The 108,216-nt window shown below is 36.8% G+C and overlaps 4 protein-coding genes across 4 annotated transcripts; all 4 read right to left on the minus strand.

Moving 5' to 3' along the window:
* Positions 1 to 14,997: 14,997 nt before the first annotated feature.
* On the minus strand, positions 14,998 to 28,040 carry LOC140163137 (uncharacterized). The gene is made up of 8 exons (XM_072186513.1): positions 27,706 to 28,040; positions 22,610 to 22,706; positions 21,747 to 21,799; positions 20,669 to 20,797; positions 20,004 to 20,203; positions 19,458 to 19,535; positions 17,818 to 18,028; positions 14,998 to 16,779 (listed from the first exon to the last, which is right to left on the minus strand). The coding sequence occupies exons 1-8, from the start codon at positions 27,890 to 27,892 to the stop codon at positions 16,733 to 16,735; spliced, it is 1,002 nt and encodes a 333-aa protein (XP_072042614.1). The 5' UTR covers positions 27,893 to 28,040; the 3' UTR covers positions 14,998 to 16,732.
* A 12,176-nt stretch (positions 28,041 to 40,216) lies between these two features.
* LOC140163138 (uncharacterized) lies at positions 40,217 to 69,960 on the minus strand. Its single transcript, XM_072186514.1, has 7 exons — positions 69,365 to 69,960; positions 59,874 to 60,099; positions 45,232 to 45,306; positions 44,435 to 44,605; positions 42,669 to 42,800; positions 41,869 to 42,004; positions 40,217 to 40,601 (listed from the first exon to the last, which is right to left on the minus strand). The coding sequence occupies exons 2-7, from the start codon at positions 60,087 to 60,089 to the stop codon at positions 40,567 to 40,569; spliced, it is 765 nt and encodes a 254-aa protein (XP_072042615.1). The 5' UTR covers positions 60,090 to 60,099; positions 69,365 to 69,960; the 3' UTR covers positions 40,217 to 40,566.
* Positions 69,961 to 71,302: 1,342 nt separating this feature from the next.
* Positions 71,303 to 76,203, minus strand: LOC140163139 (very low-density lipoprotein receptor-like). The gene is made up of 3 exons (XM_072186516.1): positions 75,947 to 76,203; positions 75,088 to 75,488; positions 71,303 to 72,711 (listed from the first exon to the last, which is right to left on the minus strand). Exons 1-3 carry the CDS (start codon positions 76,048 to 76,050, stop codon positions 72,491 to 72,493), a joined length of 726 nt encoding a protein of 241 aa, XP_072042617.1. The 5' UTR covers positions 76,051 to 76,203; the 3' UTR covers positions 71,303 to 72,490.
* A 9,170-nt stretch (positions 76,204 to 85,373) lies between these two features.
* Positions 85,374 to 91,105, minus strand: LOC140163140 (uncharacterized). The gene is made up of 5 exons (XM_072186517.1): positions 90,793 to 91,105; positions 88,945 to 90,240; positions 87,595 to 87,777; positions 87,261 to 87,360; positions 85,374 to 87,017 (listed from the first exon to the last, which is right to left on the minus strand). The coding sequence occupies exons 1-5, from the start codon at positions 90,896 to 90,898 to the stop codon at positions 86,813 to 86,815; spliced, it is 1,890 nt and encodes a 629-aa protein (XP_072042618.1). The 5' UTR covers positions 90,899 to 91,105; the 3' UTR covers positions 85,374 to 86,812.
* Positions 91,106 to 108,216: the final 17,111 nt, after the last annotated feature.

Genomic DNA, 108,216 nt, shown 5'->3' on the forward strand with positions numbered 1-108,216 from the left:
TTGAGACCCCCGAGTTACCCAAGGAACTTACCGTGCTTAATTTTGACATCCCGGCATATCTCTTGATACTCCTTACTAGCGAGTAGCTTGGCCTGAGCTGGATTCCACCAATCGTTCAATTTCCCGTCAAAGCGAGTCATCATACCAAAGCCTCCTACATCGCAGAAATACAATTCGTCTGATACGATCTCTACATCGGGGTTGTCTCTGTACAGGACGACACTCGCAAACATTGCATCAATCTGTAAGGAAGGAAAATTACAATTGTTTTTTTTTCTATGCATATTGGTATCGTTGTTTTTATATCTCAAATCCAGTAGGGCCTATAACTACAATCTTACCCCGCATTACATTTTTGTCTGTTTATAAATGCAGCGGTATTGTCATCAGGGGTCATTTCTCAGTTTAATTCTATCAAATTGATTTTTGGCTAAAAATTCTACGAACGTGAAATTTTCATCGGATTTTGTCCTTAATATAAAAGGAAATGACTATTTTAACCTAACTGCCGAGTAAAAAGTTAATAATATAATATTAGTGTCACAAGAGCAAAATTAATTTCATAAGTGCTGGAGGTAAAAACTTTGAATTTGCGTTACCCACGAATTCAATAAAGCACCGTATGTCATTGAATGTTCTTCAATCAAAATGAAATCACTGCTGTTCAAAAGATGTTTGCCTGATCTTTCTTCATGTGGGCGATTGAATTACATGGAAGTTTGTGAGCTCTAGAGGCTACTAAGTCATTTTCGCTAACAATTTTGTTACCCACGTATCCACCCACGTATCGAAAACTTAAATGATCGTTCTGGAAAATGTTAAGTGAATATGTTATAAATGAGTATCATGAAACAAAGTCTGGTACCATGATTCTCATATCCAAGTGATTTAGCCATAACATTCCACAAAATCAAATTTGATGTTACCCACAAATACAAATATTATCAAGAAGTCCAGCAAATATTATTTTGATTGCCATAACTTATTAACATTACAACGACGAGACACCAAATCTTACTTTGCTTTTCCATAAAGCATTTATTTCTAATCTTTGGAACTAATGCAGTAATATAACAGCCACTTTCTGAATTTTGACTCAATCTAAATACCTATAAACATGATAGTCCTTGGTCTTACTTTTCATTCGTGATAACCAAAAATATGTTCTGTAGAGTATATAAAATGATATTCTACGTTGCGTCTTCATCCATGTCTAGTCTATTATGGGTTACACGTTTAATATTGAAAGATATTAATGAAAATGAACATTAATATTTTACGGCGTAGGCCTACAACATGTGGAATTCGTGGAAAACATGTATATACACATGTAATACTTTATTCGGTCTAGATAGAACAGTTATTTTTCAATCCGATGACATTTCCACCTGATGAATACTATGTAGGCCTATATGATCTTCTCATTTGAAAAAGTTGAAAAGGAAATTAAACACTAACATGGACCCTTTTGTCGCGTTTTCGCTGGAATCGACCAATCAATATACGCGCGCTTTTTTATGCGGGATGAAAAACTTTCGGGTGGTACGCCGACCCGACCCCCGTTACTACTGGGATTAAGCATGCTAATTGAGGTAAACGAGCCATCACCCATCATTCTAGATTCCCTTCCCACAATGCATTTATCTTCCCTGATGATACCGTCATCAATTTGCAACCAATTACCTGAGGCGAAAGACGTCACTTTATGGAAAGCCGAATAATTAAGACTAGTTTGTGTCTGACGTCAGGACAAAGGCATGACGTGATTGGTTGCTGACCTGCGCAGTACAGCTTTTTTGGTCTGGTTGACAAGACGTCATACGCAAACTAGTCTTTTTTATTTTGATCTTAAATTATAGACTGATTCATCTGATGAAACTGAATAATGGGCCTACTCAAGTGTTCCCTTCATCCAATCATAATTTTTTTATATCGAACGAAAGCTAACACATCCCCCTAAAAACACGTTTTGTCATTAGGTCAACGGATTACGCAATTGAAAAAGACCTGTTCAAGCACATTTTTTGACCAAAATATAGGTTTTAAAAGTCAAAACCTCAAGTGTTCCTGACAATATTTTTCAAATGTTATGTCATTAAACGAAAGAGCACACTTATATTAAAACTTCATTTTAATGAGCAATGGCCAATTCTCTTTTAATTGCAAATCTTGTGCAAAGAGTTACTATTGTCGCCTGTTTTGTCATACGGTTGTAAATTCAATGAACTATGACTTTGCTACAGAGCGCTTATAAATTAATATGATGCTATTAAAAAAATGAATACAACTTACCGTTTCTGCTGCCAGCAAACTATAACATTCCTCTACATCAACACAATGTACAATGTTTTCTTGTGGAAGTACAGCTCCCTAATAAGAATGATAAATTATTGTGTTTTCCAAAGAAAAGTAATGGTAAAAATAATAAACGCAAACACAATAGACAGTGGCGGCGCTAGGGGGTGGGCATCAAGGGGCCACAACTGACAATAGACCCTTTGCAATAAACCAACCGGAACGGTATAACAATTGAAATGGCAGCCATGTTGGAGGACAGTTCTAAGAAGACTAAAGTTCCTAAAATGACAGAGGGACAGGTCTCTAGATCGATTCCACAACCATTCATACCGATCACCTGTTTTATTCATTAGAGAATGAATTTGGAGAAAACCTGATAATTACAAACACTCGCTGAGCAGCAATACCTTCCCTCTAAGCTTTTAATCCGATAAGCTGATTATCTATTTGTTTTATAAATAAATTTAAATAAATTTTGGATTTATAAAGCGCCTTTCTCCAGATCTTAGAGGACGCAAAGCGCTGTAATTTCACTGCAAACGGTGAATCATCACAATCAGATCGCATCAACTAGGTTGCTGCCGAACGGCGCACACCTATCCGCATTTAGATTGTAACATCCACCAATTATCTGTGCAGCTCCCCAAATTCCATTGGGTGAAGGAAGTTTTTGATAACCAAACAACTAATCTACTTTGAAAATCTCCTTACAACAACCAAGTCCGACTTTGCCAGGCAATGTTCATCTGTTGAGAATCCGTCTATGAAGCCAATTGTCTTCCCAGTAATATCTTTCCAATTGAAGCCCTTGGGATTATCGTTTAACGTGGCGAATGCTTGATAAGCGGAGTGCGAGAAGACGTCACTGAAAGCAAAGGTACGTTGTCGTGCAGGGCTAACTCTCCATGCTGAAAAATACATATTAGTTGTTCTACTAGTATTAGACTTTACATGTATGCCTACAGTATTTCTAAACAAAACTAAAAAAAAAAAAAAAAAAAAAAAAAAAAAAAACCCGATATCAGCATAAATTCACACCGGATCCAAATGATGCTACGGGAACCTATTTATTATCGAAGTAACCGATTAAATAAAAATGATATTTATCAAATTTCATGTATTTGTGTTGTCAATTATTTTGTTCATATTTCTATTTCTCCGGCCTGGATCCACCTCTGTAGTCTGACTAATCAATCAATACATCCACACGCTTAAAACAAGCCATCAACTATAGGGCTGTTGTCGACAAGATCCATAAAATCCTGATTGTCGACAAGCATACAGACCAATTGTCGACAAAAAAATTAGTCATTTAAAAGTATTAAAGATATCATTGTCATTAATTACCGTAAAATAACCCGGTAAAATAACTGCATCAGTCTTGCAGATAGATTATCCTTCAATTACGATCCGAATAAGATTATTCTGATACTGGGTAGGCTCTCATTTTCTTCGGAAGCGAGGGGGGGTCCCAAATATACGGGGAGGGGTATGATTTTTAGACCCCAAATAGGGGGGTATCGAATTATTAAGGACCGGTGACTCAAAATTTTCTTTAACTTAACAATTAAAATGTGAGCACAATCTTTCGTTAAATAATGCAAAAAAATTTGCGCGGTCCGCGCGCCTTCTTTGTACTTATGAATCCTCTTCTAGCCCTTTCCCCAGTCTTATTATCACAGCAATTGGTATATACATCTTACCTCCACACGCATCATACCATCCAGCCATCATACCAACCCCTCCTCTAGCCGTCTCTCCAGCCTTGCTATCCCAGCAATTGGTATACACATCGAAAACAAGCGCACAGTTCTTGTTTGCTATTCTGCAAACTGTAGTAAAAAAAGGAAGAAATATGCTTGGTACTTGCATAAAGTGTTGTTTTTTTAATTAGGGGGGGTCTATTACGTTGGGAAACATGTAAACATACCATGAACACGAGAAGCGTTTTCTTCATTAAAGGATGTCTTCGGCAATCACAACATTATGCCTTATTGTTAGAAAATTAATTATCAATCACCATGATCACGTTTCACTTGGTTTTATTTGAAACAAATATACAAACTCATAATAACGATTTCCGTCAAATTTTGATTTTAATGTTGAAATAAGAAGGTAAAGTGAAAGAAACCCCACTGGTTATTTTGGACATTTAACACACAGTTCTATAATTTTTAAACTATGATAATAATATGTCGAACTGTGCTCTGTTGACCTACAAAGACAACTAATTCGGCCGATTCCATTTAGGTGCAAATTGGGACATTTGTAAACATTACAAATATGCAAAAAAAAATCAGGTTTGAAAAAAATTTACCAATTTCATATTATAAGATCGTACATTATGGCTTTAACGGGCCCCGTATTTAGAAATTTCCCGTAATTTTATGGGAAACAGCCGTAAGCAAAACAGTTTTTTGTGATTAGAACCACCTATCTACCTCCACACCCACCCACACATCTACATGTAATACTACAAACCTATGTGTATCACTATATATAACTCCCACTTAATCCTGCTTAAACACACTGAAAGTAAAACTTAATTCCGTAATTTTGCCGGTCCCCGTAAAAGTACGGGGAACCCGCTGCCAGTGGTTTCCCCGTACTCTTACGTAACGGAGACCAGTGGAATTACGAATTACGAAATTCAAATTTTACTCAGTGTGTTTAAGCAGGATTAAGTGGGAGTTAGTGATATAGGTTTGTAGTATTACTTGTAGATGTGGGGGTGGGTGTGGAGGTAGATAGGTGGTTCTTATCACAAAAGCTGTTTTTCTTACAGCTGGTTAACGTAAAATTACGGGAAATTTCGAAATATGGGCGTCCGTTAATTTACGATCATTTTTTACAGTGTAACTGGGAGGAAAAGCCGACGATCATTTGAAAATTTTGACTTCTCGTATAAGCATTTCGGAATACCTGTACTAAATTCAATTTCCCTACCTGCGTTCATAATATCCGGGTGGAAACCTTCCACTCTTCCAGTGTCTTCGTTTCTGCAAATCAAAAGCGAACAAGAGCATGAATCTATGTGGGTGTGTGTGTGGGGGAGTGTCGGACACATTGCGCAAGCACTTGGCAGATATCAGAACTTTGCTGTTGTTGATGCAGATAATTATTTTTCGTACCGTACGCAGAAACAAACTCGTTAAGTCCGATTCAGACTCAACATCACGATGCGATGCTGTGATGCTTTTAAAACTGAAATCTGAGCGTGGTTATTACGAGCACGGCGGTGAAAGTTTTCATCGGGCGATGGAAAACTCGTCGGCGAGGAGAATTGAACTTTGTTAATTTTTCTTCGCATCGCGCTGCGAAATCGCGGCCGTGTACGCTGTGATTGACTGCTGGTCGACAGAATGACCAAAAAAGGAGCCGGAGATGCAGACCCCTGCCATACACACGATGCTGAGTTTTAGCTGGATGAAAGGTCAGTTTAGTTTTTTTTTAAATTATAGGAATTGAAATTTTCGGTAAATCCCATAAGCCTAAGTGGCGGGTACACCTGAGATGTCGTCATTTGACGTCATGCCGATGCATGTTCACATCGTTACTGCAGGTTACTGCGCATTTCAAAACCGTGAAGTGAGCAGTAACAATATGTGCGCATCGACGTGACAATATCACATGTGTACCCGCAAAGGAAAGGCTTATGGGATTTACCGAAAATTGCTATAATTTGACCCTCTTTACCCATATTTTTAAAACTAGACTTTGTGTGGCTACCTATACTATAATATTTTAAACCCCGTGACAGGAGTGACAATTTAAAACCATTTTCGTTGAAATCGGATCATGTTGAAAATGACATATAATCAACGTTATGCCTATAATAACCCAGAACTGTACATCGGAGAAAGTCAAACAATCCTTTTTTTGAATCCTAATATTGAGAGGGATACAATTAGATAGCTGTATCAAAATTCAATCAATGATGAAATTTGAGCCCTGCATTAGCGGCCATTTTGGATATATGCAAATTACCATTTTCCCTTTGTGTCACCTTTCGTCTTTTTGGATATTGTTTAGGAGGCGAGATCATATCAGTAGCAAGCAAAAACATTCGTGTTCAAATTTTGTCTAGGTTCACCCATTATTTTACTTAAATTGACTTCGTCTATAATGATTAATGAGCGTCAGGGTAATAATGTCACGGTTCATTTCGTGTTATTGTTCTTAAAACTAGTGGCCGTGAAAGAAGCTAGGACAATACCGCGATGTGAAAATGAAGAACTCTGGTTTAGGGGCGCGTGCACTAGGGCCAGTGAGCCAAAGGTGCATAATTTCCAAATTGTCCCGGTAACCCGCTGCAAAAATCATCTCTTTAACGTAACGGGACAAATGCGCGGGAAACGCACAAAAATGGCAGAATAAGGACAATTGTGTGTCCTACCGGGGAAAAGAAAGTTGCGCATTAAACCTATAGTTTGGTAAACTGGTAATATCCAGCAATTGTTTGTTTTATGAATCGTTTTTATGGTTGTCAGATTGATTATATCCATACGTTTCATATTTATATGGTAATATATTGATAATTATCTCAGTGTAAATACCAGGCCATGCAGGGAGAGGTTCACTTTTATCGCCGCCAAAGCAAAATATTTATATTATTAATTTGAAATACAGACTTGACATTTAATGTGGAATATATTTTCGCAAAAATTCCACGACTGATGGTCAGGAGGGAGTCTGCGTAAACCGCACGGGCTAAATATTAATTGGGTTGTTTCGGGAGATGGTATAAAATAATTGTTTAATAGAAAATGTGATTGCAGTAGTTTATATTATGGTGCTCATACGTAATGTAGCGAATTTGCCTAAAATGGCGGATTTGGGAAGGCTGAATTCGAGTTTTGTGGGGACACAATTTCGGACTTTGTTCTGTTTTAATCAGATAGGGGTTTCAGGTGATATTTCCTAAACTTCGTCAGCAATTGGCATTCATCACAGCTGAAATACACTTGCAATGTTCCAATTGTTTTAACATGAGAGGAAAATATGGCTCTTAGAAGTGGTACGGACTCATAAAGTTTGAATGGTCCCTTGGGCCAAATGTTATTCACGGACGGTACAAAAACAACTGCGCGGATTTCTGGTTGTCCAATGAACTCACGCTGTATGCCCCAGGGGGCCATTGAAACTTTCTGCGTGCGTACCACTTTTAAAAGCCATATTTTTTAAAGTTCCTCCCACTTTCAAAACTGGTAGATTGCGGCATTTCGGTTCTGACGAACACTATTGGTATTTAGGTTAAGTAAATATCACCTCAAACCTCAATAAATTTAATAATATTAGAATAATGTTGCTCAAATTCAGAAATTTTACACCCTACAAAAATCTAATTCAGTCTCCTTAAATCCGCCAATTCACTGCATTATGAACGCCATAATGTAAACTAATGGAAAGTACATTTTCTGTCAAACACCTATTTTACACCATCTCCCGACACACCTCAATTAATATTTAGCCCGTGCGGTTTATGCTGAGCCCTTCCAGACCAGTCTTCGAATTTGTGAAAAAAATATTCCATATTAAATTAAATGTCAAGTCTGTACATCATTATACAGAGTTGGGTGAGGATTTGTTTTGTAATCATCATTGAGACGAACAATAATAAATTTAAGCTCACTAGCATGACTAGTGGGCAAAGTTTTTTTTAAACTCCAATGCCCAATCCTTAATTAATTGCAAATACCGTAAAACCTCGTCTACAATCATATAGAGTGCTTCTGAGAAAAGCTAAATTAATCCAGGTGCCATTATGGAATTTGAGGAAATAAATTACAGATCCAAGCATATACAAACAAGAATTATTGTAAGACCAATCTATTGTATTGTCAAATTTACGCATGTATCGTATTAATTTAGCTTTCATCAAAAACACTCTAGGCCTATATGCTTGTAGACGAGGTTTTACGGTATATTTATTGGTGGAAATGTTCAGTTATGCCAATTTGTTTTTTATTATTAAAAACGATATTTTAAGGAGGAAATGCTTATAAATATAATTATAATGAAACATTCATCAGATCGATGTTCTTGCGATCAATTTCCGTGATCAAGATGGCATACCCTGATATCGAAATAGGTAAGAAACATTAATTTAAAACTTTGGATTCGTCAAAATTAAATAAAACACTTTTTAAACTCACATATATTCTAAATTTGTCCCCGAGTGTCCAGTATGAATCAACCACACCTTATCATCGTCATAAGCCGCGGAAGATGTTAAACCAGCAGCGATGCCACCTACAAAATAATATTAAACTACATAAACTACATTGAACAAATTTAATCTTTCCCCAAAGCAGCCAGCGCACATAAAGGTTCAAAACTATAGATTTAATCCCGCTCTTTTCCAGCCTGCCTGTGACTCAATTGGTTAGAGCGTTGTGCTAGTATTACAAAGGTCGATTACAGGAGATATAACTGCAGCGAGCACCCTCACCAACAAGGTGAACATCTTCACCTTCACCAAAAAGATGAACGCCTTCCTTTACTTGTTGCCACTAAGCGTCAAGAAGCTCTAAAGCCTTTTTTTTCAGATGTGTAACAAGTTCAACCATGAAAAAAATAAGAAGTAATAAGTAAAAAATATGAAAAGAAAGATGTTCTTGTCTTCAACGTTCGTTATACAATATTTTGATGGTTAATCACTCTACACACCGCTCATAAGATAGGAATGCATAAATAATGTCTGAAAATGTTACAGCGTTTTCCTGTACCATTGCATTGCGGCTCATTTTCTACCTGCAACCATTTAATGGGAGACCTTGTACTTATTTATATTTTGGCATCGTTTTGTATCGTTTGTATTGTTTGCCATTGTTATAGCAACTTCTGTAACGCTCTTTATATACTGCGCCAATAAAGTATCCTTACACTTGGAAAAATAATCACAATTTCCAAACTGAACAATATTGGGGTAAATTTGTTTTTTTACTAAATGCACTATCTAATCCTACACATTTTGACACCACATTGAATCCAATGTGACTTCAAGAAGCAAAGCTACAAGCATTTGATTAGACGAAGGTCCAGTTTTAAAAGTGACAAACTGGCCTTTTCAAAACTCCATAGACTAGCCATCTGGTTTGAGAGTGGTGAATGGCTAATTTATGCGTGCCTTCAATTAAAAACAAAAGGAACATATGAAAACTGTAACAAAAGAACTGACAAATAAAATGAAAGTTATGAAAAGTACAGAGAAGTAACAACTGAAAAACTGCTTTAAATAACGCTTCTTTGAAGAAACTGTTGTCTCTTTATTTCGCTTGTTGGAATCTTTTTGCACCTTGTATAGGCCAGTTTGTCACTTTTAAAACGGGACCTTCGTCTATTCAATTGCTTGTTACTTTACTTCTTGAGGTCACATTGGATTCAATGTGGTGTCATAATGTGCAGGATTAGATAGTGCATCTATATATTAAAAAAACAAATTTACCTCAATATTGTTCAGTTCTGAAATTGTGATTATTTTTCCAAGTGTAAGGATACTTTATTGGCGCAGTATATAAATCATGCATTTATAACTCGAATCGAATCAAAAATAAATTAAATCAAATAAAATAAAATTTTCTGACAAACTTACCTACATTAACCACGCTAGGTGATGACGTCACATTTGGTTTGGTCAAACTCACGATAGCAATGATAAAGGCTGCAAATGCAAAACACACAGCAGCAACTAACAACACCAAATAAAGTTTGCTATGTCCTTCACTTCTCGATGAGCTTCTCTGATACAAGTTCTTTTCTGAGCTTGACGATTCCATATTAAACCAGCCTCTTTGACGCAGTTTTAGTACATAACAGCAGGAATTATCTACCATCGATTTTCCTCAGTTTGTTTTGAAGTTTAGTTTTAATTTTGACAGTTTGTAATCACTAAAATGTTGACATCTGCCAAAAAATAGGAGAGATTTTAAAAATCCAGTTCTTCTAACACATTGTGAAGACAGTTAGAGTTATTCTATAGATTCATTTCAAAGCGCGATGGTAACCTTCAATATGTCAATAGCTTCATTTCATTGAGTAACCTTAACCTTCTACGTGTATTGTCTTTCCAATTATGGGTACTCTATTCAATCAAGGACACTATTTCAATCTGTGGAATTACTGGCCTGGAACATTTTATATCAAATTGACCAAAATGCATGGACATGCATACTCAAAATGGGAAAAGCTCACGTTGCGAACTTATGATTTAGCTGTTAAAAATCATATTTTAGCGAAAGATGGAACATGGCTTTAAACAGGGTTATAAAAATAACTGATGATTCCGGTCGTAGACTGAACCAGAACCACCCCATATAATAAAAATAACCTACACGTTTACCCTAATTACGTGAACTTTGTGAGCAATTCACCCCTGAGGTTTTCATGGGTCTCATTGTTTACCGTTTCATTTCAGGACCCGAACTTCAGCAGTAGTTCCATATTATATCCGCGTACAGCTGTATTATCTATAACATTAGTCTGAGGTGTCCGATTTAGCGTTAGCTTTTGATATTTTATTTTATTTTCCACGCGACTTACTAGGGTGAAAATCAATAAAATAATTAAATGTTCGAAGCTAACGTTAAGGGTATACGATGTATTGTTGGTCGAAGCAGCCAAAACAAAAAGTAGTTCGCAGCATCTTGTGAATGGTAAGTGAGCTTTTGCAAAAATTATATTGCTCAATTCGTAGCGAGCGTGTAGAAGAATTCAAATATCACAGATATACTTTGGTAGGTCCTGCGGTTCTTGAGTTATGTTGTAAAGAGGGCTGAAACAACAACACTTTTGTAAAACGTACGTAACTCATTAAGAACAATAAATTAAGCAGGTTTTCAAAGTATATGATTTGTAGAATGAATTTTTGCAAAACACTAAAGTGTTATTTTTTAATAATATATTGATTCAGATAATGAAAATCTATTTTTTGGCTGCTTCGACCAACAATACCTCGTATACCCTTAAATAGGTCGCCTTCGTGTAATTGATTTCTCCACTACTGTACGGAGCGGAACTTCAGTACTGTACTCGCTATTGACTCGTGAAGTGGGTGGAGTCTTAATCAGTGGCAGCACCAGGATTTTTTTTTCGGATGAGCAGGGGGGGGGGTGAATTTCAAGGGGCGAATCAAAACATTTTGCTCAAAATTGCTGCAAAAAGGGAAACTTTCGTAATTGTGGTTAAAAGTGAGGGGCAAACTGGGGGAGCAAGAAACATATTGGGGCGTTAATGCCTAGTGCCCCCCATGTAGTGCCGCCACTGGTCTTTATATATTGGTTGTAATGACCAAACCGATCTTTGAGGTATTAGATAATTGACATCTGATTTTTCATGGTGAAATTGTGCAACTAAGGGTGAAATTATAATCCTTGTAGAACTTTTCATGAGTGGAGGTAGAGAATTTTCAGGGGTATTCACATTAGAGAATGAATTTGGAGAAAACCTTCTGATAATTACAAACACTCGCTGAGCAGCAAGACCTCCCCTCTAAGCTTTTAATCCGATAAGCTGATTATCTATTTGTTTTCATGAATTGAAAGACATTCTTTGATGTATTACTGAGCTCAATCATCTGAAATTACTGGAGCGTGAGCCACCCTGGCTGGAGGTTCAGCATAGTATTTTATTAACAGAAGGTTTTCTCCAAATTCGTTTCCTAATGAATACGTTTAACGATGCATATGTTATTCGTTTCAAGAGTCCACGCCTAAAATATCATGAGCGCCGAGCACACCACTGAAAAATACAATACATTCTAATGAAACCGAATAAATCCTGAAATGAGTCCTGAAAATACAGAGTTTCACTACCAGTTTCCTTAGCAACAGTTTTTATGAGATATCAACAAAACTTAAATGCCCATTCAGTGATTTGCTCATCCGGACGATCAAAAAATCATCAAAATTCAGATTTTGCTACCTTTGTCATTGACATGCCATAGATGTGCTAACATAGCTTGCTAGTGGTTTAGCCGAAAGCCGTGTATTTAAGACAACATAAGGCATTTACCAGAACCTGTAATTTATACACTGATAGTACGTCGTATATTAGCTACATGTATTGATTGGGACTTTAACTTTGTCAATTCGCTACTTGCACGGTTCCGCCATTATGCACTATGTGCGGGAGAGCCTCGAACTGGCAGCATACATGAAAGGAAGAATTATGTAACCTTACACAGAACGTTATGACTAGTTCAATTCCCATTCATGTATGCTGCCAGTTCGAGGCTCTCCCGCACATAGTGCATAATGGCGGAACCGTGCAAGTAGCGAATACTGCTGTTTTCTTTCGAGTTTTTGTTCTTCATATTTTTCATTTCAAATATACCAAATGACAATTTGAATGACTTATCATTCACTTTTAAGCAATTAATAAAGAATTCTATTTTTTACACTTGAGCTGAGATCACTGAATGGGAATTTAATGATGGGGTCATGGTCCTCCTCAAACTGGACAGACAATAGTTTTCCTAATTAATCTGTCCTTTTGTTGGGTATATGCGAAAGAGATCATTATATCGTTGGGTTTCAAAAAGCCTATTGTTACAAATCAGTGGAGTATATTTTTGTATGCAAGTTGACCTTAGATGACACGTACAGCAATATGTGTAATTACCTTAGGCTTCACAGGGTGCCTTAAACTGATTAGTCCCGGTCAATTCACATAAACTACTAAATATTAACTCATTTCACTTACTTGTTTGCCATCCGGGTTATTCCCTCATGTAATTTTACACGTAATTAGGGTTAGGGTTAAGGTTAGTTTAGGGTTAGGATTAGGGTTAGGGTTAGGATTAGAATTAGGGTTAGGATTAGAGTTATAATTAGAATTAGAGTTATGATTAGTAATTACCTTAGGCTTCACAGGGTGCCTTAAACTGATAAGTCCCGGTCAATTCCCATAAACTACTAAATATTATCTCATTTCACTTACTTGTTTGCCATCCGGGTTATTCCCTCATGTAATTTTACACGTAATTAGGGTTAGGGTTAAGGTTAGGGTTAGTTTAGGGTTAGGATTAGGGTTAAGGTTAGGATTAGGGTTATGATTATGATTAGGCTTAGGGTTAGGATTAGGGTGAGGGTTAGGATTAGCTTACACGAGATAATTACATCGATCGTCATCCGATATCCGACCGGCTTCTGTATACTGTGGATTGGATTCCCATTGCGCTGTATGATTTGAGGTTCTATGCACTTTTTTGGTCCAAATAATAAAATCAAGGATTTCTGAAGTTTTAACACTCTGATGGGGAATACTTTTAGAAAAAGGTGAAACCTTAGGTATTTTAACTATCCAATAAAGAATATTTCAATCGAACTGTATTCCATTTCAATAGGTGGTCTAGTACAAAATTATGATTCGTCCAACCAAGATGTTAAAGGTCGACCACAGGAGATTTAGTCTAGTACCCAGATAGGTTCCCATGCACCCAGATTAGGTTTTTATTTTTCTAACCTATTTCTTCGTAATACTTAAAGTCCCTAGTACACAAATTTTGTTGTTCCCAAAACAAGATATTTTCCCGTGGGTTGGGAAGGTCATTAAACTTTACATGGGGTCAAATTTCAAACTTCATCAACTTGTGTCGAAAACATTACTAATGTATTCCTCTGGTCATAAGAATGCAGAAAATGTATAATTTTACCTATATAGGATGCACCGTGCTTGAGTTGTTTCCAAAAAGGTCAAAGGTCAAGCGTTGACCTCTATAAAGGGTCAAAAGTTTATACTTGATCCGATTTTGATGAAAACGGTGTCAAAATCTTCGTTTTGATGGTCTTAAACAATGCTAGTTAGCAATATGTAGGATTTTTCATAACCTAAATTTCGCATCAAAATAGGTCAATGACCATTGAAACCCATTGAACTTGTTGTGATGTGTACCTTAGGTAATAAACATCCGATATATTGCTGACCAGCTTTATTATATGTTATTATTATATATTATTATTAATTCAAACAATCAGGAATATATCTGAAAAAGACTGCTTTAGTAAGGCATGTGCTTGTAGATAGAATTCTACGGTAATGTAAAGTTTCACTTGGGCCCCATATTAGTTATGATATTAAAACTGTACCAATGTTCATGCTTTCTTCAAAAAGTGCACGATTTGTTCACTATATTGCATGATATGACTTAGGCTTCTTCGTAGTCCACTTGCCAGACGTGTACACTCTACCTATTACCTAGTCTCAGCTATTACATTTATACATAAAACACTCATTTGTTTTAATTTGTGCACAATTGATACTTTTCCCCATCTGGTCTTTTCAGTGACCATACTCCCTTTGTTTGCTAGCTCCCCAAGTGATGTTTTACTCTGGGTTTCACTATCAATAAACAGGTAGATCCCAAGATCAGAACATTGTTCGAGCCCTATATAATTATATCTTTTGGAAAATAGATAAATCATTACAAAAAATTGGATTTATTTTGGTTCGCCGTATAATATGTATAATAAACAATTCAAAACAGATCATTACCAGAAATAATCGGTGTCTTATGGTTGAGGTATTGAAGGATCGACTCATTCGCTGTTTCGCGGCATTACCACCCGAGCGACTAACATGCGAAGCATACCTCAACAAGACACCGTTTGTTTTTAGTAATGGCATGTTTTTCACCCTTTATCTACTACTTAATTTCTTTAAAACAATAAATGACAAATACAGAAGCCAACATTTATATTAAATCAATTTATTTATAATACCTTATTTTGCTAAAAGGATTGACCGAAGTCAATACACATTGAACAAGAGTAAAATATATACACACACTTTGCAAGGAGCATCGCAACCAGGCCCGTAAACACATGAAGTTGAAAAATCCCATGTTGAATACTTGCTTCCTTAAATTTGTAAACAGAAAGTATAAGCCCGTTCATACTACCACCGCATTTGCGATGCGTTGCTTTGCGATGCCGATATATCGATTACTTTTTACCGCAACTCAACTCGTCGCATTTCCAAGTTAAAATGTATTTAACTTTATTGCGATATCGCAATGCAGTAGTTTGCAGTCCGATGCAGTGCGGCAACGCACCGCATCGCAAAGCAAAGCATCACAAATGCGGCGGTAGTATGAACGGACCTTATAGGACAATCTCTGAAAAAACATAACAAAAGGAAGCAATGACCAAATAATTCCTTATTGTTTTGACAGTTTCAGGCAAATTGGCCATCATCTTTAAAGAAAGTTGTTTGTATTTGATAAATTACAACTAATAAACTTACTTAAATCGTCAAGTAATCTTAATATTTTCTTCTACAAATTTATGTTTCTGGCATATATCTCGATAGTATAAAATTGGCCATTACTTCCTTTTGTCAATGGAGTGGGGATTTTAAATAGAATAGCCCATAGTAACGGAAATGTAAAACAAACAAAACAACAACAACGAAAGAAAGAAAATAAAAACACTGAACATGAACATGATTTCAATCCTGCGTAAATATACTTGTCATAATTTACAGTTATTTTATTGTTGTGACGATAATTCATTTGCATAATTGAATATTGACCATTGTGCCTTAAGCCATGATATTGATACACGTTCATCAAGGGAACGGCGTATTATGATTATCCGTGCATCAATTGTACGCCGGGGGCGAGTCCGTGCTTTGATGAATACTTCACTCCTTTTTGCCTCTCCAAATGATGCACGGTTGTTTAATTGCATTTTAAAGAAAAGTTGAACAATGATGGCGCTATTTATCTAAAATCTTGTTTGCATCTTTACAAGGGGTAGACACTTGTAAAATGATATTAGAATATCAGCAAACAGACTAACAAACTTTTTATCATGAAATGTAAGGTAGAACTCATATTATTTGGATAATTTAAATTTAAAATATATGTAAATAGCGCCCTCAATTTGCACAGAAATGCACAGTTTATAGAATTAAAATTACCAGAAAAAGGCAGAAAAAGATGAATAATTTGATATAGAAACGAAAATCGATGTCGATTGCTACAAAATATATGTGTATAAATACAGTTTATTAGTGTGATAGTTGTTAGTATTATTCAGGTCTAGAATTGAACATTATAATAATGTTTTGTTAGAAATATTAATAAATGATCACATATAAAACAACCGTGGGTACAGACGCTACTAGGCTCGTCTCCTGATGTTTAGTTTAGACCGGTGAATATATTGTTATCATGTCTTGCATGTGAATTATTTTCAATTATACTTATTATGCTGCAATGTGACTCTGTTAAGACTATTAAGATTAGTTTGATCCGTTTGTCTGATGAAAAAATTCACAATGAATTTCTTAAACTTAATTTTATTTCATCTTGTTCATTTCGTGTTAGTCATTCCCTTTCCCGTTCATTATCCCTCATCTCTTGGGACTCCAAATCCGGTACCTTGCTCTACTTTTTCCCTTTGGCTAATTCCCCAATTTAGCGTCATAATTATTATAAACCCAAGCAGAAATCTTCAGGTGCATAACCGGGCATGTGTCCTACAGATTGACAAAAGAAAACAGAAAAGAAAAATTAATCATCACATCAAAGTATTTCATGACATAGTAAACATCTACCAAAAAGTAATTAACCCCTTGAAATAATGGCCGTTATTCCTAAACAGTTAATCGTATGGCACATTTGAAATATCCAGACGAAGAAGAATTTATTTCTGCATATTATGGCACCTCATTTGTTTCAATAGTCTCAATATTGATGCCTCCATTGAAATACAGATCATACATTTTGAAGGCTAGTGCTCTGTGGATACTTTCCGCGATCCGGGGATTTTTACTCTGTGCATAAATGGTTTTCCATTAATTTGTCAGGTGATACGAAAATAGGTATCAACATTTTCATACATTCTGTATATGAATGTGAAAGTGGAGAATCTGAGAAACACGATATGCCAAAATGTAGTTTGTAAAATATGTACAAATATGTTATTTTAATCGTGTGTGAAACATGTGAAGAGAAAATGAGTCTTGTGATCTATTTGTATAGAGACACCTCTATTTATTATACAGTGCGTGCTATTACAAAAACTCTTACAAACACTATACGGGAGTGGACCTTTAAAGTGAAGCCTTTAAAGTTAACCTTATTTTGTTCTCGTAGAACATGAGCTTACCTATTTTCTATAGTGTTGACGTACATTTTTCATGGCCAAAAAGGGGCCCTGAAATTTTCTTTTGGGGGGGGGGGTGTGTTGAACTTGCTGGGTTAAACCTATGCTCATTGTGGGGTAGGGTTTTGCGATTATGCTATACAGGGGGAATGAACACAAATGATCTTACTCTCCCGGAAAAATCCCTGTTTTTGGATAGCGCAGCTCCCAAAGGCCCTCTGAGTTTTACCCAAACAGAGCGTTGAAAAACCTTTGACCCCTAAATTGCTCATTCATCACACCTGTTAAAGAGCTGGAAAATATGTACATAATTATTTATTGTCATAGTTGTTGGTCTCGAATTGAACATTATATGTTGTGTAAGGAAATTAAATAAATGATCACATCAAACGTGAGCAAAGAAACCTACCATGCGTAATCTTAACATCCTGACAAATTTCGTGATATTCCTTACTCGCCAATAGTTTGGCCTGAGCTGGGTTCCACCAATCGATCAATTTGCCGTCGAAGCGAGTCATCATACCAAAGCCCCCTACACCGCAGAAATTGAGTTCGTCTGATACAAGCTCTACTTCGGTCCTGCCTCGGAACTTACTGGCAGAGAAAAACATAGCATCAATCTACGGATTGACAAATTTTAATAAAGAGCGCTGGTGGTTACAACAATGATTCCTACATGTCTTGTATTCTTTATTCTACTGGTCAAGCACAATTTTCAGGAAGGGGCTATTCCTGTTGATATCCATACACCCCTATTGAAGACGTTACCTAATTTTCAATTATAAAACCTCATTTACCATTATTATTTGGTTACTTGGTACTAATATGTAGCTAAGGCTTTCCTCTATCCAGTGATACCAAACCAAGTACAAACATTTTCCCATACAATGTCGCTATGGCGCACCCTTGCTTGAATTAGAACATTCTGGCTATGTACAATCATGACAATAAGCACGCTTGATCTTTGGCTATAAATTCTACGAACGTGCGAGTCTCCTTTTCCTTAGATATAAAAGGAAATAACTATTTCAAAACGTCAATATCTCTTGGAATAAAATTGGCAAAACCTATGGTGGCCCCCCCCCCACACACACACACACCTAAGGTCATTTTTGATGCTCGGTCCTACCCCAGGGTAAGGTGCTGGGGTGACAATTTTATCCCTAATTTGAACGCAAAAGACGGTTAGCTTAAGTCATTTGAGCGTTAAGACGCGGATTTTTTATGACAATCTCCCAGGTAGATTTAGGGTTAAGATAGCAAAATAATAATGCTGAAATCAGACCACCCTCCTTAAAAATGAAGCAAAAGCAGTCTCTCTATACAAGCAGCTGTGTAAAAACATACTTAACATAGTGGATTTGATAATAATGTGAGTACCCAGCAAACACAAAACGTTTTCGACATCATTCGCAAAAGGTTATAAAAAGTTGTCAGAAAACGTTTAAATGTCGGGTTATATTAAGGGTATGAAACGTTTTCATAACATTAAAAATCATTTTTTAATAATCTACTGCTGATCAAACAAAAATGTTTTAGAGAAAACGTTTAAATGTCGGGTTATATTAAGGGCATAAAACGTTTTAATAGCATTACAAAAACATTTTAGAAAACTTGATACAAAACATTTTAAACAGAATGTTATTTTGCCCGAAATATTTGCAATAACGTTTTAAAAACGTTTTCATGACCTTCATATAACCAGACATTTAAATGTTATTAAAGCATTTTGAAAAAAAAAAACATTTGAAGAACATTTCTGTGTTTGCTGAGTGCAAATATTTTAACATAATGTTATTTAAGTGTTGACAAAATATTTGGCAAAAAATGTTTGCAAAAATAGTTTACAATAACATTTTTGAAAACATTTTAAAAATATTGTTGTAGTGTGTTTTCATACAAAACGTTTTAAAACGTTTTCATGACCTTTATATAACCCGACATTTTAATGTTATTAAAACGTTTTTATGTAAACCAAAAGCCAAAATATAACTTATTAAAAACGTTTTTAAAACGTGTTTGTGTTTGCTGGGTACATGTAAAACTTACCGTTTCAGCTACCAGCAAATCATAGCATTCATCAAAATCAATGCAGTGTTTAATGTTTTCCTCCTGTAGAACAGCACCCTAAAAGAACAGAATAATGATAAATATGTCTGATAGTCCTATAGATCGATAGTCCTATACTGAAAGTTTGAACTTTTTTAAGACTGACGGTCAGTGTGTGCGCCAAGAGATTAAAAAAGTACGGAACGAAAATGTTACACTCATCTGACCAAAAATGCCATTGACCCTTTCGAAAAATTCGGAAAGCATTTTGCGATTGGACCCTAATGACATATCGCCGATGTGCATATCTTCACCAACATGCTATAAAATGAAACATAGCATCTGTAATACGTCAATAAATAACGTCATCAGAAATGTCCAACCTCAAAATCGGGATTTTGAGAAGTATTGTTTAGTGGGTTCGTAAAAAGCAGGGTTTTTTTTATTTGTTAGATTGCTCGTTTGCTTTGTTTTTGTAATGTTTTGTTTTCCTGTGTTCGTTATTAGTGCGTTTTTGTTTGGGGGGGGTCTACTACCGGAACTTACAACAATGGTGCCTTCGGTCTTTGCCAGGCAATGTTCATCAGCAGAGAACCCGTCTAGGAAGCCAATGGTCTTTCCTGTAATGTCCTTCCAGTTAAAATCCTTAGGATTACCTGGTAACGTAACAAATCCCTGATAAGGGCCACGGGAGAACTCGTCACTGAAAGCAAAGGTCCGTTGTCGCTCAGGCTTTACTCTCCATGCTGAAAGGGAGGTACAATTTGATAAAGATTTTAAAAAGATGATGACGGATGATGATGATGATGATGATGATGATGATGATGATGATGATGATGATGATGATGATGATGATGATGATGACGATGATGATGATGATAATGATGATGATGGCAGTGGTGGTGGTGGTGGTGGTGTTGTTGTTGGTGGTGGTGGTGGTGATGCTGCTGCTGCTGATGCTGATGATAATTATGTGACGTTTCTCCAGCCTTATTATCCCAGCAATTAGTATACAAGCTCCAGACGCATGCATCAAACATCCAGCCATCATACCAAACTCTCCTCTAGCCGTTTACCCGGCCTTAATTATTATCCCCGCAATTGGTATACATCTTACCTCCACACGCATCAATCATCCCGCCATCAAACCAAACCCTCCTCTAGCCGTCTCTCCAGCCTTGCTATCCCAGCAATTGGTATATACAACTTACCTCCACACGCATCAAACCATCCAGCCATCATACCAACCCCTCCTCGAGCCGTCTCTCCAGCATTATTATCCCAGCAATTGGTATAGACATCGAAAACGAGTGCGCAGTTCTTGTTGGCTATTCGGCAGACTGGAGAAAAAACATGACAACAGTAAGAAATGTTATTTATTATGTTATTTATTCCAGATACACTGCTGGTGTTTCTAGTACCCCAGATGGATCAGAGGGGACACAGTTATGAACAATGAAAGGGCGCCGCATTCAACCAAAGTCACGCCGATGACCACATTATCCAGAGGACTTCTAGAAACACTCCACCATCTAGAAACACCAGCAAGGTCTCGAAACATCGTAGCTCCATAAATTGTGAGTACTGGATATGTTTCAAGAAATTTACTTTGATAATATATATGAACTATCCTGATGAATCTTTTCAAGAAAGTAAGAAATGTGTTTGGAGTTTGCTAAACGATGCGGTCCTTGGTCCTACCATGGGCTATTCAAATGTGGCTTCCTGAATGGATGGCTCCATTCGAAATATACAACCTGTGAATTAGGTCTAAATGATGTATTGATCACGTGGTTCCAGATGCACTGCTAGCGTTACTAGATGATAGAGTGAATACAACTGAGCGATTTTCCAAAATAAAGTAGTCTAGTAAAATCGACATAGTTAACCAAAGTAAATATCCCAGCAAACACACACTCGCACCCCAACCCCCGTAACGCTATAACCAAAGTAAATATCCCAGCAAACACACACTCGCACCCCAACCCCCGTAACGCTATAACCAAAGTAAATATCCCAGCAAAACACACTCGCACCCCAACCCCGTAACGCTATAACCAAAGTAAATATCCCAGCAAACACACATTCGCACCCCAACCCCCGTAACGCTATAACGCATATCGTGACTGTTTTTAAAGAAATAATTATGACATGTCTTGGTATGCGCGTTGACTAGCATCACTGGACAAGGACCTATAAACAAGATTTTGCAATCAGTCACGCATGTTCTGTGCTTCTGTTGCGAAGCATTTTGGAATGACGCGTCACATTGATAGTCAATTACCCTACCTGCATTCATAATATCCGGGTTGAAACCTTCCACCCTTCCAGTCTCTTCGCTTCTGCAAATTGTAAAATGCGAAAATACATGAATCTATTGTGAGTCTTGTACCACAAAACATGGTCTTGTTGATGCCGATATATTGATAATGACCGTTGGTGTACCGACCAATTGGCCAAATTTCAAATATTGCCAAATTGGGCCTGTTCCTGCCCCAAATCATCGTTCTTTTGGTCAATTTTGCAATAAACGGTCAGCAAGTTCCCCACACTGCCTCGAGTACAACATTTGAAAATATTGTCAAATGTTTTTCTTCAATTGGACTTGTTTCAGCCCAAATCAGCGCAAATTTGGCAAATTTTGATTAAGCAAACTTTTTTCCCAGTAAAGACTATAGTCATTTTGGGAATTTCAATGGTAAGAATATTTCAATGAGGTGAACTATGGACTGTTCCATTCAACTAGGCTGCTTTGCCGAGTTGAATGGAACAGTTTATATTCCACCGAATAGAATTATTCTTTCCATTGAACAAATATTCTTCCACTTTATTTTATAAATCACAAGGAAAACAAAATAAATTTAAAAATATCTAAAGTACATTTATTTTAGAAGCAACACCCGTACCTACAATTGGCGAGTCGAGATGGAAACCTCGCGCCATTCGCTCGCGCGTCTGTCAGCGTTGCTATGGTAGCTCCGCGTCAGTGCAATGGAAAAATGACTATTGCACGGGAGCAGAATGCAATAGTCCTTTTCTAGCTGGCCGCTAAAAATAGCAGAAATAATAAATAGTAATTGGCCAATCAAATGACAAGAAACTTTGTATGAGTTATGCAATACCTAATATAATTTGATTGCTGATATACTCACATATATTCAGAATTAGTCCCACCGTGTCCAGTGTGAATCAGCCACACCTTGTCATCGTCATAATCTGCTGACGATGTTAAACCACCACCACTGCCACCTAAATAATATTAAACAAATGATATATTTGTGTATATTCTCAGTCATCCAGGTATATAAAATATGGAGCAATATACAGGGTTGAACATACGAGTAGCTGGTACCTTAATTCTTTTCTTGTACATAAACATGAAAAAATCGCAAACGCAAAATCAGAATATCTACTGAAACATAGCCATTAAATAGAGGATGCTAGAATTTAAAAAATCTCCTTTGTATAATATCAAGTTGATTTAATTAAAATCTAGTCAACTGGACTTGCTATTTTTGACTTGATATTAAACAAAGGAGATTTTTTTTATTCTAGCATCCTCTATTTAATGGTTATGTTTCAGTGGATATTCTGATTTTGCGTTTGCGATTTTTGCATGATTATGTACAAGAAAAGAATCTACAAATAGCTTAAAATGAAAGTACTATAATATACCCATAATATAAATGAAGTTCCCACTTTCTAAGCACTTTTCAGCCTAATATTGGAAAAATTGACAAAATCATGCATATTTAGTCTACCTGTGATCATTAACAGGCCCATAGATCAAAAACTGAAGCGCACAGACATTCATTTTTACTAGGCGGTTACCCGTATTTGGCGGTTCTCGGCTGTCGCGATTACCTGGCTGATGGTGACTGTACCCATCACGTGTTATGCCCATAGGACAGTTCTTACTAATTTGACCTCAGATAACCCCTTGTGACCTCGAAATGACCTTCCAAAATTTGGCTCTGAATGTTGACTGTACCCACCACGTTTCATGCCCATACGACAGTTTTTAGTAATTTGAACCTCGGGGACCCCAAGAATGACCTCAAAAAGTTGACTGTACCCACCAAGTTTCATGCCCATACGACATTTTTTACTATTTTGACCCCTGGATGACCCCAAAATGACCGTCCAAAATTTTGACTCTAAAAGTTGACTGTACCCACCAAGTTTTATGCCCATACGACAGTTTTTACTCATTTGACCTCAGATGACCCCTGGATGACCTCGGGTGATCTTGGCCCACTTACCGAAACAAACTTGTTCTGTCTGAGGTCCAGATGCACCCACCCACCAAGTTTGAGGAACGTGCGACCCCTAGTCTCCGAGAAATAAGCGGAAAACAGTTTTTACTAATTTGACCTCAGATGACCCCTGGGTGACCTTGACCCACTAACCAATACAAATTTGTTCCGTCTTAGGTCAAGATGCACCTACCCACCAAGTTGCATGCCCATATGACAGTTTTTACTAATTTGACCCCTAGATGACCCCTGGGTGACCTTGACCCACTAACTGATACAAACTTGTTCTGTCCCAGGTCAAGACGCACCCACCCGTCAAGTTTGAGGAACGTGCGACCCCCAGTCTCTGAGAAAAACAGTTTTTACTAATTTGACCCCTGGATGACCTCAGGTGACCTTGACCCACTAACCAATACAAACTTGATCTGTATGGGGTCAAGATGCACCCACCCACCAAGTTTGAGGAACGTGCGACCCCAAGTCTCCGAGAAAATAGGCGGACAGACACACAGACAGACAGATAGATAGACAGATAGACAGATAGACAGACGATGCGTATTATTATATAGATTAACTTTTTTGTTCCAAATAACTAGATTGAGATAATGACATACTTTTTAAGTCAATAGAATATGTAATTAAGTTTTTCAAAAAATGGTCAAAATAGCATAAAAATATGATTTTTGCCATTTTTTTAAATATTTTAGTTGTACTGTGACATTTTTATTCACCAGTGTTGGAAACCCACGTGACATGTAACATCTACAATAGAAATGAAATTTCTACTCAATTTGTTTTTAAAGTTACAGCTACTTTAATGTTTGACATTTTTGTGCAAAAATGGAAAAACATCACAAAAAACACATTTTAACCCTAAATAACTTCCAAATGGGCAAAGTAAAACGTGGAAACTTTTTAGATATTAATTCTTTTAACCTTTGGTTGCATTTTCAAAAGCTGGGTGTAGTTTGTTCAATTGTTAATTTGAAACGCATGGATGAATGATGAGAATGAAGCTTTAGCATATCGAAAGAAAAACTGCTATTATATAGAAAACAACTTATTATGACCTCGGTGAAAAACCAGGTAAGGTCAAAATAAAGTTATATCCAGCTTTAAATTAAAAAACAACCTTACCCATACCAAGTTAAAAACTATAATACCCTAATGCTCTACAACTGTTTCAAAAACAGATTCCCGATTACATACATACATACATACAATAGGCTTTTATATAGGCTCAAAACAACAAAGCATGAAAAAATAGCAAAAACATGACAGAATATAAGAAAATGCAATAAAAAGCAATTAAAATATTTCTGAAAACAGAAATGTTTTCAGCCCTTTTTTGAACACTGGCAAAGAGTTGGAGGAACGGACTGAAACAGGTAGCTGGGTGACCTTGACCCACTAACTGATACAAACTTGTTCTGTCCCAGGTCAAGACGCACCCACCCGTCAAGTTTGAGGAACGTGCGACCCCAGTCTCTGAGAAAAACAGTTTTTACTAATTTGACCCCTGGATGACCTCGGGTGACCTTGACCCACTAACCAATACAAACTTGATCTGTATGGGATCAAGATGCACCCACCCACCAAGTTTGAGGAACGTGCGACCCCAAGTCTCCGAGAAAATAGGCGGACAGACACACAGACAGACAGATAGATAGACAGATAGACAGATAGACAGACGATGCGTATTATTATATAGATTAACTTTTTTGTTCCAAATAACTAGATTGAGATAATGACATACTTTTTAAGTCAATAGAATATGTAATTAAGTTTTTCAAAAAATGGTCAAAATAGCATAAAAATATGATTTTTGCCATTTTTTTAAATATTTTAGTTGTACTGTGACATTTTTATTCACCAGTGTTGGAAACCCACGTGACATGTAACATCTACAATAGAAATGAAATTTCTACTCAATTTGTTTTTAAAGTTACAGCTACTTTAATGTTTGACATTTTTGTGCAAAAATGGAAAAACATCACAAAAAACACATTTTAACCCTAAATAACTTCCAAATGGGCAAAGTAAAACGTGGAAACTTTTTAGATATTAATTCTTTTAACCTTTGGTTGCATTTTCAAAAGCTGGGTGTAGTTTGTTCAATTGTTAATTTGAAACGCATGGATGAATGATGAGAATGAAGCTTTAGCATATCGAAAGAAAAACTGCTATTATATAGAAAACAACTTATTATGACCTCGGTGAAAAACCAGGTAAGGTCAAAATAAAGTTAGGCTCAAAACAACAAAGCATGAAAAAATAGCAAAAACATGACAGAATATAAGAAAATGAAATAAAAAGCAATTAAAATATTTCTGAAAACAGAAATGTTTTCAGCCCTTTTTTGAACACTGGCAAAGAGTTGGAGGAACGGACTGAAACAGGTAGCTGGTTCCACAACTTAAAGCAAAAGCCTTATCAGCGGCTGACTTAAAAGAGCGGTAGTGGAGTTCGGGCACATATGTGTTTTAAAATATTTTATAAAACAGTTAAAACATAATAATGATTTTTTTAAAAAGATTTAGAAACATTCATTCTCATCTATCTCACATCCATGCATTCTTCGGGCACTTGGGATAGTCGGCATTGCGGGAAGCAATGTATACTTTGGGGCAAGCAAGCTTGACCACGCTTAGAAAATTTGCGTGCATCGTTTTGAATTGCAACAGTTACTTTGAAATGCACCAATTGTCCGGGCAATCGTCATATGTGACCCGGCAGCACAAACGAGCCGTAAATTCCCTAAATTGTATTCTGAGTTATGGTGTAAAATGTGTACGAAGGTCGTATTCATCGGTCACTTAAGCTGGCGCGACATCTGTCTTATTTTGATAGTCACAACACCAATCAATAATCCTATTATTGAAGTGGATAATAAGCTTCTACCTTAGATGGCTATAGAGCTTTTAATAGGTCTGGTCTTTGTTTGCTTTTGCTAAATCCTTTTCAAGTGGTGGGTTATCTGGCATTGTATTTTGTATAGGTATGCATAACCAACAATTAACAATGAGAGGACCTTCTTAAACCTCGTTGACTTGGGGATGATTTGAAATGACCGCCAATTATGACTGTTTGATATTTATTGCCAGCAATGTGGAAAAAGAGACACACGTAGAAATTAAAAAACTATGATTTTTTTGAAGGAGCAAAGTTTAACTAACCATAACCCCGCTTCTGGATATCGTTTGAAGTCAAATGATATACCATTTTTAAGTTTATGATGTTTATTTTTAAACACGAAATAAAACAAAATTGACCGGGGAGGAATTTACGGCTCATTCGCCGTGGACGGTCACATATACTGGTATCAATCTTTGTCAATTTAGAGTGTTTGGTAGCAAGTAAGTGCGGACCGTTTTTTTGTGTTGGGTTTACATATAACCAACATGGTCTGTAAAAATAACATCAGACTTTATAAAATAATAGTTATCTAGCAAGATGTCCTGGATTTAAATATAATCACCTAATCCCATTGATTGCCCTTTCAAATTGTTTCGACTGACACAGACCTATTAAATGTTGGCATCGTTTGGTGTCGTTGAGTCATGGCAACTGTATCGTCTGTATATGATCATGCAGGGGCGTAGCCAGCTTTTTTGGTCGGGGGGCAAAATAATTTTTTGGGGCACAGACGAAAAAATTACAGTTGCATCATATAATACATAGAGACAAAAGGCTTTATTGGGACGATGTGCGTGTGTAGCGCGCAAAAAAATTGGTATTTTACACTATTTTCGCCCATTATCATGATGGAAAGGGCTTAATTCTTTGCAATATGCACGCGTAGCGCCGAAAAATTGTCTATTATCGGGCTGAATTTCGATTGAAAAAGGCTCTTTGCCCCTTTTCTGTTCCTTTGCCCTCCTTATTTTTTTTTGTCAGATGGGCACTTTTTTCTTCCCCGCTGGCTACGCTACTGTGATCATGTATTCAAGAATCGAATCGAATCAAATTAACCAAATTACCAACAAACTTACCTACATTAACCACGCTAGGTGATGACGTCACATTTTGTTTGGTCAAACTCACGATAGCAATGATAAAAGCTGCAAACGCAAAACACACAGCAGCAACTAACAACACCAAATACAGTGTGCTGTGTCCATTGCTTTCCGATGAGGAATCCTTCCTATACAGGTTCTTTTCAGAGCTAGAAGGCTCCATATCTTATCAGCCTTTATCCGGTTCAACTGAGTCCAAATATGGGAATTAGTTCGAATTCAGAGTGTAAATTCTGAAATGTTGACCCCGAAATAAAAAACGAAGAACGTCTGATATCTTAAAGGTAACTGCAACCTTCAGTTTGATGTGTACATGTTAGCTTTTTGCTAATTCGTCCTGCAATTCTGTATCTAAAGGTTATTGTTACAAATCAGTGGAGCATTATTTTGTATTAGATCGTAATTTGGGTGACCTTATGGACAGTATAATTGTAAAATCATACAGGTCTCACAACAAATAAGGTAACAGTTCCTAAACAAGACTCTCTTGACAAAATTCAACCACACTAAAAGCAGACAATGCGCGTTGTTTTCCTATAATATATCATTTTGCACTCGGGGAATCGTATTTCTTTCTACACAATTGGTGGGCTAAATAGTCCTTGTCATGTGGGGCAGGATTGCAAAAAGGCATCCATTGGTTGAATTCGTAGCACGTGATATTTTTACCTCACATTGAGAACCATTATCTAAATTTTTTAAGTTTTGAGTTACCTGAACGAAATATGACGTCCAGGGTGAACTACCATTTCATACCGCCAAAATAAACCATTTCAGGTCTAAAATTAGGGACAATATTATTGGAAAGTCAATACTAAGAGAACAATGAAAATATAAAGTCGTTTGAAGTTAATATTCAGCATAAACAAACCGTAAACGAGTGATTTTTATTCTTGAACAAATTTTATTTTCTGAAACATTTCTCATACATATCCCCGAAATTGCATAATCAATTTTATTTGAATGTCTAAAAAAAGTGCGTAATACAAATTTCGTGTAAATAAGTAGAATTTAACGTAGTCTTGTGAACGAACTTGAACCGTACTTATTTTGAGCGCTGTATATGACTTCACACATACGTCTTGTGAACTCTAAAATTATTAGTACACGTCGAATACACGTCAATGCACACGACTACATAATAAACATAAATGTGATAGAAGTAGTTGTGCAATGAATCGGAAAAATGAAAACTACAAGGCTGCCTTGCGTTAATAAACATCTACTAAAAAGTAATTACCCCCTTTAATTAATGTCCATCATTCCAAAACGGTTAATCGTATGGCAAATGTGGGATATGCATTCGAAGTAGAATCTATTTCTGCACATTATGACACCTCATTTGTGGCAATAGTCCTCATATTGGTGTCGTGGCGTACGTTTAAATGAAAGTAACCCAACATCTGTAAGTTGCAACAAAATCATATTGCCTTGTATTCAGTGTCCTTGGAAGAAAATGTTGTCAGCTCTGATGTCTTGTTTCGTGATTTTGGAGGTGATAACATGTGATAGTCAATAAAAAAATCACAATTCTTCACATCAGTGGCCATTGTTTACTTAATCCCATATTAAGACATGACAAGTTCAATGTTTTGGGGGACCATCTGTTGGTAACACCTCCCAATCAGGAAATTGTAGGCCATTTAGGACGTGGTTGGTCAGAAAATATTGATATCTTCATGTTGCAATTCTACATTACGTGAATAATGATCACTGATGTGAATAATGACAATTGCTATTGATTATCACACGTTTTGAAATTGATCCCTCCAAGAGGATGAAACAAAAAGGATCAGAGCTGTACAGGATTTTACTGCAACTTTCAAATCTTGGGTTACGTTCACTTAAGTATGTTGTGATATTGGGACCATTGCAACAAATGAAGTGTCATAGTGCGCAAAAATAAATTCTGCTTCGAATGCATATCTCGCATTTGGCATACGATCAACCATCTTGGAATAATGGACATTAATTAGGGGGGTAATTACTTTTTGGTACATTTTTATCATTTATGTGCAGGTCTCAAGTCTCTGGTACGTGTAAAGTACAACAAAAATGCTTCACTAAATCAAACATTGGCACCCAGAACCTTCCTATACTTTGATTTAAAGGGTAATCATTGTTCAGAACCTCAACAGAATTAGTCATAGTCTGGATCATCTCGAAAAATTACAGATTATTATGTTATAATTGAAGACATATTATTAAAATGACTACTTTGCACCTGACGTCATCTGTCAATCAAACTTGGGCACAGTTTGTTTACAAGTGTCGTGATGATGAGTTGCTGAACACGGTGGTAAAACAGGATGCCTTATGGGTAATTTTGCATCTTCTAATATATATACGAACCGTCTCAAAAGTCTGCATAGTTGGAAACTTTCTTTCCTGGTCAACAATGCCTAGAAAAGTTTCTTTTGCGTTGTATTCATGCAAATTCCAGCTCATGTACAGTTCCTGTTTGTTTTTGAGAAAAAATTAAGCTTGAAATTCCCCTGGAATAGGAATGGGGAATTTATGCCTACGAAAGCGCACTGTATCTCATAATTCTTATAACATGTGCAAATAAAAATAAAGATTAATATACAGATGGGTTTAAGTGGCATATTTTCTAATTTCCTGCAGACGTGAAAGATGAAGGTCGGCCGCCATCAATAATATTTTGGGACATTGATAGGTTTTGATAACACTTTTCAATCACGACACTAAAAAATTCTCTGGAGCCCCCGTTAAAAAAATATGACCACCCCTAAAAATCGCTCCAAAATCACCTAAAATATGTTTTAAAAGCAGTTTTCATCGCATTTCAAGGAAATATTGTAAGAAACTCCATAATTCAACAGGTCCCTAACAAATTGGCATTGAAAATACATATATTGGTGAATCTCCTCACAAATTTGCAGAAGCCAGCAACTTCATTAAGGTGGATTTTTCATAAACTCAATATAGCCATATTTTCAAAATGTCGAAAATGAGAAAAAATGCAAATTTTACCTAATTTCTAACTTAATTATTGCCTTTATTCAGGCTGAGTTTCATATGACCTTTTTAGATAAACATTTCCCATCCTTTGACTATAGAAAAATGCTTTTTCTATTGTGGGATCTTTTTCCAATTTATTATGAGGGGTCTTTAAAATATTGCATTTTGCATTAGTTCGTAAATCAACAAAATCAAAATGAGCATATTAATATTGTCTAAGACTATGTACAATCTGTATTAATCAGAAAGAAAATATTATATAACATCAGTATGTAGATTATTAATAACAACTGAGTGCAAGTTTTTACCTAGAAGTGACTTTTTAATGTCCAAATATCCCATTTTTGGCTGTATTTGGTCAATAATTTACATTCATATATGCCTACATACATGGCGCTACCTAACGGCGCGCTTGATTGTTTGAGACTATACAACGGCGATATATGGCCCAGCGTTTAGGACCGGCTGATCTGCCGTGCGTAGGGATTTCAGTTGGAGAAATAATGGTATATGATGAAGAAATAGTATATAAGTATCACAAAATGTTCTGGTATAAGCGTGGTTTTCATGAATGAATCCCTAAATTAAATTTGATGATGCGTGAGAATTTGTTAGATTTTACTACATCCACTTGGTCCCATTACCATTTGGTACAATAACCATTTGGTACCATTTAGACCAAAACCCAATAGTCTAGGGACCGTTCACAAACACTTGTGGGGGGGGGGGGCTGATGCAAATCGCGAAAAATTTTCGGGGCCACCCCTTTACAGACCTGAAAGGCCCCTCCCCTTTTTTACATGAAAATTATGGGTCAACCCCATAGAAACCTATTTCGTTTTAAAAGTTTGGAGTGACAGATAACTCATACTGGCCCATGTCCCATGCCTGTGGCACCCCCGGTGATGCATGATGAGCCTATACCGGTTATATTATTTATATACCAGAAAACTATACAGCACATCAAGCTACCAAGACCGGAAAAGAAGAACAAATAGCCCGGCAAAATGTCACTTTCAATACATGCAGGCCGCATATGTCTTCTTCTTAATTTTTTGGGTACACTATATTTGATGAATGTAGTATGTTTATACACGTGCCCGTCTCATTTACATATATTTACAGCCCGTAACCAGTTGTAGACGATTTTTTTTGATGAATTGGCAAATTATTAGACCATACGGTTAATAGACCAAACGGTTATTAAATCAAAGGTAATTACGCCAGATTGTTAATAATACTAGAATTTACGCGGTACATAATTAAGGTGGCCCCCACCCAAAGGTGTGTAAACAACAAATAATATGCAATTATGTTAATAAGCTCATTAATATCAATAAAATATATGCAAATAACATGACACAAAACTATCCAGCACATCAGGCCACCATATACTACATGTATCACAAGACCAAGTTAGAAGATGATCGGTTGTTGCGTTTAAGCTGTAGAGTGGATTGATGAAAATGTAAGCAAAATATGCAAATTAGCTCATCAATATTCATAAATATCACAAAACTATACAGCTTATCATTCCACCATATCCAATCACCAAACCAAGTTTGATATAATATTGATGGTTGAGCATGATACCATAACATATTGGATGAGTCATAAAAATATCGGACGAGCCAACGGCGAGTTCGATATTTGTATGACGAATCCGATATGTTACGGTATCATGCGAAATAAGCCATCCAATATTATCATTATTAGGTTTTCTTAACTCCTAATAACCCTGAAAACATAACCCAAGAGTCAGCTGCATTTGTGTAACCTGTTCCTTTCTGTCCTTTTGCTTGTTTTGTCCTCCGTACGTCCCAGGCACCGTCTTGTCTTTATGTTGGACCCCATTGGAAATAAGTTTACACATTTGCAGCTAGACTTTATATGGGTTATCCTGGCATTTCGGCTTTTTGGTGTCTTTGCTTGTATCCATGTATTTCATATATGCTAAATTTGTGATAATTTGTGATTGATTATATTTATTGTTCTTGTCGATTTTGCCGAATGAATGAATGAACATAATAATGAAATTTATCGGTTATTGCGTTTAAGCTGCAGAGTGGATGAATGAAAATATAGGCAAAATAAGCAAATAAGCTAATTAATATTCATTGATATACAAATAACATGACACAAACTATACAGCACACCAGGCCACCATATCCAATCACCAAATCAAGTTTGAAGTTGATAGGTTATTGCGTTTAAGCTGCAGAGTGAATTAATGAAAATGCAGCTGCAAAATGTAGGCAAAATATGCAAATAAGCTCATTAATATTCATAAATATGCCAATAACATGACAGAAAACTATACAGCACATCAAGCTACCATGACCAATCACCAAACCAAGTTTGAAGTTGATAGGTTATTACGTTTAAGCTGCAAAGTGGATTAATGAATTTGCTTCCGCCCGGACAGCCAAACAAAGAAACAAAGAAACAAACAACCAGTCAACCATTTGGATGATAACATAAGCCCCACATATATGTGGGGGGCAAAAATATTAGATCAAATGGTTATTAGTCTATATGGTCAATAGACATACTGGTTAATGGACCAAACAATATTATACTAAATGGACATTAGACTATAATTATGATTATTAGACGTGGTAATTAGCCTTTCTGGTACCAGACCTTTTGTATATATACAGACTTGATATTTAGTATGGAATATTTTTTTGCAAAATCCCAAGACTGGTCTGGAAGGGGTCTGCATAAACCGCACGGGCTAAATATTAATCGGGGTGTGTCGGGAGATGGTGTAACATAATTTTTGACAGAAAATGTGCTTTCCAAATTCCATTAGTTTACATTATGGCGCTCATAATGTAGTGAATTATCCTAAAATTGCGGTTTTAAGGAGACTGAATTGGATTTTTGTGGGGTAAAATTTCTGAATTTGAGCAACATCATTCTGTTATTATCAAATTTATTGAGGTTTAAGGTGATGTTTACTGAACCTTAATACCAATAAGTGTTCATCAGAACTGAAATGCACTTGTAATTTACCAGTTTTGAAAGTGGGAGGAGCTTTAAAATATGGCTCTTAAAAGTGGTACCCACTCAGAAAGTTTGAATGGCCCCTTACAATCTTACTGTACACAAAGAAGCAGCGTGAGTTCATTGGACAACCAGACATCCGCGCAGTTGTTTTTGTACCATAAGTTTATAACATTTGACCCCCGGGGGTCATTTAAACTTTCTGAGTACGTACCACTTTTAAGAGCCATATTTTAATCTCCTCCCATGTTCAAAAATTTGTACATTGCAAGTGTTTTTCAAATGTGATAAATGCCAATTGCTGACAAAGTTTAGGAAGTATCACCTCAAACCCCTATACATTTGATTTTGATAATAACAGAACAATTTTGCATAAAGTCCGAAATTCCAGCCCAGTCCTCGAATTTTGCGAGAAAATATTCCATACTAAATGTCAAGTCTGTAGATAAAATGGGTATTAGACCAAATGGTATTAGACCAAATGGCAATAGATCTGACACCTGATAAAGTCCCCGAATGCGTGAGTCTCACGCTCAATGAGATATTGTAAACGTACATCATTACATGTACATATTCACATTCAATTTTAGACAATGCTTGAAGTACCTGTACATGTTATTTGATAGATAACTCATATTATCAAATTCGCCTTTGAAAAGAAATGAAAATTCCATTGCATTGGTAGTAGATATTATATGAAGTATGGCGTGGTGTTTGTTTTGTTTTGTTATAAATGTGTTGTCGTTTTTTGCCTGATCTAACAGTTAACTAATAAATGTTCAACAATTTGTACATTGCAAGTGTATTTCAAATGTGATAAATGCCAATTGCATTGGTAGTAGATATTATATGAAGTATGGCGTGGTGTTTGTTTTGTTTTGTTATAAATGTGTTGTTGTTTTTTGCCTGATCTAACAGTTAACTAAATATTAGTCAATTTTATTTTAAATATGATTTATTACCTAAACAGTGTACATGTAATGTTGGTTGCAAATTCCACTTTCGAAAATATGCTCAAATTCCTTGGAAAAACAAATTCCATTAAAAAAACACATTCTGTTATTAGAAACATATTTCTAAAATCAGCAATCAAAATAAATATCATATCAATCTAGGAAACCTGAGTTTCATATCATTAGTTAGCAGGGAGATTCATATGCAAATTCCATGAAAATTAACAAATTCCACTATAATAAAAGAGCAAAATCCACATGAAAATAGTTATCAAACTTAAATCAATAATAACCTTGGTTGAGAATTGAAGCCGTATTGTGAATGTAAAATAATTAGTATGTTTATACATTGGAAAACGTTAATTGAGTCTACAAAAAAAGAAAAAAACGGAAAATCCGCCAAAATCAACAAACTCCCCTGCAGTATAGGAAAAAGGTCCCACGCTAATTTAAACATATTTCAGAAGTACAACATGTTGGTTATATTATCCAAAAGGTTTGATCCAATGTTAGCCTGAATATAGCAGAAAATGTGATTTGAAAATGCTCTTTTTCGCTACTTTCAAAATTATGAAAAATCCTGTTTTTGCCCAAATTCCACGATGATATTACGTAATTATATCAAAAGAAATAAATTTTTCTGAATAGGTCATCTTATAAAGCATAGTTCAATTCCAATATGTTCAACTTTCTGTCAGACCCAGGTTAATTCAAAGGACATTTTCATGATGTCAAATGTTGTTCATTTTTTATCTGTATCAATTCTGAGGCAGGTCAAAAGAGGGCCAATTTTAGGGGGTCATGGAATTTCCCCAGGGGGTCACCTGATTTTTTACTATCATAGTTGTGAACCATCTGACCTAGCTAGACTACATACCAAATATCATTGGATTTGGCTGACCTTCATCTTTCAGCTTTGTGTACAGGCCGCATGGTGCTTAGAAAATATTCCACTTAAAACCTGGAAAATCCTGCACCATTGTCAATGCACTTGACCACTGTGACACGTTGCTCGTTCCACACACACCCACACGCCCATACTATTTTATATGCCGCGAGTGCTCATGGTGCATGTGCAGATGGATGGGATGTTTATAATATGGGTGCTATTCAAACAAAGGTAGAATGACTTCTATACTGTACAATATCACAATATTGTGGATTCAATGTTACTTTATTATTATGCATATCTCGCATTTGGCATACGATCAACCATCTTGGAATAATGGACATTAATTAGGGGGGGGGTGTAATTACTTTTTGGTACATTTTTATCATTTATGTGCAGGTCTCAAGTCTCTGGTACGTGTAAAGTACAACAAAAATGCTTCACTAAATCAAACATTGGCACCCAGAACCTTCCTATACTTTGATTTAAAGGGTAATCATTGTTCAGAACCTCAACAGAATTAGTCATAGTCTGGATCAAAAAAAAAATTACAGATTATTATGTTATAATTGAAGACATATTATTAAAATGACTACTTTGCACCTGACGTCATCTGTCAATCAAACTTGGGCACAGTTTGTTTACAAGTGTCGTGATGATGAGTTGCTGAACACGGTGGTAAAACAGGATGCCTTATGGGTAATTTTGCATCTTCTAATATATATACGAACCGTCTCAAAAGTCTGCATAGTTGGAAACTTTCTTTCCTGGTCAACAATGCCTAGAAAAGTTTCTTTTGCGTTGTATTCATGCAAATTCCAGCTCATGTACAGTTCCTGTTTGTTTTTGAGAAAAATTAAGCTTGAAATTCCCCTGGAATAGGAATGGGGAATTTATGCCTACGAAAGCGCACTGTATCTCATAATTCTTATAACATGTGCAAATAAAAATAAAGATTAATATACAGATGGGTTTAAAACCTGGAAAATCCTGCACCATTGTCAATGCACTTGACCACTGTGACACGTTGCTCGTTCCACACACACCCACACGCCCATACTATTTTATATGCCGCGAGTGCTCATGGTGCATGTGCAGATGGATGGGATGTTTATAATATGGGTGCTATTCAAACAAAGGTAGAATGACTTCTATACTGTACAATATCACAATATTGTGGATTCAATGTTACTTTATTATTATAAGAGAACTATGACAAATTTAAGGAGTATGAAAATATATTTAAACGTAAATTATATTAAGCGTCCTGAAAATCCAAACGCCGTGCTGTCCACTATATATCAAGGTCTATTTGTCATGATTTATGCATAATACCAAATTACTATAAATCATCCATATATCCTGAGCGATTCGCCGAGCGCGGGCACCGACAATAACAAGAACGTCGCCTTCCATAGTCATATTTTAATACAAAAGACTGATTTATATTTATCCGGGATTCGGCAGTGTGCAGTGAGTACAACGACTAAACAGTAGGCATTTAGAAAGAAGTGTAAAATAATTACACTACATTGACCCGTAAAGCACAATGACCTTAGGCACAACATCTCTTTGGTCCTTTAGCGCTATCGGTGCCCGAAGAGATACCGATGGCACTTTTTATCGTATCCTGAACATTTGTAAAGTGCATTTGTTTTTTATTTGAATGAAAAACAATAACACTATGCAACTGTTAATTATTATGTTTGATACCATTTTCTCCAGGGAGTGATGTTAAGAGACATCGGTACCTAACCGGTCACCGATAGTTCTATAGGACCAAATTGGATGTGATGCCTTACAATACATTCTATTTTATTCCGCATAAGAAAGGAAGAAAATATATGTGCATTTAAAGTGTATACTTTCCTTGATATGGGCCCAAATGCACACCTGTGTACTCTGTAGTATAGATGAGTTGACCTATGATGTCACATGTTTACATTCAGACCGCCCTCTGTTGTTTCAACCCAGGCAAAATAACACAGGAGTGTCTATGACAGACCACATAAATCTCTTTAAAACTCAACTTTTAAAAACCTTTGAAGTTTTGTGTGATATTATGTATATAGTTTGATGCATTTATAAACAAGATTGATAAAATTTTTAGTATTATTTGCTTTGAAACCAAAGTTAATAAATAAAAATCAACTTCTTCCATGTAAACTATAGTGTGTTTTGCCTGACAGTTTTGATCACAAACCAACAGAGGGCGTATCAAATGTAAACACATGTCACCTCATCTATATTTGTAACCCTGTTCGGATTTTTTGACGGGACTTACTGTACATACTTGTATCTATTATACGACATAATTATAGTACATTTATACACAACTGTAATCTGATAGGTGTTTACCTCAATAATAGCCGCAAGTTTTAAAAGTATGATTTATAGAGTGATTTTTTGTTTGTTTGGTTGCTTCGACCAACAATACCTTGTTTACCCTTAACTAATTCACTTTTCTGCAAAGCTACCATGTGTAAATCCAGCTTCAATCGAGCTTGAAAATCGAAATACAATATCATTAAACATAAAGATAATCACGGGGAACATCAATATATGTATGAGATTTGAATATGAAAAAAATCAAACCAAATCCATTGTAAAATTAGTTTTTATAATTGTTTCAATTTGCAAAAATATAATGCACAAAGTTTATATCACATGTATGCAATGTAAAACTTTAGTTACTTTATAAGATTATAAACATTCCAACTAAAACCATGATACAAAATACAAATAAAATAAATATATTCTAGAAAACTTGCTACAAACTTTAACAAAACCATTTTTGGTTTATGAAACAGTATGAAAAATTGATAAAGTTTGTTGTGCAGAAAGAAAGTAATATTTATAAATTAATAAAATAAAATAAAATACGAAACTGTCCTGCTTTCAATTAACAAAATCGCAATATGGTAATTTTACATTATTCTGATAAACAGTACCGTAAAAATTCGTTGATAAGCATATGTGTCTATTATCAAATTGCTCAAGAACGAGTATTTAGGGTAATTTATTAATCTTTTTAATTTTTTTTAATTTTACAAATATAGATAATTGTAAATTAAAATATAAGAAACGATCGTAAAAATTAGTTCTTGTCAGAGCAACTCGTTAATAAGCACATATGCTTATTAACGATTTTTTACGTTATGTCACGAGTTTATTATAAACTTAACGGATTGAAATACTTGGTACTATACTCATACTCTAGGACTTTCACTTTACACGAGATGTCCAAATACAATGTTGCTTTTGTTGTTGCTGTTGTTGAGTTATTTATATTGATACCCTAAAATTACAAAACATTCTGCATGTACTTCTTCATTCGGTATGTTATTGGTGTGTTTTTTTTTTATTTCTATATGGGGCTACAATTAAACATTCTAGGGTTTCAGGCAAGAATATCCCATCTGCATATCTGTCAGGTGTTGTATTTTTAGGTTTGGTAAGCTGAGCACTGGGTAAAAACTTAAATAACAAAGGGTATCTCGAACTGCTCTTCACATTTGTTTAAAAAAACTGTCGTGGAATCCCATATTACATAACAGAGATAATTGTAATGACTATAGAACCTCTTTGTAATACATCTTACCGGATCCGATTTTCTTTTTGTACGTTCTTTTTTATTGCGGAAATAAAACATATTTTTGAATGTAAATTTTGTTTTGTTCCGCACTAAATTATGTAAAAACGGAATAAACCAAATGATGACAAATGAAACAAAAATGATGTACGAAAACAAAATATCGTGTACCGGATCCCTTAAAAGGGCATTTCGTGATCCACAGCTTCATCCCCTACTTTTTTTTCAAAAAAAGTTGAGATTTTTATACCACTGGAAACCTCTAGCTACATAATGTTTATGTACCAAAAATTTCTTGCAGATTAATTCGGTTAGCAAAAATATCGTCAACTTTTAATTTCGTTCTGGTATACCAGACGAAATTACAACAGTTGCCTACAGGGTGTATCAAAATGATTGGTACCGGCGACTTTTCATTTTTGCAGATTTTTTTTACTATGTTTTGTACCAGTTTGGGGTTAATTGTTTGCATATTTGAAATGATAATAGTTTTATCTTCTCTAAGAATTTTAGATCTTAAAGATAGCACATTCGGTTCAGAAGTTACGTAATTCTAAAGGAAAGTAGGTGTTTTACACTTTTCATCGTAACGCTGGATCAGTAGCCCACCATTTCCAAGCTGTTGCGCTCTATTTTATAACAAATACCTGTCAAGAATGATATTTATGTTGAAGATCTTGGAAATGTTTTATTTTTTCCTTGCCTATTTCTTCATTCACGATGTGTTCTAATCAATATTTATTGGTTGAGAGTAATGTCAAAGCCGTAATACCTTATTGACTTGAATTAAGAGCACGTATGCAATAAACATTTCAAGCAGTGAACATATTCACCTTCTTGTTGTGTATAAGTAAAACCATGATTACGCCGATCTTCGTTTAATTGACAATAGCTCCCAGATGCATCAACCTTTCATCGTCAGATTATTAGATCAATAAGTTAACATATGCCCTTTCTATTTATAGTACAAAAACAATATTAATTAGCAATCTTATATTTTTGATATATTTTTGAAAATGTCACATGTCTCGGTACCAATCATTTTGATACACCCTGTATGGAGCATGTGTAATCAACATAATCATGCATAACTCGCAAACGCAAAATCGGAATCAACTCAAATTTTGAGAATAAGCTTTTTTCGTAGATATCTACTGGAAAAATGTCATAAAAAACGGATGCTAGGATCACGAAATTTAATTCAAGACGTTACTGTAAAGCTGTAATTATGTCAGCTGTACAAACAAAATAATATTAATCTTCTCGGGTGATTCAACACTTCGTGCATCATTTTACATGGAACTCTGTCAGAAATTAGCATGAATTATTCAAACAAACAAAAATTGAAAAATAAATATACCCGTCTAAAATATTGTATTTGCAACAGAATCATCCCTTAAGAAAGCAAGTTACTATCGGTACATATAGCCGCCAGGTTGAAAGGTAGCTGTTGAAAGAGAACAGACAAAGAAAATAATGTTATTTATTCATTAATGTATAATAACCCTTGTGGTGTAGAGTTGGTGCAGAATGGAGGGGGTCATGAATATACTGGGAGTCATAGAATGTTCATACCAGCAATTATAGGGGGTCATATGTTTGGCACCAAAATAGGGGGTTATAAAATTATAAAGGGCTCAACATCTGTTTGCGCTACGCGCGCATTCTTTAAGCTTACAATCAAGTTTTGTCCTCAATCTTTACACATACAATACAAATGTTTGTGCGGTACGTGCACTTTCTTTACACTTACAATCAACATTGTGTGAGCTCCGCGCCTTCGTTCAAATAATTTGTCTTGAGTCTGTGTGGACGGAAGGGGTACACAAATTTTTATAAGCCGGGATGGGGGTCGTATTTTTAGCTAGTGATGGAGGGGGGTCAAAATTGGCTATAGTCACCGACATATTTATAACCAACCCCTTCCGAAGAAAATTAAATCCCCCTAGGCTAAAACGCTCGTATGCACACCCAAATGACATGGCGTAATCGTAGAAACACCCTTTGCGCTTATTTAATGGATATTTTTAAAGCCCAGCTTACCTAGAACAACGCGTGCCATCAAAGGTTATGAAGGGTGAAGCCCGGCATTGATTTTTAAGATAATATCCAGGACAAAAGCCGACTGCAAGACCCATGTATCCCATGTGATCGATTGCGCTGTTATCCCAAAAAACAACTTTTCTCTTCATATCTTTTCTTCCCTCCTTCTTTCCTTCCACTTACACAAACAATGAGGGAGTTAGGGTTAATTAAACGAGCTCACGGTATCAAGAATGTCAGAATTTGACTCGGTTCTTACTTCCATTTAGCGAATAGATGACCCATCATATACCTAAGCCTTCTAATAGTTTCAATAATTGAATAAACAATAGAGTTTAAAACTTCGCCTTTGAAGATCCGACCAAAGTCCAGGGGCTATTTGAACGTGTCTCACTGTCACGTTCGTGCAATGAGATAAAAGTGTTGATGAAGTAGAGTGCGTTTCAAAAATTAAAAAAATTGACATTTTTACCTGAATGTGACCGTAAGAAAAGCTCTACCATTGTCTACTATTAAAGCATATCTACACGGATTGTTAATTGTCACTGCACGAATATTTTATCTCGGCACGAACGTGACAGTGAGACACGTTAAAATAGCCCCTGCTGGAGACAACTAATGAACAATGAAACAGACAAACACACAAGCATGCAATCAATCAATAAACCAACCTCTTTGTCCACTGTAATAGACGCTTGAATTCTGTCCATATCCATACGACGATGGGGCCTGGGTCTGTGGATAACTGTATGCGGTTGGACTCTGTGAGTATGGCGGTGGATTCTGGGAGTATGGGTCGGCACCGTACTGTACAAAGAAAGTGCAACATTAAAAAAACCTGATACTTGATTTACTGAAAAATTGGTAAATTGAACACATCCTGATATGAGCCTAAAAATAATGTTATATCTCAAAACCCAAGTTTCTAACACAAATGTGAAATGCGGTGGGGGGTGTGTGGGGGGGGGGGGTTGTTTTGGGGTTTTTTTGGGTGGGGGTACAATTTGTTTTTACCTAATTTTGATTTCAAAATGTCATTTGCTAGTGTTCAAAAGTACACAGAATCAAATTGTAGTTCATTTACACAATTGATGTACAAATATCAATTGTTTTATACCTTAACAATGAAAGTATCGAACCAAGTAAGGCAAAAAAGGGGTATAAAAACGAATTTGTCGTTGCAGCTGGACGGCTAAGAAAAACGAGCTTTGAGACATGACATGTTTTTTGAAATATTTTCTGTACAAACTATTTGATCTAAATGCACTACCATCAGATCAACAATTATTTGTTGCGAAAATGACAGAATACCGAATAACAGTTTGCAATAAACCATCCCTATATACACATCAAGCGATTTAGACGAGTGCAAGTATAATAGATCGAACTTTAATTAGCCATTTTTGTATGAATTTTGATGTTGTTCAGCAACTCGGTGAATTAGGTCTGTAAATAAGATGACTTGACGTACCACGATACGATCTGCTTGAGTGTCTCCATTATTACAGAAGCGCATACATCCCATGACTCCTCCAATTATGGCGGCTATTAACGCGATTCCTCCAATAATGGCTGCACTGGTACGCAAATAGTACACAAGTTCCTGTATACAAATATAAATTATAAACAAATAAGTTAATAATAAATCAATCTATTTACAAGGAGTGAAGTATATATTTGTTTACGATCAATTGCAGATGAATTTAGAAGATTTCATAATTAATAATTTTTTTCTGTTTGGTTTATGTTGTTGCTTGACCCATATAAACTGATTTGTCAAATCTAAGGCACAGTCAATATGTGACCTGCTACCACGAAATGAGTGTAAAGTCTCAAGTTGTTAGTTTGAGACGCCCTGTCCACTGTGATGATGTTCTTTGCTTAACACAATTCTTTTGTGAATGGGGGCACAAAAGGCTGTTCACGAAGGACATACTATTGGCTTTACAGGGTGTCCCAAAAAAGAGGCCCCTCGTTGCGCCCTCTTTTTCTCCTATTTCAGAAAAGTTAATCAAGTATATGTTGGTATGTAAAGCCTTTACATGTTAGCTTTCATAAACCGAAACAATTATTTCAATCGGCTCATAACTTTTGAAGATATGCCCTTTTAAAGAAACGTATCCGTTTTTCACTCTGTCCACAGAGGAGGTTTGGCTGCTTCAAAGATTGAAAAGTACATATACCATGCATGAATATAAAACATTCCTCTATGATAACTTTATAAAATAACAACTTTATTTCAGGGAATGGGCTTTACCGGTGGGCTTATGGGTTATGGATTTTGTTAAGTGTCATTAATTTGGGCGAAATTGACGTGGGATGGGACTTCTTTTGCTATACTTGCAATTACTTATGGGTTTTTTTCGGTTATTTTATGCCTTTTTGTTTTATTATGTTTCTTACTTTCTTACTTTATTGTTTCTTGCTTTCTTTTCATTGTCATTTCTCTTTTTGGAATAAAAGGTAGCCCTGAAAAGGGCTGTTTAGTTTGTTTTTTGTTCTTTTGAAGAGAGTTTACTGTGCTGCTCTGCCCTCTACCTGGTTGCCTCCTTGACGAATACAGGTTTCAGCCCTAGTCCTCATTGCATCATTTGCGTAGCGTACCAACCGTGTGCGCCGGATACTTGAGAATATAGCAGTAATACGTTTGCAAAGATCTTGGATTTTGCCACAAATGAAGAAATCAAGTGATGTGAGGTCTGGTGATCTTACAGGCCACTCCACAGCATGACCCATCCCAAACACTCTGTTTGCTATCCGTGGACAGAGTGAAAAACGGGTACTTGTCTTTAAAAGGGCATATCTTCAAAAGTTGTGATCCGATTGAAATAATTCTTTTGGTATATTTATGCAAACAATTAAAGGTTTCTTTACATACCAAAATATATTTGATCAACTTTTAAGAAATAGGTGAAAAAGAAGGGGCCTCTTTTTTGGGACACCCTGTACAGGTGCGCGGCAAGCAAAAAACATTATCTCAGTCAGCCAGGATGTCTTGAAACCACCAACTGGCATGGCGACTAATTTACGGTCATTTTGTGGTAGCAGGTCACATATTACAGAATTTGGCTGGTGGCAATCAATATTCCAGGATTGTGACATTTTGACATGTAATGAGAATTTGAACTATGGCAACAAGAAACTTATCTATATTTTGACAATCGAAAAATTCCTAGTTTCTTTTGTTTGTTTTTGTTTTTGTTTTTGTTTTGTTTTTAACAACGCAGTATAACTCACATAGTCGGCGCACCCAACGCCGAAGGTGCCCGCAAATCCGCCTGTGACTGATGTAATCAGGCAATAGTAATCATTGTATTTTCCAAACTCACTGGCAACCCAACCTTCCCAGCCTAGTAATCCTAAAGCTGCCAAGGCTCCGATGATACAAAAAGCAACGAATATGCCAGACTGAAATTAACAACAAAAATTAATTGTTATTGAACGAGGATGACCCATAAATATTTTTGAACGAGGATGACCCATAAATATTTTGTTCTATTATGGCACTTTTGAAATTAAAATGCGCGAAGTCTTTGTTGCTGCGCGGATAGTATTTCCCCAACGTACTCGAAAGCTTAATTGCAAACATTCTCTGAGTAAGCGGCAGTCACGCATTATCATGATTATGCAAAGTATAATAGCGTAGGTACTACTTTTCAGTGATTTGCACATAGTAAATAGGATAGTAAAAATCATCAAAATTAAAGTAAAGATTCAGATTTTGGAACCTTTGTTTAGTGTCATAGATAATTTGTAAGGGGCTTCAACTATTTGAATACTGCTGTTTTCGTCGTTTTTGCCAACATTTTCAATTCAAAAATAACTAATGGCAATTTTAATGACTTATCCTAGACTTTTAGGAAATGTTTACACAATTTTTTATACTTGTCATATATGTTTCAATTTAAAGCCATGATTTTACTTGGGAAAGTAGACATGTACAACAATGTGTGAGACAATTGTTTTACTTAAAAAATGTGCCATTGAATATTGGCACATTTTTAGATTATTGTGTTTTAGTTAAAATTACTTACCATGCAATTGTTCCAAAACCGATCGTTAGAATTACAGCATAATATGGATATCCCTATCACTCCGGCTACAAAGAACTAAGCAAGGAAAGACCATAAACCGATCGTTAGAATTAATGCATAATATGGGTACTAGGCCTATCCCTATTACTCAGCTACGTAGAACTAAACAAGGATAGAACAGATTATAATTATCTTTAGAATCAAAACTGTGCAGCACTCATGCTTGATGGTAAACTCATGGTTTATCTACCGGTTGTGCATTCGATTTTTGGGACTGGCCTTCAATTCCTTCAATTATGTTTCTTTCCTTTTCTTCTAAATTAAGGCCATTATTATGGTTGTTATAGCCCGGCTTGTCTGAGTCTGGTCCCATCAGGACCCAAATGTGGCCCCGGAAGGAGCAACTGTTTAAACAAGCATAAATGCTAACAAATAAACAATAATTATCATTATTATTAGGCATCAAGCGCTTTTATTTCTAACTTTGATAAATGAAGAGTATCTTGAGATGAGCAGGGTAAATCTGCATAATCATTTGCTAAGGAGCACGCCCTCAATATTTTTCAAAATTCTGGGTTTTTTTACACGATTATAATGTGCGTTATTAAACAAACATACCCAGCAAAAATCAAGACACTAGGTACTAGGTGCTGTAGTTTAGTCAAAATCCGAGATTTTGAATAAAACACAGGAACCGTCGTTTAATTATAACGATGGAAATATTAGTCAAACACTTACTCCATGTTCATAACATAGTATGTACATGGCGTGCGGGCAGTTGTGACATATCAAAAGATCCGACACGACTCACGTTCGAATGACCGACTTGCATTGGCGACATATGCGCTGGTATTAAATAGCGATTTTCTTTGTATTGCCTCGTCTGTTGGGCCCAAGTTAAAAGAGGACATATCAGACAGTGAAAACTGACATTTTATACCAAAAAATAGTAAACACAATTCTATTTCTTATGGAAATGATATCATATGCCTTTAAAGCATATCATGATTGACATAATTTCCAGTGTGAACATAAAGGAGCGAGTTGGTGTATGAGGGATCCGGTGTGAGCATTCTCTCGCACGTCTGCTTTTTTACTATAAAATACCAGAGTGATCAATAGCCCATGAGGAGTGACACAAGTCAAGAACTTATATAGGCACCTAGACACTATAAAAGACAACCACATGGGCCAATTAATGGTTCACAGCAACTTAATGGTCATATATATTGCTCGGACAACATCATATATGAGGACAATGAAAATGACTCTTTTTTTGAGAAAATAAGACGTTTAAAATTGATATTCCGCAAAAACAAACTTAAGCGATGAGTTCCTTCGAACGAGACAGATTTGATCTAGAAAAAAGTTCACATCATGAAATGACTGTGCCTGCTTTGCGAGAAGGAACTATAAACGTTATGTAGAATAACATGCTGTACATCTTCAGTGTTAAAATCGATTCTGTCACAAGCTACGAGCAGTTAAACAAAATTTTACCACGTTTTAAAAGCTGCAGTAAATCATCTTTTAAGGTTAAATACAATCGATTTTCAAGGCTTGATTCCAGAGGGGCGTAAGTTAATAATGGAAACAGCCATGCAGAAAAGAATAAACTCACGCGTACAATAGTGTATCAATCTGAACTAGGGCCACGGACAAACCGCGGCTCGTGAGTCATCCTATATGTTGCAGGGATAGGGAGGGGGCGACCATGATAGGACCATATGGGCTGATGGGGGGTTGATTGTGGGCAGCCGTTTTCGGCAATTTTCCTTTGGATTTTCTAAATGTTCAATTTTTAAAATTATCCTGGATGATATTTGTCGTGAAATAAATCAATGCTTCTATAGGCTATAATAGGCCTAGTAGGCCTATTTATACCCTGATTATGCAATATATAGGCCTACAACAATAACTACAACAACAATAACAAAACCAACAACCAATATTTTGTTAATCTAATTTGTAAAAATATATTCATAGGCCGCGCCTATTAGACTAGTAGGCTAACACTGAATTATATAATGAAAAAAAACGGGCAAAAACAATCAATCGCTGCCGTCAGAAAGAAAGAAACGAACAAGAAAAAAGAAAAAAAAAGTGAGAGAAAAATAAAATAAAATAAATGGAATAGACCACAGAGGGACTCGAACACGTACCAAAGTTTTCCAGCTCAAAACTATTATAGTCAAACGTGAGTCCGGCGCGCTAACCGATTGAGCCACTGAGCGACATATGAAATTGATTGATCTCAAACTGACAATTATGGAATAGTGCTTAACAGGCTCTTATGATAAACAAGCTCATTACCGCTGTAAATGTCGGAGGTATTGATGGCGAAAAACCTCGTTTTTTGCAAAAGTAGCTTAAATTTGGAGTGAAATTCAAATGGTAAAGTAATCGACAGACATTTGAGAAATAATGTAGGCAGTTAGAAATCAAAATTAACGTTCCACAATCCAGATATCGATAATGTAACTTAACAGTGTTTTGTGGTACAAGATTCTCGAAAATTGTTCCCAAAAACGGGCTAATAAAATTTAATCGGTACTGTATTTGGTTCTTCCCCATGGCAACATTATTTCTTTGGTCGATTTGTAGTACAATACAAAAAAGGAGAAAACAATCACTCGGCGTGGTTTTATACGGAGCGAACATTTGAAAAAAAACTGCATGGAACGCGTTTTTGATCTTGTGAACATGGTGCGTAAAAATGATTTAAACGAAGGATTTTCAAACGGATTCTAAAAATTTGTATAAACACACAAAAAATAATGTAAAGATACATCCATGCACCAACATTTGACTCACTGCGATATTTGATTGCTGAGAAAACGCGGTTTTAGAGAACAACTTTATACGTCTTTCATACGTTTTTTATACGTTTCTTCGTATAACCTTAAAGCCAGAAAGTCATTCTTCTGTGGTTCAACTCCTTCAATAACTTTCCGAATAAATCAATAACTGTGGATTTTACAAATTCAAAGCTCTAATTGTAACATGACCTGATGTGTATGTGCAGTGTTACAATCATACAAATCTATTGATGCTATCACATGTTATGAGCATTTGAACACAATACCATGTTTCAAAAGTTGCACAGTTGTAACAGTGCATGTAAAAGACATTTTCAGTCAAGATATTGATCTGAAATCTGAAAAGAAAAATGTGTTCATACAAACAATAGCACTTTGTCACACGCTTTTTAGTCACACCTTTCATATCAAACAAAAATAGATCAGGCAACTAGTTGGGCTGATAACCCCATTTCTCTCTGATTTTCAAAAATGTTCAATTTGCCCAGCAATCTGAAATGTTACAAAATAGGCACATCATTCAAATAAGATCAATTTTGGTATTTATTTATAATAATAATAATTAAAAGGGTTGTTCCGTTGCGTCCCAAACACTTACTACCTGTCTTTCTACATTGAGCAAGCAAATAATAAAGTACCGTCCAACCTTTGTTGTGCATGGGTATTTTGCAGTTTCATGCTTGTGTGTCCAAAATATTGCTACTAGATTGTGTTTATGATTTAAAATGAATCATATTTTTTGTGTCAGTTCCTGCAGAACTGACACCTTTAGTACAGGTTTGACGATCACGTGACAATTCGAATCATCATATCGAAATATCACGTGGGTAAAAATATCAATATCGATATCAATACTATTCGTCAATTCAGCCCCAAACCAATTCGCCCACATGCTAATTCGAACCCTGTATATTGATGTACAAAAAAAGTTGGCCAAATTTAACTATTTCGTGATTTTCTCCATAACCGTTGTTTTTACACCAAATCTGTATATTTAGATGCCTTGATGTCTTGCATTCGGTCACAAACCAATTCGTTGTACTTTGTGCACTTAACCCTCTATCTTTTAAACCAAATATCCTAAAGAGTCGCGTGATATGTCGAACTTTTCCTCAGGTCATAATTTAAGAACAAAAAAGTCGGCGTTCGCGTATCTGTACGTAGCGGGGTACGTAACCGCAGTTATTGTGGCCCTCACAACACGGGCTTCCAGTGAGCTGCCGGTCCTAGGAAATGGAATATTACTGATAAATATATAAAGATGGCAAAATCAGTAAACCAGCTTAAGTTACAAATAAAGAAAAGTCTAATAAAAATTACATCTAATATTTAGGCATTATTTAATGACCTCACCCATCCCCACCCATATCCACCCCAACTATCAATTTCTTCTGTGAACTGTGGAATGTCTATATCCCGGGGTCTATATATGCAATGTTATAAATATTTATATTGCTTCTTTCTTTGGATGTTCTTCTCCTCTTTCTTTTATTTGTTAGCTTTGTGTAATTGTATGTTGTAACTTAAGGCAGTGTAAGGGAGTGCTCGCTTCAGGCCTTTTGAGCATCTCCTCATTCAAATGTTGTGTCTTTTATATATATATTGTATGTCGATTTGTATGAAAATAAAATGATGATGTATGATGATGATGATGTACATCATTTCCTACAGAGTCGTGAGATATGTCAAACTTTTCACTTAGTCATAAGGAACAAAAAAAAAGTCAGTGGTCGCATATCTGTAGGATCATTGGTCAATAAGATATAGTCACTTTTTTAAATTTTTAACCAAATATCTTAGAGAGTCGTGCCATATGTCAAAAAGGAACAGAAAAGTCAGTGGTCGCATATCTGTAGGATCATCGGTTATAAATGAGATATAGTCACTTTTTTGTACGTTGTGCACTTTTAAGTTGTGCACTTTCAAGGGGGTTAAAACCCCCTTGTTTTTTACTTCTGGATATCGTTTGGAGTCAAATGATTTTTCATTTTAAAGCTTATGATATATTTTCTAAACACGAAATAAAACAAAATTGACCACCAGCCGACTTTACAGCTGTTTCGTGATGGACGGTCACATATATTCATTAACATATTAAATCATTTATCCCTTTTGGTCAATATCGAATTGGTTTGTGTCTGACTTAGCTTGGGGCCAATGCATGAATTGGCATATGGCCAAGTCAACTGTGGACTTGGTTTGGGCCGAATCGACCTGATACCAGGAAATGCCGAAAATTACGTACTTTTACAAGGCAAAAGCAACTTTTCTAGGCATTGTTGACATGGTGCCCCGCTAAAGAAAGTTTCCTACTATAAAGACCTAACTTTTGAAATGGTTTGTACGGTTTTACGGTGCAAAATTAACAATAAGCTTAAATTAGGCGCCGTTACCGCCGGGTCATCATCAACGACTTTGACAGATGACGTCATCAGACGCAATCTCTGTCTTGATAATATCGACATGGACTAATTAAAGAGCACGTACTAGTGTGATGGACTGGAAACTTCACGCATCGATCTGAGGACAGCTTTCAAACATAAGTCTTGATAGTAATACGCTGTTTTAATTAGCCTATATCTGGTGGCAGCAGCATTTTTCTACAGTCACGTGATAATGGCACCGGCGGATAATACACGGGGGAAGCCGACGGTGTCCACATCTTTTTTTTTTTTTTTTTTTTTTCCTTTTTCAGCTTTTTGTATTTTATCTGTACTTGGAGCTGGTGGGGGAGAGAAAGCATAAAATACATTCAGGAAAAATACAACTCGAACCAAAGATCAAGGCTCCATTTCAAATTTAACCCTAAAAAATCACTCATTTTTGAAACCGGACGTTGTTCAAATTTGCGCCAAAACTTCACCTCAAAAATAAAATATTGGGATTTTTTCTCAGATTCCTTCATGTAGACACTTGCCAGAAGCAAATGAGCTGAAAACGGGCGAATTTTGACAATTATCTTAGAAAATAAAGCCGCAACAGGCTCAAATAAGCGGTGGACTATTTTAACCGAATTTCACTGGTACATAAATCGTGGATTGATTTGGTGGTGCGCCCTCTGAAAAGATTTGAAGAATAGAAGGCTGACGTTGCGCCAAAACATGTGGGCCTATTTAATGATATATGAACTACCACTCATGTTCTTGTCAGCGCTACAGTGCAAAACTTCTCTTTAACATTACATTCAAATAATAATTACATTGTAAATTGGAACTGACACCAATTTTTTTCAGGAATACTTGTTACATTAATTATCAATCAATAGACAGTTTCCACATTAAGGGCTGGGGTATGAGCGACCTTGAAGTTCCGGTATCTGGAGAGGGGAAGCAATGAGTTACCCCAAATCACAGCGGCAGGTAGTGACTGGGCCGCCGAGTGCTAATATATATTTATTTTGGAAGGTTCGTGTTTGTTTTAAATTTAGGGCGTTTTTCCAAAATTTGATATTTTGGTCATATTTCAAAAAAAGCGACATGCCAAAGACAACTCTTTGGGCACATAGTTTGTTATTGTTATTGCAGTTCTTTTCCACATACCTACGTTAACATTCGATTGGGTGATTTACTAATATTATATATTTTATGACTGCAATTTGGCGTTTTCAATGCGTTTTACACGTATCATGAAATTAACGCAAATATCTAGTCACGCTGCTTTTAGAATTTTTACCTGATCGTCGGCTTTTGCAGGCAACAGAATGCAGATTGGCTCACGATAGATGTCGTATTCCTCTATGTGGTTCACTCATTGATAAAATGAGTTTGCATTCCTTGTAACAACACACACATTGCCGTCTGGAAACCGGGTCTGGTACTGATTTTGGGACAGCCAATAGACTTCAGCGCCGTATCAAATCTCATAAAAACCACACGACTGACGACTATGTGTTTATGTTTCCCGCACGAAAGCTTGTGTCTACATCTATTACTATACTTCTTTGGAAACGTTGACCTTTGACCATTCTTTGTATAACGCCCTGATATGACCTTGATATGTTCGCTTGATTGGGTACGTTATAGCATCCATTTCATTGAGGTGTTAGGACTTGGTCAGTACATAATACTTGCAGGGATACAATAGTTTAACATGGTGTGTGAGCATGGTGAAAGACTCATTATTGATTAGGCGCGGACATATTAAAGGCACAGGTCCTTTGCGTGCATAGCAGAAAATTATAATAGAATGTGTGAATAGAATGTTTGGAATTTTGCAACTAAAATACTAACTGCATTCTGCATTATGTATTTATTTATTTATTTATTTAGGCCTATGCCTATTTATTTATTTACTGACTTATTTATTTATTTTATTTATTTGGTATATTAGTTAGTAGGCCTAGTTAGTAATATTCCATGATAGGCCTACGTCGGTTTATTATTGATTGTTGATAACTTGACAACTTGATTGATTGATCGATTGATAGTCATTTCACATTATATTCCTAGTTTATAGGCCAATTTGAATAACATCGTACATTAGATAAATAGACCTATCAGTATTGATTTATTCTATTCAGCAATATCAAGGATTACTATCAAACTTCTCATAGCTGATTGTCAGTTGGCTCAGTGGTAACGCAGTAGGTTTTACAACACCGAGGTCCCGGGTTCGATTCCCACTTCTGCCTATTTTTTGCAAGGCTGAGTAAAAAATGAAATTTCTGGACTGCAAACTTATTTGGCGCGCGATCTGAGCTGGTCCTTTTCTGGTGGCTGTGTCTGTTACAGGCACACTCCCTCTGCATCCAAACCAGGTTCACGCTCATTACACCTCCCTTAAGGCACAGAAAAAGGGACAGTTCAAATTAAAAGTACCGCAGGGTAATCAATTCTTTATGATGAATACTGAAATTAAGCGTATATGAATGGCATTTTTTGTTTGTGTAAAATGGTTAAATGTTGTTCAACTGGTCGTAACATCTGATAGCATCAATGTATTTGCACAACTTTAACAAGAACGATGCACAATATGTTATGTTACAAATAGATTTTTAAATTTTGGAAATCCAAAGCAATTATTGATTTATTGCAGCATGTGTACAACAGATAATAAGTTCCGTTTTTGGGGTTTACTGCAACCATTAAAACATGTTAAAATTTTGTGTAACTTCTCATAACTTGTGACAGCATTAATGGATTTGCACGAATTCAGCACTGAAGATGAACAACCTGTCATTCTACATAATGTTATTCAATTTTTTTTAAATGGTTGAAAAAATATTGATTTATTTGAACATTCGTCAGGGGGAACTTAGAAGTTGTGTTACCTGTATGCTTACAAGAGAATATAGTGTCAGTTATATTCACAACTTGTTTCTTCATCGATCCAGAACAAAAGGTATGGGAATCATTGACAATAGAGCACAATGTTGCCAACACAGCGGTTAAAGCGCCAAACTGTGCTAGTTCAGTTTAGGGACGCACCATTAGACTTCAAGGGGGGCGGAGGAAGTTGGGGTCGGGGCAAGATTTTTTTTTCGCCGCCAAAGGCGATAAGTTGTTGTTTTTTTCGCCGCCAAAGGCGATAAGTTTGGTTTTTTTTAATTTTCATGCATTTATACAGTTTGGTGAGGAAAGTATTTTTTTTTTAGTGTTGGTAGGGAAAGTTGTTTTTTTGCTCATGTAGTGGGGGAAGTTTTTTTTTTCTTTAAAAACTTCCTCCCCACCCCCTTGAAGTCTAATGGTGCGTCCCTTATAACATAAGATCGTTTACTACGGCTTCATAGACCATTGTAGACTCTTCACATGAATTTAACTTTAGATCCCGGTTTTGGCTTTTGTTTGAAAGTATATTTTCTTTACGAGTTGATGGGGTAACATAAGTATTGGATGGGTTATCAATGAAGTGTCTCTCCTTTGGCTAAACGTAGCTGACGTAGGTCATTTGGCTCGGACTAGGATGTCAATGTTGATTCGCCACAGCTTTGTGCTTCTTTCACTACTTGTAAGGTATCGGCAACACTGACTGGTCCAGTCAACACAAAAACGTTTTAAATAAGTTATATTTTGGCTTTTGGTTTAGGTAAAAATAACATTAAAATGTCGGGTTATATAAAGGTCATGAAAACGTTTAAAACCGTTTTGTATGAAAACACACTACAACAATATTTTTAAAACGTTCTCAAAATGTTATTGTAAACTATTTTTGCAAACATTTTTCCAAAATATTTTGTCAAATATTTGTACCAAGCAAACACAGAAATGTTCTTAAAATAACATTTAAATGGCGGGTTAAATAAAGGTCATAAAACGTTTTAAAACGTTTTGTATGAAAACACACTACAACAATATTTTTAAAATGTGTTCAAAATGTTATTAAAAACTATTTTTGCAAACATTTTTTGCCAAATATTTTGTCAACACTTAAATAACATTATGTTAAAATAGTTGTACCCAGCAAGGTCATGAAAACGTTTTGAAACGTTATTGCAAATATTTTTGCAAAAATCTTTTGCGAAATATTTTTTCAACCCCAAAATAACATTCTGTATAGAATGTTTTGTATCAAGTTTTCGATGTTTTTGGAATGTTATTAAAACGTTTTTATACCCTTTATATAAGCCGATATTTAAACGTTTTCTGTAAAACATTTTGTGTGTGCTGGGCAGTAGATTATCAGAAAATGTTTTTTAAGGTTATGAAAACGTTTTATACACTTAATATACCCTTTATATAACCCGACATTTAAACATTTTCTGACAAACTTTTTTATAACCCTTTGCGGATGATGTCGAAAACGTTTTGTGTTTGCTGGGGAGCGAGATGGTTCAAATTGTGTAATTTGCAGCAATAACTTCTCATCCGAACAAGACAAATGGCAAATAGGACCCTGTGATCAGTGCCTGAAACGCGCTTAAAATGCTATACAGCCTGTCTCAAAAAAATGTGCAAGTGAAAAGCGCCCTCTATGGCAGTTAGAAAATACCGATGTGACATAATGCTTACATCACCGTCAAGGGCGTAGTCTTAGCTCTCAAATGCCGTTGGTCCTGTTCAATTTGCTTGTTTTAATCTCGAGATATGTTTAGTTAAAGACGAAAGGGTAAAATCACAATTGTGCCACTTTTACTAGGGAAGAGGGCTTATACATGTAACAGTGATACATGTAGCATCAACTTTATCAGGAGTTCCTTCGTGAAATCAAAAGAATGCATCAATTACACAATACAAACTGTTTTGACTGTTTTGACTGTTTTATCATGATGCAGGAATGATGATATTCTTTTCCACTTAAAAGAGATTTAAGCTTCGGCCGAATGTTATAAATAAATAAATAAAATAAATAAATAAAAAGATAAATAAATATTTCACATTCTGCTTTAAAAATTAAATACATGTGCATGTCAATGATTTTATCATGGTAAATACTGTTCTCTTAGTCACTTAAGACATATTAAAAGACCAACAAAATTGCGCACTTATACATAACATGTTATAGGTTAATGAACGCGTATTACTTGTTGGGAGAGATATTAGACAAAATAATGCATGCGTGCTGATGTTGATGTTGATGCGTCTAATGCATGCGCCCCGAAAGGGGGAGTGGATTACACGCATCAACATCATCTATCATTGATTTACATGTACAGCTCTCTTCCCTAGTAAAAGTGGCACAATTATGATTGTACCCTTTCGTTGTTAAATAAACATATCTCGAAATTGGAACAAGCAAATTGAACAGAATCAACGGCATTTGAGGGCTAAGACTGCGTCCGTGACGTTGATGTAAGCATTATGTCACAACAGTATTTTCTAATTGCCAAAGAGAAGTAGGGGGGCTATGGGGATGAGACATCCTCCAATTGTTGATTTTTGAAACAAAGAAGTTCAAACAGGGGATTGTCATGAGTTTATTAGTATGTTTTAATTGTTCACGGAGCGGTACGCGTACTGGTTGTTATGCTTATTTACTTTCACACACAGCTAGCAGCGTTTGTGCGTACTCACGACTGACTGGTATTTGTTTGGGAGCGGTCATATTGCAGTGAATCAAGCATGCAATTATTGACACTTTTTCATTGATTATTTGTTCAAAATGTCTGCATAAAATTAATTTTCGTGTGGTCGTTTTTAAAATTTACACTAAATTTACATTATATTTTCATTCAAAAGTATATTGATCATTAATTATATAATTACCCATAGCTAATCTTTATGGTATATATAGATCTGTCACGTAAATCGGGTTTTTAATAACTTTTGACTGATTGCTTAAAAATCGAAATTGACGACAGAATATAATTTAGCGAGCCGAATTCACTGAACCACATCAAACGAGCAAACAAGTTTTCTTCAGGTCAGGCTTCGGCAAGTTGAATAGTTTAGCCGTTCATATTCAAATTCGGTGTTAAAGTTTTGTACATGGTCAACAATATTAAAGTGATGGAATAGTCTCCCTGATAAAATATTATGCAGTTCTAAAAATTGCTACTTCGCATTCTTGTTATAATGAAATTAATTGATGAATTACGGGTTACATTTTAGTCCTATTATAGTTACACACTTTCTAAACGCTGGTCATTTGTTGTTTACAAATACCCAACAGGGGTAATTGTAACGTATTCTCTAAATTCACTTAACTTTTCAGATTTTAAACATTATTGCTGTACATTTATTAAGCCAACAGCTGGTTAACATTTAACTAACAGTTAGTTAACACTTAGCCAACAGTTGGATAACATTTAACCAACAGTTGGTTCACATTTAACCAACATTTGGGTAACATTTAACCAACAGTTGGTTAACATTTAACCAACATTTGTAACATTTAACCAACAGTTTGTTAACATTCAACTAACAGTTGGTTAACATTTAACCAACTGTTGGTTAACATTTAACCAATTGCTGGTTAACATTTAACCAACTGTTGGTTGCATGAAAACCAATCCAAACCATGCATTGATTGTGTATAGACCTTTTTCTCAGACGTCACCAATCAATCGATATTGGGTCCAGCATTTTATTTATTTTATTTTATTTTATTAGATCTTATTTTGCCTGGGGAACAAACTCAGTGGTCCACACTGATTTCCAGTCTGGCCCAGAGGTCAAACAAAATACATCAAAATACAAATTAAATACATACAAAGAATAACATACCATGGATTTAACAAATAACATTATATATGAACACACCAAGGAAGCACACCTGTGTTGGCCGGCTGCAGTGCGGCCATGTCAGCAGGCTTCTAAGACAGCCCGCTGACAAAGTCCGCACTGCAGCCGACCATCACTGATGCAACAACCTGAATATTTAAATAATTAAATTGCACATCGCTTTGAAATGGCCTGGTGTAGGAGGTAATGGAACTTTAACCTGGGTTGGCAATGAATTAAAAGAGACCACACCTCTGGATGTGAATTTCCGCTTAGCCGACTCGCTCTTACAAGGTGGGATGACCAGGTTACCTTGTGACCCTGCTCTAGTCAGATGTTTGTGACTAGAGGCAACGGTGTGGAATATATTGCACAGGGGTGATGGGAGAAGGTTACAAAGGCTTTTGTACACCATTAAATTTAGGTGGAAATTGCGGCGGCAATCCAGTTTATCCCATTTCAGGTCGTTGAGAAGTACTTCGGTGGGATATCTGCGTGGGAGCCCCAGAATGATTTTACAAGCTGCATTTTGAAGTTTATCAAGTCTACTGAGGGATGTCTTAGCAGCGTTGCCCCACACAGTATCGCAATAATCAAGTTGCGGGATGATAAGAGTTTTGTACAAAAGAATGGGGATTTTCTTGGGCAAGATGTTTCTCAGCCTTCTTAGCAAACCATTACGTTTGGAAACAGAGCTTGAGATCTTCTCAATGTGAGAAGACCAAGTGAGGGACGGATCAAGCCAAACACCTAAGTATTTAAACTTTTCAACATTTTCGATGACAGACTCATTGATGTAGACCTCAAGCTCCATGTCTTTACGAGCAAGTTTTTGGGCAGTACCTAAAATCATCCCTTTGGTTTTTTTAACATTGAGCGTAAGGAAGTTGTTGTTTAACCACTCAGAAACATGGGTGAGTTCATAGTTCAGAATGTCATTAATGGCCTTGATATTTTAGCTCTGACAAAAATAGCAGTGTCATCAGCATATAATGCTACCTTGGAGTCAGGATGGGTAATAACACTTGATAAGTTGTTGATGTACAAGGTAAAGAGGAGGGGCCCCAGTATTGATCCCTGTGGGACTCCAAAGTTTACTGGAGCAGGACTAGAAACCATGTCACCAATTTTAGTGACTTGTTGGCGATCTCTAAGGTAGGATCCAAACCAGTCAAGTTCAGTGCCATGCACACCTATGCTATGAAGTTTGTTTATCAGGACGTTGTGGTGCACCGTGTCAAACGCCTTCTTTAGGTCTAAAAAGCGTCATCAGCATTCAAACGCAAATACTGCGCCGTCGCGCGAGATCAGCTTTGCACGACGCTAGGCTTCCTGCGCGAGATTGCCAGCTTTTAGTTCGTCACGGTATAAAAATTAAACAAAATTGTGAAACAAAACAAATTGATTTTCAAATAGCATCGCGGATTTTCCGTACTTTTTGTATTTTGTAGCATCAAAACAAGCTGAAACAAAGATAACCAGTATACAGTTCCTGTTTAAATAATTATTTTATGGAAGCTGAAATGACAGATGACAAAACATTCACTGGGTCGGACATCCGGGAACATTGTCCCCTTCGTCCCCTTTGCACAAGCGCGCGCATAGCAACCAGCTTGAGAAAGGGGAACTGCACATGCGCACACTGGTTTTACAAGGCTATTTCCCCTTTGTGACGTCAGCCCGACCAAGAGAATAGGAGAAAATACGCACGTGTTGTTTGTTTACATCTGAGACCCCCATTATCGATTAAGTGACGTCATCAGAAAAATGTCTATAATGTGCACTCCGCGTACTACGCACAGTGCTTTCGCACGCGTTAGCGTCGCGCAAGCTTGAATCATTTTTCTCGCGCGTTGATGCATTTATATTTGGTTCAATTTTCAAATATTTGTAGATATAATTTTGTTATAAAAACAGCAAATACCACGTGTGTTATCTGCTCGTGTATTAATTAGCTTAATGAACGCGTCTATGAACGCGTCTATTGCACTCCCCCTTCGGGGCTCGTGCATTAGACGCATCAATATAAGCGCGGGTGCATTATTTTGTCTAATTTATCTCCCAACCAGTAATACGCGTTCATTAACCTAATTCATATACACTCCTATATCAAAGGAGCCAATCAGAAAAGCGGTTAGAAAAGGACCAGGAGTGGAATGATTGTGTATAATATGCTTAGGCGTAGATCCCGGGGGATGGGGGATAAACTTATTCTGTCACCAAAAGCTGCTGGATTCACTATTCTTCAAGAATTTTGTTCCGGCCCCATCCCCACAATGTCATAAAGAAATCTACGCCACTGACATGCGCGTATTTTTTTTTTTTTTTTGGGGGGGGCTTTGGGGGCGCCAGCCCCCCGGGGTCAAAGTAGGGGGCGGCCAAAACGAAGGGGCGGCGGAAGAAGAAGGGGCGGCAAAAACAGGGGCGGCAAAAACAAAGGGGGCGGCAAAACGAATTAGCAAAGAAAAAAGGGCGCAAAAAATTGAAAAAGCATAAAAAATTTTGAAAAAAGGTTGCTTTTGGGTCGCTAGCACCTAAAATTTTTTTTTTGCTCTTCACTTTTTCAAACGACCGTGAAAAAAATTGGGGCAACCTTTTCGGGCTGTTAAGGAAGGGGCGGCAAAATTGTTTCTTCTTTAGCCCCCCGGGGTTGGGGCGGCCACGGTACGCCACTGACTGATAATGTGCGCTCCGCGCACATACTAGGTTGGTTATAAATACATACTATGCATCCAGCCCATATCGGTATATATATCTGTTCCACAAGACCCAGGGGTCCTGACTCGACAACCACAGCTCCTATGATAATTGCAGCGAGCCCAAGAAGTACTTGTGCTGCTCCATTGATTATTAAGCACAAACCTGAGCCTCCACAAAGTCCACCTGGGCAAAGGTTTGCGGTTTGGGGTTGCTGATAGTTGTTGTTGTTGTAATACGCCATGTTCGTAGTTCTGTAAAATGATAAAATTAAAATGATTGCAAAGGCAATGGCTTAGGCCTTTTGGCGTATTAAAATGCGTTGGAAGCAGAATTTACTTCTGCCCATTTTGACACCTCATTTGATACGATAGCCTAGAAAACAATAAATTCAATTTAATGTAGTGAAGTCCAAATTTGAACTTACAACAATACAAAAATCATTACACAGATTTCCTTCATTTGTACTAATACAAATCAATAGAATTTACTGCAACTTTCAAATTTTGGGTTACATTGATTTAAATATACGCTGTGACGTCAATATTTAGACAATTGCTATAAATGAGGTGTCGAAATGTGCAGAAATAAATTCAGCTTCCAACGCATTTTACAGATTTGTAATTCTTTTTTTAGATGTCCCCGGGGGTTCCCCACACGTTAATTGTTTCTTAAGGGAAAGGGTATGAACGTTCGGACAGTATTTATTGTGGGACATTAGAGCACATCAGACATATCGAATTGCATTCTGAATACGAAGAATGGCCTTCTGATATCAAATAATTTTGATTTTTTGAAATTCGCAATGTAATACGGCCATGTGTCCTGAACTCGCCACCCTTAGCGTTACATCATACATGACAAATATTATGAATTTTTACACCAACCGGGTTTCTAATTAGATTATCTCGACGATCATCAACCCTAAACTAGCAAAAGTATACATTTTTGGAAAGCTGAAGGCATCAGCAATTCCAATATATACATTTCAACTCATTATACCGGGTGACCTGCAAGGCAAGTTATACAGGGTGGAATAAAAAAGATTTTTATAAAAAATGGGTCACTCAATGCATTGCTTATTACCAACTTACAGTAATAAACTGGAAGTAAACAACATTCATTTGGTTAGAGGAAATGGAGAGCCAACTGACTTCGAAAAAACCAAAATCACAGCTGTTTGGTAATCTGGGAATATAGGGTGTCCCAACGTATGTTATATTTTTTTACAATTCAACATATTTTGACCCTAAACATTTTCCCCTAACCCATACAGAAAAAATATGTCCATATTTAGATTCCTCGTCATATTTCCCTTCAGAAAATCTATACTTTGACTATGATAGGATAAGTAATTAAAATTTTACAGTAACTTTCAGATTTTGAAGACATCTGCATTACTTACTACAGTGTTTATTACACTGTTTAATATGACAACGGGTAGTTTTGTATGGAAAAGTTTGTATTTTCTACACTAAACCAATCATAAATGATTAAAAACAATTAGTAGAATTGTTTAGCTGTACGGCCGTGAGTCGTTTAGGCTGAGTTCACATAGAAGTATACGGTATACGGTATTCGCTATACGAAATACGCTCATTCGATCAGACTGAGTTCATATAGGAGTATACTATGTGAACTCAGCCTGATCGAATGAGCGTATTTCGTATAGCGATTAGCGAGTCTAGGCATGATAGGTCAGTTTACCAATTTTCTTCGTCTAATCAAATGCTTGTAAGTTTACTTCTTGAGGTCACATTGCATTCAATGAGGTGTCATATGTGCAGAATTAGATAGTGCATCTATTTTTTAAAAAAATGAATTTACCCACATATGGTTTAGTTTTAAAATTAGGACGGTATACGCTGCACTAAAATCGAACACGCACGATTCCCACTTATTCCCACTATACTACTATACGCAGGTATACGGCCTTTCGAATAGTGCCCTCTTATGTGACCCGGTACTATGAAATTACCTTGCTCGATTTAAGCTATACGCGTACACCTGCAAAACGTGCACCGTATACCCGAATAGTATACTTCTATGTGATCGTAGCCTTATGTGACCCGGTACTATGAAATTGAATACATGAATACAAAAGCCACCTAAGTCCATGCGAAGTTATTTTGAGAGAAAAACCCGTGTATCATTTTAATTCCTTCAGTTAGATTTACCTGGTCAATATGGTAAGTTTTACGTGCAAATGAGTGGATTAACCTGTATTAGGTATGACGATTAGCATTTCAGGGACTTCGTGGGGTTCATTTTAAATTTTGGACTTAGGTGGTTTTTTGAATCATATACAAAGACAACAATGTTAGAATGAGATTACCACTAGTAAGATAATACAAAATAAAGCACACAGGTATGTATAATGTTGATAAGCATTCTGCCATGTAATATAAACCACACACTTTCCTTTATTAAACCCATTTTTGTTCAAAAGTCATTCTCTAGCAATGAATGTGTTACAAGTGGACTTTTATACATACTGGATTTCAATCAATGTGTTACAAGACTCAAATCATGGAATTGGGTGATTCTTTCATACATGCTATTTTTCACATGCCCAATAGACACAGAGAATGAATTTGAGTTGTTCTTTCATGCATATGACAGGCCTATGTATAGCAACAATTTCCCATGCTTAACTCAATTTGGCCAAAGTATGGACTTAGGTGGCTTTTGTATTCATATATTCAATTGTCTTGCTCGATTTAAGCTATACGCATGCACCTGCAAAACGTGCACCGTATACCCGAATAGTATACTTCTATGTGAACGCAGCCTTAGATGCTAAATAGAGTCCAAATCCAATTTACAGCCTTTACAGAAGCAGATTACGCACTAAAAATACCAATCCCATAGAGTTTGTGTGTACCACATCCCCCACCACCACATCCCCCACCACCGCCACCCTGCCCATTCTGAATTCTATGAAGCACAGTAGTAGTTAATGATGGCTTTTTCGGAGGTTGAGGTCAAAGGTCACAATGACGTCACTTCCGGGTCAAAGGTCAACCGAGGTCAAAGGTCATGTGTCAAAGGTCACGATGACGTCACTTCCAGGTCAAAGGTCACGATGACGTCACCTCCGTGTCAAAAGGTCATCAGGGGTCAAAGGTCGATTTGCATATTCATGAGATGGGCGTGGCTAATTAGCATATATGAATATTCACGTAGTGGGCGTGGCTAATTTGCATAAATGAATATTCACAAAATGGGCGTGGCTAATTAAGACATATTTGAATAAAATTTTGAAGAAAAGAAAGAAAAAATGAAAACAATTTCAAAATAAAATTTCAAAAAAAAAAAAATTCCCAAAAAATTTCAAAAAAAAATTTCAAAAAAAAAAAATTTCAAAAAAAAAAATTTCAAAAAAATTTCAAAAAAAAAAATTTCAAAAAAAAAAATTTCAAAAAAAATATTGCAACAAAAAAATTTCAAAAAAAAAATTCAAAACAAAATTTCAAATTTTTTTTTAAATTAAAAAGAAAGAAAATAAAGCACAATTTTTTCAGAGTGACCCTTGACCCGGAAGTGACCTTTGACCTGGTTTTCTAGAAACACGGAAATTTTAAAATAAGGGAAAAAATTGTCTAAAATAACGCGTCTTATCGGCCGTACTACGGAAGGTAAGGGCGTCAAATTCGGTATATACGGTAAGGGTCGAATTACGAGCTATCCGCGGTGATCTAGGGGTCGAAAGGTCAATGCGCTTAAAAAATTAATTTTGTCTAGGGAAATATCGTATTTTTCGTTCTATAGCACGTATCGAGGTAAAACTCCCTCATCATGCAACACGGAAGCGACCCTCGACCCGGAAGTGATGCTTGACCCGGAGCGACCCTTACACGAACGAATGACTTAACTAGGTTATGATCGGTGTGACAAAGAACTGGATGAAACCAGTTAGAACCGTATTTAGAACCGGATAAAACCAGTTCTCCTATCACCTCCCACCACCACCCCACATACATCAAAATACGACAAATGCGTTGATCGCGTACTGAAATGCGTCAAAGCGTAACGAAATGCGTCAATTGCGTAATGAAATGCGTCAAAGCGTAACAGAATGCGTTAAAGCGTAACAAATTGCGTCTAAAATGCGTCATTGCGTCCTAAAATGCGTGAAAGCGTAACAAATTGTTTTAAAATGCATCATTGCGGCATGAAATGCGTCGAGGCGTAACGAATTATTTCAAAATGTGTCAAAAATAACGTGATGCTTTACGCAATTTAACTATGACATCATTTCCGGTACAAAATTGCGCACTTCCGATACAAAATGGCAGAACTTCAATTTCAAAATGGCGGCCCTTAACTTTCGACCTCGTGAATCATAGTCTTTTTATTTTGAAATGCATCAAAACCGTAACAAATTGCGTAACGAAATATATCAAAACGTAACATATTGCGTCAAGTTGTATCGATCGCGCGATGAAATGCGTAACGCGAAAGGAGGTTTACAAATTGGGTTAATAACGAGTAAAAGAGTCGATTTTTTTTTGTTTCTCTACTTTATTATCTTTAATTCGCTGGTTAATCTTCATCGTCCCCTCCCATGGCGGATTCCTCGTCATTCTCCTCGTCATCATACTGGAACAGCCCGTCAAATTTAGAGCGATGTCTGGCCATCGTTCTTTTCACGGCTTTGTCCACCTCGATGCCTTTCTCCATTTTCTCCTCAAGATCATCCGCAATCTCCGTGTAAACGGCTTCGTTTTTTAGCAGCGCGTGGCTTCGCAGAAACGTTCGGTACCGATCGAAAAAGTCTCGTTTAACGGCCCACGCGGTCTTCAGGTGCGCCTTTTCCCTCGCCATCTCCGGATCCATGCCGTTGTCGACGTACTTTTCGTATTTTTCCCTCCTCATATCTTCCGTGGCTTCTTTAGCTCCCGCGTACCATTCCCGATAAGCCTCGTTGTCTTCCAGTTCGTCGCTCTCTCGGTCCGAAACAACCTCATCCTCGATTTCCGAGTCGGAATCCTCCTCCTCGTCTTCATCATCATCCTCTTCTTCTTCAAGGTGTACGTGTCGCTTGTGTCTCTCAAGATCGTACTTGCGCGAGAACGTCCTGCCGCACACGGAGCAAGGATAAGATTTAAAGGAATTCATGTTGACTCTTCGGAAGTTAGGATCAAAATGATCGATAGGTTTAAAATGACCGATTTATATACTAAAGTTTTGCGTTACGCTAATCATTACGCAATTTACGCAAATAGTTACGCAATTTACGCATTTTTAAGCAATTTATTACGCTGTGACGCATTTTATTACGCAATCGATGCACTTTGACGCATTTCAATATGCAATTGACGCAATTAGTTACGCGATCGACGCATTTCGTTACGCTTTGACGCATTTCATTACGCAATCGACGCATTTCGTTACGCTTTGACGCATTTCAGTACGCGATCAACGCATTTGTCGTATGTGATGGTGGTGGTGGGAGGTGATAGGAGAACTGGTTTTATCCGGTTCTAAATCCGGTTCTTACTGGTTTAATCCAGTTCTATGTCACACCGATCATAATCTAGTTAAGTCATTTTTATACGGGTACATGGACACGTTCGTGTCCGGGTCGCTCCGGGTCAAGCATCACTTCCGGGTCGAGGGTCGCTTCCGTGTTGCATGATGAGGGAGTTTTACCTCGATACGTGCTATAGAACGAAAAATACGATATTTCCCTAGACAAAATTAATTTTTTAAGCGCATTGACCTTTCGACCCCTAGATCACCGCGGATAGCTCGTAATTCGACCCTTACCGTATATACCGAATTTGACGCCCTTACCTTCCGTAGTACGGCCGATAAGACGCGTTATTTTAGACAATTTTTTTCCCTTATTTTTAAAATTTCCGTGTTTCTAGAAAAACCAGGTCAAAGGTCACTTCCGGGTCAAGGGTCACTCTGAAAAAATTGTGCTTTATTTTCTTTCTTTTTAATTTAAAAAAAAAAATTTGAAATTTTGTTTTGAATTTTTTTTTGAAATTTTTTTTGTTGCAATATTTTTTTGAAATTTTTTTTGAAATTTTTTTTTTGAAATTTTTTCTTGAAATTTTTTTTTGAAATTTTTTTTTTTTAATTTTTTTTTGAAATTTGTTTTTGTTGAAATTTGTTTTTTGAAATTTTTTTTTGAAATTTTATTTTGAAATTGTTTTCATTTTTTTCTTTCAACTTTTTTCTTCAAAATTTTATTCAAATATGTCTTAATTAGCCACGCCCATCTCGTGAATATTCATTTATGCAAATTAGCCACGCCCACTACGTGAATATTCATATATGCTAATTAGCCACGCCCATCTCATGAATATGCAAATCGACCTTTGACCCCTGATGACCTTTGACACGGAGGTGACGTCATCGTGACCTTTGACCCGGAAGTGACGTCATCGTGACCTTTGACACATGACCTTTGACCTCGGTTGACCTTTGACCCGGAAGTGACGTCATTGTGACCTTTGACCTCAACCTCCGAAAAAGCCATCATTAACTACTCACAGTGTCAGTATTAAAAAAGTTCAAGTATTTCTTTTTACAGGGTTGAAAGTGCATTTTATTTAGCAATAAAATGAGACCACAAGCATGACAATAACTTCTTGCTTGACAGAGATATCATCATTTGTTTTGAGTCGACTTTGGCAAAATGTAACGTCGCCACCTTTTTTTAGTGCGAGCTCAAGACACACGATCATACACATTTTATGGCAAATCATTAAAATTGATATTTTTGATATTTAACAGTACTCGAAGTAAACTTTATAAATCTGATGATTTCTACCTAAAGTGTATGTAGGTGGGATGAAAAGCTGACGATCAATTGAAAACTTTGACCTTTCGTATTGAAGATAAGGGGGTTTTTTTCCCAAAAGACCAAAAACAATAGGTCTTTTGGGGAAAAAATCCATATCTTCAATATGAAAGGTCAAAATGTTCAATTGATCGTCAGCTTTTCCTTCCAGCTACATACACTTTAAGACTATATCATTAAATTTATAAAATTTACTTCGAGGATGGTTATATCGCTAAAATGTGAAAAATATCAAATTTTAATAATTTATCATAAAATTTGTGTTATATCGTGAATTTCATCAAATGAAACTTATTTGATATCAGAAAGACATTCTTCGTATTCAGAATGCAATTCGATAGGTCTGATGTGCTCTCATGTCCCACAAAAAATGCTGTCGAAACGTTCAAAACGCTCATTCTAGCTCCCTTAATGGTTTGATGTTTCTTCATGTTAATTTTATAAATTATTGAAATGAATAAATAAAGGTGAACATAGCAAAGAAAATCTATATTACGCATCTCAGGAATAGGGGTTCAAAAACCTGTCATCCATTTGGAACCTTTACCAGTTCTAAAAAGAACCAGGGTTCCATATAGAAGAAAAATGTTGATGCATTTAAGGTGGTACTACACCCCTTGATAAATTTGTGACTATTTTTGCATTTTTCTCAAAAAATAATAGCACATTGGTAACAGAAGTTATGTACATTATAGGGGCAAGGAATCCAGTTACTACATTGGAATTTCAGTGACTCAAGACAAGCGGTACGTTATTTACGATAAGTAAAGAGGTGCCGCTAGAATGTACCTCATTTCATAACATATAATGAACCACTTGTCTTGAATCACTGAAATTTCAGTGAATTGGATTCCTTGCCCCTATAATATACAGGGTGTCCCAAAAAAAAGAGGCCCCACATTGCGCCCTCTTTTTCTCCTAGTTCTGAAACGTTTATCAAATATTGGTATGCAAAGAAACCCTAAATCGTTAGCTTTAATAAACCAAAACAATTCTTTCAATCGGCTCACAATTTTTGAAGATATGCCCTCTTTAAGAAATGTACCCGTTTTTCACTCTGTCCACGGATGAGGTTTGGCTACATCAAAGATTTAAACGAAACACATGGTTAATGACATGGATAGATAATAGCATTAGTCTTGGGAAAGCATTCACTATAAGCGAGGATCACCAGCTAGCTTCAAACATCTTCGCAACCCCGTATTACTGCTGCATTCGCAAGTATCCGGCGCACAAGGCCTTAAGGATGGTACGCAACACAATTAATGCAATGAGAACTAGGGCTGAAACCTGTATTCGTCACGGAGGCAACCAGGTAGAGGGCAGAGCAGCACAGTAAACTAAACAGCCCTTTTCAGGGCTACCTTTTATTCCAAAAAGAGAAATGACTTATGTTGTCAATAAAAAGAAAGCAAGAAACGAGAAAAACATAAGTAATTGCAAGTATAGCAAAAGAAGTCCCATCCCACATCAATTTCGCCCAAATTAATGACACTTAACAAAATCCATAACCCATAAGCCCACCGGTAAAGCCCATTCCCTTAAACAAAGTTGTTATTTTATAAAGTTATCATCGAGGAATGTTTTATATTCATGCATGGTATATGCACTTTTCAATCTTTGAAGTAGCCAAACCTCCTCCGTGGACAGAGTGAAAAACGGATACATTTCTTTAAAAGGACATATCTTCAAAAGTTATGAGCCGATTGAAATAATTGTTTTGGTTTATTAAAGCTAACGATTGTAGGTTTCTCCTCATACCAAAATATATTTGATCAACTTTTCAGAAATAGGAGAAAAAGAGGGCGCAATGTGGGGCCTCTTTTTTGGGGGGACACCCTGTATATAACTTTTGTTACCAGTGTGCAGTTATTTTTTGAGAAAATGCAACATTAGTCACAAAATCTATCAGGGGTGTAGTATCACTTTAAGACTGTATATTTCTAAATGCAACTGCGAGTATTCAATTAACAAGTGGATGCTGTACTACAGAATATAGAATAACCAGCAACGCGTTTTATAACCACGCGAATCTTCTTATGTGATAATGCATTCCAGCTACAATCAGATAACAATGTCAACATCAACAACAGCAACAATAATAACATCAACATATGCAACGTCGACGACAACGACGTCAGCAACAATAACAACAAAATGACAACAACCACAAAGTACAATCCTAATTATTAGATATTATTATTTTATTAAACAATATATGATCACACCGTTACCGTACTGTGTACATGTCAACGTTTAGGTTTGGATGCCTAGTAAAGGTAAAGTATTGTAGTTTTCATTTCTGGGTTTTGTACCAAACGTTATTCACATCTTCACGATGATCGTCAATAGTAAATAACTTCACATTATTTTTCATGAGACATGTCTTTTGGGTTTTCAAGAATGTTAAACTATAGTTTTTGTTGACAACTGCAAGATTTTGTAGAAGTCACGCCATACACTTTTTACAATCGAAATTTACTTTTTACTTTTTACAATCGAAATCTTTTTACTTCAAAATCCACATCAGCATGTATACCGTATTAATTACTTCAAAATCCACAGCAGCGTGTATACATGCTGATGTGGATTTTGAAGTAATTAATCGTTTGTAAAAAGGTGCATGACATCTACAATATCTTCTTAATAATTCTTTCCTTTGTTTCTTTCAGTCTAATGTGTTAATAAAATAATTTACATACCTGTTATCCGCGATAATATATTCCAATGGTAAACTTTGTAGCAATAGCCTATCAAGTCTTAAAGTTACGTATTGTTTGAGACGGGCACAATTGAACTTCACAGAGGTTGCCAATAAGGTTGTTATCACGCCCAAGTAGGCTACTTTTAATGATTTGAACTTGCTCTCCTCGAAAGTAAAATGTTATTTAAATTGAGACTGGCTAAAAAGCCTATAAAAGCATGCTGGCCTATAGAAAGGGGAGTGAGAAACAGATTTTGAAGACAAAGAAAAACAAAAAAGAACAATCAAGTGAACAATGTTACTGCCCATTAGAGAATTCATTTGGAGAAAACCTTCTGATAATTACAAACACTCACTGAGCTGCAAGACCTTCCCTCTATAGCTTTTAATCCGATAAGCTGATTATCTATTTGTTTTCATGAATTGGAAGACATTCTTTGATGTATTACTGAGCTCAATCATCTGAAATTACTGGAGCGTGAACCACCCAGGCTGGTGGCTCAGCATAGTATTTTATTAACAGAAGGTATTCTCCAAATTCGTTTCCTAATGCAGCCGTTTGTCAAGATAAAAGGAAATGCTTAATCCAATCTCAACTGCACTGAAGCTTTAAAGTAAAGCTACAATCCACGAAAAAAAGGTTGGCACACTTTGCCTGTCTTTTGGTATATCTCCGCGCCCGTTCCCCCCAATTCACTCCAACATTGAAAGATGGGGAGTGGGGAAGGGTGAGATACAGGGTGGAGTCTGTGCGTCACATATATCGCATGCATGTTTTACTATCCTCTCCAATTGTGATAGGGCACGTATTTCAATTAATTAGTACAGGTGTGCCAACTATTATTTTCGCGGATTGTAGACATGCTGTGCGTCGAATCACGGGGAGGCATGGCATGATCATCGAGATCTATTTTTATCTCCATGGTATGATTATTAGGCTATTGGTAGTGACCCTAAATGGGAAATAAATCTGCTTTTTCATACCCTTATATTTTCACCGTGATATTTTGATCAAAGACAGATGGCAAAATCAATGTAATTTTGATACATCCACTCATCATTCTGCTGGTCCCCACACTCCCGCACCACCACCCAAAGTCCAGGTAGCCCCTTCCCAGTTTATAAGCAAAAGGGTATTTCAGTTGAAATCCTTACACCCCCTATGGGTAACATGATCTTAAACTTCTACTCACGGAGTATGAATTTGGCAGATTAGGCGCGTGAAAGTCGATTCCGAGTTTATCGTCCCCCGCCCGCGTCACTTTTTGGAAACCAAAAACACCCGCGTCAAATTTTCAAAAATGCCAAAATAATTCATTATTTTCAAAGAATCGGTGTTTTCACCAGTTTTAGCAATGGGAAACATATAGTTTTGTTTGTAAAACATATAAATTCATAACTTGGAAGCAAAACCAGGCTCTTTTCTAACTTTTCTAGTCCCTACCCATATAAAAACCTGTTTATAAATAACATGTATGAGTGTGGCTTTAAATTAACACTCATTTTAGGTCAATAATGAAATCTGATGAAATAATGAAAAATGAAAAATGAAAAAGTCACCTCACCAACCCGGGAAAAAAAAGGGACGATAAACTCGGAATTGACTTTCATGGGCCTTAAGGGCATGTCTTTCCATAGAGAGTGTATGGGTTTCCAACTGAATAGCATAGATAATCTGACACTAACTTACAGGGTGTCCCAAAAAGCAGAGAACCCTCATTGTGAGCCGATTGAAATAATTATTTTGGTTTATTAAGGCTAACAATTAAAGGTTTCTTTACATACCAAAATATATTTGATCACCTTTTCAGAAATAGGAGAAAAAGAAGGCGCAATGAGGGTTCTTTTTTGGGGGGGGAGGGGACATTTTGTTATTATTTACTAAATGCAATGCACAATGATTGTACACGATAATGATGCTCATAACATACACTGGTAACGTATATACTAGATTAGCATAGACAGTCTGACACTAACTTTATTATCACAAAGATGTAGACAGTCGGATACTAACTTATTATAATGCAATAAAAAAATGTACACGATAATGATCCCCATAAAACACACTGGTAACGTACTAGGATACCATGGACAGTCTGGCACTAACTTATCATTACATTAATATTTACTAAATACAATGAAAAATGTACGTACACAATATTCCCATAAAACACATTGGTAACATACTAGAATACATGTTGCATAGAAGGTCTGACACTAAACCATTAACATTTACTAAATGCAATACAAAATGTGCACAATATGCTCATAAAACACTGGTAACATACTAGAATAGCATAAACCGTCTGAATATTACTGAATATTATTACATTCATTAATATGCGCACGATCGACATGTATATTTCACTATTGTCAAGGAGGGTGTTTTTATCGGCAGTTGCCGCGCTTTTGGGTGTAACTCGTCATAGCAAAACAACCGCACACCGTTCATAACGCATGGGTGTTCAAGTGTTTAAGTTTGGGAGCAAAACCAAACAATAGGTTAACTTATTTAACCAGTTACTCCTTACTCACAAGTACCAAAGTTCAGTAAGCAACATAAACCGATGGAATTAAAGGCATGATATTGAACTTGTGACTTGGGTATTGAAATCCACCCTGAGTAATATAGGTCTTGTTCGAACTAGTGAAGCAAAACGGGATATTCCAGTTGAAATCCATACACCCCATATATGGAAGACATGACCTTAATCTCCCACACAGGCAGTGTGAATTTCAAAGGGAGTTACCTGAATGTGTGATGCCATCGGAACTTTAAACTCCCTGTGTGGGAGGCTAAGGCCATATCTTCCATAGGGTGTAAGGATTGCAGCTGGAATAGTTCATTTATTGTTGAATTTGCTAACTTCTTCTGTTCTTATTTGACGTGTGGGCAGTGTCAATTTTGGTGCACTCACCGTAAAAAGGGCAAAGTGTAAATATACTTGCATTCGTCTACCGTGTCAGTGGCATAAGTTTGTTGAAACTAATATTGAAATAAATTGTATAAAAATATTTGATTTCATATATCACCATTTCAGACTGGATTCAATTGCCGTTGTTTTAATTTTAATTTTTCCCGTTTTTGTTACATTTATATTCATTTATTAGAGTATTTTATCCTTTATATTCCACTAGGTCCTTTTCTTTCCTTCTTTATCCCGATCCCTTGCTGTCGTACTTTCCCCTTGGGACCGGATGATGTACAAGTGTGGTTATCATCCATGATATACTGACCATTAGGGCACATGCAGGAGTAACGTGTAGATCTATCGGAGACTTGTGGGGCTGCGACGCACAAGTATGAGCAGCTTCCGTTGTCTTTTCCACAGTAGTTTTCTGACACTGCAATGACATAATACAAATAATATAGAATGAGCATCAGCAAGCTTATAAAATTACTATTATATATAACATTAAAAAATTAGAACTTTCACATAATCTACAGATGTGACTGTCTCCCACAAAATGAGCGTAATGTCACAAGTTGATAGTTGCGAGAGCTCCTGTCTGCTGAGTTGATGTTCTTTGTTTGACGGCCACCTGTGCAGGCCAGTGGCATGCCCTCTGTGATTGCCCATTGTGTATATTGTGCCCCATCACAAAGGATTGTTCTACCCATGATGCAGTCATGTCTACAGTAGAATTCATCTCGACCTTTGCAGGACTTAAACCCCATTAAAAGCTATTAAACCAAGATAACACTCATTGAAACAGCTCAACTGATTAAATCGGATCTTCTCTAGTTGTGCACATGTGTCTGTTTTATATGTGCGGTATCGCTATGAGGTGCTATAATACAGCTTCAGTTGGGTAACTGATTATAAAGGAAACGCAAGGAAACAATGGTATGTGGACCTTTGTTCACGAAATGAGACAATGGCCTGCTTTTTGTTAACCAGCATTCTTGAAAATGAGCAACATAATGATTGTTGACTTAGCACGGTTTGGAAATAATTTCTTCATATTTTTGGTGTTATCTGTCGTTTACATATCCTTCCTAAAACACAAAAGTGCGACTATTTCCAAACACCTAAATTAGATAAAAATTTAGGACATGTTACAAAAACTATATTTTCTAGAATTTCATAGAATAGTTTTTAAAAATGTAGCTTGTACCGTTTTTTTGTGGCATCCTTCAGAACGGAGCGGTCCGTTACCAATATAGCTCAATATTTTCGGTCAAATCTCCATTCAATTAACACGGGGAGTTGGCTAGCTACAGGGTGTCCCAGAAAAAAATACCGGGCGAATGAATTTGGACGTTAGTCGAGAAATAGACATCAGAATCCAAACAACTAAATATCAGCGTGTAGCCCATCTTATTTTGCATCTTATACGCCAATTTTAATGGAATCAGTTGACTGATCGCAAAGAAATGAGCGATTACCTAACGCATGCGTCAATTCACTTCGTTCCAAGTTTGAAAGAAAGACCATTCAAATCAATGCGCACTAGTTAACTAACTGTCAATGGGCTTGATATTTTGTTCTGTGTAATCCTTTTCGTTCTTTTTAAACAATCTGTTTCTTGCAAAACATTTAATTAGGTTTTGTTCAAATTTGAAAACCTGCACGATATTGAAATAAAAATGAAAGCTTGCATGTAAGATTATGCTTGGTACTCTTAAATATATATATTTTCGTTAATGTTGATATAAATGTTGCATAAAGAGTTATTGCATAAAGAATTTCAGCTGGCTTAAAAAATTTCTCACATACATTAATTTTTGGAATATTTCCAAGATATTGTAATGCAAAGTTTAAATCTTTTATTAAAACTTCAACATTAATGTTGCATGGTATCAAAAATCACACGTAAAGCTGTAAGCACTAACTTGATCATTGTCATTCTTGGCTCAAATGTTCTTTGGAAAGTTAAAATATAACATATTTACACAACATAAAGAATTAAAATTGGAAAGCTTCCAATTGCAGAAATGAAAGTTTTCTTGGACAAATTGTTATTCATCTTCAGCGAAAGCACATATGACATAACACCGTCGGATTATAAAATAGATAATGTGGACTAAATTTAATGAGATACACAAACTTTAGGAAGCGGTCAGCGAGTATGAAAAAAAACGCCTATTCATCAAACTTGGAATGTACTGCATTGATGCACGCATTATGTTAGCGTTCATTTGTTCGCAACCAGTCAACCAAATAAAATAAAATTTTCGTATGTGATGCACAACAAAATAATCTATGCGCTACATTTTAAATTGTTTGATTCTGATGTCTATTTCTCAACTTACTATCAATTTTATTTGCTCGGTAATTTTTCTGGGACACCCTGTATGAGCTAGCTATGCTTTGCCCTCACTCATATTCTACGAAAGTGCGACTATTTCTGAACATCTAACCTAGCTGTAATTTTAGGTCATGTTAGAGAAATATATTTGCTAGAAGTTTGGAGAATAGTTTAAATATTGGCCGGTTATTTTTCACACAGTGATGTTAATTAGGCAAATGCAATATACTTCTAACATACACTATTTGTAAAGGTCGCGCGTCAATGGTGAGAGCACTGTGTATTGTGTATAGGAAAACGGACAGTAACTGCAGTATGCCTCTTGCAGCTTGGGCCATTCAAAAAGGCATATTACTCTCTTGAACAAGTGTACTTCATATAAAGAACAGCAACTCGCGGGACGGGGGTCTCGAAACTACCAACTTGCAGGTCGTAAATGATCACAGAATGTAATTTTCTGACACTCACAGTTAGATTGGATCAGTGGATGCATGACACGCAGGTTCATTGGGTTGTTGAGGTCCGTAAGCAAATTTGTCTTGGAGGAGCCATCATATTTATTTGCCTTCTGAATGGAAGCCTTCTCCCTGTCTGTCCAGTAAACTTCATCTTCAAACACAGCGATTGAGAAGGGGTGAGGTAGTACGGTATTGGAGTTGATGATGGTTCGTCTGTTAAAGCCATCAAAGTCGCAGCTGCTGAGAGTGTGCATCTTGGTATCCACCCAGTAGAGAAGCTCTGCAAAGTAGTCAATGGCAATACCGTTTGGCCACATCAGGTCAGCAGTGACAATGCTCTCTCGGTAATCTCCATTCATCCCAGCTTTCTCGATCTTTGGATACATGCCACAGTCTGTCCAAAACATGAATCTGCAGTTAACAAAATCAACAAGAATGAAAAAGGTCCAAATCAATGCTTATTATTTATTTATTTATTTATTTATTTATTTATTTATTTATTTATTTATTTATTTATTTATTTTTTTTTTTTTTTTTTTTTTTTTTTTTTTTTATTTTTATTTTTTTTTTTTATTTATTTATTTATTTATTTATTTATTTATTTATTTATTTATTTATTTATTTATTTATTTATTTATTTATTTATTTATTTATTTATTTATTTATTTATTTATTTATTTATTTATTTATTTATTTATTTATTTATTTATTTATTTATTTATTTATTTATTTTACCTGGGGTGACCAATCAATGCACTGGCACTGTTCTCTCGTGGTTCCTCCGATCCAAATCTTCCGAAGTCCCATTTTTATTTTCGAGATGACATTACATGTACTATCAATTTGATATTATATGATTCAACACTTACCCAGATCGTGGGTCACCAGCAATGGCTCTAGGCCAATCCAAACCATCCTCAATGATCACACTGTGTTTTGATCCATCCAGATTTGATACGCTAATGGTATCCATCCCTGTATCTGTCCAGTAAAGGTTACCATGGATCCAGTCAACAGCAATTCCATCAGCAGTGTCAACGTCCACGTCTAATAAGATGACTTCAGCGAGGTCGGCGCCATTTTGAATGTGACCTCTGTGTAGGATATAAAAGGCGGGTAACTTGATTGACACCCTATGAAATTGTAGATTTTGGTATTAGGTGAAAGCTCATATTTTTCTCATTAACATACTGAAATTAGGCGTTGCGAATCGGTATATTTCCGAAGAAAACATGAGAAACTGTCGAATTAGTCTCAATTGTGGTATACCACGTTTGAGACTAAGTCAACAGTTTTTGTTGGTATCTTCGGAAATACACCGATTTGGAACTTCTAATTTCAGTATGTCAATGAGAAAAATAGGATCCTTTATTTGATATCAGTTTATTACAGGATCATGATGGTTATCACTAATTAAAACACTGTAGACTACTAGTATCACGCTGTATAAATGCCAGTAATTCATACGGGATTAGTAACATTTACAAGGAACATTTATGAGATTATTGGGCAGGTGTGCCACCATTTCGAATCCACATTGCCGCCTGACGGCAGCCATGACCAACATGATATTATGGACTGGATAATTTCCACGCCGACTCTTTTTTTTTCTCCCGTAGCTGATTCAGGAGACCAGTTGGCCCTAGTCCCTGGGGCCCTAGTGATAATGTGTCCAGGTAATCTATTAGCAGTATCTCATCCGCAGACTTAACAGCATTGACTTTCCGGAGAGCTGGGGAACCTGAATGTTTTTGCTGCTTCGTTTGTCCTTTCGTCTCTTGTTGGAAGTGATAAACCCAGGTCTCATTCATGGTCACGGATCGCTGCCGAAACCAGTGATATTTTTGTATTGCATGAACAAACAGGATATAACTAGAAGTGTCAATTCAAGACTTCAAACCTAATTTCAACACTTGGTAAAGTGTAATGTATTACGTATTACGCCCTATACTGAACATCGCTATCTATATCAATCGCTGCTTTATTCCCCTCTACAATGACACCACATTCTGGGACATAATGCAATTCTCCAAGATGAGAACGCTCACCCCAGAGAGCCAGGGTAGTCAACGACTACCTACAGAATATGTGAGGAGAGAGAATGGAATGGCCTGCCATCTGCCCAGACTTCAACCCGATTGTACACTTGGTAGACCAGCTTGGTCGTGCTGTACGTGCCAGAGTAGCCAGTGGAACTACATTGAATGACCTGTTTGAAGAAATGCCATTCTACAGCAACGTGCCTGGCTGTTGTGGCTAAGTATGGTGACTAGTGTTGTTTGAGCACAGAATAATGGTCAATTTGACACATAACATTCTGTTTGAGACCCCACCGGCAGTATCAAGTTTACACATGAAGAGGAAGATCAAGGGAAATCACATTCTTAGACACCTTAATCGTGCGCAAGGAAGATGGTTCTGTAAAGTTGCTAATGTATCGTAAGAAAACGAATACTGACCAGTACCTAAGCTTCCAATCCCAACACCCTCTCCATCAAAAACTTGGTGTCATCAGAACACTCATGGATAGAAATGACGATATTGAAACCGAAGAAATGGACCAAAAAAGAGGTGGAAAATAATATCAGAAATGCTCTTTCAGAATGTGGCTACCCCAAATGGGCGCTACGCAGAGTGAAACAACAGATGAAGGACAAACCTCAAAAACAGATGAAATCAAAGAAAACGGAAGAAACCCCATCAAGAGACATGGTAGTGATCCCGTATGTGGAAGGGCTAGCAGAAAAGTTACAGCGTATCTCTCAAAAGCACAAGATCTCCACAGCGATGCGTCCAACCAGTACCCTGAAAAACATCCTGGTTCACCAAAAGGACAAGAAAGAAATCATGGAAACCAGTGATGCGATCTATTGAAATAAAAAAGAAATCCATTAATTTCTCGAATCATTGAGTATTAAGGTTATTAATTATTTTAAACTGTTGTGATTTGGTAGTTCACATCATCTTACGAATGGTAGTGAGCTTTGGCAAAAACTGCATTGCTCAATTCATAGCGAGTGTGTAGAAGAATTGAAATATCACAGATATACTTTTATAGGTCCTGTGGTTCTTGAGTTATCGTTGTAAAGAGGGCTGAAACAACAACACTTCTGTAAAACTTACATAACTCATTAACAACAATAAATTAAGCAAGTTTGCAAAGTATACAATTTGTAGAATGAACTTTTGCAAAACATCAAGGTGTTACTTTTCAATAATATATTGATCTAGATAATGAAAATCGACTTTTAGGTTGCTTCGACCAACAATACCTCGTCTACCCTTAAACAGTGGCGATATTCAAGTTCATCATTGTTATGTGAAAGGCAAAATTCACAAATAATAAAAAACCAAAATAGAAATCTGCCCACCATACCTACTTAACTGTAAACCGTGACATTCACAAATACAAATTTTGAATAAAAGATTTTGGTTCTCTACTGCGTTCGATTTTGCCAAAGGTACATGTTCTATAGGTGTACTGTGTACATACACTGTTAGTTGTGTGTATATTATTATAATTTGCCAGTACTTGTGGATTTTTTTGACATTTACAAATGAATAGTGCTGTCTTGAATAAAAGATTTTGGTTATTTACTACGTTCGATTTTGTCAAAAGGTACATGTTCTATATAGGTGTACCCTGTGTACTTAATGTTATTAATTATTTCGGTAGTTCACAGCATCTTACGAATGGTAGTGAGTTTTGGCAAAAACCGCATTGCTCAATTCATAGCATGTAGAAGAATTAAACTATCACAGAGATACTTTTATAGGTGCTGCGGTTCTTGAGTTACGTTGTAAAGAGTGCTGAAACAACAACACTTTTGTAAAACGTACATAACTCATTAACAACAATAAATTAAGCAAGTTTGCAAAGTATACAATTTGTAGAATAAACTTTTGCAAAACATCAAGGTGTTAATTTTCAATAATATATTGATCTAGATAATGAAAATCGATTTTTAGGTTGCTTCGACCAACAATACCTCGTCTACCCTTAAAGTTTACGCCTATAAGAAATATAATACACTGTTGTGTGCATATTTGTAGGATTCGCCAGTAATTGTTGATTATTAAAATTGTTTTTTAAACCTTTTTAAGTGACAAATAGAGTAAAATGAATCTAATTTAAATAGTGATTACTTAACGCGTGTCTTAGCCAATTAAAAACAATTTCGGTCAAATTTTCATTTGGTTATTCTTTGATTTATATTCATATAATACAATGAAACATCAAGGTTTATCTATATCTAAGTCATGTTAAATGATCGTAAATTATGGCTCTAAATCAAATGGGGCCGTCAATAGGAATAATGGGAATCAAAAGTAAAAATTTTCGTGACGGTATCAGACTTCTGACCTTGACCAATTTTAAACCATATTGAGCTTCATGCTTGTACACTGCAACCCATCTTCATCCGTGGTTAAGCACCAAACAATATCAGTAGTTATATTGCTCATTCACGTGTTTCAGATTCCCAATGAGCTATACACTCGGAAACAAATGACTGAAGCGTTGAGATATGGGCTGATGTGTATTGGACTGTTCTGAACCGCCTCAAAATGTCCATATGTTTCTGTCTAAACCAGGGGCGTAGCCAGCTTTCTTGGCCAGGGGGCAAAATAAAATTTTGGGGGCACGGACGAAAAAAATTGCATTTGCATCATACAATACATAGAGACTGTATGTCTTCGAGCTTCCCGAAAAAGGCCTTATTGGGATGATGTGCGCGTGCATCGCAAAAAAAATGGTATTTTACATTATTTTCGCCCATTATCCGGCTGAAAAGGGCTATATTGTTACAATGTGCGCGCGTAGCGCGGAAAAAATTGTATTTTACACTATTTTGGCCCTGAATTTTGCTAGAAAAGGGGCTCCTTGCCCTTTTCCTTTCATTTGCCCTCCTGATTTTCTCTTTCATTTTTTGTCAAAGGGCCCTTTTCCTTTCATTTTTTGTCAGGGGCCCCCCCCCCCCCCCCGCTGGCTACGCTACTGGTCTAAACCACTAACTGAGAATTCTTAACCTCAGGAGCCGGTTAATTCCCGTTCCACACAGCAATCTGAGTGCTGCCTTCGTCAATGCCACAAGGGTGCAATTTTGTGATCAGACCAATCCCACACGTCTACACCAGTACTGGTCTTCATGTCAGAAGACCAGATGTACATACTGCAGTTACTGTCCGTTTTCCTATACACAATACACAGTGCTCTCACCATTGACGCGTGACCTGTACAAATGATGTATGTTGGGAGAATGGACACTTGCCTAGTTAACATCACTGTGTGAAAAATAACCAGCCAATATTTTATTTATTCTCCAAAACTTCTAGCAAATATATTTCTCTAACATGACCTAAATTACAGCTAGGTTAGATGTTCAGAAATGGTCGCACTTTTGTAAAATATGAGTGAGGGCAAGGCATAGCTAGCCAACTCCCCGTGTTAATTGAATGGAGATTTGACCGAAAATATTGGTATCGGACCGCTCACTTCTGAAGGATGCCACAAAAAAACGGTAAAAGCTACATTTACATTATTCTAAATAGGTTCTAGAAAATAAAGTTTTGTAACATGTCCTAAATTTTTAGCTAATTTAGATGTTTGGAGAGGGTCGCACTTTTGTGTTTTAGGAAGGATATGTAAACGACAGATAACACCAAAAATATGAAGAAATTATTTCCAAACCGTTTTAAGTCAACAATCATTATGTTGCTCATTTTGAAGAATGCTGGTTAACAAAAAGCAGGTCTTTGTCTCATTTCGTGAACAAAAGTACACATACCATTGCTAGATTGAACAATAGCCTATGAAGAGTGAAGGGGTACAGTAACGTAAGCATCAGGCACATGAAATGAGATGCTTATGCACTCTGCTCTTGAAGGATGGTGAGCCGTTCTCAGTTACGTCTCCGACTACTCCATCTGGTAGGCTATTGTGAATTACAATGTGGATGAAGGTCCTGTCAGTAGAAATGGTTCTAGAAACTGGTACTGTAAGAGCATGGTAAGGCATGAACAAGCTGGAGCGACACCTCTTCTGACTACAAATGGCTTTGGTAGCAGTGCCTTCAGATCTGGTGGGCACAAGCTGGTGTGTATTTGGTAGAGGACTGTTGCTGCAGCAACTTGACGTCTTTGATTGCACAGATGACTCACTCGACTTTCCCGAAATAGCAGATTCCTATTAAATTGACTTGTCTTTATACCAATGACTACAGGTTTGGGTAAATTATGCTTAATCAGAGATTCTCTTAAGGGTATATGGTAGAATTAATATCAGTACATGAGGTTCCTTTTATATTCATCTTGAGCTTTCAGCCTTTTTCACCAATTTTTGTTTTGTATCTTTATCAGTGGGCTTGCGAAAGTGAGCTATTTCAGTTTAAATCCATTATAGGCCTACCCCTATGAAAAACATTATTTTAGTTAGCGATTAGACACTGATTAGACTGATTGAAATGTGCAATGCTAAAGTTGTGGTTGTGTCTACAAACCAAAATACTTTTTTTTAAAGTAAAACCGGCGCGGCGTTTGCGGTTTCAATATCAACATATATCAACAGTAGAAAATAAGGAAGTAGATCACAAAAATACTAAAACTGCAGCAAGCGTATCAACGTAGCAGGCAAGACAGCTTCGTCAAAACGGAAACCAAAAAAACCATTAATCAAAACTCACCCTTTGCTTCAATAAAACACAATCCAAACAGCACCAAAACTGCTATGGAAAGTATCCGTGATGTTAGCGCCATGTGAATATATATCCAATAGGCAGTGATAGATAGGCCCTATATTTTTTAAATTGTCTGTTTTTAGGGTGAACATGTGCGGTTGTTTCCTTGCACGCAGTAATTCACAGCAGGGAACTATCGAGTGTTGTAGTGTTTCTAGAACGAATTCGGGGGGTCACTCACTGAATTTTTGAATAATTTTGCAAGAGCTTTACTTAACTTTACATAGATTATGAGAAGTCGCTAGCCGGTCCCATGGGACTTTTGTATATTATTTGCATTGATTGAACTATTTTGAAGTTTTGAAATTTTAACCAAAAAAGGTAATTTCGGAATTTCCCTTGTAATGTGTGAGCCTGATATCCTCAGATGGGGTGTTTGGTACCAGTTGGGTGGAGGCACTGCTACCAGAGATAGTTAAGGGTCATCGATGTCCTATAATATGATCAAATAATTATAGTCATTTGTACAAAATTGAATAGGTTAAGGTCATATGTATAATGAACAGGGGTCATTTAATCCCCAGTTTGGAACATTATAACAATATAATGAACAGATTTCGTGCTATTGTTCCTAAAACCAATGACCGTGAAACTAGGACAAATGAATACGGACAAAAGTTTGCAGTATTTTGGAGATGGATTATGAGCCCCTGGGGATCGAGGGCAATATTTCCAAACGGCGTGCCAAAAATGCTTGCCCCTCCTCCTTCTGCCTGCTAAAAATGCCCCCCCCCCACTGCACATGCTAAATTTTGGGGATCCCAATTTGCAAACCTTAAAAGGTCTAGATAATTATTGCGAGCGCATAGAGCAGGTAAATTTGCATATTTTAAGCGTTTCCGGACTGTTTTCTTAAGGGGTAACCCTATTGGTTTTGGATATGGATTGTCTTTAAAATTACATATAGGGGCCCTAATGTCAAATTTTGTCCCCTTTATGCAGCTTTGTGAAAAAACGAGAGCATTTTCAGCGTAAATGTGAATAAATAACAAAATTTGCAATCCATTACCTTGGTATGCGCATGCGTGAACTGCATTCTGGGCAGGTAAGCATGGTAAGCAACAACATGTGCCGTAATTCCCGTCATGTGCCGTGCGTGCATGGTTGCACTGAAGCTCACTGATAACCAAGGTCCGGCACCAGGTCCACGTTCCGATGCTAAGTTGTGACATTTGTTTTCATATTATCATATACCACTCCCCACAACCAGTTTTTACATGTTCGTCTTTATATTGTTCATGATAGATGTTTGTGTATAAATTATGACGTAATAGCCAATATTGAAAGCAAAACAGAAATGCCCCGCAAATGCCCATATTGAACGGAACATTTTCGTTTTTAAATCTTTTTCGTACCGATTCAGAAAAAAAAGGAAACAAAATATATTTCCCCTTGCAATATGTACATTTCTAATGAATGTAAAAAGTTTGGGTTGAAAATGGAGAGGAAAAAGAAACCTGCCGATACCGGGTATTGAACCGGGTACATCTCGTACAAAAACAGAACGCGCTAACCAACTACGCCAAACAGCCCACTACGTCCATCTTGGAATTTTTAAAGCTTTATACTATCATCGTCGATCTGAAGTCTCCTCAACAGTTAGTTTGGTTCGCTCTTTTCACACAATGTGAATGACGCAAAACCAAACTAGCTGTTGAGGAGACTATAATTATCTACGATAAGCCTGTCCAGAATTCCAGAAATTGGTAGCCACCAAGGGAGCTATATTGGCATGAATTATCCGATTTCTCCGGAAATACATCGACTTGGAGCGTCAACTTTCAGAATAGGCATGAGAAAAATACAATCTATTTTGTGAAACCAAAAACTCATTAACAATGTCAAAAATCGTGGGGATGATGTTGTCGATCGGGTTACGGACCATTAAGCCTTTTTTTTTTATTAAAGCGTTCTATTTAAAAGGCGCCTCATAAATGTATATAAAAAAATCACTTGCCCTCTCTATCAGCTTGCCAAAACTTACTTGCACCACCACTTTCGGCTGGGCAAAAATTTCTTCCCCCAAGTTTACCCTCCACTATGGCTCATTGTACAGCCCCGAAAATCTTTTATTCCAAGCAGCTCATGTCCCTATTTACACCGGTTTGCGGTACCCATTGCTACTTTTGTTTGTACTGATATCTTTACTGTATACAAGTCATATTAATCGTTCCAGAATATTGAATATTTAGCAATTCAGACCAGCTTGCTGCTTTCTCTCTTTTTTTCGTAGAACTGTTTTGCGTGAGTGGTACCCAGGGGCGCGCAGCTTTGCACAGAGCCAGAGATGCAAAATTTCCCAATCGTTCCGCTGACACGCTGTTAAAATTACTTTACCTGGACAAAATGTTGGCTGTCAGCAGAATTATCACAATTCTTTAATATAAGAAGGACATTCTTCGTTTTCAGAATGCAATACGTGAAAACGGGTGAAAACGTCGCTATTCGGGCCTTCATTTTTCCAAGATATTAGTCTTATCAAAGGAGATATTTAATGATAATGTTAGTACTTTTTCCTAGAATCACTAAACTACCAAAATCTGAAATGTGTTGTGTGCTAGCTATAGGCGCAATTTCAACAAAAAATGTCACATGAAAGGTAATCAAATTAAAGAAAACTCTCTCGCCAGCTTTTTTCTAAAATGAAAAATTGAAAAAAAAATTTTCTAAAAAATTAAACACATTATCTAAAAATGCTGGCGAGAGAATTAAGGTATTAAGTTTATAATTATACACCATCCCTGAAACCTTGTAGGCTAAAAAAATCGAGTAAAGACTTACCTTTAGTTTGTTCTAAGATTTAAATTAATACACAATTCTGATTTGCTATTGTGGCTATTAGGCTACAAGCCTGATTAGCCGTTCATACTACCTTAATCATCTGCTTTCCTGCTTAGTAGTATTTTTTGTTTTATTAATTGTATATTTATGTGCAAATTGAGGGCGCTATTTACATATATTTTCAATTTTGTTTAGCCAAATAATAAGTTATTCCTAACATTTCATGATAAAAAGTTTTTTGAAATTTGTTTTTACTGCACTTTTAATGCCATTATACCAGTGTCTACATATTGTAAAGATGAAAACACGGTTTAAGATAAATAGCGCCATCATTGTTCACTTTGTCTTAAAAATGACGTACTTTTACATGCTATCAAACAAGTGTGCATCCACTACTCCAAATATTAGACAGTAAAAGACAGTAAAAACAATATTTCCTATTCTGTAAGTAGAAAACAGTCCTGACAGTGCCAGATGAATAGGGACATGCATTGACCCTCTAATCTATCTCATTTTTACCCTACAAGCTCACTTTTATATGGCTGAAATGACAACATAGGCAGAAGTACATCGGTTTGAAGATTAAAGTTATAAATAAAAAGAGTCATGCAATTAAAACCAATATTTTTCAATATTCAATATAAATTGGAAGAAGCAGATGTTTCAATAAAACTTACGGTGTTAAATTTGTCATACCCAGCTAGGTGTTACGGCTTCAGGTGTTAATCACGGTGTTATATTAACCATGCATGTTAATACCAACGGGTATCAAACTCAAACGCAGTGTTATTAAGTTATTTATTTATAATCAGAAAATATATACATGCTGCTACAATATTACCATGGTTACACCAATTATTGTTAACACCCATGATGCAGTCATGTCTACAGTAGAATTCATCTCGACCTTTGCAGGACTTAACCCCATTAAAAGCTATTAAACCAAGATAACACTCATTGAAACAGCTCAACTGATTAAATCGGATCTTCTCTGGTTGTGCACAAGTGACTGTTTTCATGTGCGATATCGCAATAAAGCTGGTATTCATAGCTTCAGTTGGGTAACCGATTATAAAGGAAACGAAAGGAAACAATGTTATGTGTGGCTTTGTTCACGAAATCAGACAATGGCGTGCTTTTTGTAAACCAGCATTCTTGAAAATGAGCAACATAATGATTTTTGACTTAACACGGTTTGGAAATAATTTCTTCATATTTTTGGTGTTATCTGTCGTTTACATGTCCTTCCTAAAACACAAAAGTACGACCCTCTCCAAACACCTAAATTAGCTAAAAATTTAGGACATGTTACAAAACTATATTGTCTAGAATTTTAGAAGAGTACTTTTAATATTGGCCGGTTATTTTTCACACAGCGACGTTAACTAGGCAATGTATTATTACCTATAACATTAACTAAAACACCAAAGTACGAATATTTCCAAACATCTAAATTAGCTAAAAATTTAGGACATGTTAAAAACTATATTTTCTAGAACTTTAGAAGAGTACTTTTAATATTGGCCGGTTATTTTTCACACAGCGACGTTAACTAGTCATATCCCCATACTGTTAACGTAGGGCTATTTGTAAAGGTCACGCGTCAATGGGAAAGAGCACTGTGTATTGTGTATAGGAAAACGGACAGTAACTGCAGTATGCATAGTCTGGTTTTAACATAACACCCATTGGTATGATCCTATTAGAACACTGGGAAAGTGTCAAATGAACACCAGCAGAGTCAAATTTACATCAAGCAGTGTAAAAATTGGAAGGCGAATCTAACACAAAACCAGAGTCAAATTTTAACAATTTTAAATTGATTCCAGCAAAACTCAGATTAACACCGGCAGTGTCGAAGACACTGTAAATCAACACCCGTGGGTGTGGTCCTCCCAGAACACGTTATTGGTGTTAAAACTAACACCCTTGGTGTTACTTTTTGCAGTGTGGATGCCGATTTGATACAGCCAGTATTACAAATTAAAACTATACAAAGATCGTAAATATGAATCAAAGACACAATTGAAAAGACTACTTTGCGTCTGACCTCAGGGTAAATGTGCGGCGTGATTGGTTGCTGACCTGCACAGTATGGTATTTTTAGTCTGGTGGCAGTTGACAGGACGTCATCCGCAAACTAGTATTTTTTAATTCGGTCTTATTATATCTGCTTTGTTTATAGAAATCCGCCAAGTCGTCTCTTACACGACTTGCACCTTACGAAACCACTGCATATAGCCCTTGATAATCTCTTGATTGTCTCTCTTCTCCTTCACCATGTTGAAGATCTTCGTACCCAATATTATTTCTTCCTATACCGTAGTTCATAGGTGGATTGCCTGGGCTGACTGCGTTGGATATGTCTGCTATGGTCGTTGAGTAATGTACTGGTGATTCTACACCTGATGTAGATGGATTGTTCCTGAAAGGAAGATATATTTCGTTAACAGCAGTCGAAACATTAGGCACACACTATTTGGTTGCACTCATAATATCCCCAAAACCACCACCGGTAAAACAAACTGTTGCTAATTGGATAGGTTGAATATTCTTATTTATTAGTCAGGCAGTATCCATCATTGGGTACAATTTGAATCGTAGTATCAAATGAGTGTTACATTCTTAACATCTAAACAAAATATAATTTAGGTCTAAAAATGTTTACCTTTTACGATATAACACCAACAAAATCACAAGTATAATTATCACCACTAAACCTCCTACAACACAGGCGATGATTATAGTGCTAATAGACGAAGTTGAATCTATGAGGACAAAAAGGAGTAATGAAAAGTCATGTTAAATAAAATTTCAAGTAAGGCTTGAAATCTCATACATGTAGCATTGATATACCATATTAATAGCAAAGTGTTTCCAAACTCAGAATACTAATTAATATGAGAAGATTATGTTAATTAATCTGCTACCGGTTAGAGTAAGTGAGTTCTTTATTTATTAATACAGGATAAGGTCAACTAAAAACGTGGGTGAAAACGTACTTGGGGATGTAGAACATGTTGGTATTTGTCCATGCCAAAGCCCACTATCTAAACACACTAGTACTTCGTCACCTTGTAGTCCAAATCCTTGACGACAGTAAACAGTTACTGATTCTCCATATCCATACAAGTCTCTGTCCGGAACTAATGTACCTTGTGCCGGTTTTGAAAATGGGAGGCATCCTAATAAAAAAAAACCGAAAGATGCTAACGTAAAAATGACAACATGAACGATATCCTGACAATAACGTTTAAACATTTCGTATGAAAACAAACTGCAACAATATTTTTTAAATGTTTTGGAAATGTCATTGTTAACTACTTTTGCAAATATTTTTGGCCAAATATTTTGTCAACACTTAAATAACATTATGTTAAAATATTTGTACCCAGCAAACACAGAAATATTCTTTAAATGTTTTTTTACAAAACGTTTTTAATAGCATTTAAATGTCGGGTTGTATAAAGGTTGTGAAAACATTTTAAAAACGTTATTGTAAATATTTTGGGCAACCATTTTTTACAAAATATTTTTTCAATCCCAAAATAACATTCTTTAAGAATGATTTGTACCAAGTTTTCAAAAATGTTTTTGGAATGTTATTAAAACGTTTTTATACCCTTTATATAACCCAACATTTAAATGTTTTCTGTAAAACATTTGTAAAACATTTGTGTTTGCTGTGCAGTAAATTACCAACAAATGTTATTTAATGTTTTCTGACAAACTTTAATTACCTTTTGCGAATGATGTCGAAAACGTTTTGTGTTTGCTGGGCCTTTACTTTCAAAATGAGACTTTTTCGTGGTGAAAATTAGGCGCGTTGCATGAACCGTCGTATGATAAACAGACAGGAAAACATTGATTTAATAATTTATAAGTGGCTTTTGTCACAGCAGCTGAAGGGAGTATCCCATTATGCTTTGCGGTACCATAATAGAACTGAACGTGCCATAGAAAATGTACACAAAATCCCTCACTTCAACTTTAAATAACTCGTTTAAATCAGGGAAGCTTAGACTTTTGTTTGCAAAAATATGACCCCTAAAGTATTGTGAAACTATCCATAGCTCCCAATATCTAAGCGGCTCTTGTTTATTTGTTGTATATCATGTCAAATGGAACTAAGTAATTTTATTTAAATTGAAAAACGTCATTCTATAGATAACTTGGATTTATAATGAATATTTAGCCTCCCTGGATAAGCACATGGGTTTCTACAAACCTCCGAGCCCTCCGCCATGTACTAATTTTTAAAATTAGGTATACTATTATTTTCCTTCTCATCATGTTTGATATATGGAGCACGGTAACCCGGTAATATATTAATACATAGACATACAACAAACCTGCATATTGAGGAACAGCACTGGTAAGAGCCGCTGCATCTCCAGAGTGCACATTGTATCCAGCTGCATATCCATAGCCTCTACGGTAAGCAAAGCCATAGACGAGAACTAGGAACGAGGCTAACGGATGAGTGACTGAATGGAAACCTGGGTTGACGGGAGTACGCAGAACGCAATACTCGCCATCGGGAGTTGTTTGTAACAAGCTTATGTTTTCGACACCCAATGGCGTTTCATCCAGGTGAAATGAGTTCATGCTATCACATCCTGATATAATTGAAAGAAAATATCGCGTAACGAACCACGGGGGATCGTTGTCAAGACTGGTCAAAGCTACCACTGGGAATGTCACATTGTTAGTAAACCTTTGTGTGGGTGGAATCACCACCATAAATGGATCACCAACTCCATCAGTATCTCTGCCTCCCTTAGCGTATTGAGCAACCATGATAGAATTATCAGCCGTTACAACTAACATTTCATCAGATGCTACGTTGCCTTCATAAAACTGCCCAGCCGACAGAGAGACGACAGTTCGATTCCTCCCAGATATAGTTACGTTTGTTATACCGGATAACGCGGCTACTATGCGGTATACATAGCCTGACGTCCGGCCAAGGAATGGAGTGAGTAGGTAGTGATTTCCCAATGTCTTGACAGGAGGAATATTCTCCATTATGTAGTCACAACTAGAACTAGAATCACTGGGGATCTTGGCACACTGATGTCCAGATATGACAGACACTGGCTTATCAGCAGTGATTAACAAACCAGTCACGTCATCACCAAAGAACTGATAAGATTCATATTGTTGTAAAGATACCGGTGGTTGTCCCTTGATCACCACTGTTGTGTTGTCTTCAATGGCGGTTACTGCAAATTCGGAAGAGTAAAACGCAAATGGATATCCCACTGCAAAATATTCATTGTCCAAGGCTGTAGTTGGAAGGACGAAAAACCCATCGTAACCTCGGTATGCTCCATAATATCCATGCACAGACACGACGTCTGTTGCAGTTACAATTACAGCCACAGATCTTTTAGCGCTGTATCCAACATTATAAAAAGCGGCTTCGTGGGGAAGAACAATGTTTACATTCTGAACACTGGTCAAGTTTGCAGATTGGTTAAATTCAATACCGGGAACCGAAACTGTTGTCATTACTACAGTATTCTTTATTTGAGTGGAGACGAATACGCTAGGAATCCCAATAATATCTGCGTTCGCGTTGTACATGTGGTACGGGAATGTCAATACGAATGCTTTTCCACCAGAGTCATCATTTCTGGTAATAGCTTGTGAATTAAAAAGAATAAAGAAAAGTCATAACAACCAATTCGCCAGCTGATTTAATTATTATCGTGCATGCTTTATTAGGCATGTTAGGGGTATCAGGGCCGGTCCACATGACCTCCTCCTCAAAACAATGTAAGAAAAGGAAAAGGAGATATAATTGCTAGATGCTTGATTCAGGGAGAGAATGGCGACCATTACAAAATATACTGGGTGAGTGAAAAACTGGATCCGCGCCTGTTTGAGACAAAATATTGAGTTCCGGTCTTATGCATACACCTGACCGATCTAAGGTGCAAAGCGCATGAGTTCAAAGATGAACCGCCGGTCGACCAACACCCTACAGAAATGGCAGTTTAACCGAGTGTGCCAATCCTAAGTTGATCGTAAGAGGGAGGGGCAAAAGTGTTGTTAAATTATCAGACGTTTTTGGCGCGCTCAAAAACTGGTTAGCACCGGGGAATTTAATATGAAGCCAACCAGTATTGTTAACAACCCCAACATTACAGCAAATAAGATTTTAACCTTGAAAAAAAAGTAGAACTGTCAGTTACCTGTTGTCTCGTATGAAAAGAAAACAACAATGAGCAGAAAGTATTTCGCCTTCATCACATTCATGTCTCCACCAACACCAGCACTACGTGCAGACAACCCTTGCATTGTACAGTGTGTCGTTCTAAATACACATTTAGAACGTCCCACATTAACTGCTATAGAATATAAGAGGCAACCATCAGGAAATGTAAAACTCACTAATCGGCAAGACTCCGTGTTGTTCAACAAGTGGGATGACACTAAATTCACGGTTGTTCTATTAGCAATACAAGCCTATGAGAAATTCCGCTGGTTTGCTGTCAACAAAGAGAGGCAAGCTATCGATCGGTTATTAATATTTGACTCTTACTCGGCCCTTGTATTGAGCTCACTAACCGTTGAAGAGTAAAATAAGCCTTCTTGGAAGGTCACGGGATGCCGGAAACGGGTCAGCTACTATGATAAAAGTGGTTTTCCAAGAAACGAGTCTCCGAGTATTTCTAATTTTTACTGGGGCCTGAGCACTGATGAAGACCTCAGCATCGCTGGATTTAGATGTTTTTGCTGACTTCGAACTTTTGCCATGTTCAAAGACTTTTGTCTGACACGGCGTTTATTTTATAGGCCTATTGGTCTAACGGCTCGCATCCAAACACTTTACTTGGAAAACCACTTTTATCACCTACTATGCGTGCCGATGTAGCAACCTTGTCTTCTTTCAGCTACTATGATCCCATCAGGTAGCAGTGACTTGCTTTTCAAAGGAAGTCTACTGAATTGATATGGGAATGACTTTTTGTAATAGTAATTTCGAAACTATAACTTGCTGTCAATGATAGGAAGGAAATGCGTGACAGGTATAAGATATGGAATGCAAGTAGTATTTGAAGTAACGAAAACCTTTGACACCTCACCTGACCTTCCATCATGGCGCCATGTTCGTCTGTGTGTTCATATTCGTGTCCTCGTGTGGAAATATCAATCAGCAACAATGGTACTTGACTCCCCAGCATGTATTATTGATTTCATAGGTAGGTGAAGAAATTAAGAAAAATATGACTACGGTGTCAGAGTAAAGCAGCAATGAACCGAAATTTGGTAAAGTCTGGCAAGGTCAAAGGCCAATATTCGTATTCGGAAAATTACGTGGGTCAAAGAGAGTCAAGGCTGGTTTACATGGCTAATTATCATTTGTACACTCGAATATTTATCTTTGTTAATTAACATATCTTTTAAAAGACGATAAAAAGGTGTTTGATGAATTATATTTGTTATTATTCAATAATTATTTGAAAAGAATTCCCTCATGCAGTCGGGTTGTTACGCAGAATAGCTTTCACTCCAGCTATGCACTTTCGATGCTAAAAAGTCACGTAAACTTCAAAATTTACCAGTGGCGGGTCCAGTGTGAGAAGGGACCGCCCCGATGTGGGCGCACGTCGGCTTCTAGTGGCGTATTGTGATTTGTGGAAATTTTGGTTTTAATTTGCACATAGGCCTATGTTTTTGATAATGTTCGCTTTCATGTTACTTTGCCTCAGCATCGAAAATTACCTAATCAATTAAAATTTAATTAATTAAATTTGACGTATGGTTACAAAGTGAAATTTTGTGTTTTCCATATATCTTTTTACGCCACTTTTTATACACATTTTATAATAGTAAACAAACTAAGAAATATTAGCAAAATGCAAAATATTGCATAGCTTATTGGCGTATCACCTTAACACGCCAGTATGGATATTCAATGAAAGCGACGTCAAGTAACGCCATGGGGGATCACACCATGGCAGAGGTGGCGTAATATTAAGAACACGAGTTTTGCGTGTTTTCCATAATGACGTACTTATTGTTTTAAATAATTTGCCAGTATTTATAGTATGTCTTTAATTCTTTTGAAAGTTATAATAAGGATTTATATTACTACAGAAATTTCTCATCGCGTAAAAATAAATGAATGTCTGATTTGCACAACTCGGTTTTATATTGCCATTTCTTCAAACCCGATTTTCTCTCAAAATTGTTTATTCGCGATGCCGCACCTTACGCCACTATGGAATGAAGCCGACGAATTATCGCAGATTAAGGAAACAGTGAAATACATAAATATTGCTGCTTCACAAATAGTAAGCTATAAAAGAAATTAACTTAAATTATTAACTCGCGAAAAATCGCATAACTTCAGAACCACAAGTCCGATTTAAAGACTACTATTATTCACCTATTTCCACATACATGTTTTAATATAAAAATTACTTAATAGTAATAGCAATACGCTATTTGAATAACAATTGGACACATCCTAATTAGGAATCACTATATCCGAATTTGATCATCCTTGGTTCAACTACAACAAATTTACACACACTAACTGTATGTGTATAGATATACAAGTACAGATCATAAAAAATGAATATTACTTCCCTTTACTATTATGTAGCTTTCTCTTATTTTCTGCATGACAGGCAGAGTATAAAGGTAGAAATGGTATAAGGTCGATCATTCTCCACTGCAGCATGTCCAATGTAAAAATAAAAGTGCACATTACACACATTACAGGCAAAGTTCCACCATTGCATAGTATGTCAAATACCAGATTTTCGGAAAGGTCATAAATTTTAAGAATGCGGTTGTTTCAGTTGACTTAGGTTCTTTTTATCTTTTTAGTTTCTGTTTTCGTTGTCGTTTATGCTTTTGAAATGTTAGTGTTTGCAACTTTTAAAACTGCCTATTTTTTACATAATAAAATGAACCATTGTGACTGAATACAGTGATGTGTAACGCTATTGGTCCACACGTGTAAAACAAATAATTCTACACATACCTTTTTACATTTCGTAAAATATTTTTCGATTTATTTAAAAAATCATTAGGAGGCAATTTATAACTTGTGGATTTTATGTTTTACTTGACAAAATTAAACACTTCATGTTTACCTCAAAATAACATTATTGTGTGCCTGTTTTGAGGTATCATTTATGTATAAAGCATCTTGGAATATAATACCATAGATTATAGCACTATATTTTGGTTAACTGGTTAATACATTATATATACGCACATTGCCACAGATAATACCGTATACGATTTAACCCAATGCTAATGAAAGTACAGGTATCAAATTCCATTCAATGAAATAATGTATTCTTCATCCCACTCTTTCTTCATAGACGGTCAACACAAAGACTAACATCTGCATTCGGAGGTTCTGGGTTCAAGCATTTGATTGCGCTTTCAAACCCTTATACTTTCACGTTTTTAATTAACTCATGAAGACAAATCATCCCCCTTGTACTAACTAATTCGTCCTTACAGATTAAGTAAAGACTAAAGACGTGATGGAAGTATATTTGGCTTTAAATTAAATTATCTCGTGATTCTTTGATTCAGTTTGGTATGCAGTGTCCTGGGAGTAAATGTGTTGGTTTCCTAAATTTGAAATTTATTTTTTTAATACAATAGACAGGTGTTTCCAAATACACTTATGCCAACCTATGAACATGATAATACGTTTCAAATAATTATATAATATTATAATAATACGGTATATGTATATATCTGTGGTTACAAAATGGGAATTCATACCCATACAAATTTGTATCACAATACAGAGATTCATGGTTATATTAACAAAGGTGCCCACTGGTATCATTGTCTTTTTTAAAGACATTTCTTGTTTTATTTGGCTTAGCATGGACTAACCGGTGTATGTCTAGTATTCTTAACCGTAACTGCGAGGTCAACAGTACATCCGATTTATAGTGATCTACAATCAGTCGCCAAGCTGTGAGTTATTGATTAGCAATCAATCAAGTAAAAGCACTTTCCTATAATCGCAATAATCTTAAGGCGTGGGGTATGAGCGACCTTGAAGTACAGGTATCTGGAGAAGGGAAGCAACGAGTTACCCCAAATCACAGCGACTGGTAGTGACTTGGCCGCCGAGTGTTAATATACATTTATTTTGGAAGGTTCGTGTTTGTTTTAAATTTTGGGGCGTTTGTTATTGCTAATACAACTCTTTTCAGCATACCTACGTTACAATTCGTTTTGGTGATTTAGTAATATTATAAATTTTGTGACTGCATTTTGGCGTTTTCGATGCGATTTTAGGCTTACCGTGATTTAACGTTGATATCTGGTCTTGCTCCTTTATAACAGAATGTAGATTGGCTCTGAATAAGTCTCGTAGTCCTCTTGGTGGGTTTTTTCATGATATATTTAGTTTGTATTTGCATGTAACAACCCAAAACCGACCTCTGATTTCAGGGTTGAAGGCTGTTTTTGGAATGCCCGTGGACTCAAACAAGTGCACGAGTGGCGACTACGGTTTTATACTTCCCGCATTGATGATTGCGTCTACGCCTAACAATATACTTCTTGTTGACTGTAGCTGGTATATCACTGGTATACAAAGATTATTGGTTACATGTCAATGACCATTAACTTCAGGGATAGACCCTTCGATTATTCATGCGCCTTTCTATTGTTGCGTTCTTCGGAACGGCAATGTTGATTTGAAAATAATACACTGGACAGATATTTTTACTTGTATCACTCAGTCAGTTATTTTATTAGCAAGGTATAGAAGTTACTCTCTTTAAACACAAATCAAGAATGAATCTTACATTACAAATCTCAGTCCTTATACGATATAGTAATATGCAAATAACCTGCTCAGACATAACATGAGCAACTACAGTAACTCAGATGGGTATGTAATTACTTGCTCAGTCATAACATGAGCAACTACAATGGCTCAGGGTACTTATGGGTAAGAAGAATAGCTCAGGAGAGATTAGAGTAGAGAAGAATGGCACATAAGAGGCAAGAGTAGAGAAGAATGCTCAGGACAGCTTAGAGTAGAGAAGAATGCTCAGGGGAGATTAGAGTAGAGAAGAATGGCACATAAGAGGCAAGAGTAGAGAAGAATGCTCAGGGGAGATTAGAGTAGAGAAGAATGGCACATAAGAGGCAAGAGTAGAGAAGAATGCTCAGGGTAGATTAGAGTAGAGAAGAATGCTCAGGAGAGATAAGAGTAGAGAAGAATGGCACATAGGAGGCAAGAGTAGAGAAGAATGCTCAGGGTAGATTAGAGTAGAGTGGTAAGGGTGCTCAGGTGATTATGATAATTAGTACACAGAGAGAGGATAGGAATAGAGAGAGTACATGGGGAATATGTGGTCATAATATAAGTCTTTAAAAGTAAAACAATGGTAGGGGTCATACGCAAGATCACAACACTGCCCCCTCCCTGAGTTAAACAATGTCCTTATTGTTTGCGAAACAACTTGGACATGTGAAAAGACAAATATTAAGTATCTAAAGTAGCAACATACATGTACAGCATGATATCAAAATTATGTCATGTATGTGGTGACAATACCCTAAGAACATGTAAATAACCAAATTCATGTTAACAAAATAACATGGATAGCAAGCGTAATAATACGTCATAATCATATTCGATTCTCATCTGATGCACTAATTTGCATTAACTTGGTTTAAAAACTTCAAAATTAAAACTAATAGCCATTGATTTCCGAGCACAATACAACTCATCAGGGTCAGAAGGTATGATAATGGCAACATTACTAAAACAATCTCATGAAGTAATACAAGTAATTTTTTATATATACACAGATATTAGTTAACCAAATAAGAGGTTTTTTTGTTTTTAATGTAATAATATACATAAACCCTCGACCTATAAAACTAGGTAAAAGTCTTCAGTGAACGGATTATAACCAATTATTCCAAGCATGCCAATTACTTAACCTGGACACCTATTAAATCTCAAACACCCAATTTAGTGGTCTGGCAAAATCATGAAAAGAAAAAATAATCAAGTTACAGAAACAACATTCCAATTTCAATACCAAAGGAATCACATAATTGAAGCACTTCATTACTTTGACTCACAAAGTGTCAATGAAATCAATTATGCCTACAGGTTAACAAAAAAAATGTAACCAAGATCAGTGACCAATCATAAAATCAATTTTAAATTATGCCAAGTACTTTTTAAAAGAAAAATTCCTCTTTTAAAAGAAAATAACCACATTTCAAAAATTGCAATGCTTGGAATAATAATTGAAGTAACAAAACGACACATGACTTATTCATGCTTACTTATGCCAATTACTCATGGGCCATGACTTCAACCAAAGGATGATATAATGATAATATTTTAAAGTGACTTTTAAGTGCTGGCATTTTTTTTTTAAATGCTGGCAGATTTGGTACAACACCTGAATCCACTCATCCATCCATGTTTAACAAAAGGCCCTTTCCAATAGAACAGTAAAATCCTGATCAATGGCAATGATAATATCACAATGCATGCACTATATGTACAACTTAAAATTATGTGCATGAATGACTTGGAGAAGTAGTGGTACATGTAACATATTTAAATCCAATCTATGCTCTACTTCTGAAAAACAGTATGAGTAAAATACTGTTAAACTAAGTTTCAATGTTCACATCTTCATGTTACATGTCATGTTAAAAAAAAAATTAATTAATCATTTTTAGTTACTAAAATCCACCAGAACGTAAACAAAAATGTATCTTCACATTGACCCATCACCAATTAAAGTTCAGTACATGTCTACAATACTTCATGTTTTTCAAAACAATTTGAACATGGTAAATTGATACATACTGCCATAAATACCAGAATACAATAATAATATATAATACAATTTGTTAGCAGCATGCTAGTAAAGATAAATAGGAGCAAAAGCTTAAGTTATTCCCAACATGACAACCATTTAAGGTAAGCATGTTGATTATAACCTACCAATTTTTTTTTTTTTGCTTCTATTTAGTATAGTGAGCTATAGATAACCAAAAATGCAGAATAAGAGTTATGTGATCATGTACAGGGAGCACACCACTAAATCAATGCGCCATTTGTGCAACCCTACTGAGTTCCGGTAAAATACAGAAAGTTTTTGAGGTATAATGGGCTGCTCTTTGGACTAATAATCAGAAAGAGTAGCGAATTATAGCTTAAATAAAAGTGTAAAGCCTGTGCATGAATTTGAATCACTAAAAAAGTCGCATTTTTATAATTATCGAGAAAATAGGTCCGCGTATTAAAAAATGGGCAGAAACGGGTTTACAGTCATGAGAGCATGTCAAAAACAGTGAGGGCGCTGTTTAGCGGCTCCTACCGGGAAAACGAGACGGAAGACTACCCATACATTGAAACATATGTTAAACTTTCTTTATTTAGTGGTGTGCGCCCTACACTCATCACGGCGACCAGTAAAGGTAATCGTGATGAATGCACAACTTTGCAATTAATCGCAGTCATTTACAACATTTTACCTTAATAATATTCCATATGAGAAGACAGTCATGACTATTTTTGTGATACAAGGCGAGTAAAAGAGCGCATGTGTTTCATTTTGTTTTGATTTTTCTTTTTTTTTTTCCCCAAAAGAAAAACATTTTAAAGGATATTCCAAGAAAGAAAGCAAATAACAACAATATGTCTATGATATTAGCCCCTACATGTATGATCTGTTGTTATTACTACTACATTGAAAAATTCCAAAAATAACACAAGCACATATACTCACTTTCCTTCACTATTTACAGAATTTGAAACAAATTAATGGTCCATACATTTTTATTTCCTAGGAAATTTTATCAGGTTGTCCTGTAATGCAGAAATCAGCGTCTTTATATAAATTTTAGATTGAAACGCTTCTTCCGCGAGGGCATTGTTTACAGCTACCTGTATACGGCTGTTAAGGTCCTGTGTTTGAGCCTCACTGATCTCTTTCATCTTGTTTTTCATGCACGACTCCATTTTTTCCATCTGTACTATCATTTTCTCTATTGTGGTTGCGATAAGAATGTTTTGTGTTCTAAGGTCTATCTGCATCAGTGACAGCTTTCACAAAATCCACCCTACTCCGTTTTGGAATGGGGAGGTCGGTAGGCGCTAAAGGTGATAGTGAGTTTGGTGATTGTGACGGTGTAGGAAAAGTAATGTTATGCCTTGATTGGTGGATTTGATGTTGTGGCCTACACATGGTGTCAGTAGCCAGTCGCTTTGGTGGAACCTTGGGCAGTGGTGTGCGTGCTCCAGCAGGCGATATGTCCTGTACTAATAGGGTAGATTGAGTAGTCTCTATGGTGAGTGGCTGGTGAGAATTTACAGCAGCAGTCGCCAATAATCCTGCTGGTGGCTTGGAAATCGTATGGGGAGCAGTTGGCTCCATCAAGCTGTTGAGTTCACTGTTCTGTGATGGTGGGGACTTAGCCAAGGGACTAGTTAGTGGTGGCATCTGCAATCCTGGGGACAACAGGTGTTGTAGGGCTGATTGGCTGGCAGTCATTGCTGGCTGTGTCTATGTGTTGGAATTGGGCGGTAAACGTGTTGGGATTGAGTGTCCTGCCTGATTGGGGATAGCAAAAGAGAGTTCGGTGTCTTGGTCCTCTCATCACGTACGGGAGTAACTGCAGCTGGTGCATTCATTCCTGGGTATCCTGGGTCATACCCAGGAATCCGTAGCGGCTCTTTTACATCTTCTGATGTCATTTTTTCGTATGACAAACACCTGTCATAGTGTTCCTTTGTGATCCATCCCAGTTGTAATGATCGTTTCAACCAATTGGTTGCAAATTCCTTTGCACACGCTGGTTGTGCGCTCTGCATCATAGTCATCTGGCGGAGGAGTCCGTGTTTCTCCGAATTGATGTGGGTATCAAAGGCTGGCTTTTCATGCCAGCCTCTTTCACAGTAGAGGCACACGTACATATTCAGTTGCCATGGCCAATGTTCATTGAGCATGTGGCGATATAAGTTGTAATTTGATCTCGCCTCATAGTTACAGTCTGACCCGTCCTTCCAGCTGCATGGGAAGCTAGTCATGATGATAAATTGAATCTGAGCAGATGAGTGAATATAGTTGGAGCTACAGTGGCTTGGTACCAATCATACTGCAGTTACTGTCCGTTTTCCTATACACAATACACAGTGCTCTTTCCCATTGACGCGTGACCTTTACAAATAGCCCTACGTTAACAGTATGGGGATATGACTAGTTAACGTCGCTGTGTGAAAAATAACCGGCCAATATTAAAAGTACTCTTCTAAAGTTCTAGAAAATATAGTTTTTTAACATGTCCTAAATTTTTAGCTAATTTAGATGTTTGGAAATATTCGTACTTTGGTGTTTTAGTTAATGTTATAGGTAATAGTACATTGCCTAGTTAACGTCGCTGTGTGAAAAATAACCGGCCAATATTAAAAGTACTCTTCTAAAATTCTAGACAATATAGTTTTGTAACATGTCCTAAATTTTTAGCTAATTTAGGTGTTTGGAGAGGGTCGTACTTTTGTGTTTTAGGAAGGACATGTAAACGACAGATAACACCAAAAATATGAAGAAATTATTTCCAAACCGTGTTAAGTCAAAAATCATTATGTTGCTCATTTTCAAGAATGCTGGTTTACAAAAAGCACGACATTGTCTGATTTCGTGAACAAAGCCACACATAACATTGTTTCCTTTCGTTTCCTTTATAATCGGTTACTCAACTGAAGCTATGAATACCAGCTTTATTGCGATATCGCACATGAAAACAGTCACTTGTGCACAACCAGAGAAGATCCGATTTAATCAGTTGAGCTGTTTCAATGAGTGTTATCTTGGTTTAATAGCTTTTAATGGGGTTAAGTCCTGCAAAGGTCGAGATGAATTCTACTGCAGACATGACTGCATCATGTTTTTGCAATCTATTTGTATGTATACAGCACAATGTCTGGAGATAAAATGAAAGTTTGCAGAGGAGCCCTCCTTATATAACACTGCCTCTCATGAAGAGGGTGAGCAATTTCAATATCACTCTAATTGGGTCAGGGTGTATAACAATGGCAGCTTTCTTAGACAGGATAATTGCCTTGGTATTTGGGAAAGTTATTAGAAGTCAACACAATATTCATCCATAAGGGAGATTTGCACATGTAATTAGGTGAGCACCCTTAAGAGGCCTGAGCAAGTCAATTTCAACCTCTCAACAACTAGAGTAGATAGGTGCCCTTAACCTGGCCCACAGCCACTCATGTGGATGTTACATGGTAATGAATATAACAGTTCTTTATTAGAGTATATCAGTTAAGGTACTTGATACTTGACCTCTTCATGCATGGTCAACTTCAAATCATAATAATGTACATGCAATAGTGGTATACATGAATCTAATAGTTAAGATAGCAAATGTCATGTGCATGTTGTCTTTAGGTGCCCTGACTACACATTTTTTTTATTGTAACCATTAAATTTCTTCCAGATCCGATATAACTAACATATAGGCCTATAAAAATTGAAGCAATTTGCAGTTTTGTTCCTATGATAAATCATAATCAGTAAGACGTGGAGGCATTGTGCGTCTTGATCGTAGCTTTCTCCCAGAAATAAGGTGACTGGCCTTTTCTGGGTGTGGGTTTACATCGGGAAGTTTTGAAGTGCCTTGTCTCTTTTCTTGCCTGTTGCAGTGGAAACACCAACAGACTGTGGGGGCTTAGGCCCGTCCCTTCGCACTACCTTCTTTTTAGATCGCTCACCAACATCACACTGATCAACCTGAATTGCTTTATCGAGTAGTTTTCTAGAATCAACAGGCTCAGAGGAGTCAATTCTCTGTAATTTCTTCTGTAAGTTACTCATCCAAGTTGGGACGTCATCGCTGGTATATGGTTTAAGTCTATCGTGATGTAATATTGTGGATTTTCCAGTATGGCTAGTTCTGACATCAAATATGAGATCACTTAGTTTGCGGGTGATTATGCATGGGCCCTGCCAGTTGATTTGCAACTTGGGTGACAACCCTATTGTTCGGGTGCTCTTTCTGACATGTACCAAGTCCCCAACAGTGTATTTGGTAAAACCTTTACTGGTGTCATAGTCTTTCTTTTGACGGTTACATTCTTTTTGTATCTGGTTCCTTATCATATCGTAAATTTGCGTCATCTTTTCCTTGAGTTCAATGACATATTCACATTCATCTGGAACTTCTTGTGTAGGGCTATAGCTGCCAAACAAAAGCTCGATTGGTTGAAAAGTTTCCCTGCCCAGCATCAAGAAATTAGGACTATAACCTGTGGTTGCGTGTTCGCAGCTCCGGTATGCTGATGTTAATAAGGGCAAATACTTTTTTTTTTCGACCGAACCATTAGCCTGTGGGTGCCAGGGTGTAGAGTGAACTTTGGTAATCTCCAGTAAATTGCAAATTTGCTGAAATAGGTGAGTTTCATAATTACGTCCCTGGTCAGAATGAATTGCTAGTGGTGCGCCAAATCGTGAAATAAATTCAAACACTATCTTGTGAGCCACTGTCTGTGCTGTTTGCACCGCAATAGCATAACACTCTGTCCATTTCGTGAATTGATCCTGTACTAAAAGAATGTATCTCATACCAGTGTCTGTAATGGGTAAGGGGCCTAAGATATCAGTGTCCAGTCTGTCCATTGGTGCACCCACTTTGATATCACCCAGTGGTGCTTTGGGTGTGTGACGGGGACGCTTCCTTGCGCTACACTTTGCACACTTGCGTACCCATTCTCGAACACTGTCCTTACACGGCTGTGTCTTTTTTTCTTACAGGATCTTTTTACACAGCCGTGACGTTAGTCACGGCTGTGTCTTTTTCTTACAGGATCTTCTTCTTCTTCTTCTTCTTCTTCTTCTTTCTTTCTTTCTTTCTTCTTCTGTCGACCTTTACATTTGCTCTAGCACTGACATGCGTACACCGATTTTGACCTAACTTGGTCACAATCATCAATGACCATGCCCCTACATGTCACACAAAATTCGTGGGGTCAAACGTCAAGTAGGGGTCACAGGGGTCAAAAACGTGATTTCAACTCAAAATGCTACTTCTTCCACAAATTTCGTAGGACAGTAACGCCACTTGCACACATGAATTGTTATTACCCAATGTCTGTAAATTATACACAGATTTGAGGTCAAAGTTCATTAAGGGGTCACTTCCGGTATAAAACCAAATTCCTTCAAAAAATTTTATTAGCTAAGAAAAACATACGAGAGTGACGCTATGTGCACACATGAATTATGTTTACCTAATGTATATGCGATATTTTTTTATTTGGGGTCAAAGGTCATTAAGCGATCACTTCCGGTCCAAGACAAAAAACATTCAAAATGTCCCTTCTGTCACAAATAACATGGCAGAGTGATACTATGTGCACACATGCATTGACATAAGGCAATGCCTGTGGGGTTTTCGTAGATTTTGGGGTCAAATGTCATTAAGGACTCACAACACGGCTGTGTTCGTGGTCTTAGACCACAGCTAAGTCTAGTTTAAATTGTGCCAGTAAAATCGCCGTCTTGTTTTACTGTAAGTTTTCTTAACTCCTAAGTGTCCGGACGTGACTGAATTATGCATGGCGAACATAACAGTGTTTTGTAAAGATTTAGGAACGATTATTTGGAGATTTTGTTTACCTTTATCAGTAGTCTCCCATTTCTTATAAAGTACCCCGTCCTGTAGGACCAGCTGTGACCAGAGCAAATACAAGTTACGAGTAGCTGGGCTTGTGTGTTTAAGGTTTATTTCATCTTTATTCGGACGCGATGAACTGTTAGACATCCAATCAATAATTTTACTTATATCTGAGTCTTCTCGCTGCAATTTTGCTATTTCGTTAGCCGAGTACCCATCAATCCAAGCAGCATTAACAGTAACACCAACTGTGTCGCTTGGATCTGTCAGATGTGCATCAGTTTGTGATGTATCTGGTCCATCATCAGTTTCCTTACTGATTTTCCATAACTTAAATTTCGGTAAACCTCGTCCTTTCAGCACATACTTGGCGCCATTAATGGACCTCCATGCCCATGATTCTTTACTCTTGCTGAATTTACCAACTATTGAGCACACTACCGAAATAGTTAACATTATCAAGTTGATGAACCAAACAGAAAACACCGTACTAGTAGAAAAAGCATAACTCGGAGTTGATTTATCATTGTTATGATTAAGAATGTGGATGTGCTTACTATCAGAGGTGATAGATCGTACTTTCTTTGTATACAGTGGCACAACATCATCAACTTCAAAGAATTCAGACCATGACTCGTGCTTCTTTACACAATATTTGCAGCCACCGCATGGAAGTTCAGACAATATAGTGACACGATCATAACATTCGCATTGTTCTGGGTCACAGTCACGGCGTGAGAGGGCATCTGCATTGATGTGCTTCTTGCCAGCTCGATGCTCCATCTTGAAGTCAAACTGGCTAAGAATTTCAAGCCATCTTGTCATTTGGTCCAAGGGTTCCTTGAAGGACATCACCCATCGGAGTGCACTGTGATCTGTTCTAATGAGAAATTGTCTACCTAATAGGTAGTGTCGAAACTTCCATGCAAATGTCACAATTGCTAACAATTCTCTTCGAGTTGTGCAGTATCTGCGTTGGGTTTTAGTCATTGACTGACTGGCATAAGCAATAGGTTTCTCCTCATATTTCTGACTCTGTTCGCACCACTGCATTTGGCTTAAAGCTGCTCCTACCCCCGTATCTGATGCGTCTGTGTCCAATATGAACAACCCATCATTATCTGGATAAGACAGAACTTCATTACCAGTCAACTTGAACTTAAGGGTGTCAAATGCTAGCTGGCACTCATCACTCCATTGAAATGTCTGTCCGGCCTCTAACAGACGATGAAGTGGGCCAGCGATGTGCGCAAATCCTTTAATGAAACGTCTGTAATATGAGCAAAGTCCTATAAATGCCCTCACCCCGGTGATATTCTTTGGAGTGGGCCATTCGTGTACAGCTTCTACCTTCTTTGGATCAGGACATACTCCATTTGGTGTTATTAGATGCCCTAGAAAGGTGACACTTTCTTGCAAAAGAGCACATTTGCTGGGTTTAAGCTTGAGTCCAGCATTGCCTAGTCGAGTTAACACTTCATCAAGTCTAGAGATGTGTTCCTCAAAATTTGAACTGAAGATCATAAGATCGTCCAAATAGATTAACAATGTTTTCCACTGTAGCCCTTTCATGACCAATTCCATGCATTTTTGGAAGCTGCTAGGCGCGTTACAGAGGCCAAATGGCATAGTAACGTATTCAAAAAGCCCGCGTCTACTACTAATGAATGCAGTCTTTGGTCTATCTTCTGGTTTTACTTCTATCTGCCAGTAACCGGCCTGTAAGTCCAGTGTCCAATCTGACACTTTAGGCAAGCTCCATGGGCAAAATTTTGTCAAATCATTTTACTTTGCGATAATCAACACAAGCGCGAGTTGTCCCATCTCTTTTGCGTACAAACACTAAGGGTGATGCCCATGGACTTGTGGAATCTGTTATTATACCTGCCTTAAGTTGTTGGTCTATATCTTTTCCTCTTCGCCTTCAAATGCTTTTGGAGGTCGCCGAGGACGTTGCCGAACTGGCTTGGCATCTCCTGTGTCAATGGTGTGTTGTATAACCTTTGTGCGCCCATGGTCATCTGGTGACTTCGCAAATGTTTTAATGTGCTTGCCTACCAACCCTGCTACCATGTCTACCTGACTGGGCTCTAGACCTTGAACTGATTTATTATGAAGGTCTTGGAGATCTTGAGACCAGTCTTCCTGTTGAGCTTTACTACCTGCAACTGTGTCTGTGGAATGTAGGCCTACTGTATGCAGTTTACATATTGAGTAGCTACGGCATGCCTGTTCAATCTCTGTATTTTCTGACTTATCTAGTTCCTCAACTGATTCCAACTGAAAAAGTTCAATGTCTTCTTCAGTAGTGTTTATAACACGAATAGGTAAGGCAATATCATCCCGGGTTAGGTCCACAAGTGAGCGCCCAAAAATGAGTCCATCATATTTGTCTTCTTCTTCTTCATTGAAGACCACTGGTTCAATCAGGGCATCACTCCCAACCACTGGACTATGCCCTTTTATTTGCCCCTGAATGATACTCTCACTATGTGCTGGCAGTTTTATATTTTGAATTAAAGTTACCTTATTTACATCGGGTGATATGCCTTTAATTTTGCACTGCACTACCCTGCCACCAATAGTAAGTCCACGGCGAGCTGACAAATTACAGTCGTTATAGTATAAGAAATCAAATCCTAAAATGCGAATATCACCAATTTCTGCTATATAGGCCTCCCATTCAAACTCTTCATTTCCTATCATCATTTTAAAGGTTGCTGTTCCCATCACCGGTATAATTTCATTATTCGCAGATTCTAGTTTCACTTGTTCATCAGGTGCATGAAGCTTTGGTCTATGATGCATTGGAATTTCTTTCCACATTTTTACAGAAATTACAGTTCCTGCTGCCCCTGAGTCTATTAGTAATTCACTATCTACTCTATTAACATTAACATTCACGAATGCTGCCATACCTACAAAGGCATTTGCCCTTCTAAGTGGAATTATTGTACTCTTAGCATCCAGTATAGAATCTTACTCTTTGTCTTTCTCTGGGACCGTTTCCAGGGCGGACGGTTGGGCCCCTGTTAGTTTTCCGATTTCTTGTCGGAAACTTCGCTGTTGCCTTCTATTTTTCTTGGGCAGTTGCGTGCTATGTGTCCAAGTTCTTCACAGTTATAACACTTGATGCTAGCACTTCCTGGGTTAGGCCTAGGGGTGTATCCCCTTCTGTTGTAGTAGTTAAGCCTACGATACTTACTGCCACTGTCAAACTCCGTTTTGGCAGCATTCAATATTTCTCCTATGCGTTTGTCGAGAGATGCCATCATTTCATTAAATTGGCTTGTTGTCACATATGGAGATGGCTCCTGACCCTCGACTTTGACCTGGCGAATCGCCCGTGCAGTGTTGCCTTTTGCCGCCTCATCTTTAAGAGTCATGTCTCTGCCGCCAGTCTTGCCTCTTCTGCTGTTTTTGGGTCTTTTATCCCTACTGCTACGACCATCTGTTGGTCATTCAGTCCCTTATTAAAAAACCGTAATGATATTGTCTCTTTTGTCGCCTCATCTGTATTCGGATATCCTTTGTGTACCAGCCGTCGTATGTCTGACACATAATCTGTTAATGTTTCCTTGGTGGTCATTTTGCGGTTTTCCAACTGTGACAAATAAGTTATTGTTGATTTGCGGTCCCCAAACCGAAGTTCTAATGCCAGCTCTAATGATTCAAATGATGACCTAGCTTTGTCATCAAGTTCCTCAAAGGCAAATGTAGCAGCATTTCCCTTCAAACTTTGCATCAAGCGAAATTGCATTTCTCCATCGCTCCACCTGCAACTTTTGGCCAGATTCTTGAATTGGGTAATGAACCCTTGCCATGGCGCAGTGCCATCATATTGGCTCTGACGTGGACGTGGTACATCTCTAGTTAGCTCTCGCCTTGATGCTATAGGTGTTGATTGGTATATTAGGCCTGAGGGCTCATCATTTTGTCTAGATGATTGAAGTTCTCAATTTCGGAATCCCGTCTCCGGATCTCGGTTTGCGACGCTTGGCGTTCTTTGTGTATAATTTGCTTCAGTACGTCCACCTTTGCTTGTACCTCTTTGCACATATTGGAAAATGATAAATTCAATTTCGCTCTCTCCTCTAGAGATGCATCTAAAGACTCTCTGAGAGCATCTATTTCTGCTTTTGCCTGCCTGAGTTCGTCACTTGCATTTTCTTGGGCTTCTTCCAGGGCTGCTATGGCAGTTTCTTTCTCCATAGTAGCGTGTTTTTTCTCTTCCATTGCCCTCTCTGACTCTTCATTTAGGGCTGCCAATTCACCGTTGGTGTTCTTCTTTCTGGGCATGATGAAGCGTGTTTTTAAAAAGTTCAAATATCCCACTTAGCTGCCACCAATGTTGCGTTCTTCGGAACGGCAATGTTGATTTGAAAATAATACACTGGACAGATTTTTTACTTGTATCACTCAGTCAGTTATTTTATTAGCAAGGTATAGAAGTTACTCTCTTTAAACACAAATCAAGAATGAATCTTACATTACAAATCTCAGTCCTTATATAGTAATATGCAAATAACCTGCTCAGACATAACATGAGCAACTACAATAACTCAGAGTACTTATGGGTATGTAATTACTTGGTCAGTCATAACATGAGCAACTACAATGGCTCAGGGTACTTATGGGTAAGAAGAGTGGTAAGGGTGCTCAGGTGATTATGATAATTAGTACAGAGAGAGAGGATAGGAATAGAGAGAGTACATGGGGAATATGTGGTCATAATATAAGTCTTTAAAAGTAAAACAATGGTAGGGGTCATACGCAAGATCACAACACTATCATGCAGTATCTTTACCCGCAGACATGTGCCCGTGTCATGTGACAATATTGCGTAACGTTAAAGGTTAATACATTTCTTTGACTTCGAAAAAACTGTGTGATTCTATGGCCTAGCGGTCTAAGGCCTTGAGGTTTCTAAGTTGCTGTTCTTGGCGTCGCTTGTT

This window comes from Amphiura filiformis, chromosome 10 (assembly GCF_039555335.1).
Source record: "Amphiura filiformis chromosome 10, Afil_fr2py, whole genome shotgun sequence".
In the NCBI taxonomy this organism is placed as follows: domain Eukaryota; kingdom Metazoa; phylum Echinodermata; class Ophiuroidea; order Amphilepidida; family Amphiuridae; genus Amphiura; species Amphiura filiformis.

Bases quoted from the DNA above. Each gene is read 5' to 3' on its own strand.
- LOC140163137 (XM_072186513.1), bottom strand. From the start codon at position 27,892: ATGGAGCCTTCTAGCTCTGAAAAGAACCTGTATAGGAAGGATTCCTCA. The intron at 22,707-27,705 runs GTAAGTTTGTTG...AATATTATTTAG, and splicing joins ACCTAGCGTGGTTAATGTAG to GTGGCAGTGGTGGTGGTTTA. The intron at 18,029-19,457 runs GTAAGTTTTACA...GTCAATCCGTAG, and splicing joins ATTTGCTGGTAGCTGAAACG to ATTGATGCTATGTTTTTCTC.
- LOC140163138 (XM_072186514.1), bottom strand. From the start codon at position 60,089: ATGGCGTATTACAACAACAACAACTATCAGCAACCCCAAACCGCAAAC. The intron at 42,005-42,668 runs GTACGTCAAGTC...TTCTTTGTACAG, and splicing joins CTCAAGCAGATCGTATCGTG to TACGGTGCCGACCCATACTC. The intron at 40,602-41,868 runs GTTGGTTTATTG...CTCTTTCAACAG, and splicing joins CTATTACAGTGGACAAAGAG to CTACCTTTCAACCTGGCGGC.
- LOC140163139 (XM_072186516.1), bottom strand. From the start codon at position 76,050: ATGGATACCATTAGCGTATCAAATCTGGATGGATCAAAACACAGTGTG. The intron at 75,489-75,946 runs GTAAGTGTTGAA...TGTTAACTGCAG, and splicing joins GCTGGTGACCCACGATCTGG to ATTCATGTTTTGGACAGACT. The intron at 72,712-75,087 runs GTGAGTGTCAGA...ATGTCATTGCAG, and splicing joins TCCACTGATCCAATCTAACT to TGTCAGAAAACTACTGTGGA.
- LOC140163140 (XM_072186517.1), bottom strand. From the start codon at position 90,898: ATGCAAGGGTTGTCTGCACGTAGTGCTGGTGTTGGTGGAGACATGAAT. The intron at 87,778-88,944 runs GTTTGTTGTATG...TTTTTTTATTAG, and splicing joins TGCTGTTCCTCAATATGCAG to GATGCCTCCCATTTTCAAAA. The intron at 87,361-87,594 runs GTACGTTTTCAC...TTGTCCTCATAG, and splicing joins AACATGTTCTACATCCCCAA to ATTCAACTTCGTCTATTAGC.